Consider the following 121,896-nt stretch of genomic DNA (forward strand, 5'->3'; position numbering starts at 1 on the left):
CTTCGGGAGGAGAGTCGGTTCTGATGGAGGAGTCGATTTCGGAGAAGCAGTCAGTTCAGGAAGAGCAATCGATTCCAGTAGCACGAGAAATAAGTGATTGTGGCAGTGGTCCAACTCTAACCATCGATACGTCAGATGATGACACTGACGACGTCGAGCATTCCGAGCATATTGCAGTAAATAAATCTTCAAATTACGTAAGTAATGGATTTTCGGAGAGTATTCACTCAAATTTCACTCCACTTTTCATTGATTCGATTAGGATGAGCATACTGAACCCCTGTCGAAGAAGCGAAAAAGAGTTGGCCAGAAATACTCCAGAGAATGGGAAAGGCAATTGTCTTGGTTGGCTCCGAGTGCAGATTGTTATTTCGGATTTTGTCGTGTCTGTAAGAAAGACGTAAAAGTTTCCGCTGGTATCAAGGACTTGCTGAAGCACGCCGATACACAAAAGCATCAGCAGAATGAAAGGACACTTAAAGTACCCATGAAGAGCATCGAACAGCTTACGACTTCAAGTCTTAACGAAAAGGTTCGGAATGCTGAATTGCAGATGTGTGCTTGGGGAGCCTCGCGTAATAAGTCCGCTTCCGAAGTTGAGGAATTTGCAGCTATCATGCGTCACATTTGTCCTGATTCGGATATCGCAAAAGGAATCAAGTTGGGACGAACAAAAGTAACCTCTATCATTACTAACGTAGTCGGCGAAGGGTATCATGAAGAACTGATAGCTCATCTCAAAACCGCTAAGTTTAGTTTGATAGTAGACGAGTCCACCGATATTAGCGGAAAAAAATCTCTTGTGTTGATTACGCGGACTTACTTCTGGGAAGGTGATTCTCTAACAATCAAGGATTGTTTTTACAATTTATTTGAAGTTGTCAAAACCGACTCTAGGACTTTGCATGAATTAGTAACCAAGTCATTCAATGAGGATAGGATTCCATACACGGAAAATATGCTTGGATATGGAGCTGATGGTGCAAAAAATATGACAGGGGAAAATTTGTCTCTAGCTGCTTTACTAAAAATTGATTGCCCCTCGCTTTTTGTGATGAAATGTGTTTGCCACAGCATTGCATTGTGCTCTTCCTATGCATGTAAACATATTCCTGATTACGTAGAACAACTTTGTCGGAACATTTATAATTATTTTAGTTGTAGCCCAATGCGTTCGAGCAAATTTAGCGAGATTCAATCGCTACTAGAGCTGAAACCCCTAAAAATGCTACATCCTAGCGCCACACGATGGTTGTCGTTAGAAGGTGTGGTACAGCGAGTTCTGGATCGATTTGATTCACTCAAGACATACTTTGATTGTGCAAAGAGCGTAGATCGAGTCGAAAAGGCGAAAGTTATTTTAATTTACGAAGCATTAAAATCTCCTGATACGAGGCTGTACCTAACATTTTTATCATACATATTGCCAGTTGTAAATCGACTGAATAAGCTTTTTCAGAGTGAAAATCCGGAATTATTTTCATTACACTCAAATGTTTCGAGACTTTTCAAAACAGTGCTGGATAACTTCATGAAACCAGAATATCTTACGAGTTTAAGAAATTATAATGAGATTAAGTTTGAGGCACAACATTACCTTAGCGAGGATGATGTGTATGTAGGAGTAGCTGCAGAGTTATTGATGAGGGAATATGTTTCAGAATGTAAAATTACCCAAGAGAAAGTTTGCGAATTCAAAATCAATATAACAAGATTTTATGTAACATTTGCCCAGCAGATTCAAAGTAGAATCAACTTCAATGATAAAATTATGGTAAATATGTCTATAATCGAACCTAATAACATCAAAATTAGAAAACATTCATCAATTCTTCCACTTCTGATATGCTTTCCTCATTTGGTTAGCAAAGACTCATTCCAAGACATGGATGATGAATTCAGAGAAATTTTGAACATAGATTTTTCTACCATTGAGTGTAGTGATGCCGTAGATTTTTGGGAAAAAATTTTAACGATCAAAAGATCCGGCGACACATTGGCTTTTCCACTTCTGCGAGAGTTCATACCTTGTTTATTAATTCTTCCACATTCCTCTGCTTCGGTTGAACGACTTTTCTCGCAATTCAATCTCAATAAAACGAAGATTAGAAACAGAATAGGAACGGAAACGATGAAAGGTATATTAGCGACCAAAAATTATGTAGAATTAAATAAAAACGATACAGGTTTCATTACATTTTCGAAGCAAATAACATCAAAATATAACAAATCGATGTACAAGAATCTTAGAAGTAAGAACGTGTAAGCATATTTTTTTAATTAAACTGTAATTATAATCAAAAAGTGTTTTATTTCTTGAACAATATATATAAAATTGTTTGTAAAGCAAGATGTTGCAAGAATTATCCGTGGGACACGACAAATGAATTAGCAGGTTCACTACAGATGTTTAAAATCACCGTTCATGTGCATCAGTTGAAACATGGTTACGTAAATCGTTACGGCTTGTGCGTTTCATCGATGCATCGATTTTTTTAAAGCAAATCCTGGCAGGTGAAGAAAACGGGTCGTTTATAACAATCCGGCTGAACCGGTCTTCACCTGAAAAAAAATTATGATATGGGTCAGGTGGTATTGGAGAGGAATTCTGTATTGTGAGCTTCTACCAAGCAACCAGTCGATACATTCCTACAAGTACTGCTCGCAACTGGATAAATTGAAATTAGCTTCCATAATTAGTTAATGTTTAGAATTGTTAGGCTACCTGATAGATTGGAGAACTTCCTGAATTGATTGCAGAACAATACTATGTATATAAAATTCAAGAAAGAATACTTTTGTTTTCTCAAAAATCGGTACGAACTTTACGGACTTATATGAGCTATCCTGATTTTCCCTGATTTTTTTTTCCATTCTCCCTGATTTTTCAAAAAAATAGTTGGCAACCCTGCGCATGAACGTTCCATGGGAGAAAAAAAATCGTTTCATATTTCAAGTCATTTTAACACAATAGCTACCATAGACAATTTTACACTTACAGTTGTGCTAAAAGTTTTACGAAGCAACCAACATAAAAGTTCCAAATTTAAATTTTGTTTATATTCTATCAAGCATAAGTTCTATTCAGTTCATTGAAACATCATTCTTCACTCAAAAGATTTTTATTGGAACAAAAAAACACTTGTTCATCGCTCTCAACTTATTCGCCAGCACGTATGCAATCAGCAATGCCCACGCTAGTTACAATGAGCACTGTCCATTTGTGCGCGTCGTTAGTTAAACTATCGAGGGTATTTACATGCTGATTTCTCCCAGACACCATGGATTTGAAATCTCTGTTAGGGAATACATGTCGGTGGGAAAAAAATCTCCCCCTACTTTCATGTATCTGCAATGCTAATTTCCCCTAGGCAGCTTGGTTTTGATGTCTCTGTTTGGAACCCGCCGCATATGTCGTCAATTTCTACCTATCAGAAGTGGGTATTTCTGTTAGGATAGGGGTTGAGATTCTTCATTTGTTCGATAGTTAGTTTCATGACATATATTATTTCATTCAATGTAAAAAATTGTTATGGAGTGCTGAAATCGATTGACGCAAAAATCTCATCAATCCATCATGAAATCACTGAACAATAAGCATTTGAAATTGAACAATTTTCACGGTGCGCTCGATTTTCGATTTCCAGTTTGTACCCCAATATGTTCCCGAAAGACGTAATCCTACGTCAAAATGAGTGGGTTATATCTATGATATAACCGCAAGGTTGACGTGGAACTACCTTAGCTTAGCAATCATTCGTTTGTATTGATTAAATTCTTGATTGAATGAAACAGTTTCCAAATTCAAATGAGTTCAATATATTTGCTCTGTAGGTAAAAAAAATGAACAAATGCCATGTAAAGTCAATTCATTTATTGTGATTGATTGTTCTTCGTTACAAGTAAATATAATGACGGACCTTTTACGTTTGGTATGATGACTAGACAAAATATATGTACGGAAGAATTATCAAACGTTTGATGAACCAGCCTAAGGCTGAAAATCTTTCCAATAAAGACAAAAAAAAATTATCAAACGATTATTTTATTTTACATTTCCCTCTGAAGTTTACATCCCAAAAGTGTACATACTTCTCGAATCTCGCATTTGCTTGAAACTGAGAAGTTCATTCGCTTCTAGTGTCTGCACGATTTTCCCAGGTTCCTAAGTTTAGAAGATCATGTTAGGATAGACATATTCCACTCTGCACAAAGGCAAGCGAGGACAAAAGTACTCGCAGTTTGCATTTATTTGCAGAGCCGATTTCCCCAGAAACCTCGGTTTTGAAGTCTGTGTTAGGGAAACACGTTTCAATCGGAACAAAAATACCCCCGATTTGTATGAATTCGCAATGCCGATTTCCCCACGCTCCATGGATTTGAAGTCTGTGTTAGGGAAACACATTCCAGTCGGAACAAAAATACCCCCGACTTGCATGAATTTGAAATACCGATTTCTCCAGGCACCTTGGTTTAGAAATCTCTATTAGGGAACACATTTCGGTGGAAACAAAAACTCCCCCTACTTTCGTGTGTTCTTCTTCTTCTTTTTGGCTTTAAGAGGGTTTAAACTTTTCAGTTCATTCGCCTCTAGGCTCTTTCGTGTGTTTGCAATGCCAAACATCTCTCCTATCCAGTACGAAATGTTCGAGCTATAAGTATTCGAAATCTTTCATTTTTTCCTGCATGTTCTGTGTTTAGGTTTTCATTTTACCCTCCATATATTCCGAGAGTGACAGGAGCATCGAAGCCTCTCTGTTTTCTGAATTTCGGTCGTAGAAAGTGGTCTTTGGTGCTAAAAAGTGTGAAAGTTTAAAGGAACACGTTCGTTTGCCGCAGTGAATTCAGGTCTAACTCCGGATTCAATGGGAAGTGTGTAATTTTCATTCCATGAGTTCGACAAGGCTGAAGAAAGTATTGCTTCCTGGTGCTCCATTTTGTGATGTTAGAGAGTGTAGTGGTGATAGCACGGCTTGTTCTGCTTCTGTGTTCATCTATTCCATTTTCTTCACGCGTTCGTTGTGTTTGTGTGTGTTTCGCTATAATCCATCAGCTAGTCAAACGCGAAGTGTGTGTGTGTGCCAGTGGTAGTGATTTTGTATGACCTTTTGGCAGCATGATCACAGTTTGATACTTGTAGATGCATATATTTATGCAAGCTTGTATGCAATCAATCTTGTTCCACGGCGATGTGGATTATTATGTGCAAGATTTTGCATTGATGAATGGAAAATCTACACTCGGATTATATATTGGTGAGGCGTTCTTCATTATCAAATAAATTAATTCTAGTATATGGGGCGGAGGGTATATTTTTGTGTGTTTATTGGATGAGTTTTTTATTATTTTTCAAATTTATTCCAGAACTCTCTTTTTTCTCGTAGCTTAGTTGTGTGTAAATGTATATCCGTATGAATGTAACTTTTCATTCGAAAAGTGTGGTCTGTTTTAAGTAGTAATAGTTTGCGCGTCGCGTAATATAATTGTGGTTGAAGCGTTCTCGTTCTTACTAAAACAGAAGTTTAACTGTTTCGTCGTGGGCTGTTAGAAAATGTTAATACTTTAATCCTTTAAATGATTACTCCTATAATTCTACAGTTTTTTATTTATTTAATTCTTTAATTTCTTCTTTTTTCGCGATTTAAGTTTGATAAAAAATATTCTCGGTTACCATCTCAGGTTTCTTAAACATAACTTTCCGAAGTCGCTATTGGAAATTGATAGGGTACGCTCGTTGAACAATGGAATATATCGGCGGTCCGATTGGTTTTAGAGAAGTTCCCTTGGTTACCTTCTCAGGTTTCCCAAAGGTAACTCTCCGCCGTCGCAATTGGAGCTCGATAAATAATACACGTAATTAATAACGATATATATCATAATAATTTGACAGAAGTTCCCTCGGTTACCTTGTCAGGTTTCCCACACTCAACTCTCCCCCATCGCGATTGGATTTCTATGAAAAATACGTGTGATAAATAATAAAATATAACCAGTCCAATTGTTTTTACAAGTTCGTGTTTACATAATCACATCACTTACCTCAGTGAATCCTGATACTCACCTCACCCTACTAACAACTGTCCCTTCCATGATAATCGCTAGGGAACCACGCTATAGAGGCGACCCTTCTGGCCTTCGGGCGGCGATTATCATACTAACATTCCTTCCCTTCCCCTGGTGACTGTAAGGACGTGGCCGGCGTCGTTATTGACCATTTAAAGCTCAAATCACCGAAAATTGCACAACGAGAATGATTTGCTAATCCCAAGCGTCATTCTGTGTGTTCTTTGTGCAATTTGGTTGGTTCAGGTCAATCACGGAGAGCAACTACGAATTGTACAGTCTACCCAAGCTCAAGCTCAGGCTCAAGCTCATTTTACCCTCCATATATTCCGGTTAGACGTAGTCCCACGTCAAAACCATTCGTCCCGAAGTGGGGAATCCAGTGTTACCATCGACGGAGCGAAACAAATTTCTTATAAGGAGCTATTCGATTTTTTTGCTTGAGCGTTCAATCTGAAAGACTCTGTACTTGGTCGTATAACCTTTGTTAAGCATCACTTCACGCACCCGGTTCGACATGGATACCACCAACTTCTGACACGTGGTGACCGGTATACCAACAATCTTGAATCCTATCCCACAGTTGCGTCTTCGTTATCCTGACGCCACTTTTTGACAATCTTGGCGGTGTGCTTCGGAACGGTTTCCTGCATGAACCGCCATTTCAGGAGCATCTCCCACTCGGTGTGTGACAGCATAACATCCCTTAGGATGGGGGCGTGGAGGTACTGATCCATGATCTCATCCACCCAGTACAGGGAGCCAACCCAAACCATAATGTTCCCTCCTCCATGCTTGAATGTCTTCGTGGTATACTGTGGCATGTAAGCGCAGCCTATTGGGCAATGGACCCAAGTTTTTCCGTACGAGCCGATGAGATATACCTTCGTCTCATCCGACCACAGTATATTTCGCCACTGCTTTTCCTTCTCCGGACCGATCCAATCAAAGGGGTCTTTCGCGAACTTCAGCCACGCCTTCAGATGCTTCGGTGTCAGCATCGGGACCTTCCGGGGGCTTTTACCTGCTTTTACCCTACTCCATCAACCGCTGCTGAACTGTCCGGGAAGTCACGGACAAGTCCAGTTCGTCCCGAATTTTTTCCAAGTCCTTGAAGGGATCTTCCTTGGAGGCTCGCTTTGTGGCAGAATCATCCTTTGCGGTCGTTTTCCTTGGGCGTTCAGTCGTTTCGGATCATTTGCGGTCATGGAGGACATCTAACACGAAGGCTTTGGATCGTCCCAAGTACTCTGTGATTTCGCTGCTGTATGCTTAGGACATTTTGCGGATGTCCATCCGCTGTGTTTCCGTGCAATTATGCGCGCGACCCATCTTAGACCTGTATTTTTTTATTTTTTCGTTAGTGTGCCCATTTCCATTTTAGGGTGCTTTTATTGAAAAATATTAAACTTGCAAATAAATTGGATTTTATTTTCGTAATTATTGATCGTAGTCGTTTTTTATTGTTTTCATGGCTTTGGACAAGAGGGCCCTATATATATATATTTTTTAATTTTTTTTTTATTTTTATTTTTTGAAGCCTGAGCTTTACATAATATATCTCGATATCAGAGATCGTTATTAATCGTTGGTTCGAAAAAAACATTTTTCCCCCCTCTATCTACTACAAAAATTCATGGATCGGTCCAGATGACCGACATATCAAATTGAAGCTTATGATTATTTACTTTAAACATATATTACTTGTTCGAAAAATTAGAATTTTCGTTTTTGTAATTATTGATTGAAAATATATTACTTGTGCGAATAATTAGAATTTTCGTTTTTGTTTTTTGCAAATTCTTCATAGTTTTCTCGGTTAAAGATGAAGGGTGCTATATTTTTCAATATAGCTGAGTTGTTTTACATAATATATACGAAAATCAGAGGGGCGTTATTTTTTGTTTTTGAGTTATTGTTTTGCAAATTTAACATGTTTTAAGTCTTCGTTCAATATTCCTATGTAAATAGATAATACATATGCGGTTAGAATTCAATCTTCCCGCTAGTGTTATTTTCAGCTTATTGGCTTCAAATTAATATGTCGATCATCTACATCGGTTCAGTAGTTCAAATATAATGAATTTTTGCAAAAAGTCATTTTTGGATAAAAGGGGGAAAACTTTGAAAAATATAACGAAGAAAATAGCATCTCTGATATCGAGATATGTTATGTAAAAAACTTTCAGCTCTCAAGAAAATAAAATATAACAAAATATAGCGCCCTCTTGTCCAAAGCCATGAAAACAATAAAAAACGGCTACAATCAATAATTACGAAAATAAAATTCATTTTTATTATATCCAACTAGCTGTCCCGGCAAGCCCAAAATTTGTTTTTTGTTATCAATACCTTCAAACATTCACGTTTTCTTACTAAGCGCAAATTCATGGGTCCAATCGCAGAACTGTTCATTGATTGATCTTCTATTCGTCCCCGTTGAATTTACTTTTTACTATAAAATTCCTGGTATTTCTAACAAAACTCATCATTATAATATCAGATTATTTTCAGACACAATTCTCGTTCGAAATTTTTCAACCACTTACAAATAAAATTTTTCTCCGTTACATGGAATAACTGTTTGATACATAAAAAATGATAAAATAAAGACAGCCCTAAATCGAACAATTCCTTCCTCGAGTTTTGCTCTTATCAACATATTCGGTGACTCGACAAAAAAAATAGAGGAACAGAGTGCGAAGTCGGAAATTTTAAGTGATTTTTGACATGCTGTAACTACGCGAAAAATCAACGCATATCGATGGGATGCACATCATTTTGAAGCTACAACTACAACAACTCTCAGAACGAACGATCCGTAACTTTCGTTTTCATGCGTTTGTAGGTACAAATATTGTAAGGAGTTATGATACTCACACATATTCATACGCATTTCCACACATACACGCACTCTTCACCCACAAACTCATAAAGACGAAAGTTACGAATCATTCGTTCTGAGAGTCACGTAGGATTTTGTACTTCTGATACGATTTGCGGTTAAATGCTCCTCTAGTTTACTCAAAACTTTGAAAAATCGGCTGAACGTATCAATATGAAACGTTCACGGATGTTTAGGGAATACACTACGCTAAAAAATTGCCTGCAGAGATCGAAATTCTCGCTCGGCTGCGCGATAAATATTCAGTCAATCAATCTAGTTTTCGATGAACCGTGTATTGTTGATATTTTCGTCTCTTACTTTTCACCGCAAATTCTTTTTCAGAGAGAAAGAGATGTGGAAAATCTCTATCTCGGAAGTTCAACGAGAATGCTTTTTCGTCTCTCATTTGGTACTGAAAATATGGAGCAAAAAATCAAAGCTAACTTTACCAACATTAGTTTGTTAGAGCAGCGTCCAAACGATCTGCATTTGAACAGCGTCTGAATTGTACAAATAATACTCCATCTCATGTTCACTTCACGATGAAACCCAATATTGCCGCATGTTTTCAGTTGTACTGAAGAAGTGAAAAACCATTATCGGCATCAAGGAGTCATTGAAAACGAAACCATTTTTCGGCAATCATAACTCTCCGAAAAATAAAAATCGGCTTTGCGTTTCTCGCGAGAATCGAAGTGAGCGTATAACATTCTCTCGCCTCCTATATTCTCAGCTATTTTTCTCTGTGGGTGAAAAATGGATGTTTTTCGTCTCAAATCGGCGAGCATTTCGATCTCTGATTGCCTGCAAACATTAGAATTTACTTCGATATTTGCAGAATAACTGTGGATTTTGTAAAGTACTATAAAAATCCGGGTTTTGACACTTTTCTGAAATCGATGGAAAAAAAATTTTATTTTCCGTCAAAGTAACAAATTATCCTTGTGCAGAATTTATTGGAGTATTCAAAACTGCCTTTCGAATTGCGGTGCATTAGTTGTTTATTGAATTATTCATCATCAAAGAAGAAGGGGTAATTTTTCATTGAAACTGAAATATCTCTGTTTAGGAAGGTCCTACAGGAACGTTCTTGGAACTAAAAAAAATCTGGTTGATAAGATTCGTTGTATTTGCTATTGAGTTGGTTGGCAAAAAATTGGGTTAGTCCCGAATATTCTTGAAAAAATAAAGAAAAATCGATTTTGCATTTCTTCCCGATATTGTTGCCAGCTACATCTACACACACCAAGATAAAAATATGTACGTAAAATATTCTAATACCTGAAAGTTGAAGCTTCAAAATGATTCTCCCATCGATATGTGTTGATTTTTCACGAAGTTACAGCATGTCAAAAATCACTTAAAATTTCCGACCTCGCACTCTGTTCCTCTAATTTTTTTTTCGAGTGTAGATAGAAGGAGATATAGGTGTGCGTTTTATTGAGTTATGCAGAAATTGGGCTAGGCTACCATACAAATGAAACACTAATTTCTGCATAACTCGAGAGGTTTTAAGGTCCAATTAATGTTTTTTACGGTGGTTAGACACTCCACCCACCTCTTTAAGGGGGAGCTGCCATGCAAATGAAAGACATATTTCTGCATAACTGGACAACTAATCAAGCAAATGGAGCCAACTTCGGGATGTGAGGGTTTTTTGGGTACGAGAAATGTTTCCATGATGGTATGACACCCCTTCCTCCTCTGGAAAGAAGAGGGGGTCCCATAAAAATAATGCACGTATTTCGACCAAGCATGGCAATTGGAAATTTTCAAAAAACTCTGCAGGAAAATGGGAAAATTCAAAAAATTCAATTCGCATGTGTTCTTCAATTACATATTGATAAGCGTTGTTAGTCCATTTGATGTTCGCGGTGACGAAATTGATCTTCGTTCGAAAGTGGAAATGGATTTTAAAGTGATAAAACGCACTCCTATATCGTCTTCTATCTATATAAATAAAAAAGGATCGCCGAATGTGTTGATAAGAGCAAAACTCGAGAAAGGAATTGTCCGATTTAGGGCTGTCTTCATTCTATCATATTTTCTGTATCAAACATTGCTTCCATGTTACGGAGAAACATGTTATTTGCAAGGGGATGAAAAATCTTGCACTAGAATGATGTCTGAGAATAATCTGATATTATAATGTCGAGTTTTGCTAGAAGTACTGAAATTTTATGGTGAAAAATTATTTTAAAATCAATCAATGAACAGTTCTGTTTAAGTTAACATGTATGCGATGCGATTGATCACGAAGTACAATGTAGGCAATGTAGGTCGAGTGTTGAAATATTCAGAAAGTCGTCTGTTAGAATATTCTAAAAGCTACAAAGCATGCGATGTGATAGTCCACGAAATATATTATAGATACGTTTTATTGTAGATAGGCTTTCAAGTGACCTTCTTAGGTTTTCTCATTGATGTCAAAATATGTGGAAAATAGAATATTCTCGAGCCGATAAGGCACAATATATATTGTAGATCCTTCTTATTGTAGAGGTTACTTGGTGGCCTTCTCAGGTTTCTCATAGATAACTTCCGTTGTTGGGTGTCGAAATCATATATAATCGTATCATATTCTTTGTTATAATATTCCAGAAAGTATAGAATCGTACGTCCGGCTGTGTATTACCTTAAATACATTCGATTTTTGAGATTTCGATTCGTTGAGCAGTTTAGAGTTAGCGTTTACAGAATCACATCACTTACCGCAGTGAATCCTGATTTTTAACCTATCCCACTAACAAATATCCCTTCCATGTTAAACGCTAGGGAACCACGCTATAGAGGTGACCCTTCTGGCCATCGGGCGGCGAATATCATACTAACATTCCTTCCCTTCCCCTGGTGACTGTAAGGACGTGGCCGGCGTCGTTATTGACCATTTAAAGCTCGAATCATCGAAAATCGCACAACGAGAATGATTTGCTAGGCGGGACGAAGTTTGCCGGGTCAGCTAGTAAATAATAAATACAATGAATAATTACGAAATAATTACAGTTAACTTTGAAAAATCATAACATAAAAACAAAAAAACACCTTTCTGGTTTAGAGATTTGTTATGCAAAAAATTCTCAGTTTTCTAAAAAAAATATAAAAAAAATATAGCGCCCTTGGTCCCGAGACTATGAAAACAATAAAAACGAATACACTGGATTCTCTTTTTACGCGATAGATGCGTGCGCGCAAAAAAAACGCGTAAAAAAATCACGTAATTTCGAGCAAATCGCGTAATTTTGAGCAAATCGCGTAATTTCGAGAAAATCGCGTAAAGAAAATCGTGTAATTTCGAGCAAATCGCGTTAAAAAAGTCGCGTAAAAAAATCACACAAAAAAAATCACGTAAACAAAGAATCCAGTGTACAATCAATAATAACGAGAGTAGAATTCGAATTTTCTGCAGATGTAGTATTTTTTCAAAATTCCGGGTGATTGGCTTTAATTTGATATGTCGATCATTCAAACCGGTTTAGAAGATCAAAAGTTATGAATTTTTGAAAAAATCATTCTTGGAAAAAAGAGGAAAAAAATAGATTTTTCGGACAACACTAAAATGGAAATGGTCACCCTACTGAAAAAATAAAAAAATATGGGTCTAATGTTTTGCGATAAAGAACAAAACTACCAATTTTCACGAAAATCTAGGTACCACTATATCGGTTTGGCATGGAATGGCTGTATTTACGGACTCACATGTTATAAAGGTTTTTCAAATCCACCTTATATCGGTGTCAACGGACCCATCATTTCAGTTATCTCTTAATCCATCACCAGCTAATTATTTGGTACGTGTTCAGACCTTTTCTGAACTTACTTACAAATATTGTAAACATCATGCTTGCACGCCATTTGTATCAGATTTATATTTCTAAATCATGTAGTTAATGCATCTCGATTACCTCAATTCTGATCATCGTTTGTCCGACTGATTACTATGACAACCGCTTGGAGCGCTGCAGTTTGTTTTGTTTTGTTTTGTTGTCCTTAGCGCAAAGCAGAAATAAAGTTTCTCTGTGTTGAGTGATGTTCACCTTTAAAATGCCCAATAAAAGTCAATATTCTGAAGAAAGCCTGAATTATGACTGGATCAATATGATGATAAAAAAAAAATCATAGGAGGTTGTGTCCAAGATACGACCGCATTGTTGACGTAGAACTACGCTGTTATTTTATATAAGTCGCTTGTTTATACCTTCGGATATTATTCTATAATGCTGTGAAATTTTCGAAACAACTGCTTAGTAGAATAATCTTTGAAATGGTTTTTCATTGTAGAATCAGTTGACGATAATTGATTGATGATTCATTCTTGCCCTCGCAAAACAATACACTAGCTGATCGTATGTCGCAATTTATTTTATGTCAATGCATTGAAAATTTACCTCGAACGCTATTCCGGTGACCTTTTTCGCAATTGACATAGACTCGGCTACAGTCGATTATATACATGTTACACCAGCACCAATATTCTACATCTCATAACCACATCAATATATCTTTGGCACCGAATGGAAACAACAACAATGACAACACTTGCAAGTATCAAATATCATGCTACATGTTATTTAGTATTGCCTCAAAGCAATCGCACCTCTAGGTTTGTACAACGTAAACCAAGCGGCAAACAAGCGTTCGCCATAGCATGCATATAGAACCATACATTGGTGGCTTGAAGCTACTAGGAATACAAATACTTCTCATCATTTTGCGCTATTCTCAAAAGAAACGCTTTTGTTAATATTACTGGCCTCAAAAAAGTTGCATTACTTTCTCATGCTCGAGAGAAGCGCAGCTGTCACCCTTAGTGGAGGAAGTTTTTGCCACTGGTAAGCGAAACCTAATCACATACAAAACTCCAGAACGACATTTACTTTCTTGGTGACTAAACAAGCGAAATTAACTCTTTTTGTTAATATCAACAACCTCGAAAACAGTAACAATGCTTCATTATGATCAATATTAGCGCAAATGCAATCCTAGTTGAAGGCAGTTTTTCGACTGGCACGCGAACCCAAATAACTTATAACATTCCGGTGAGACATTCAAGATATTTGGTATTCCCCAAATAATTTTTTGGTGCACAGCCTTAACGCCTGCTTCACCATAACGTCAGTTTAATGCATTGATGCATTCTCAAAGGCACCAAAGAAGCCGTTTACATTTTCGACCGACGTGCCAAAATCGCCTATTTTGCTGTTGTTCGATGCGGTGTCACACTCGCGAAGGCTCGGTTCAGTGCGAGCGCTTTTCACTACACCAACATCGCGTGCATCATTAGATGACGCTTGCTCGAAATTTCATCGCCCCTGGCAATGCGTTCGTTTTTTGCAGGGCTCGAGCCTGCCTGCCTCTTCTTCTTACTCATCACACAGCGTCCAATTTATGGCGCGGAAACAAAAACACACGATACGAATAACGCGAAAAATGAACAGAAAAACCAAACGACGATATCCAAGTTGGATTACCACTGGTGGGGTCCAATCTTAGATCGAAGCGCAGCGAAAGCAAAGTGAACTTGATTGCTCAACAGTCCGATGCCGAATGAAAGTTTGCCTCAGCGAGATCCACTGTTTATACTCAAGGCAAATATTCCCCTTCATTCTTCTACTTTTCCTTTGTTCACGGCGACTTCAAAGCCTACGATTTCCCCCTCGTTGGTCGTCGATAAGTTGCTCGTTATTGACAGCTCTGTTCGGGAAAGCACACAAATGGACAGAACAAATGTATGGAAAAATGGGAACGCTTAAATTTTTCATGAATTTTAACCATTTACAAACCAGGGGATTCTAACGTATAGCATATTAAACAAATCTTAGGGAATTTCCGATTCGTTTAGTATGTAAATCGCCAAAATCCGTTCGCGTACGTAGTTCTACGTCAAAACTCAAGCAATGAGAAATGCAACATCTATTTAAAAATCCGTTTTTTTCATTTCAAAATGATAATTTATAAAACCGGACAAACCATGATCGTAATTTCTCTTTGAAGAAAATCCTTGAAAAACATTAAAAAAATAAATAATTTGTGAATGAATTTTTGTCTTATGGTATTATTAGCAACGATAGATTTGGGGCTTTTCAACAAACCCAAACTCGTCTTGATTACATGTGATTTTCTTGAAGCAAAATCGATTTTCATTTACTAGTTGCGTGAAAACCAAAATCGAACAAACCAACATCATTTACCTTATCCAGTTTTAGCCAAACCGCCAAGTATGAAAAGTATAATTTGAAGAAATAATACTGACAAATGAAAACCAATATGTTCTGTCATTTGTTTTTATTTGTCAGTATCAATTTCTCGCATCAAAAGCTAACAAAAAATCAACTGTGAAATAATATTTCAATCAAAGCTGTCCCTTCGTATCTATTCCCATTAATTCATCATCCAGATGACCATATCAATTCTTCAATCGATACTGCGCCAAATGTCACAACAAAGGGTTAATGTAGATATATGATTTTTTCTTCGAAACCACCCGATGTTCCATAAATCAGGGTCGACTGCATTTAATAGGCTAATATCCTGCAGATAAGATTACGATCTAGGCCACTCGATTGAATGTTTGTAAACTAACCGATCCAGAGAGAGAAAAGAACACTGAATGGCAATCCCTTTAACCGGTGGCTATTCCACATTATGCTCGTCACTTATCCCGTACACAAATCTCTTCCCTCTCCCCGTGTTTTTCCCATAAAATCACACTCTATTTTTCTGGTTCCACAAAACCGACAACCGAAGATATTGAGCATCAACACAAACAAACCAAACACCCGACAAAGAGTTTATCCTTTTTGGCTCGTCCTGTCCGGGAGGGAAATAAAAAGGGTGAAGTTTTGTCCTCTCCTCCTCCCCACACATTTCGTGCTGACAAGAAGCATATTTTCCAAAACATTTATTTGTACAATCTTTTATTTTCAGCACGACCTCCGATTTGTGCCGCTGCCGCTTTTCAGGATGATACACAGAGATTCGGAGCAATTGTTTACCCACTGGTTTGGAAGATCAAACACTGCAAGATAACGAATTTATCGAGATTATTCCTCTATGATTGCTCCCCCCCCGGGAGGGTTTGGGTTTTGCCACCGGTCGTTAGAATTTGCGATGGGAAACATTTCTGTGTGCGAATGTGCTTTTGAACGCACGCAGAGCCAAGAGCAAAGTACAATAATCTGATAATTTGTTTTGATTTTGTACCTTTTTAAAGAGCAATAAAATCATTAGCCCTTTCTGCGGCAATGGCCTCAGGCAGCCAATGGCGGAAATTTAACGCGAGCGGCCATGGCACTCGACCCAGAAGCCACAGAAGGAATTTGCATCTTTCCAACACTGACAAATTTTACCATTTGCAACCGACGAGGCGTGAAATTATATTTTCTTTCAACAGTGAAACCGTTTTCTTTCCGCTGTCGTCTTCAAGATCCGGAATCTGTTGCTGGTTCTTATCAGCGGAAAAGCGCTTTCTTGGAACTTTGAAATAGATAGAACGATGGGGAGGCTGGTTCCGGCTCCATGCTTTTCTAGAAAACATCTGTCGCTCCGGGCTCCAGTCTGTGGAGAGAAATAACAAAATTGTTTGGTTGCTGTATCGAATCCGTCTGGGTGGAAGTGCGCAGTTAAGTTTTATTCAATTTAAATTCTATCCTAAGAAATATTATTGCGGCTTCCGTTTGATACGTTTTTATGTGAAATACATTCCATGAAGCTAAAAATTAAACTCCGTTTCTCCGTTAAAATATGATTCGGGATGCGATTAGTCTTGTTCCTAAAATAATTTAATAATGTCGTAAATCTATCAAAACAAATACTTTGGATAGTATTTCCCAAAGATTCACAAAAATTCATTCGATTATAGCACTTGCCTACCTACTTAGTCGGACATGTGTGTTTGCTCAAAAAGTGAACCCTCACTAATCACCAGCAGCCTTTGGTCATTCATCCCTCACTCTGATCTGTCTTCGGGGCATTTTTGTGGAAAAGCTACCACCTTTCTTCTGTACTTTCTCTCCGTTCAATTTCGTGTATGTTTCTTCGAATCCTCGAACAGCAGCGGCAATTTTTCCCTATCTCGGTCTGCTCGGCAAGATCTTCAATTTGTTCATTCCGCAAGAAAGGTTTCTGTTTTGATTTGCTTGAGTTCGTTTCATTTCTGTTGCGTGGGAACCTGAGCTTGGAAGTAAAAATTTGTTTATTTCGGGGGTGAAACATTAGATTAAGTACTTGGGATAACAAATAATAACGCTGCGGTATGCACTCCTCCGGTGTGGGAAATTGATAACAGGTGCTTTCTATATAGCACCGTGTCAAATCAGCAAGATGGGATGTTAGAGGCGAATGAACTGAAAAGTTTAAACCCTCTTGAAGCCAAAAAGAAGAAGAAGAAGAAGATGGGAAGAAATGTTTAAATAAGTATTTAGATAAGTCTGAAAGTGTATCGATTGTTAAAAATTGTTTGTTTCATTAAATGTCAGTTTTATAATGAAAATAAAAGTATGTTAAACTCGAATACCAGCGTGCTTGTTACGAATTATTGAAGTACATCCTCTTTTTGAGGTTCACCCAGGCTTTTTTTTTGTAGGTTACAACTTAGCATAATGGGCCGAGACCAAATCTGGCCAAATTACCACATCCTCCTTCGGGCGATGCTTCTTGATGAAGGCAGCAACTTCTGACAGGCACTTTGTACAATTTCCGGAGGACATGAAGTCTAACTTCCATGTTTTTTCAGGTTCACAAATTATTTCAATAATATACAGTGTCGGACAAAACATTAAGACCACTGCTCAAGCAAAAAAAGATAGTGACAAAACTTTGAGACAAAATAATTCAATCCAGTGCTCCAATCCATTTATGATAATTTATTTGCATTGTTCGGAGAAATTTATAACACCTGTAGTTAAAACCATTCATTTAAAAAATACGATCAAAAAAGTTCAATAACTCTGTCATTGTTGAATTCGAACATATGCGTAGAAAGATTTTTTTCATCAAATGTGATCCTCTATCACCTCCTGAAACAATTCGGATTGTTTATGTGAAAAAAAAAATCATAAATTAAATTCTTCTTTTCTATAATTTATTTATTCTTATCAACGGGTACAATTATGCCCTAATGACGACCACTTACAAAACTAAACTTACATTTTACTTTATTTTTTTATTATTTTTTGTATTTTTTTTACAGTAATGAGAAATACAATCCAGTACAATTATTTCGACTAATTTCGAAACCGCGCATAAGCAAGCAATTCCTCGATAGTTTTGTACATCCTTTTTGCAACCATCATTGAAAACAGGGAATATGAAGGAAATTCTTCCACGTTTTCGGAAAGATGCCACATTGGATGGAGCAGTTGAATAAGATGCTTAGTGTTTGAGACAAACTTGTCGAGCACTTCTTCAAAATAATGGCGGGAATGCCATCGAGTCCAGAATTTGTAGACTGTTTCAGCTTACTGCATGCTGCGTCCACGATATTGGGACTGATCATAGGAGGTTTTACAGGCGAGTTAAACTGAGGTGTGATACCTTGATCATGATCAAGGTACTCTCCCACTAAAACGCTATTGAACTGAACTCGGAAAAGTTCGCATATATCTTCTCTAGTCGAAGCTTCAATGTTGTGGCGCACCATCACAGTCGGTAGTCCGAACTCTCTCCTTTGGTCATTAACAAATGACCAGAAACGTTTCGGGTTGCTTTTCAATGAAGATTGCATGCGGTCCTGATATTTGCCAAATAATGAACTGTTTAGGCGTTTATAATTGTTGTTGGCTATTGTATAACGTGCTTTCACAAACTACAACGATTTTTAGAATATTTCTTTGAAACGAATCGTTTAGTTGTTTTTAAGCGTTTAAACTGATAATTTGACCAAGGTGGATGAAGGGTTGTACGATTCCTATTTTTTCGGAACAAATTGGTCGATGGCATAGAGCAACACATAAGATAAGGTTAGAGTAGCTGCCTCTAAATCTGAGTAGTCTAAAATTTCGTTCCAATTTATGCTCAAGAGAAATCTATTCATTGATGGGTATTTAGCTTTTCCATAATCGTAATACAGTCGGGCTAGATCACCGCGTATAACGAAAATCGCGGATAACGCAAAAAAGGGCTAAAACTGAGGTACTAACACAAAAAAAAGATATTTTAGCATGAAAACTATGTTTTATCAATACAGAAATTGTTGAATTATCCATCTGTAAGGTCGTTTACATCAGTGATCAGATAATTTGAAAGCCATGGCCAAAACAAAAGAGCAAGACTCTACCACTCACTGACAAATTTCGGGAAGGTTTATAGGATTACTAAAGAACTCGCATTCGCGGATAATCGAGGTTCTACTGTACACTGATTCTGTCGTGCATGCGAATTCGGCTGGATGTGGAACACGTAACGAAATAAGAAGCGGAGGGTGATGAATACACGATTTCACCATAGGAGAGGGCGCCTCAATCACAGCTACGCACGGTATGATTTCGGTACTGGTAAAGTATAGATCGAGAATCCGATTATTTTCATTAGGAACTCCATTTGTTTGGCATAACCCAGCAAAACTGAAACTGTCTAGAAGGCGCACGGTTTGGCGATTCATGGTTGATCCCACAGTATCAGGATAGAAGTATTTCGAAGAACTATTGATCCAGCTAATGCCCGGTAAATTGTAATCACCGAGCTGGAGAATGTTATCCTTAAGTTCCATTTGTTCGTTTATCCAGCCAAGCGATGAGATATGCTGATCGATCACTGATGATTCGTTGGTTAGATCGGGTGGAACATATGCAACTCCGATAAGGGTGGTGTAGAAGCGAAGTGGAACAGCAACCCAGATCTGTTCTATAAACTGTCCATTGGGAGGAAACAATTCACGTGCATTGAACTTTAAATCAATGGCAAAAACAACTCCGCCACCAGTAATTTTTTGCTATTATTGACGGAGCGATCAAGACCGATCGAGTCACAGTGGGTGTGGGCTTTCATAAAAAAAGCTGTTTGTTCTGTTTGAGCATTTCTATTTTGATGATCAACTGCACAGTCTGTGGATCGTCAGGTGGCATTAGCTGCACTGCATCAGCTGATGGTTTCCGATTCAAAAATGGAGATATAGACACTCCTTTAGGCCAAAATTCGCCGGATAAAATCTGTCTAACGATTGTCTCGGGAACACTTATTTTAAATGATATGAATGATAAAGGCGGCTCATCTTCACGGTTTTCGCGTAACAGCTTGTCGCATCGAATATTCGAAGAATCACAGTAATGTAATGTAATGTTCTCAGTTGTTTCTGTTGGCATGAATCGAGTTAAGTAAAACCAACCAGAACGGCTCACAACAGGAGCGACAGAAAGTGTGGGTAGTGTTGGAATGCTGTTTACGTTACTTACAGTAGACCTACTACTAACATTGCCTGCATTAGTTGGAAAACACATGTTAGTTGCGATGTGCCGTGAATTGGTCTCGGATCTCAAAAGATGAGTGGCTGTAGTTGTCCCGGATTTCCGTTGTCCATTTCGATTAGTAACTGGTATCAATGAAGATTGAATCAGTGGCGTAGTATCACGACCAGCTTCGGCTGGACATATACTGGAGTGTAAATTATCTGTGAGAATTAAAGGCGTGGCTGGTACAGGTGAACAACTTCTGGCATTTCTGGATGTATTGCGATCATCCGTGTCGTCGGGCTGAGGAGCAGTTGACGATGATGCTCGTTCGAGGACCCTTCTTATATTTGCAGCGTTGGATGCAGAGTCATGCGTTGGAGTGCGACTAACAGCAGGCGAAGTCCGAGAATTTGATGAAATAGTCCGTGGTTGAGTATCCGGCATGGTAGAAGCAGATGAAGTTATCACATAATTATGATCGAGTCCGTTTGCATTAGAGTCATGAATACCCCTATCGCAAGTTGTAGTGGGGGCAACTGGTTTGTTGGCCGGAGTAGGATTGTTACTTTCATCGGGACGATTGTTAACATTGTTGAGCAAGACTGATGTATCCACAGATGCATCAGTCCGCATACGTTTTCCGGTTCTTGAAGAAGTAAACGGCGGGGAAGTACCGCTACTCGTTCTATTGCGTTTATTATTGTTATCAGAACCAGGAACATTCTCAGCAACAAATGAGATGAAAACGTTAGTAAACTCAAATTATAAACTAATAATTTCGTCCTCAAAAGTGCGAACATCGCTCGGGACCACCGGTGGTGGAGAGCGGTTGTGGCAGCTGTAGCGAGGTATATTTTGGCCGTACATACCGTAGAGAGAACGGGTGGTGTCAATTTGTGCACCGATCAATCGAACAATCGATGTTAGCCGTATGAAGATCAGATTTATTGTTGAATTATGATGGTCATTCGAACCAGAAGATATACGACATACGGGGCACATCCACTCAGCACCGGGAGTATCGCGGATGATTTTATGTTGATTGCCTGAGAGTGCAACACATTTTAAGTGGAATGATTTCTCACACTTCTCACTCCAGCAGTCTATCTTGCTGCTACGAGTAGATGCCGTGAAACACGGGTTTGCGTCGCATCGTTTCATTTTGTACAACCGCACAAACGATGTAATACAGGGTTTTCCAACTTTAAATTCCGAAAGTAAATTGAAATAAAACACACTTAGAATTCGAATTTCGATGAAACTTTTATTTCAAATTAAAGTTTGGTTTATGCCATTATGTGTGAAATACAACATCATTCAAATGTCCACCTAGGGCTTCCTCGCACACCTTGATCCGGAACAGGTAATTTTAGATGACTTTTCGGCACATATGGGTCTTTCGCATAAACCCACAAAAAAAAGTCTAGCGGGTTCAAATCGCATGATCTGGACGGCCAATCGGCATCACCAAAACGCGAAATTATGCGTCCCTCAAATTTCGTTCGCAATATGGCCATGTTCGGTCGTGTTGTGTGGCACGTGGCGCCGTCCTGCTGAAACCACATGTCATCCGTATCCATATCTTCAATTTGTGGCAAAAAAAATCGGTTAACATGCGGCCATAGCGCTCACCATTCACAGTTACCGTCTCGCCGTCCTCATTTTCAAAGAAATACGGCCCGATAACTCCACCAGACCATAATGCGCACCAAACAGTGACTTTTGGCGGATGTAATGGCCTTTCAACAATCACGTGTGGATTTTCTGAGCCCCACATACGGAAATTTTGGGTGTTGACATAGCCACCGAGCTCGAAATGTGCCTCATCGCTGAAGTAGATTTGATGCGATAATTCAGCATTTTGCTGCTGTTGTTCGTTCACCCAATCGACGTATGCCCGACGCATTCTATGGTCACCACGCTCTAATTTTTGTACCAGTTGGACTTTATATGGATGTAGGTGCAAGTCCAAATGCAAAATTCGCCACAATGATGTGTTTGACAAGCCCAATTGCTGAGCACGCCGTGGAATCGAAACATTCGGGTCATCCTCCACACTGGCAGCAACAGCAGCAATATTTTCGGCCGAACGCACATTACGATGATGCACAGGTTTCACAATATCCGCTACGGATCCAGTTTGTTCGAATTTACGCACTACATTAGCGATTGTGTGCTCTGTAGGCCGTCCATGACGACCAAAATCCGTCCGTAATGCTCGAAAAACATTTGCCGGTTTTTCATCATTTTTATAGTATAATTTAACAAAATTAACACGTTGTGCGATGCTAAAACGATCCATATTGTAAAATGGCAGACATTCAACTAACGATATGACGCTTTGGTTGACAGCTATGTCAAACGGTTGTCAGCGCAGGGCTGTATAGTTTCGGAAGCCCGAAATGGAAAACCCTGTACAAATCACTCGGGATTGTTTATTTTTGTAAACAGTGGGCCGTTCGCTGGATAGAAACTGATTTCGTTTAGTGATGAGGATTTTCGAAGCGCAAAATCGGTAAAATAGTACTGCTATTACTCTCGTAGACGAAAACTGATTAATTCCAGCAACATTCTAAGTTAATTGGTGGTAATATCACTGAAATTTTAATTATTTTCCAGGAGCTAGTAAAAGTTTGACTTTCTCTGAAGACTGTATAGTCAAACAACGAAAAATATATAAATAGAAAACAAATTTAAAAAATTATAATTCAATTAATAATTAATAATTAAAAACTCGATTGCATCAATCGATTGGAAATACACCCGACAAAAAAATTAAAAGAACAGATTGTAAATTCTAAATTTTTAGGATTTTATTTTTAAAGTAAGGATTACAAGGATTGATGATGCTCAAACATATACACACATTCCTCAACCACAAACTCGTGAAAACGAAAGTTCATTCCGAGGGTACGTATAGCATTTCGTACTTCTGGTACAATTCGCGATGAAGTGCTCCTCTATTTTACACCAAACTATATAACAACATATTGGAGTTCTCGAAAATGCCTCTAGATCTGCGGTCGGTTATTAATTGAATTATTCATCATCAAACACGAAGATGCAATTCATCATTTAAACAAAAATATCTCAGTATTGAAAGATTCTAAAACAACGATAAAGGGATCAAATGAAAGCTGGTTGATAAGGTTAAATGGAATTGCTATTGACTAAGTTGGAAAAACATCCACAAAATCTTTGAACAAAAACAAAAAGAAATCGATTTCTTATTCTTTTCCGATATTTTTGTTCAATACATCTACACTCGCCAGTATAAAAAAGTGTTCGTAAAATGTTCCAAATCATGAACTCTTTAAAATGATGTACATTCCACCTCCATGCGTTGATTTTTCACGAAGTTACAGCATTTCAATAATCACCTAAACATTTCGACTTCGCACTCTGTTCGCACTCTGTTGTTGAAGCAAACTATTGAATAATCGTTAAGCATTACCTAAACAAAAATCTCATGTTCTGATAGGTCCAATCTGTGCTCCTCAAACTGTGTCGACTAGAACGAGCAACTAAGGGGCTGTCCACATACCACGTGTCCACCTGTTGTCCACGTGGACATTCTTCCGTACATTGTAATTGAAAATAGGAAATAATTGCATTGGGCCTATATTCAATTTTAAATTAGTCGTATTTTATATTTGGTGTTTTTTGAATGATAAAAAAAACAATTCAAGAAAAAAACATGTTCTTTTTTGTGAATAAATATTCCAGCGACCATTCTGCATTGAATATGCAGGTGACTTCCAGAGTGCTCGTGAGGCAAAATTACCCTAGACAATTCTCGTCTGAGGCAACGCATCTTTCTATCGATGCAACGCAAACTACTTTATTTTCGGAACCTGCTGCATCGAAATCGTGCTATTCTGATTATAACCTTTAATCAAATAACCTTTTTTTGAAAAAAAAAACTATGGATGGGTTATACCTACAATATAACCGAAAGGTTGACGTAGGACTGCCGTCTGCGCCTGGGTACGATATCACCGCTACGCAGAGCTATCTTTGGTGTGTATTGATTAAAATATTGATTAAACTATTGAATGAATGAAACTATTTACGAATTCAATTGCAAACAAATCCCAATTCAAGTCAATTCATGCATTATAGTAGTACAGGGTGGGCCATTTAAAGTGGAAGGATTTGTTTTTGCAATAGCAAAGTAAAGAAGTGGAATTTTAAATTATTTTTTTTTGAAATTCATTTATTTTGGTCCAAGGAGATTTGTTCTAACTACTTTTTGATTATGATATCTCGTAAATGACCGCCTCTGGCCTTGACCGCAAAATGTGCCCTTTTTTCGGCATTTTCCATCACTTTTCCCAATGTTTCGGCCGATATGGCAGCAATTTCTTGTCGGATATTGTCTTTCAGCGCAGCCAGGGTCCTTGGTTTACCAGTGTATACCTTGGATTTTAAATATCCCCATAAAAAAATGTCAGGAGGCGTCAAATCAGGTGATCTCGGTGGCCAGTCATAATCGCCGTTTTTCGATATTAATCTTCCGGAGAACATTTCGCGCAATAATTTGGTCGTGGCAGCCGCTGTATGGCATGTAGCGCCGTCCTGTTAGAACCAGTAATTGTCCAATTCATTTTCACGAACAAATGGCAATAAAAAATCGATTATCATTGTCCGATAACGCTCCCCATTCACGGTTACCGTTGCTCCATTTTCGTTTTCAAAGAAGTACGGGCCGATGACTTTATCGGCATAAATGCCACACCACACAGTAACTTTTTGGTCGTAAAGAGGTTGCGTTTCGATGAATTGAGGGTTTTCAGTAGCATAAAACCGACAATTTTGTTTATTCACTCCTCCATTCAAGTTGAAATGCGCCTCATCAGACATTATGATTTTTTGCCAAAAGCCACGTTCATTTTAGGCCATTTCGATGGTCAATTTCATAAAATCAAGTCGACGTGGTAAGTCAGATGGGTTAAGTTGTTGAGCCATTTGAATTTTATACGGAAACATTTTCAAATCAACACGAATTATGCGTCGGAGAGTGGTTCGAGCGATGCCTAACTCTTGCGAACGATGGCGACCTGATGTCGATGGAGTCTCTGCAACACTGGCTCGAACGGCATCAATATTCTCGTCGAAACGTCTTGGTCGTTGTCTGGACAGATGACTGGCATTACCAACACTACCAGACGATATAAATTTGGCATATAATCGACGTATAGTGTTGTCTCCAGGCGATGTTTTAACTTTATTTTTATTTTTCCACACACGTTTAGTTAACACAATTGAGAAGTTATTTTGAATGTACAGCTGAACAATTTCAGCGCGTTGTTTAGGTGTGTATTGTTCCATGGTTAAAATTGTACTGAAATGACGCTTCCAACGCGGTATGACATTTGTTAATCTGACATCTCTATCAAAAGTTATGGGGCTGCCAGATGCTTCCACTTTAAATGGCCCACCCTGTAGTTATCGCAACAAATATCGCAATATCAATATTTTGCCTAATCATCAAACGGTATGCGTAGAAGTTCAGTGAGCTGCCGACATGAAGAGATATCTTCCAATGCAGTTTCAAATAATCGAACCAAAGCGTTGCAATTGTACCCGCTTTTGTAGATCGTGATAGCAAAACAAATTCCGGAGTGTAAAAATGCTTGGGGGTATGAAAGTATTGCCGACTTGAATGTATCTGCAAAGCCGATTTTCCCAACTTCTTGGTTTCGGAATCTGTATTGGGAAAACACATTCCGGTTTACAAAAATGCAAGCGAGAACAAAAGTACCCGCTATCCAATGCCAATTTCGCAATTTCGCGCAAGCGTGTACAAAAGTACTCGCAGCTTGCATCTATTTTGCAATGGTAATGGTAATGGTAATGAATTAGAGAGACTTTAAACTCTGAGAGTTCATTCGTCTCTTGCCCTTGAGGGCGGGAAATTTAACTGAAGGAAAACTAAGAAAAACTATTGCAAAATTCGTTATTCTCGCTCGACTCAGTCCTAGTAACCGCTATGGATGTATGTCGCAACGCCGCACCCTACACGGCTCTGGGGCCAAAAACACAACCAAACAAATGGAGCAGGGAAAAAGCCCCTTTTAGTGTGCTTGACGAGCTCGCTTCTAAAAAGGGCGTAAAAAACCTGCTCATCTTTTGCTGAAATTAGAAGAGAAAACAGACGTAGTTTTATCAGTATAGGTAGATTTAGTAATTTGACATTAGATCTGATCGAATAAACCTGTATCCTTTAGGAACTCGATGGTCCTTTTTTTGCTCGACGGCGTCGTCCGATAGTGCTGTCCTTATGGTGTCTGCAACCGTGAGTCTTCGCCATCAATCCCACTGAGTGGAATGGAGGACAACTCCCGGCCTTTAGAGAAAATATAATATTAGACTAGGAACCGCCGCTCACCCTACCATCTCCAAAATAAGGTGAGAGTCGGTTTCCGGTCCTACGATTATGAAAGTTATTTAAAGAAATAATCAGATTAAATATAATATGAATAAGTGAAAGCCTGAAGACCGCCCTCCGTCCCATCCCTCCTTGAATAAGGCGGAAGGTGACTCCAGGTCTTTCGATTTATGAATTATGTTATGAAAAGTATGGTAAATAGTATCAAGAGATCGAGGGCTGGAGCCGCCGTCCATCCTACCTCCCTCAAAAATAAGGTGGACGGCAACTCCGGGCCGTTCGGTTTAACTAAAATAATATTGATTGATATAAAAATGCTGCAGATCAAAGGTTAAAATTATGTAATAGAAGGAATAATTTATTTGTTTTTATTATTACCCTTTGGAGGGCTGGAAACTTTCCTGGTGTGTGTGTTATTTGTGTTAGTGTTATTTTTATTTGGAGTGGAGTGGTATAGAGTGTTAGCATGTGATTGTTGATTGTTGTTATGTGGGTGTTTATTGTTGGTGTGTGTGTGTGTTGTTTCTTTCATTTATTTGATTTGTTTGTTCGTTCCTTGTCCGTTTCCGTTGGACTTCTTTGGTTTGCTTGTTTTCCTCATCAGAAGACTTGAGATTAGGAATGGGTAGATTTGCTGGATTTGTTCTTCAGTCTAGGATCATTTTTGGAAGCTTTGGCAATTGATTTGTTGCCAGGTGGGGTGGGTTTGTTTGAATGGTTGGATTGGTTGGAGGTTTTAGTTTTGGATGCGGTGGTTGGTTGGAATGAAGTGGATGGTTGGGGGGAAGTGGATGGTTGGAAGGAAGTGGATGGTTTGGATTCGTTGGCTGGTTGGGTTGAGTTATATTTTTGGTTTTTGGATTTCTTCCTATTGGATTCTTTTCCTCTAAAAATTTCCTCTTCTGATGATTTGAATTCATCTGAGGTTGACCTTTTGTTTGTATTTTTCCTCTTGTTGGAGGGGGTAGTTTCGATTTCCATAGAAATTTCTGGGTCGGATTCTGAATCTGACGAGGAGGTGCTGAGTTCCGATTCCTGTGGATTACTGGACGGGATTGGAACTGCTTTTTCTGAAGAAGTTTGCTTAGCCTGATTGCAGTTGCATTTGCATTGAGAACAACCAGTATTCTGGATTTTGACTAGTCTTTCTTGAAGCTTACTAGCAAAGGAAGGACCATTTTTGTTCTCAAAAATGGATTTAGCTTCCTTATATGACACACCTTGGTCAATTCGGACTCTGGTGATGTTATCCTCTGCGATCCACGCTGGGCACTTCCTACTGGTAGAGGCGTGATTTCCCTTGCAGTTCACACAAGAGGCAGGTGCATTGCAGATAAAATTTTTAATTTTGTCCTTATCATTACTATTTGTGTTAAGTTCAGGGTGGGCTACACCGCAGTTACGACAAAGTTGGATTTTTTTGGCGCACTTTTTGGAAGTGTGGCCGAAAGCGAAGCATCCGAAGCATTGCATCGGGTTTGGGTAGAAGTTTCTTGTTGAAGCACGGAGGAATCCGAAGTTAATTGCTTCAGGGATAACTGTTCCGTTAATGGTGAGGATCATGGTTGAAGTAGGAACTCTTTCCTTCAAGACTGGGTCAAATCGTAAAATTTTTTTAACGCCGATCACATTTTGGTCGGCTAGTTCAGATAGGAGGAGGTCTTCGTTTAAGAACATTACGTCACGACAGGACACAACGCATTTGCGTTGGTTCAAGGTGGGATGGTATAAAATTTCAATGGGTGTTTCGTCGATCAGCGACTTTGTACCCAGAAGCAATTGAACGAGTTTTTCATCTCGTAGATGTAGCGCATATTGAAGGCGATTTTTATCGTCGCGTTGAGGTTTAGCGTCTTTAAATTCCGTACCGATCACTCCTTGGATCGATTTGGAAACGGTGAAAGGATTCGATGGGAGAATGTTACCTTCAGTGGCTCTCAACAGTAATATTTGCAAGTTGCCACCAAAAGGATCAGCCCATCTGGGCAAGGTACGAGTGGTGGTAACACCTCTGTAAATATTGGTTGGCCTTCCGGCGCCGGAGCTGCTGGAAGCCATGATCGGGGCCTGGCTATATCGAAATACAGCCAGGCGCGGAAAAATATTCACGAACCAAAGTAGACTATACGACGTGCGACGGGGGACGAAAACGGCGGAGGACAGTAACGGCGGGGGACAATGCCAACGCAGTTACAAGAACAAACACCGAAATCACTTGGCGGAAAAACACTATTTTTAAAAACACTTGGAAAAATCACTTTTTAAATGTCAGTTAAATTAAAATCAATTTGGGATATGTAGTAAAAAATTTTCCTAACCTATACCCTATGGGCGTCCTATTTCTCACTAGCTCCTGGTATTAATAAAGGTTTGGTCACTCACCGATCGTGTTGAAGAACCACTCCTAATACACCACCAAATGGTAGTGGGGTAGCGGGGAAGGGACCGGATACCGCCGACGGCAGGGCAATCGCCGCAGCGGTTCGAAGCGACGAAGCGAAGAAAACCTCTTTTCACACCTCCTGAGTTGCTGGTGGTTGAAGCAGAAATTGCGCCAAAATCGCGGGTCACTGGCAGGAAAAACGTTGCTGATGAGACGGGCGCAAACAGCGGGACACGCAAGGGGCAGTGAAAACTGCCGCTCAAAGTGGCCAATCCGACCGAACCAACTTCCTGAATGGCCGTTGGGGGCTTCTCGGCTGCTTCCTCCTTTCCTGATGTCCGGACGACTGTTGCTAAAAGAAACGCTATATTTAGGACCGAAAACAGCTTTGAAAAAAGCTTTGCATCCGGTTGTAGGAGAAAACTTTTATTTCTATGATTCTCTTTTAGAATGGCGCTAAAAACATAACCGTTGCGGTCGAGTGTCAGTAGCACCATGTGTGTATTTTGCAATGTCGATTTCCCCAAGCTTCATGGTTTTGAAGTCTGTGTTAGGGAACCATTCATCCATTCCAGCGATCGTACTTCAATCGTTGCGCAATCATAACTGAGTGGATTTCCGACCTCACTCACTCACTTATATACCGATTGGTGTGATTTAAATAGCCTGTTTTGAAAGCAATTTTAGGGCTATTGAAACAAGTATTTGCATCAAAAAGTAACAAGCATATAACGCGTATACATCTTTCGAATGAAGTGTTTATCATACTATTTCGTTCAGTTGTTTAGGAGCTATTAACGCTCAAAATCTCGTTTTCCGGCGTAACGCGAAACTTTGAACTTACACCACAGTATAGAAATGAAAGACGTAGACGTCAAAAAATCATGCAAATGGGCTTTATTAGTAGTAACGGTTGTTTTTCATTATTTGATTCCTTCATTAACATTGCCCGTAAAGTTATCTTCAGTTTGTTCCATTGCATTGTTTGTTCAATTCTATTTATGTAGTATTCATTATACTACTTCCTACCAACAAATCTGAGAGTTTGAAAATATGTGAAATCGTTGGCTTCAGGAAACGCTCTGTTATGGCAATTGTATGAAATGGAGAGTTAAACTTACTAAAACCAAAAAAATCATTCTTTTTCATCCCATTTCTTCGAATGCGTATGGAAATCTATTCAATGATTTTAAATAATCCCACTATGATAACTGCCCAAAATACTACTCCTTCAAAACGCTTTTCGAGAACATTCGAGAGAATCAACATCAAATACATATCTGTTTTTCTAATGGTTTTAACTTGGAGATTGTTTCCAAAGCAAAAACAAAAATGCTATTCATTCCATCCGACATAAGGATTGTACCCTAAGTGATCCTACTGAAATTAGAAACATTTATTCGGTGACTTCTAAGAACAGTACAACAGTAAAACTGCACAATCAAGCGAATTATTTTACAATCAAGCATGAAATAACATTTTAAGTAACTTATTTCGCAATAAAATCATTCGCATGCAGATGATCTCCGAGAAACGAGTGTCTATCGAAAAGAGTTTTTCTGAAGACTTCTGCAATTGTTTAGTGCAATTAAATGCTGTTTTATTTGAAGCTAATCGAGGTACTATTTAAGAAAATGTGTCGAAAGCATTCGAATGAAGAAACTACCAATGGATTTAGGCATACTTCTTTACTAAACTTTGACTGCGAGATACTAGTTCAGATATTGAAGCAAAAATTAGAACGAAGAAAACAATATTTTGAATGTTTGATTCCATAAAACGTAGAATTGTCAAGTTTAAATCCAAATATAAAGCAGGAAGACTTTTCGCTTGTGATTTCGACCATGTCATTGATCGTATTGATAGAAGTTTCCTCTTGGTTGTGGTGCAGAATATGTAATCTAATCCCGGATTCAGAACCCCCCTGAAAAAAAAACACGAATGTCGTAATAACATGTGCTTATTAACGGAAATCTCATTTGTAACATCACAATCTTTCGATCGGTAGGACAAAGTGATCGTTTAAAAGCTGATCTCCGGTGCTGAGCATACCTAACGCAGCTGTATCAAAGATAACGTCGCAAAATGGACACTAAATTCGGGAAATATTTGGGAACGAGGATACTACCCATCAGAAAAGGTGGACTGAAACAGCTTGTTTCAGTACAGAGTTCTGCATATGAACTCTATTTTTGAGCAGGTATTAATTATTTGGAAAATCCTACTAGTATTCCGGTCATTTCATCATATTATCAACATCCCACATGTACTCTGCAGATACAAATGTATCAGCAGTTCGCTATGTCAAATTTATTCTCATGTAGACCTGGAATTAGAACACAGAGTTCAGTTTTGTCTCAAATATGACGAAGCTTAGAAGTTGAAAACAAATATCCTCCACTACCATTGGAAGCTTGATCGCTCAATGTTTATGTGACTTTCGTGCAAAACACATATTGTGAAGTAATGTGGAGAAGTTCGATGATATGGAAAATAATATTCGACATATCCATTTTATGGATAAATATGGAGTACTAATAGGCCTGAAAGTTTAAACATTCTTGAAATGCGGAAATTTTTTTTTTTTTTTTAATTCGTTTATTTTTACAGGCTCAGTTACTTAAGTTTAAAGGAGCCGAATTCTTAAATATAATATATATATATATAAACAATTTTCTTACATTTATGGTTAGTATGGTGGAAAACCGGTTACTCGCGGTGTACTCGAGTTTAGAAGGGTGACATATTTTTAGGAGAAGGATGGGATATAAGGAAATTGTAACAATGTTGATGAACACTCAATTCTTAAATCTATTCGTATATCTATAGTTTATTTACATTTCAACTTATTCTACTATTCATAGCAAGGGGACGAATTACCCGCAAAGGAAGGAAAGGAGGGTATAAGGATGTAGGGACAATCACACACGAAGATCTACAGCTTTAAGGAAAACATATATATGGGACATGTAATCAAGGTCTAACCGAGCCAACACATCTCTCACCGGCACATTGGGCTGTCTTCCTCGGGCCCGAAGGGAGTTTTCTAAATTCGATCTGGCGACCAGATACACCTCGCACGACCAAACAACGTGCTCGATGTCGTGATAACCTTGGCCACAAACACAGAGATTGCTGCTGGCAAGATTGAAACGGAAGAGTAGTGCATCTAACGAACAGTGATTGGACATGAGTCGGGAGAAGGTGCGAATAAAGTTCCGACTCAAGTCCAGACTTTTGAACCTCGGTTTGAGGCTAACCTTAGGGATAATCGAGTGAAACCACCGGCCCAAATCATCTTCATTCCACTTGCGTTGCCAGTTAGCGATGGTATTTTTGCGAACTAAAGAATAAAATTCATTGAAGGCGATTTGACGCTGATATATATCGCCTTCAAGAAATGCAGAAATGATTTCATTCATTTTTGAGAACAGATCTGGATGTAATTTAAAAAAATATATTTTTAACGTGTCCACGTGGACATTATCTGTACCCCCACCCCCCTCACCGTGGACAAGCGTGTTCATTTTCGTACCCCCTACCCCCCATAAAGTTGTCCACGTGGTATGTGGACTATTTAAAAAAAAACGAGATGCTCAAAAGATTAGATATTAGTTTTCTAAACGGTCCCGTCGTTTAGAATGCCCTCTGGTAATTGGGCCAGAAGTGACGAAGAGAAAGCAGCAACTTTTGCAAACCATCTTCAAAAAGTTTTCACTCCGAATCAATTGGGACCCAATCAAGAAACGCTCGAAATTTCTGGTGCTATAAACCAAAACAAAATGAAAATCAAACATCGGCTGGTGAGACATGTTATCAATAATCATATCAATGTGAAAAAGTCACCCGGCATCGACCACATCAACGGAAATATGATCAAGGAACTACCTGACCTAGCAATTAAACATCTCACGAGAATTTTCAACGCAATGACCCATATATGATATTTCCCACAAGCATGGAAAATTTCGACCATAATTATGATTCCTAAGCCAGGTAAAGATGCACAGAAAGTGGAATCTTATAGACCTATTAGCATCCTTCCAATCTTAAAATTAATTAATTAAAAAAATTATCATAATAAAATCAGCGCCCGAGATTGAAAAATTAATCCCGAATCACCAATTCGGATTCCGAGCAAAACATGGCACTATTGAACAAGTGCACCGATTGATAGGAGAAATTCGTAAAGTATATGAAGGCCGTGGATATTGCTCAGCGCTTTTTCTTGATGTAGCTCAAGCATTCGATAAAGACTGGCACGAAGGACTGCTCTATAAAATTAAAGATGTGCTACCACAAGTATATGAAATCATGCGTTCTTACCTACTGGGAAGAAAGTTTCATGTTCGGTATAACCAAACACTATCGAAAGAGCGAGAAATATATGCTGGCGTTCCTCAGGGCAGTGTTCTTGGACCAGTTCTCTATCTCATCTACACAGCTGATCTCCCGACCGCACGGAACTTAATGACTACAACATTCGCAGATGACACAGCTATTCTCAGCAGTCACAACAGAACGATTGCTTCAGGGGATCTCCAGAAACACATAACGGTCGTGGAAAAGTGGCTTCAAAAATGGAGAATTAAAGTAAATGAAACAAAATGTGTCCATGTTACGTTCACGCTTAATCAGGACACATGCACACAAATCAAGTTCAATGGAACTGCAGTACCTCAATCGATTGATATGAAATATCTCGGTGTACACCTAGACCGCTGTCTAACCGGGAAGAAACACATAGAAGCAAAGAAAACGCAATTGAAATTGCGAGCAAATAAAATACATATGCTCATCGGGAGGAAGTCGAAGTTAAAACTAGAGTTCAAACTACTTCTATATAAATCCATGCTGAAGCCTATTTGGCATTATGGCTGTCAACTTTGGCAAACAGCTTCAGCAAGTAATATCGAAATCATCGGAAGAGTGCAAAATAGGCTGCTAAGACAAATTACTGGCGCCCCTTGGTACATCCGCAATAGTGTCATACATCGAGACTTAGGGATGGCGACGGTCAAAAAAGAACTTCATAAAACGAGGAGGAAATATGCGGAAATGGTGAGGAATCATTCAAATCCACTAGCAAGGCGACTCGGTCAACCTATGGTAACACGTCTGAAGAAAAAAACCTTAATTATTTGAACGTGGTCAAACGTTAGTGTTGTGCTCCAGCACACATGTGAAATTTTAACTGTAAGAATTGAAAACAGACGTAATACATTATTATGTTAGAACTGAATGCATAACCAAATATTGTTATTTCCACATCAGGAAGATTCAATAAATGTACGTATGAAAAAAAAAAATTTCTTCATATAGGCCTTCTCTTTCCACACAAATTTTTAAACATTCGTAGAGGTGTCGGAAGGCGCATTTAAACTGCTCAGCCGGTATGGAGTTCATAATACGCGTCACATTTCGTTGAATGACTGGAACCTCGTCAAAACGGTCCCCTTTCATAGCGCTCTTTAGCTTGGGAAATAAGAAAAAGTCTGACGGGGCGAGGTCCGGAGAATAGGGGGGATGGGTGATGACAGTCACCTTTGGTTTGGCTAGAAACTGCGCTACCAAAATCGCGACGTGCGTCGGCGCATTGTCATGAAGCAAAAAGGAGAAGTGGGTTATATCTGTGATATAACCGCAAGGTAAACGTAGGACTACCGTTGGCTCGGTAATCATTTATTTGAAATTGCATTTGAATCAATTCTAAATGAATGAATGAATGAATGAATATTTTGAAAGATTGCTGAAAGTTTTTCGTGTTAATGTGTGGTTTTATGAGTATGAGTATGGAATTGTTATTAACATAAAATTCAACTCTTTCGAACTTGTTGATGGTCCCGAAACGAACCGATGGAATTTGAGTGGCCTTGTAAAAGCAACTGAAAACGTTTAATACATGATTCATTTTTGTTTTCGTGAGAATAACACGAGATTTTTCATGATCACTCCATGCGCCGAATAGAAACTGAGGGCGTCACTTCACGGTGAAAACGAAATAAAGTCTATATAACCTTGCATAAAATTCATTTCGTTTTTATCATGATGTGCCATTTTTTCATGATTGTTCCATGCAAAAGCAGAAGAAAAGAAACTGATGCTATTGACGAATTTACGTTAGATTTACAACCAGATGGCGCAGCTAGTAAAATGATGATGTTTTATTCAATTTTTTTAGAAAAATCTGAATTGATCTTCAAATTTCACGTATTCTTTCTAGGCTAAAAAGGTTAGAAAATCGCCATTTTACAATGTGGTATGTATATTTTGAAAAATGGCTTGGTATAAGTTTTGTAACTTAATTTTTTTTTCAACTAGATAAACGATAAGTAGCATGTGTTGCGCTAAAAATACTGCAACTCCTTCTTGTATCGGCCCTCACATTATCAATGATATAATCCAACTTAATATGATATCGATTTCATCACCATTATCCACAGTATTCCTAACCTGTATGCAGTATCAAACTCAAAATTTTCGAAGATTATCAATGATTTTGGTCTTCCATATACTGAAGACATTTAATGGTTGAAATGAATCCAAATAGAAATAAATTGAATAATCACGACCGAATCTTGCTTTTCAGTGCGTAGAATAAACAAACATCATCACTTTTGTGGTTCTGAACTCTAATGTAGGTGTTGCATGAGCTGATTCAGCTTTGCGTAAATTCGTCAATAGGATTGCATCACGGGAACACCAAGTCGAATGCGTAAATGCGAATATTCCTTCGCTTGGACGCATTCACACGCAAACAATTTTTCATGACTGTTCCATGCGAAAGCAGAACAGAAACTGATGCGAATAAAAGTACTCACGCCTTGCATGTGTCCGCTATGGTTTCCCAAACACTAATGCAAGCGAGCAAAAGAAGTCACAGCTTGCATGTATTCGCTATGACGGTTTCTGCAGGTGCCTAGATTTTGCGTCCGTGTTCGGGAACACATTGCGATCACCAATCATCAACAATGAGCAATGATGATTTGAATAGCTTGCTTTCAAGGGGTTAGGGAACAGTTATTCAATTATTTACCTAATGGAAAATAACACTTTACTAATTGCGATAGATGCGTAGAAATATTCCCTATCAATTGATGCAAACATCTTTCCGATTCAGTAGAAAATGTTCGAGTTATAAGCATTCGAAATCTTGCATTTTTTCCTGCATGTTCAGTGTTTATGTTTTCATTTTACCTCTCATATATTCCGGTTAGACGTAGTCCCACGTCAAAAGTGACAATCATAGAACTCGTTGACATTTTATCTTTCGAATGAAATGATTATTATACCGCTCCATTCAGCCGGTAAAGAGGTATTAACGTGCGAAACCTTGCACTCTCTCGTTTTCAAAACTTTGAACTTACACCCCGGTACAGAAATGAAAGACGTAGTCCTACGTCAAAACCAATCTCCAGATCGGTACTGGTTGAGCCGCACGCGTCGTATCCGTGCCAATAATCGTTCCAGGACACTTTTATAGAAGACCGCATTCATTGTTTGCCCTGGAGGCACACAATTTGATGGCGGCTCTCCGCTCCATAATTAAAATTGTGACGCGACAAAAAATCACTGCGTTACTCTTATCAGCCAAAACTAGCTACTGAATCGAGATAGCGGTTCACAGTAGAAACGGTAGCTGGCCAGAAGTTGGCGGAAAGTAGTTCGCGCGTTGGAGCAGAGGAGATAGCGCCACTTCCCGATTTTAGCGCACGGTAGTCCCGGAACTTTCTGAATACACTGTGTTTAATAAGAGTAAAAATATGTAATGTTTCCTTTCATAACAGACGTGATGAAGGGTTTGTCTATATGTATCGTGGCATAACTTCACTTGGCAACCTAGGAACCGTCGCTCAGCTTTTCGTTAGGAGAGGGTTGATCACTAGGACTAGAGTAAGACAAAGTAAGAAAACCGCAAGAACAGAGCGGACCTCGACGTGTTAATCCTACGTTGAGTCGGTGAAGTTCCTCTAGGAACGCTAGAGCCACCCAAGAAGAAGAAGATTAATTTAACCAACAAAACATTAAAAAATCGAACAATTCATAGGAAAAGTACAATAAAAAATTACAAGTTCCAATTCCTGGAAAATGCAATCAGTAAGAAACTAATAATTTTAAATATGCTGTCATTTTAATGAGTGAGACAACAGCATGAGAACTCATCCGCACAGAATGCGAAACACGCGAAAGTAATCTATTTTCCAAAATAATACGTCAAAGCGCCATCTAGCTTTCGATAGCGTTTCTCAGCTGTCGCTAGCAATTAGTTGAAATATCATACAATATTTAACGCAATTTTGAGTGTCAGATTATTGATGATTCAACTAGGGAGAAACATAAAGAACATAGGGGCAATGCGGTAAAAAATCCAACTCAAACAAAAGAAATTTGCGAAAATGACAAAGAATACCATTCGTCGTCATACAGTCAAAGGAGGGTTGTGTACGAGACACGACTGCATAATTGACGAAGGATTACGTTAGGCTATCTGCTGCATTCTGATTTTGGATATGTTAGAACAATTACATCGCTAAACTCTTTGATAATGATTTGGTGGGCCGTTTTGTTTGGTTGTTGGGTATTGACTCCACCAGTGTTACAACCGAGTGATCATGTCGATTTGTCGTTGGATGGTGCGTATCACGATCGAAAATGCTGAAGTGGACTGAAATATAAAGAAAACCACCCGCGTTGGCCCTAGACGAGATGACTCCTGTGTTATGTATGGATGACATAATAAAAAAAAACTCGCCGTGTAATACACCAATGTAAAATAATTATCAATATCGAACACAACTATCATTTTTCCTCATCACAAAAACATGTTATTTCATTATACAGCCTTGTGTCTGATTGTCCTTATATCCTTATATTCTCCTTTTCCTTTTCCTTCGCGAGAAATCAAATCCCTTCTTATTAACCATAGAATAAGGTGAAATGTAAAAACATATTAGATATAAGATAGGCTTAAGAATTGAGTGTAATGAATGTGAGTGTGAATGTGAGAGTGAACATTGTCAACATATCCTTTTATCCCTTCCTTTTCCTGAAGAAAATATGTCACCCTTCTAAACTCGAGTAGACCGCGAGTAATCGGTTTTCTACACCATTAACATTAGAATTAAGGAAAAATGTTTATATATACTTGTAACAATACAGTCAGGAGTTTGGCTCCTTTAAACTTATGTAACTGAGCCTGTAAAAATAAACGATTTAATAAAAAAAAAAAAAATTATACAGCCATTTCATGCCAAACCGATATAGTGTTTCTCAGATTTCCATGAAAAGATGTAGTTTTGTTCTTTATTGCAAAATATTAGACCCGTTTATTATTTTTTCGTTAGGGTGACCATTTCCATTTTAGGGTGGCCCGAAAAATCATTTTTTTCAACTTTTTTTTTTTTTGTGATAAAAAACAGGAAGTGGGTTATATCTATGGTATAACCGCAAGGGTGACGTAGGACTAGCGTTGATTTAGAGATCATTTGTTTGAAGTTGAATCTAAATCCATCCTGAATGAATGGATAAATAAATATTTTGGTGACTTCAAAAACGAGAGCGCTACGTTGGAGGCTCAAGGTTTTTCATGTTATGCATCCAATATTGGATACGAAAATTTTCTACTGATGGGGAAGAATAATTTTCAGAAGCTTTCCTGTTAATTGCGATTGATTGAAAAATCACAAAACCAAATGTATTTGATTGCAGTGTTATATGGATAGAAAACATTAGAATAAACTATTTCGCTTCAATGTATTTTTCAATTCCCAGGGGAACTGGCAGAGTATTTTTCAGCAACAATTAATTCTTTTCAGATTTTCCTCGATACTCGAAGCCCACCAGTGGTTAATACTAACTCGATAACCACCTGTTAATAGCACTTGATTGAAAAATATTTGGTCGCTGTGTTATATGGTTAGAAAACATTAACATAAACTCTTTCGCATCAATGTATTTTTCAATTCCCAGGGAACTGGCAGATTATTTTTCAGCAACGATTAGATCTTTCCGGAATTTTCTCGATGCTGAATGGCATCCAAACGAAAATATTCCTTTCAGTTTGGTCTGTAAAAAACTTTTCTGAACTCTTATCCATCAAATTTGGAGCCCTGAAAAGGGCCGTTGATTATATGCTAAGCTAATATAGCACGCTCTCCACGGATACGATGGGCCAGCTGGATGTCCTTGGGCATGATGTGACGCGTTTTGCATGGATAGCACACAGATTGGTATCTTCGAATAGGCCTCCTGCAGCGTCATAACCGCGGAACTTTGAAAGCGCAAATCGGTTTTGAAGTCCTGAGCAATTCCACGAATCAAATGCTGCAAAGGTAGATGGCGGATCAGCAATTCGGTCGACTTCTGATAGCGACGAATTTCACGCAAAGTTCCCGGTCGATAGCGATGTGGTCACACTCCTCGCGGCTGGTGCACTTATCCGAGCTGCTTTCGTGGTGCCTTACCACCGAAAGACTAACGAGCTGTTTGCTTGGTCCCACACAAACGAGTCCTCACGGTGCGAGAGTAGAGTAAGAAATGAACGAAAGCAAAGGAAGCATCATATTATAAACCAAAAAAGTATAAAATGTAAACCCCACCCTTATTATATTCGTAGCTTACTCTGAGAGAGAAACGAATAACATCGAAGTAAGTATACAGTAAGCTTATATAATAAAGAGGGTGGGGTTTACATTCTGGACTTTTATGGCTTATAATAAGATGCTTCCTTTGCTTTCGTTCATTTCTTACTCTACTCTCGCACCGTGAGGACTCGTTTGTGTGGGACCAAGCACACAGCTCGTTAGTCTTTCGGTGGTAAGGCACCACGAAAGCAGCTCGGATAAGTGCACCAGTCGCGAGGAGTGTGACCACATCGCTATCGACCGGGAACTTTGCGTGAAATTCGTCGCTATCAGAAGTCGACCGAATTGCTGATCCGCCATCTACCTTTGCAGCATTTGATTCGTGGAATTGCTCAGGACTTCAAAACCGATTTGCGCTTTCAAAGTTCCGCGGTTATGACGCTGCAGGAGGCCTATTCGAAGATACCAATCTGTGTGCTATCCATGCAAAACACGTCACATCATGCCCAAGTACATCCAGCTGGCCCATCGTATCCGAGGAGAGCGTGCTATTAGCTTAGCATAAAATCAACGGCCCTTTTCAGGGTTCCAAATTTGATGGATAAGAGTTCAGAAAAGTTTTTTGCAGGCCGAACCGAAGAAGCATTTAACGAAAATCGTGGTGTCAATGATAATTCGATACCGATAGGGGCCATGGATATTGGATTTGATAATGAAGAATATGAAATATATGACATGATGTAGTGAATATATCCCCATATCAAAGAAATCACTTTGATGAGACTGTTTGCCGTTTGTTGTTTTTAATTGTTGGGACGAGGGGATTATTTTTGCTGAGTAAATTCCAAGAAAAAATCCATCCCTTCTTTAAGCGTGATTCATTCTGCTTCGGATCATTTCATACAAATTTCATACAAAAGATAAAGTGTCCAAGAGTTATATGATTGCTATCTATTGACTTGAAAAATTGTTTCAATAGCTTAATAATAGCTTCGAAAACAGGTTATTGAAATCATTCGTATCCGTATGTAGCGCGCCCTCTTGGAAACCCATTAATCTTATTGGAATGAGAGATGGGGAAGCTCATACTCACGTTTATGCATTATGCTGTACTCTTCCAATTAATTTCGTTTTTGCAGGCCGAACTGAAAAATTTTCAGTCGAGTTAACTCTCTTTTACAGTAATGTTTTTGAATCCGGACGCTTTTTAATCCGGACACTTTGCATTACATTCAATATCATATCACAGCCATAACATTTTTTTCATGTTGAATTTATGCGATTAATAGTTACTAATATAGTTACTGATAGTTACTTGATAGTTACTAATCAATCGTATTAATTCAACATGCATAAAATGTTGTGGCTGCGGTATGATATTAAATGTAACGCAAAGTGTCCGGATTCAAATAAATTACTGTATACTTACTTCGATGTTATTCGTTTCTCTCTCAGGCTAAGCTACGAATATAATAAAGAGGGTGGGGTTTACATTTTATACTTTTATGGTTTATAATATGATGCTTCCTTTGCTTTCGTTCATTTCTTACTCTACTCTCGCACCGTGAGGACTCGTTTGTGTGGGACCAAGCACACAGCTCGTTAGTCTTTCGGTGGTAAGGCACCACGAAAGCAGCTCGGATAAGTGTACCAGTCGCGAGGAGTGTGACCACATCGCTATCGACCGGGAACTTTGCGTGAAATTCGTCGCTATCAGAAGTCGACCGAATTGCTGATCCGCCATCTACCTTTGCAGCATTTGATTCGTGGAATTGCTCAGGACTTCAAAACCGATTTGCGCTTCCAAAGTTCCGCGGTTATGACGCTGCAGGAGGCCTATTCGAAGATACCAATCTGTGTGCTATCCATGCAAAACGCGTCACATCATGCCCAAGGACATCCAGCTGGCCCATCGTATCCGTGGAGAGCGTGCTATATTAGCTTAGCATATAATCAACGGCCCTTTTCAGGGCTCCAAATTTGATGGATAAGAGTTCAGAAAAGTTTTTTGCAGGCCGAACTGAAATGAGCATTTAGCGAAAATCGTGGTGTCAATGATAATTCGATACCGATAGGGGCCATGGATATTGGATTTGATAATGAAGAATATGAAACACATGACATTATGTAGTGAATATTTCCCCATATCGAAGAAATCACTTTGATGAAACTGCATTATAAAATTATTTGTGTACGAATGCCGCAATCGATAGGCGACTCTAATTTGCGCTGGGTTATTTCCTCGGAGGACTCGATTCCTCCTTTGAGCAATAATAATCTCTTTCTGGCAAAACGAAGTGGTATGAATCACATTATTCGAAAGATAAAATGAAGATGTTTTCTGCCAATTTTCTTCAACCTCCAAACATCTCTTTCTCCCGTTTGTCGTTTTTGCGTTCGCTAATCCTTTCTCACAACACACATTTCTCACTTGAGAAATTGTTGAGTAAACATCGTTTGCCAGTGCGCGTAGAGCGGGAATTCCTCAAGATTCATTGCACCTCTAATAAATTGCCGAAAGACGTGGTCTTACATTGATCACACTTGATTGAAAAATCCAAAACGAAATGTATTTGGTCGCAGCATTATATGAGTAAGAAGCAAATGATTACTCGAATATTACATGATTTTGGCGATGTGAAAATTTTTCCGTTTTTCATGTTATGCATCCAACATATACGAAAATTATCTACTGATGGGGGAAAATAATAGAAGCTTTTCTGTCAATTGCGATTGATTGAAAAATCACAAAACCAAATGTATTTGGTTGCAGTGTTGTATGGATAGAAAACATTAAAATAAACTCTTTCGCATGAATGTATTTTTCAATTCCCAGGGGAACTGGTAGATTATTTTTCAGCAACGATGATAGCAACGAGGATTCCGCGCGTGTATGTGTGTGTGTCGGCTGCTCCGATGTTTCAAGCGGAACCGTGGCATCACTCTCCTCCTGATGGATTCCCTTCTGGCCTAAGGTGTACAAACAGGCTCTTGGTAACACCGTTCATCAGCGCTTTCATGATAAACGAAGTGACCTTCATCACAACAGCGACAACATGCTCCAGTCGCTGTTCAATTATAACTGAGTGGGTTTACGAGCGGCGCTCGCTTATATACCGATTGGTGATTTCAATAGCCTATTTTGAAAGCAATTTTAAGGCTATTGAAACAAGTTTTTGGATGAAAAAATAACAAGTATATGACGCGTAGACATTTTATCTTTCGAATGAAGTGTTCATCATACCATTTCGTTCAGTTGTTTAAGAGCTATTAACGCTCAAAATCTCGGTCTCCGGCGTAACGCTTTCGTTTTCGAAACTTTGATTTTACACCCCGGTATAGAAATGAAAGACGTAGTCCTACGTCAAAACAAAATTACAACTTTTCACGAAAATTTGAGAACCACTATATCGGTTTGGCATGGAATGGCTGTATGGTTCCAATGAATGTAAGGGAAAAAATCGACCCTAAAATTTCAAAAAGTTATCCTATACAAAATGTTTACCACCTCGAAAAAACACCCTGTGCCGAATTTCAGCTCAATCGAACTTAAAGGAGAGTGGCGCAAAGCGGTCAAAGTTTAAATTTTTTGAAAATCAAAAAGTCAAGCAAGGGGGGAGTAAAGGAAATCGCGGTTCTCGAAAAAAATTGTTGATGTCAACTGTCTTAAAATTGCATGAAACATCGAGATCTAGTGTCATTTCGAAAAAAATTTTTTTGTAAAAAATCGGCATTCTGGGACTTGGATTTTTTTCGGAGTTTTTTTTCGGAGTACGAAACAAAAAGTATGGTTTTGGGTGCCAATAAAAATAGTTATCTCGATTTTTCATTCGGAACTTGCTACAAAATGTTGATTTCCATGATAATATTTTCTACGCAAAATATCAACTCATTCGAGCTTCATTTACTGGTGTCATAAACGTTAAAATTTGAGTTTTTTGAAAATCGAAAAATCACCGGAAATCAGGGTTCTTAAAAAAATGGTGCCAAATGTCTTAAAATTGCATGGCACGTCGAGATCTACAGTTACATAAAAAAAAATTGTCAAAAATTGATTTTCCTGGCGAAAAAACAAGTAATGCAATTTTAAGACATTCGGCCTTAATTTTTTTTTGAAAACCTCGATTTTCTGTGATTTTTCGATTTTCAAAAAACTCAAACTTTGATCGCTTTGCATCACTCTCCCCGAGGCTGATTAAGTTGGTATTCGGCATAGGGTGTTTTTTCGATTTTTTATGAGGTAACTTTTTGAAATTAGAGATGACCATTTTCATTCGGGTGTCAATGTATATAGAACAGATATTGGAAAATGAAAAGATAATATTCTTATAATTTTTTTTTCTAGGTGTATTTATTCAACCCATTACCATTTTAAACTTTTTTTGAAGATTGCAGATGTACGACGGATCGACCAATCTGAACGCGGTATTTCTGCAGTACTCCGATAGTTAGTTTCATGACGTATATTATTTTCTTCAATTAAATTTTTTCTTATGGAGTGTCGAAACCGATTGACGCGACAATCCCATCCATCCATCATGAAGAGCAATGAGCTTTGAAATTGGACAATTTTCGCGATGCGATCGATTTTCGTTTTTCAATTTGTACCCCCAATATGTTTCCGACAGACGTAATCCTATGTCAAAATAACATTGCTCGATCATTTGAAGTTGATAAACATCGTCAATCGAGATTCGATAGGGTTCATCGTCAAACTCAATGCATCTATTATCTATCTAGGATGTATAGAAAAAGTAATAAACTCCAAAACATAAAATTATAATTTTTATACTATACTTTTTATTCAATTAAATCTTTGACTAATTGACCCGGAGAACTTCGTCCCGCCCAAAATGGCTTTTCTGATATGAATTCTTTCGAACATACACGTTTTCTTACTAAGCGAACGCCTGTGGATGTAATCGCAGAACTCTTCATTGATTGATCTTCTAATTGGTCATTGGTCACAAATTTCAATATAAACTTTAATATAAATTTCCTGTTATTTGTACCAAAACTCGTCATTATACTATAAATTTTGGGTATTCCATTTCTTAGCCTCAAAACTAATAAAAATTAAATTACGCAAAAATACAATTAATATAGTTTCGTAGAGCAGAAAGAGTACTCTTTACTAAAACGGCAAACAAATCACTGTAAAATAAAAAATATATAAAAATTCTATGAAATAATTCCTCAATCCAATAAATGGATTTCCGAACGGGTGCCAGTTTATATACAGATTTGATTAATTTTAATAGCAAGTTTGTCAATTTCGGATTCAGAATCTTTGGGAAGATGAAAAAAAACAAAATTTTGTAGCTGCCAAACATGCAAAACTTCGTTCTCTTTGCAAACAGAGCGAACCAAGTACATGCTAATCATCAACATATAATCATTACACAACACATTAGTATTTTGTAACGGCTCTTGACTAATTTCATAAATAGTACATATATTTAGGGAATCTGGGCCTCCTAGGCAAATCGCCTAATATTTCCAAACCAATACGGTCTGAATAAAAAATATCACATTGTACACTGAGCTACACTTGTTTTTTTTCAATCAATTACGTTTAATCATTATATCAAGCTTCAAACTACACCAAGGGGTGTCCATTATTCGAATATCATGGAGCACAGATCCCAGAATGATCTACTTTTCGTGTACAAAATTACAGAAAAAAAAATCAAAGGATAAAATAAAACCTCAGCACTCAGCAAACACTCAAACGTTTTGATTCAAATACGAAAAAATCAAAATTCGTCGTGCAAATGTCGTGCGGTGCAAATGTTGCAGGGGTTATTATTCATCCGGCAACGAACACATACTTGATGGCAAGCATATCGTAATTGGAATTTACCGTCTGGTATCGTTATATAAAGTCCGATGATAGAATGTGGCCAAGCTCCACCATCGCTCACTTTATATAGCCATACTAGCTGACCAGGCAAACGTTGTTCTGCCAAATAAATTATTTCTAGTGAATATTTTGGGTGTTGAATAAAACACACTAATGTATTGTAAGTGTGTTTGAATATTTTAACGATCTTTAAAATAAATCGAATGTGACCGATAAAAAAACAAATTAAATGATTTGAACGAAAGGTTATATGATGTTTCTTGGTGTATTTCATTAACGTAACTGACATGTTTGATCTCTTAAAAGTTAAACGTCAACTGAAAAAAGTAATATAAGTTTGTCGTAAAGTAGAAAAAATGAAATATAAAAAATCAATATTTATTGCTGTCTTCTTGTTAGAAAATACGTGCATGTGATTTTCAACATGGCTTAGTTTATAACAGCTTGGTCTCGTTCATAAATTGGAAAACGTTCAAATTAATCGGCCTGTTTGGAATCGCGTTATTTTAACGTTGTCATTCAATCGAGGAGTATTCACATCGGTAATCTAAGTTTGAAACACAGTCATATTGCTTCCTTTATTCATAGATGTTTTTATTACTCTTCACCGATTTGTAGAACTTAATATTCATATATGCATATGAGTGATCGGATTTTACAATGGTCAAAATAAGTTGTATTCAACAGAATACAACCAACAATATGTGGGGACGAATGCGATCGAACTTCATTTTGTGTTTGAACACACGCGCAATGTCATGACAATGCGTTGCGCTTTGGCCGGTCTATAACTAAAGCTGTGTCGGCGCTGCTCATGATAGCGTCTCGCAAGTGAATGTATTATTCCTCGCACCGCTTTTGTTGATTGTGTAAGTCGCTCAATCTCTACCTTCGCGTATATGTCGACCATAAATTGTTGGCACAGCTTACGATATCTTGAATTGGCGTTTCTTGACCATGTCAAATCACCATATGATAAACATAAAAATCCTTCAAGCGCGCCCTCTGTTTGTTTCGTCGCATGTTCATAAATATTAAATCAAAATGAGAAATGGTCATTAAAAAAATGTCATAAAAGAAATGTCATAATGAATTAAGTATCTGTGACGGGGTCTCGTTGGTCTAATGTTTATGCAAGAGATTTTTCGTTAAAGAAACCCTTCTGACTTGCACTGTAGTCATGCGTATTCTTGAGCTTCCCACTCCAGAATACATTCAAGGCGTATTGTTCGTCATAGAAATCTCAACTATTTACTAATAAAAATGACACGTGTTCTCCAGCTGATGTTTTATCAGGGTTGATGGCAATAGCGTGATTGTCATTTTGTAATCCGAACAAATGTGATTTGAAGAATTTCGATAACTCATTGTGCTCATTCAAAAAGGCTTCCAGCTCGTCGGAGATGCTCCCTGCTTTAGATGAATTGATGTTACTTGTGTATTTGTAGATGGATGTTCAATGAAGCGGGCGTTACGCCATCAGTCATTGAACAACTTAAATAAATTCGTTCTGTTGAAAAAACGAACAACGGTTAAATTATTAAAATATTTTTGACACAAAAATAATAAAATCGCAATAAAAAATAGGGAATTGGGGTCAAAATTTAAGGTTATATGTATGGTATGAAGTCAAATTTTTGAAAAAAATATCCAGATCTTTTTTTCTGCATAGAGCCACCCTATTCGGTATTAAATGTATGGTTATCGGTATCCTACCGGTATCATATATAGTTTACAACCTATTCTCATACCTACCAAGTATTTTGAGTATAATTTCATCAAAATCGTTCGAGCCGTTTCGGAGGAGTTCGGTAACAAACACCGTGACACGATATTTTTATATATAGAGATAGTTAACGTTGTAGCGACCTCCTATATTTATTTATAATCTCTTTTTTGACTCCCTTCTTCGTCTTGTCCATACGTCCGTACCCGTTGTTGCTTGTAATTAATAGCTGGTTGCTGCAGAAGCGCAGACAAAATGTATGAGAAAGTAGGGAATTGTTTCTTCCAATTTTTCATCAATTTGAACTTTATATGAGCTGAAAACCCGTAATGTGCAGCATATAAACAATTGTTGAGGATCATTCCTATCAATGTGTGTATTTGGAACCAAAATTCATTCATTAATTGAGGAGGTATTAGCGTTCAAAAACTGAACAATTTTTCACACCGAATTATTGAAATGGGCCCCTATATTGAAAGGTTAGACGTAGTCCTACGTCAAAAACATACTTATGTTTATGTGAAGTAGTTCACAATAATATTACAATCAGTAACAGTGTTCTGGGATCGATGCCAGATTCCAAACCAGAAAAAAACAATGAGACCATTTCGAATTCTGCATGGATCTTTTCACTGTTGTTCGAGCATTTTCAAACACTTTCGATGTTTGGTCTAAGAAAATCCGTTCTTGATGGCGTTGCTCTTTCAAGCTCCTCCTACTTCCAACGTTGTCTGTCCATCCTTTCTTTTGTAATTCAGCGGCATCTGCAATCAATTAGACCAAAGAAAAGACGGGTGGGTAATGTCGGGGACATAACCGGAGTGACGTAGGACTATATAAAAGGGACAGCTTTTGTTAAATATATATTTTGAATATATTGTTTTATTTTCTTCTCCTACGTGAATACCTACCTATCTACCTGAAAAATGGATTAGTTTACTGTTTACTCTTTATGAATATGTTGATGGTTCTGAAAAGAACCTTTGGTGTTGTGTTTTTGTTATCACTCGATATTCCCATCTTGTTCGGTTAAACCTTCCTGTTTAGCTATTGCGTTTGCCACTCGCCACAGCTTTCACAGTTGGAAAATTTCTTCCCATCCAGCTTGTGACATGTTGTTCAGTAAATTACATTTAATACGACGTGCCGAAGAAACACTTTGCCACTCACTGAAACTAATTGTTGCCTTGATGAGCGCCGAACCGAAGCAGCTCTGTTCTTGATGCAGGTTTTCTGATTGTCGTGAGCAGCTTTGCAAGCCAACTCGAGCACTCCGACGGCCGAAACTCTATAATCGCTGTTAGGTATACTAGTGCTCCGGCACCAATCCGTTCGGCCTAGTTACCCTTGCGGAGCAATCAGTGAATGCGACCAACAGGGAACTGGAGACCTGCACGGTTCGAGTGAGACTTTGCCTTTCCCATAACTTGTCCTCCTTTGTTGCGTCCACGATGCCGATGCCGTACAACCACACGGGTTTACGGTTTGAAAGAAAATAAGATATTTGTTTGGGGTCCGCGTGTTTTATACTCTAGCGGTACACACTCACAGGATAGAGACAAATCGGCAGACTCAGCCAGAGGGGCGAGTCCAACGAGACGAACGAATGAGCGTTAAAAGGGAGCGATGGCAAAAAAATACATTCATTACGATTTGTTCGCTCGTTGGATTCACATGCAGGCTAAAAAGGGTCCTTTTCAGGATCACAAAATTATCTTCAATCTAAAGAGTTTATTGTTTTGTTTTTACTCGATATCCCCATCTTGCTCGGCTAAACCTTTCTGTTTAGCGATTGCATTTGCCACTCGCCACAGCTTTCACAGTTGGAAAATTTCTTCCCATCCAGCTTGTGACATATTTTACAGTAAATTACATTCAATGGCACGTCGCATTACCACCACTCAGTATCGGATTGGAGGTAATTTTAACCTGTAATTGAACATTTGCGATGACAGTGGTACAGTGTCGACTTTCAATGTGGGGTCATAATTTGGACCCCGAACTCTATGTTTACAAAAATGTCCAACTAAATATGTCGCATTACAGGTCCGTCCAATTAGCTAAATGTCGAGATAAGTGTAAATTACTGTACTTTCAATCTAGAAGCATTTTAAGAATTGGTGAAAATCAATAAGCTCAGAACAACTGCCAAATTCACATACTCATCATATCACCATATTATAAAAAATCAATTTGTGTTTTATTATTATTTTGGATATTGTTTTAGAAAGCATTGAACTGTATTTCCTAAACTCTTTTTTGGAAGGTTTAATGGCCCTGAAAAGCGCCTTGTTTTATGGAATGGTTCCAATTTTTAAAACTTAGTACTCGTGGTTTTGAAAAAAAAACCATTTCGAACGCCCTCGATGCCGCCTTGTTCTGGATTTGCCACCAAAGCAGATTGTAAAAAGAACAAACTTTTTTCTTCTGCTACCAGCTGCCGTTTTGCGATTGCGTTTGCCACTCGCCACTCGCTGCAACTGCCTGTTGTCTTGATGTCCACCGAACCGAATGTGTTCTGTTCCGAATGCGGGTTTTCTTATCGTCGCGAACAGCTTTGCCAGCTAACTCGATCACTTCGGCGGCCGAAACTATATAACGCCGGCTAGGTGGACTGGTGCACTGGTACTAACGCGCTCGGCCTAGCTACCCTTGCGGGGAACTCCAGATCAACACGGTTCGAGCGGGATTTTGCCTTTCCCTTCACTTTTCCTCCTTTACCATGTCCAGACATGGCTGCTTGGGTTGGTTTGTTGATGTGTTGTGATGCGAACCGATGTGGTGTACGGTTTGAATGAGAATGATCGTTACGGAAGGAAGGAAGGTATTGTATTATAGAGACTTTAAACTTTTGCAGTTCATTCGTCTCTAGCCTTGAGAAAGGAAAACTCTACTCTATTCTACTCCAGCGCTACCACCTCCGCCCTCTTGCCTTGAGAAAGGCACTCGATCCCTCGCCGTCCAGCCCGTCCAGCAACGATGTTGTCCAGTCGGTGTCCACACAAAGAATGTGCTGATCGTTACGGCAGCGGAGCGGGGATTTTTAAGCTGACTGGCTGGCTCAAGAATTACGCATGTGTGAGATTGCGACCAATGTTTCGATCATTTTCTTCTTTTTCCTTTCCAATCGTGCTTCATTCTATTTCGCTGCTGCCTAGTTGCCCGTTTTGGTCGGTACGATTTGAGGAGCACAAAATGGACCAATCAAAAATGGGCACATAGTGCATTTTGACAATGCTTGATATTTCACAATTATTCAATTATTTATCTCATGAAAAATGAAATGTTATTCGTTATGATAGATGCGTAGATATATTTCCTATCAATTGATGCAAAAACCTTTGCGATCTATTGAGAAATGCTCGAGTTATAAGCGTTCCAAATCTTGCATTCTTTCCTACTTGTTCAGTGCCTAGATTTCCATTTCTCCCCCTATATCTTCCGGTTAGACGTAGTCCTACATCAAAAGCCTCAAACCTGTAGGATCACCACAGGAACGTGTCCACGTCATCCCACAAAACAAGCAAAAATTAAAATGCAATTAATTTTATTTACTGTTATCAAACTTACAGTTTCGCTGCATCAGCGGAAAAAAACCTTTAAACCACCATCGAAAAACTCACATTTTCTGATTATCAAAGTGCTTGCTGTGGGTTTAGCACAAGATATTTGTCACTTTTATAATGTCGAAAGCGAAACCTCTTTGATAAACAACACCTTGATAAAGCTATTCTGGAGCCCAAGGAAATTTGGTCTGCGTCGCCGATCAGGATTATAAATTTTATCAAACAGATTATTCCTGATTGGCATCTATCTCGCTATAGCTTTCAGTCTACTCCTTCATCAATAAGTAGTAGATAAGCTTGAAGTGTAGTATAAAAAAGGGTATACCACAATAGTTCAAAATAATGGATGCAGTGGTCCACACCCTTATGGGTCCAAAAAAACCCATAAGTCCATATGGCGCACTTGACGCTGAAAAAAAAATATTTTCAAAATTAAAATTCATTCAATATCCCTTACAATTTCCAACAAGTCGTCCATACATCGAAAGATGGGTATTTTACAGTAAAAAAGTTTTTCTAACAACAACTTTTTCATATTTTCTTTGGAAAAAATACAACTAATCCTAATTTCGTTTAAAGTCAAGATAGCGATATGGTGTATTATATCTTATTAAAATATGAACTTTAGTCGAAAACGTCAACGTTCTATCTTTCACAGTTTTTGGAATTATGTAATTTTTGAATGAAGACTCCTTGTTGATTCACCAAGCAGTAGACTGTATAAGAGCTGCGATCCTGTACAATTTACAGGATTAGACATCAAACTTTCTTTTACGCTTCTTTCTTCCTAGTAACTTTAGCACACGAAATAAAGCCTCTTTTCTTAGCGGCGGTTGTAGTTGAAGTCCACGCAGTGCAGGTTGCTTGCACTCGCAATTCACTCTCCACAAGGGTGGGGGTATGTTGGTAATTGTATGCTGTCTGCTTTGCTCATATTCTTGCGATCGTCCTCTCGTTGTGTTATTAACACCCAGTGCAATGCACTGATAAGATCATTGTACCCCTTAATAAATCGCAACTCGACTCTGTCACTGAAGAACAAGCTTGCTATCTACAAACAAATCATCTTTCCAGTTATTGTATATGGCGTGCCAATCTGGAAGAGCTGTGCAAATAGTCATTAACTAAGATTACAGAGAATTCAAAACAAGATCCTTCGTATGATCTTAAAGAGTCCACCTAGGACACGAAACACTGAGATACACCAGTTGTCTAATATCCTGCCGTTGGATGAAAAAATTGAACTGTTGGTAGAAAGATTCTGGGGTTGCTGCCAAACCTCCAACAATCAAATCATACAAAATATGTACAGCTAGATTGTGGTTTAGGTTAAAATTAGTTTAAGTAGGTAGGGTTATATTTTAATAATTAAAATATACAAAACGTATTGAAACGTTAAAAATAAAAATAGGATGAGTCAAAACTCATCATTAACAATAATAAATATATTTAAAAAAAACAAAAATGTAGTGCTAGAAGTAAGGCAGATCACTTATAATGTTAAAACTTTGTATAATCAAAATCCATGGAAAATAAAGAAAATTTAAACCAAAAAAAATCAAGTCTCGTTGTCTGCCTTGCTCCATCTTCCTGTTGGTCATACCTTCAGTGCGCTGCGCTGAGCGGTGGACTGAACACTCCTGGAAAAAATAATGTTTTGCTTGTAACATTTTTGTGTGTAAATTCTCACGTTTGATATGTTCTTGACATGTTTCTAAATAGAAAACAAGTTAGCAGAACATCTATATTGCGATAATCTTATATATTAAATTCTCGTGTCACGATGTTCGTGGTCAAACTCCTCCGAAACGGCTTGACCGATTTTAATGATATTATACTCAAAAAACTTGGTAGGCATGAGAATAGGTCGTAAACTATATATGATACCGCTAGGATACCTATTACTTTATATACCGATTAGGGTGGTCCCATGCAAATAAAATCTGAATAACTTTGTTTTCGTATTTTTTTGCATAAATTTGGCATGAAAAAAAACTTATAACCATATATAACCAATTTTCACCCTCATCTCCTTTTTGATCGCGATATATGTATTTTTATATAAACGATACCAAATAATTGATTCGTCGTTCGTTTTTTAAACAGGACGAATTTATTTACGTTGTTTAATGTCAGATAGCACTTCGTCCTCTTCATCGAATTTCACCCTACACATACGCAAGTAACATCAACTCGAATAAAACTAGGAATATCGCCGGCGAGCTGGAAGCCTTTTTGGATGTGCACAATGAATTATTGAAATTATTCTAATCACACCCATGATCGGAATGCAAAATAACAGTCACGCTATTGTCGTCAATCCTGATAAAAAACCGATTGAAGAGCACGTGTGTAGATCCAATGCGCCACAGTTTCTTTAATTATTATGAACATCATTACTCATTTTGAATTAATATTTTAATATTATGTGGTTGGAGGAGATGAAACAAACAAAAGAGTGCCCTCGATGGATTCTTATGTGTGTCGTTTGCTGAATTGGCGCAGTCATGACAACGTCATTCTAGGATGTCTTGAGCTGTGTCAATAATCCATGGTCAACATATTCGCAAAGGTAGAGAGCGAACGACTGCGATTCCTATGAGACAATCAACAGAAGCGGTTCGAGGAATGATAGCGAGACGCTATCATGAGTAACACCTACACAGCCTTTGTTCAAACGACAGCACGTGTGTTCAAACAATAGAAATCCAGGTTTAATGGGTTCTATTACAAAATTACACGTATTTCATCCAACATGTTGCTGGATGTATACAAGATTTATAGAAGAATCGTTAAGTTCGGACTGTTTCCTAAGTATTTAAATAACATCGAGTAATTATTTTCATCCAAATTTAAGCAATTTAAAATTATTTTCGTGTCTGCTAATCTGATACAGATTAAATTGCTCCACGAATACGGATTACTTATTTTGAAGTTTATTTTGCGCCGAGGCAAGGTTGCTACATTTCATAACACGAATGATCAGATTTCTGAATGCAAAAGACGAATCCTGAGATCCGATCGATCCGATCCATCTGTACATCATAGATCTCATCTCCATCTCCACATCACACTCAGGTTCGGGAAGTTCCCACGGTACAATGCAATACACGGTCAAATCTTCACGTATCTGCTCGATATCCACGTGGAATCTATCCTTTACGATCATAATCAATTAATTTTATAGATCGTTGAAACATTTGAACACACATGTATTCTGCCATTCATTCATGGCTGCCATACAAATGAAACACAAATTTCTGCATTACTCGAGAATTAATCAAACAAATAAAACCAAATTTGGCATGTGGAGGTTATAGGGTGCAATAAACGTTTTCACGGTAGTGAGACACTCCACCCCCCTCTCTATAGGGGGAGCTGCCATACAAATGAAACACAAATTTCTGCATTACTCGAGAATTAATCAAAAAAATAAAATCAAATTTGGCATGTGGAGATTATAGGTTGCAAAAAATGTTTTTACGGTAGTGAGACACTCCATACTGCCGTACAAATGCCATACAAATGAAATACAAATTTCTGCATTACTCGAGAATTAATCAAGCAAATATAACCAAATTTGGCATGTAACGTAACGGAGAAACATGTTATTTGCAAGTGGTTGAAAAATCTTGAACGAGAATTGTGTCTGAAAATAATCTGATATTATAATGTCGAGTTTTGGTAGAAGTACTAGGAATTTTATAGTAAAAGGTTATTTTAAAGGGTAGATTAGAAGATCATTCAATGAATAATTCTGCGATTGGACCCATGAACAGCGCTTAGTAAGAAAACGTGGATGTGATAACGAAAAATAAATTTTGGGTGGGACGAAGTTTGCCGGGCCAGCTAGTTTATACAAAACAATGTTACGAATTAAACATTGATAGGGGTTTTTCAAAGAAAAACATGAAACAGTTGTTGTTCGAAAAACTTTTTCATGTAAGTGTGCCCATCTTCCGATGTATGAGTGACTTGTTGGAAAAAAATTGTTTGTATTTTTTAATGAAAGCCTAAAAAATTTCCTACATTTCACTCTCTGACCAACTTTTTTTAGATCTTATAGTTTTTAAATTAAGGTTTTTCGAAAAAAAATTGGAAAAAAAGCTCAAAATTTTAAAAAAATCATAAAAATCATAAAAAATCTATCAGATCTACACAATTTTAGTCAAAGAATGGAATGTAGGAAATTATTTAGGTTTTCATTGAAAAATATCAAACATTTTTTTTGGAAAAAAATGTCATAGAAAAAAATATTTTGAAAATTAAAATTCATTTTTCTCGAAAACATGTGATTTTAAGGGGGTCTTCGTAGCTTAATTGGTTGGGTGTCTGCTACTAAGCGAACAATCCTCAGCTCATAACTCAGGGCCCTCAACTTCTCTCCTCTTCGTGTGCTATTTTCGAACCCTACTGACAGCTGCATCAACACATAGGAAGAGATAGTCGGTAGCAGGGCCCTGGTGTTCTGGTCGAAGCAATTTCTTCCGGCTCCGACTTGCACTGTGATCACAGGAATTCTAGAGCTTGCCACTAAGAAAACAATTACAGCACGTTATTTGTCAAAATAAATCTCAACTAAGTAAGAACTAATATAAATGACGCTAATAATAGTATTTTACGTTGATACGCCGAAGTTCCTTAGGAACGTTAGTGGCTCTGAAGAAGAAAAGAAAAATTCAACAATGAAACCATGTTAAGAGTCATGGGTGTAATTTAAACATTTTCTCAATAATAAACGTTGATTCAGAAATTGTCTCATTGCCTCAAGCAGTCCAAATACAGAGTATGTGAGAACCTTATGAAGTCCTTTATGTTCTTAACAAAAACTGAACATCAAATCATACATCTCAACTTACAAGAATACTTGCGATCATTAAAATTCATAATCACACTAATTCCGACAAATTAATTCATAACCACACATCAATCTAACGGATTTATGAACCATCAGCGCTCTTAAAATTCGCACTCCCACCGCTCAACCAACCGCTGATAGCAGCTAACAATTGCAAGAATTCAAACAAACCTGAGCGGTGGCAGACGACAGCAAACGTGTTTTACGCAGTCACACAACACAAACAACACTTGAAGGCCTCTAGGGGTTGATGATCAGCAGACTTAATTCTTCGAACTGCACTACCTTTTTTCAACTTGGCAACGCGATTAAATATCTTTCTTTGCTCCCGAATATAATTTCAAACGCGATTCTCATCCACATAAAAATACCCGTGGTACATGAATCTGTCTCGAAATGCCCCGCTACCATTCATTGTTGATTTTCTCTTCTCTCAGCCCCAGTAAGCTATCTACTATGCTCAAAGCTCGATCGCTGTGGAGCCCAGTCACGACTCCAAAGGTTTATGTTATTTATTATAAAAGAAGGTAAACATTCGTTCTTTACCCCATTTCAACACTTACCGTGCTGGAGTGAACATTTAGCATCGCGTGTCATTGGTGAGCGAGAGTTGTGGCTGTAAAGTTACAGGGTGTGACGGATCTTCGTAGTGACCGTTGCCTGTGGAATTACGTCCAAAGTCTGTCTTATCGATCGAGTCCGTTTGCGAAAAGTGCTCTACTGTGATTAAAGACTTTTTTGAAGTGAATCGAAGTGAAGCCGCCACACACAGACTGTCAAAAAACCGCGACAAAAAATTGACTAGCCAAAGTCAACTTGGATTAACTCAGGGCGATGGTCAGTGAGCCCAATTTGGCACCAATCGCATAGAACACACGAGCCGGCTGGTATATAAGAACACAAAACAACGCACCATTGCCCACCGCCTGAGAACGGTTCGCAGGGTATCTCTGCTGGGTAATAGTCATTTGAAAGTCCCACGAGAATTGAATGGTGATAAAGCAATCTCAGACCGCTGAATAATAACTCTCGCGCGCGCGAAGTTTTGACTGGAAACCGGTTGGGTGTACTTATTAGATTGTTTTAGTTAGCATAGCGTGCCTGTGTGAACTAATCTGGCATTCAAGTGAGCGTTTGTTGTCAGTTTGCGCGCCAACCAGATAGATAACCAGCCACCACCAGCCGGGACAGTAGGTGTAGATTGAACTCTGTATGGTTGCCCATTGAAGCGTTTCGTTGAGATTTGTGAGTGTGCCAAATACGAAAACAGGAGCAGCAGCAGAAGCAGAGAGCAGGATAAACTTTTGTAATCATGAAGATCAAGGTAAGTTCTTGTGCCGCGAGCTCGTGTCCACGAGCATGTCAAAGTTTTGGCTGAAGTGAGATTAATTGATTGCACGGTGACGACTGTCAGATCAAGGACTTCTGGGTTTGGCGTAAATAAGAAAACACTGCACTAAGGGTACTGCATGCTGCCGGGGATATTTCCGCAATGTTTACAGATATCAACGTGCTCTGGGATATGTATAGCATTTTTGAGTGATGTGTCGATTCTCAGAGGTTTACATATTCCATGCACGCGTGTGTTAATCCTTTGCGGCCGTATTAAATTTGGGCATTGGTAGAAAATACATAACTTGTAAGATTATGAAACATAAACAAGATTTATTTATTTTTTCTGTGATGTAACTTTAGTATGTAACTGAACATGTGATGTTTTGATATTAAAATAATATTTTATAATTCTCCTTCGCGTGATATCTTTCGAAACAGTCCTCAACAGTCCCAGTCCTGCACCCAAACTAGCGTTGGCAGAAAACATTTCATTTCCGGCAGAAATAATGCTTTTTCGTGTGCTGAATGGTCAAATGAGCTAATAAAAGCATCTGTTTCAAAAGCTTCAAAATGTGTTATGTATGGGAGCAGACATCTCTTTTTTATTTATTTTTTTCATTTATTTTGGGATGTACCAAAAAAAAGTATATATGAACCAAGGCCGGATGGAATGCACAGCTGTTTAACACGATCATGCTATCCACATAGCTACTGGTGCTATTGCAAAAATGTGTGATAATATTACACTTCATTATAAAATGACGTTAAAAAGTATTTTCTAAGAGTAAAAAGAAGAGCATGGACGAGAATCTATATCTTTCTCGGTCTGGGCCGTGTTTTTTTGTCTTTATTTAAGAGTCTTTCAGCCGTAGGCTAGTTCGTTTGGCAAACTATACGGAAGGCTTTGATATGTGCTTATTTACAATGTGTCTCCGGTTTCACCCGCTCATATTTTTTTTATTTATTTACTAACATAATCATCTGACGACACGGTCTACATGATTAGAATAACAAACTAACAAATTAAATTGGGGGTTATTCTGAGAGTCAAGTCGGTATAAGTGACATTTTTTCCTTCGGAGTTATATGACAATTATCACCCAATTCTGAGAGTCGGGTGACTCGGAAGTACAATGAGAAATGAAAAGAGTTCATTGCACCTGGCATTTTTTAAATTACGCCGATTCTCAGAATACAAACACGTGCGCAAATTGACTGTGTAAACTGTCCGGTGGAAAGGAACACGAAGAAAAGTCGTAGATCGGAGAAATCTCGAGGTAACATTCACATTGAGTTTCGCTAGAATATTAGGTGCATCGATTGTCCCAAGAAGTAATTTTCCTACGAAGAAAACACGCATATTGTCTCTTCTTTTCGCCAGTGTGTCCATGTTTAGAAGCTTGCATCGGCTTTCATATGGAGGAAGTGCCATCGGGTCCGTCCATGGAAGATTCCGGAGCGCAAACCTGATGAACTTCATCTGAATAGACTCTATTCGTCCGGACCAAATATCGGTGTGAGCGCTCCAAACAACCACCGCCGTTTCGAGAATAGAGCGTTCGAGTACACCATTCATAGAAAACGTTGATCCATTTCTGCAGTTCGGAGCAATCTGCGACTGAACGAATGGCAAGAAACATTTTTAGGTCATCGGCGTACACGATTCTGCATCCTGGGGGAAGTATCAGGCAAACATCATTATCAAAAATCGAGAAGAGTAGCGGTCCAACGTTGCTTCCTTGTGGCACGCCTGAAGTACTCTGAAAGTCGCGAGAGTGAACGTTTCCTAATTTCACCGAGAGTGAGCGGTCTCCAAGGAAGGATTTTTACCATTGGAGGAAAACATCAGAAGTTCCTAAAAAAATTGATCTTATATTACTAGCGCATATACATCAGTGGTGGCCAAACTTTTGGGCATTACGGGCGACTAATTGTTCGAATGTTAGGCTGCGGTCTACCAACATCGACTACATCAAAATATCATTAAAAATGAATGTAGTACTAGACAATTAAACAATGTTTTAACCCTTCTGTGCACAGTATCACAGACTCTGCATGGCTCTGTAATTTTTCTATTGTGTATTTTTAGGCGTTATTGATTTTCATTTATTCAAAAAATATATAATTCAATGAAAACACTCCAGAAAATATTTTTTCTTCGTCTTCATTCAGTTTCAATAGTCATTGAATTCAGCCTTCCCAAACCAAATATTATGATAAATTATTCTATCAAAAAAAAAAAATTATCGGTTGCTAAATAATTGATAAGCAATATTATATTTTTATTTTTTATTTTTTAATTTTATTATTATGGGCCTGATCACGGACGTCACTTCACGGTGAAAACGAAGTGAATTGTATACAACGTTATTACGTCTGCCACCGTGTGTGTAGAATCCGGAAGAGTTCATCCGTCACCTTGATGAACTCGGTGTTATTATGAATTTCACGATACTGTCATGTCACGGAGAAAAACAAGTATATTTGTCACTTGTGGTGTAGATGGTGAAAGCTAGTCACGCGGAATGGAGTAAGTTTAATTTCGTATTTATTCAGCTTTTTTGCTAAAATTTTGAATCTTGTCTTGCTTCTTAGGTATGAAAAGATAAACAAACAGCAATTTATTCGCCTGGTGGCATTTTTAGAACGAAATCCTGGCGTATCCAGAGGACGTAACTTTGTTTATTTGGATTCGGTAAATACCTTATGGGATGTAATCAAGGACTGAAAATGTAGATGGACAAGACCCGAATCAGGACGATTGTTTGTGTTTTTTTACGTAATAGATACTGATACTGATCTTTTTCCATAATTTTTCCATAATCAAGAAAATCTGAATCACTTTCTGTTTTCTGCAAATTCCTTGAAACCCATCAGATGTTTTATATGAAGATTTTGCTGCAGACCAGTTTCTGTTTGAATAATTGAATCAAACCTCATGTCCCATATATCAAATTACATGAGAATGGGAAGGATAAGAGAATTAAACTTCAGAATCCCATATGTAGCTCAGTAGCTCAGATTATACTAATCGTGAGGTGGATAAATTCCGGTTTTTTCTAAAATATAGAGGATATTATTATTCATCAAAATTGTAGAAACGGTTCTTAAAAAAATGATTCTAATGCGATATGCGAGATGTCGATTCAACAACTACATTATTCACGAGCAAATAAGTATTCCTCCTCATCATTGAACCAGCATTTGATTCAGCAAACTAACGCACCAAGCAAATGAATCATGGGATGTGTCCGAATAGTTGGCATTGAAATACCGAATCATCGAGGTATCGCGAACTTGTCATTCTAAAACATATGCTTAATTAAATGGCCTATTATCTCATACACTGTATCAATTTTACCTACATAACGTTCAAACGTCAAATATTATGCAACCGTCATAACGTTTAAACGCCCGAAATTATGCAAGCGACATGTCTCTTATAAACGGGAATGAACACTCTCACTTCACGGAGTTTATTTTTACACGCAACTGTCCGTGACAATGATGATAGACACATGAAGATTAAGTGAAGTGTACGTGAAGTGAAGGCGTAGGGGTAGTAGGGGCAAATTGGTCAGGGGGGGCAAAGTGGTCACCTGCTTGTTTGGCAACATAACTATTGACTTTTGATGCCGTATTGATAGTCACCCTATGTTTGAAGAACTCTCTACTTCAGTAGAGCTGTCGCATGTCAAAATACAAATAAAAACAGAAATAGCTCTCTCGATAGCCATTCGGCCGTAGTTCTGTGCGCATGATATCTAAGGAATTTCTCGTGAAATTTAGTTTATTCAAATATATTGGACAAATCATCAGTTTGGACAACTGTTCACATATTCTATTAGAGGTGAACAGATATTTTGTTTAATCTAAGCGATTAATTAGCATAGAAATCATTTTGATGTTTGGGGGCAAAGTGGTCATAGGGTAATAACAACTTACAATGTTCTGTTTACTAAAGCTGATATACCTCATCACATTCTGCTCTTGAAGAAGTTCCTTTTGTGGCTTTGACCCTGGAAAAATATGCCACTCCAACTAAACCAAGCCTCATTATGCGGAAAGTTATGTGTTTCTTACTACGTTTTTGTATGCAAGAGAAAATTTTAATGGAGACTCTAGGTGAATAGGCCAAGCTTATTTCATACATGTACCTATTATATCAAAAATTATTTTAGTAAATTTGGACGAAAAAAAACGCTTAAATCTATCCCATTTAACATGATATGGGTGACCACTTTGCCCCCACTAGGTGACCACTTTACCTCCAAGTAAAAAAAAAAGTTCGATTTTCACCTTTTTTCTAATGATGAAAAGTGTACTATTTTGAATTTTTATAGTAAAAGCCGTTTGCTATCTTGAAGAACAATGAGTTGAACTATAATATTCTTCGAGGAACGGGAATTGAATCGGTATGTGGGCGCTGGAAATGGGCATATTCCTTAGGGTGACCACTATGCCCCCACTTCCCCTATGTGGCAGTGATGTTAGTGAGCAGGCCCTCTGTTTCATCAATCAATATTGTTGATTTTTTTAGGGCATTTTTTTTTATCCCATTTATTTTTTTAAGGCTCATTAGCATTTTAGCTGTAACAGAGCCGAATTTTAATCGTGTACATGTCACATGGTTATCATATCTATAATTAGCACATTACACAGTTGCCATTCGCCAGTATTCCTTCTATACCATTACATATGGTACATTCACACAGTAGCCATTTAGGCGTAAGGGTATTATTTCTGTTCTTCCATTATCCAGTTGGACCACCGGACAGCGGAGACAGTTGTTTGATCATTGTTGAGTTATTTATAGAACAGTAGCCCGATGTGTCTGGCAGAGCAGAGCAGTTGTATGGATGAATCGATCTTATTTCGACCGTAGATCGATCTCCATCGCTGATGATTGTTGCGTGGACGTAGCTATTCTGTAACAACACAAAGATGGTCAATGAGGGCCCTGAGTTTCGAACTCACGATCGATCGCTTACTAAGCGAACGCGCAACCAATGTGGCTACGGAGACCCCCTTTTAGGGCAATTGTCATTTATGAACATACAAAGCATTTATGTGTGTACTTAAGGTGTATAAAGTAACTGGATATTAGAAAAAAAATCAATAATTTCTCATTAACACAAAATGAATAATATTTTTCCAAAATTAAGTTAATATGAACTCATATCATCAATTCACTAACACTATTACTTTTATTATAAATGTTCTAACCGACCGATTACGTTTTGCCTCATACACCAGGCCAGTTTCAGGGAACATCCTTTCACTGGAAACACTACTGCAAGGAGCTGAAAGATAAACTCTAGCAAACCTTGTCAATTGGGAGTGCTACTTAGAGATTAATGCCAACCGAACGTAAAGAACGCGGCTGCGACCGATTCAAAATCTTTTCGCATAACAGACGATTTCGTTAGTAATGGATTTTTTAAATGAAAAATGACTCATTTTCATTTGTCAACCATTATATGCTTCATGCACGCATGCAGTTTCTGTCAGTTTCGTATTTGCAAATAAAGAGCCGAATATCCGGCCATAGGGCCACGAAGCTTGCCGTGATATCCAGTATCCAGCATCGGGCAAAGCTACTATCCGTTTCATCACTAATAAGAACTATCTATCGGAAATTTTGGTCCTTATTATGTAAATTGAATCGAACGGCCAATTCGATTCCGAGTAAATTTTCGTATTTTGTAAATCGATAGAATCTTGTCGAATCGAGTTCTTTCTCAAACGTCGTGTATTGCGAATTGCATATTCTGAAGTGTTACCGAAATGTTTCCCTACGCAAAATATCTGGAATACCACAAGCATTACTCGACATAGTTTTAATATAAACATAACAATACTTCATTAAAACTCGCATTCGCAGTCTTCAAAGGCTTTTGCCTATCTCCACAAACTTAGTTTTGATTGGTTTTCGAAACCTTACACCGGACGTTTCCAGCATTTTCAACTGGTTTTTTAACAAATGATAAGCCTGGAGAAAACATTGTTGAATTTGTTCCAATTGACAATTTAAAAAAAAGTGACGATTTCAAAAAAAAAATATTGCAAGTTATGACAATCTGAAATAAAACATTAAAACGGAAACTTTAATGAAGAAATATCTACTCTTACAACTAATATGTTTTATTGAGGTTACCATAAATACCTTTTGAAATGATCACGGCAAAAAGTGGAGGGATATTTAATCTATTGCGTTTGGAGGTATTGAGTTTTTCCTCTAGCATGGGTGATAACTTTTGTTTATATTGATTACCGTTATTTATTGTTTATAGAAGCACCGTTTCGATTCGTGGGAAGGTTCACTAGACATTGAGATTAGTTTTAAAAATGTGAGCAGATACATTGTTGAATAAAGTATACAATTAGCAAAGCTGCTTGGTGTGGTGGCTGAGAGCAGACAAACGACCACAAAGGGTTAATACTATTAATGGTTTTCATGCCAACTCGTTTCTCAAGAAAAAAAATTTAAATTATCAAATAAATTATGTGAATAGCCCTCACAATTTTCAATAAGTCACCCATATATCAGAAGATGGGTACTTTTACAGGAAAAAAGTTTTTCTAACAACAACTTTTCCAAATTTTCTTTGAGAAAATTACAACTATTCCAATTTTTTTTCGAGTCAAGATAGTGATATTGCGTGTTCGATAAAGCTTCAAATTTTATTAAAATATAAACTTTTGTAGAAGACATTTCTATATTTTATAGTTTCTGGATTACATGGCATTTTTGTATAAATACTCCTGAATTACTAATACTCCTGTTTTATTCATAACATTTTTGAGTATAAATTCTCGCGTTTGACATGTTGTTAACATGTTTCTAAATAGAAAAAAGTTTGCAGAACATGTAAATCGCGATAATTCATACATACTAAATGTTACGAGTTTAATATTAATATGTAATAATTTGTCAAAGAAAACGTGGAAAAGTTGTTGTTGGGAAAACTCTTTCCTCGTAAAAGTGTCCATCTTCCGATGTATGGGTGACTTGTTGGGAATTATGATGGCTATCCACATCTATTTCTTTTTCAGAATTTAGAAAAAAAACTTCTTGAAAAAAAAGTATATTAATTTTCAAAAAAATGTTCTCAATGAATTTTTGTTTAAAATTTGTTTGATGATTTTTTAGGGAAATTTTTTTTAATTTAATTCTCTAACAAACATTTTATAGATCTTATTTTAAGTCAAGATTTTTCGAAAAAAGATGAGAAAAAACCCATTTTTTATAAAATTCACTCAAAAACTATGAGACCTACAGAATATTGATTAGTAAATGAAATGTAAAAAATCATTCAGGTTTTCATTTAAAATATAAAACAATTGAAAAAATTCATAAAAAACAGTATTTTGAAAACTTTAATTCACTTCCGTCAAAAATGAGATTTTTTTTTAAATCTGAAAAAAAAATATATGAATAGCCCTTACAATTTCCAATAAAGCACCCATACATCGGAAAAAGCGCACTTTTACAGGGAAAGTGTTTTTCTAACAATAACTTTTTCATATAATATAACGAGATTTTTTCTGTGTTGTGGCAGATTCAGGTTGATACGTTTATATTCCAGGTTGAATGTAGGGCTGGAATTAGTCGCCTTTGCAGACCGTGACCGGGAATCTGATAAAACGGGAATTCCCTTGTAAATTCTTGACTACTACACCCAAAATTAGTTTTTAGCACATGTTTTGGCATCCCGATCTATCACATTAAATGAGCCTAAAAATAGCAGAAAATGTGCTATTCCCCCATACTGGTATGTCATTTGTATAATATATATGCTATAGCAATATAACAGCAATATGAGCGAGCGAAACAAGAGACACATTGCAAATAAGCACGCATTAAAAATTTACTAATACTCTGCCACATACACGGCCCAGACAGAGAAAGATGAATCTATATCTCCATGCTGTCATCTTTACTCTTAGAAAACACTTTCCAACTTCATTTCATAATGAGGTGTAATATAATCACGCATTTATGCAACAGCGTCAGACGCTATGTGGATAGCGTTGTCGTGTACAACAGCCTTGCATTCCCATCTGGCATTGGTTCCAAAGAGATAAAAAAAAGAAATAGATGTCTTCTCTCATACATACAAACATTTCAATTAATTTATTTTTTTGACGTAGGACTACGTCTAACCGGAAGATATAGGGGGTGAAATGAAAATCTAGGCACTGAACAAGTAGGAAAAAATGCAAGATTTAGAACGCTTATAACTCGAGCATTTCTCAATAGATCGCAAAGGTTTTTGCATCAATTGATAGGAAATATATCTACACATCTATCATAACGAATAACATTTCATTTTTCTTGAGATAAATAATTGAATAATTGTGAAATATCAAGTATTGTCCAAATGCACTATGTGCCCATTTTTGATTGGTCCATTTTGTGCTCCTCAAATCGTACCGACCAAAACGGGCAACCAGAGCAGCAGCGAAATACAATGAAGCATGATTGGAAAGGAAAAAGAAAAAATATGAACGAAACATTGGTCGCAGTCTCACACATGCGTAATTCTCGAGCCAGCCAGTCAGCTTAAAAATCCCCGCTCCGCTGCCGTAACGATCATTCTCATCGAAACCGTACACCACATCGTTTCGCATTACATCAAATCAACAAAGCAACACAAGAAGCCATGTCTGGAAATGACAAAGGAGGAAAAGTGAAGGCAAAGGCAAAATCCCGCTCGAACCGTGTTGGTCTGCAATTCACCGTAGGTGTATCCGCCAATTGCTCCGCAAGGGTAGCTAGGCCGAGCGCGTTAGTACCAGTGCACCAGTCCACCTAGCCGGCGATATATAGTTTCGGCCGCCGAAGTTATCGAGTTAGCTGGCAAAGCTGCTCGCGACGATAAGAAAACCCGCATTCAGAACAGACCACAATCGGTTCCGTGGACACCAAGACAACAACAGGCAGTTGCAGCGAGTGGCGAGTGGCAAACGCAATCGCAAAACGGCAGCAGGTAGCAGAAGAAAAAGTTTGTTCTTTATACAAACTGCTTTGGTGGCAAATCCAGAACAAGGCGGCATCGAGGGCGTTCGAAATGGTTTTTTTCAAAACCACGAGTACTAAGTTTTCTAAATTGGATCCATTCCATAAAACACGGCGCTTATCAGTGCCATTAAACCTTTCAAAAAAGAGTTTACGAAATACAGTTCAATGCATTCTAAAATATTATCCAAAATAATAATAAAACACAAATTGATTTTTTCATAATTTGTTTGCCAAGATATGATGAGTATGAGAATTTGGCAGTTGTGCTGAGCTTATGGATGGTTGGGGACTTTCTCGATTATTCAATTTTCAAGAATTCTTAAATTGCTTCCAGATTTGAAGTACAGTAATTTACATTTAGCTCGACATATTGCTAATTTGACGGACCTGTAATGCGACATATTTAGTTGGACATTTTTGTAAACATAGAGTTCGGGGTCCAAATTATGACCCCACATTGAAAGTCGACACTGTACCACTGTCATCGCAAATGTTCAATTACAGGTTAAAATCGCCTCCAATGCGACACTGAGCGGTGCTTCGGCACGTCGCGTTAAATGTAATTTACTGTACAACATGTCACAAGCAGGATGGGAAGAAATTTTCCAACTGTGAAAGCTGTGGCGAGTGGCAAACGCAATCGCTAAACAGAAAGGTTTAGCCGAACAAGATGGAGATATCGAGTGATAACAAAACAATAAGCTCTTTAGATTAAAGATAATTTTGTGATCTTGAAAACGGACCCTTTTTAGCCTGCATGTGAATCCAACGAGCGAACAAATCGTAATGAATGTATTTTTTTGCCATCGCTGCCTTATAACGCTCATTCGTTCGTCTCGTTGGACTCGCCCCTTTGGCTGAGTCTGCCGATTTGTCTCTATCCTGTGAGCGTGTACCGCTAAAGTACAAAACGCGCGGATCCGCTGAAAAATATATCATTCTCTTTCAAACCGTAAATCAGTGTGGTTGTATGGCATCGTTTCACATCACATCGCATCAACGGATTGGTTCCGGAGCACCAGTATACCTAATAGCGGTTATAGAATTTCGGCCGGCGGAGTGCTCGAGTTGGCTTGCAATGCTGCTCACGACAATAAGAAAACCCGCCTACAGAACAGAGCACATTCGGTTCGGTGGCAACAACTAGTTTCAGCGAGTGGCAAACGCAATCGCAAAACGGCAGCAGGTAGAAAAAGGAAAAAGTTTGTTTATACAGACTGCTTTGGTGGCAAAACCAGCCACCGTAAAACACGGCGCTTTTCAGGGCCATTAAACCTTTTAAAGAAGAGTTATTAAAAGTTATTCACAATACCAATGCATTCTGAAGTGACATAATATGATGTATAATATGAACTGATTTATTTTGTTTATGCTTGTTTTTGAACTTCTTGGTGGTTGGGGTCTTTTAAGTTGATCATTCAGTTCTCACAAACCCATGCATGTTCCCGAATTGAAAGTGGCTTCATGCAGGATGGCATTCACGATTTTTTCGGTAGCAAGAACTGCTTTCTTTGGTTGATAACTGATGTTGAAAATTGACTGAGGTTACATCTGCATTGTATAGAAACATAACTAAGGAGCAACATGATGAGCTATGTATTTCCTGCTGCTCTGTTCTTATTTTAAAGGACTTTAATCCGAAGGTCATCCGTCCCTGTATTCACTGTTGGTTTTTCAGAACGCTTATAGCTCATCTATTTCTCGACAGATCGTAAAGTTCGTCTCCATTTCATTTTTATTTACATTGTTTGCGGTGACTACAAATCTTACAATTCATTCGTTTACGAAACCACAGTTTAAGGTACGGTAATGTGCTCAATAGTGAAATATATGATAGTGAATGAGCTGAGGACCACTATGCATTCCCTATCATAGCCATCATTTTGATTGTACGATATGTGCATACGCCAAACGATGCCCGGCGTTGAACATTGAATAAGTACAAAGCCTTCAGAAAATTATCAAGAAGCAACTATAAGATAGTGAGAAAAAATTGAGAATGTTCGTAAAAAAAACGCAAAAACACAACATCAAAGGTTCTTTTCAGAACCTTCAACATATTCATAAAGAGTAAACAGTAAACTAATCCATTTTTCAGTTAGATAGGTAGGTATTCACGTAGGAGAAGAAAATAAAAATAAATATTTAAAATATATATTTAGCAAAAGCTGTCCCCTTTGTATAGTCCTACGTCACTCCGGTTATGTCCCCGACATTACCCACTCGTCTTTTTTTCAGAGGAATACAGTGGGACCATCATCATTTATATAACTTTTTCGTGTTATTTTTTGAAAAATTACTATTAATGTTTTACTCATATCATTTATCTATTCAGAAACATGTAAAGAACACGTCAAACGCGAGAATTTACACACAAAGATGTTACGAGTAAAACATTACTTTTTCAGGAGTCCGAAAATGCCATGTATTCCAGAAAGTATAAAATATAGAAAGTTGGTGTCTTCGACAAAAGTTCATATTTTTATGCGATCTAAAACTTTGTCGAATGTGCTCTCTTGATTTTAAACAAAGTTAAGATTAGTAGTAATTTTTGACATAGAACTACGTCTTTCATTAAGGGTGCCAAAACATAAAACAGGTCACTTTTTTATGAAATAAAGTTAACGTTAATAACTAGACGATTTAGACGATTTATATACCAAACGAATCGGAATTCCCAAAGATCAATCCCCTGGTGGGTAAACTGTTTAAATTGATGAAAACTAGAAGCATTTCCATTTTCTCATGCATTTGTTCTGCTCATTTGTGAGCTTCCGTACCCATGCCATCGATAACGATCTTATCGGGGATCAACGAAGGGGAATGATTTAAAGTCACCTTGAACAAATAAAAGAAGAGGAAGAAAAACGCCTAGAGCATATATATTGGATCTCGCTGAGGCAATCACGTATCTTCGTTTCGGGTTGAGCTGCGGATGCGACCAAATTATTCACTCGCTGATGTGTCTGAAATTGCAATCTTTACATCAAACTGACGCCGTTTCATTAAGGTTCTGAACTACATAATTGGGAATCATTGGGGAATCATCAAGCTAGGCACCACTCGAAGCAGTTAACATCGCTTGTTTCCCGTCATCATAAGAGCTTCATTGGTGCCTTTGACATTGCATCAATGCATTGAACTCATACTATGGCGAAGCAGACGATAAGGTTGTGCGCCAAATAATTATTTGGAGAATACTGATCTGAACCATCGTGAATGTCGTGCTGGAGTATTATGAGTTATTTTGGTTCGCGTGCCAGTCGCAAAACTGCTTTCAACTAGGATTGGATTTGCGCTAATTTTGATCATATTAAAGCAATGCTACTCTTTTCGAGGTTATTCAGATTATCAGAAAGAGTTTATTTCGTTTATTTACTCACCAAGAAAGTAAATGTCGTTTTGGAATTTTTAATGTGATTTGGTTTCGCTTGCCGCTTGCCTTATCTCAAGCATGAGAAAGTAATGCAACTTTTTTCGAGGCCAGTAATATTAACAGAAGCGTTTCTTTTGAGAGTAGCGCAAAATAACGAGAAGTGTTTATATTCCCAGTCGCTTCGAGCCATGTATGGCTCTGTATGCATGCTATATTGAACGCTTTTCATTAGGGTACCCATTTTTATTTTAGTGTGGTCCAAATTTTTTTTTCTCCGAAAATGACTTTTTTTCAAATGATTCCGATCATCAACAACAACTTTTTTCAAAAAATATTATACTTGCGAAAAATTTGAATTTGATTTTCGTAATTATTGATTGTATTTGATTTTCGAAAAGGTGTTTTTTTCGCATTTGAATTATGATTTTTTGGAGTTAATCGACCGAAAAATATTTTTTTCTCTTTTCTCTTATTTCAAAAAACCCATAACTATTGAGACACTTGACAAATACAGTCATACCTCGATATAAGGCAACCTCGATATAACGTAACTCGATATAACGTAACTTTCTAAGATGTAAAAATAAACAATACAGAAATTGTTTTTGGAGTATAAATTATTTCGAATTAATTTTTCTAGTAAGTTTTCAAACAAATAAGTACCGTAAAATAGGGTAGCATTGGTAGTTTTCATTTTGGATCTCAATTTTGTTTTCTTTTTATAAAAAGCAGCTTGTGGAAAAGCAATGTACGTATTGCTTTATATTACAGTCCACGACAATTTCCCTTATGAAATACGCATGCCTTCAACCTGATATTCTTGGGCAGTCTTTCCACTTGGTATTATTATGGCATTTTTTGAACTTTTAGCACAATTTTGAACATGTTTCAAAAACAAAATTCAGAAGAGCTTCCATTTGGAGATAAAGCAAATCAAACATAGAAACTATAAAATAAACAATGTTACTAGAGATGAAACGGATATGCGGCCTATCCGGTCAATATTTGCTATCCGGCTAGATGTTGGCGTCGTTGGGATTTTCTGAGACAAAAAAACTCTGGTAACGACTTCCAACGGAATGAAAGTAAAAGTAGTTGGCCCAGCTTATGAGTTGTTGAGTCTGATAGGTAAGTACAGGTGTAGTCGCCTCCCTGATGGCGGTGGTTGGCACTGAAGTGGCGGAAATAGGCCGACAAAAAATAAGCGAAGATAAAATAAAGCAACATAAATCATAACAAAATAACTCATTAGCTAGCTAGCTAGCTAGCATAGCATAGAAGAACCATAAAAATAAGGTTTGCCAGAATATTTTTTAAATTAAATTAATATTAGGCTGTCAAAAAAAGTCCTGCGGTATTTCCGCGAGGTGTCGTTGTAAGCGCGTAGTTCTAGTTGTATTCATTGTATCGAGTCATACTATAGCTTGTTGGAAAGGTATTTTTACGCGCTATAATATAGTCCTTGACAGTGTTTTGTTTGGTTAAGTCGTTCGTGAGTTATAGTCTTTGACCGTATCGACGCATGTGAATCGCTGCTGAATCGCAACTAACCCGTTTCTGAAGCGGATGGTGACTGGCGATGAAAAGTGGGTCACTTACGACAACGTGAAGCGCAAACGGTCGTGGTCGAAGCCCGCTGAAGCGGCTCAGACGGTGGCCAAGCCCTCATTTACGGCCAGGAAGGTTCTGCTGTGTGTTTGGTGGGATTGTCAAGGAATAATCTATTATAAGCTGCTTCCCTATGGCCAAACGCTCAATTCGGACCTGTACTGCCAACAACTGGATCGCTTGAAGGTAGCACTCATGAAGAAGAGGCCATCTTTGATAAACAGAGGCCGCATTGTCTTCCATCAGGACAACGCCAGGCCACACACTTCTTTGGTGACGCGCCAGAAGCTCCGGGAGCTCGGATGGTAGGTTCTTTTGCATCCGCCGTATAGTCCGGACCTTACACCAAGTGACTACCACCTGTTTTTGTCCATGGCGAACGAGCTAGGTAGTCAGAAGTTAGCCACAAAAGAGGCCTGTGAAAATTGGCTATCCTAGTTTTTTGCCAATAAGGAAGCGAGCTTCTATAACAGGGGTATTATGAAGTTGGCATCTCGTTGGGAACAAGTCATCGAACAAAACGGCGCATATTTGACTTAAAACAGATTTTTTTTTTTTTTTTTTTAATTCGTTTATTTTTACAGGCTCAGTTACTTAAGTTTAAAGGAGCCGAATTCTTAAATATAATTTTAAAACTATATATATAAACAATTTTCTTACATATATGGTTAGTAAGGTGGAAAACCGATTACTCGCGGTGTACTCGAGTTTAGGAGGGTGACATATTTTTAGGAGAAGGATGGGATATAAGGAAATTGTAACAATGTTGATGAACACTCAATTTATAAATCTATTCGTATATCTATAGTGTATTTACATTTCAACTTATTCTACTATTTATAGCAAGGGGACGAATTACCCGCAAAGGAAGGAAAGGAGGGTATAAGGATGTAGGGGCAATCACACACGAAGATCTATAGCTTTAAGGAAAACATATATATGGGACATGTAATCAAGGTCTAACCGAGCCAACACATCTCTCACCGGCACATTGGGCTGTCTTCCTCGGGCCCGAAGGGAGTTTTTTAAATTCGATCTGGCGACCAGATACACCTCGCACGACCAAACAATGTGCTCGATGTCGTGATAACCTTGGCCACAAACGCAGAGATTGCTGCTGGCAAGATTGAAACGGAAGAGTAGTGCATCTAACGAACAGTGATTGGACATGAGTCGGGAGAAGGTGCGAATAAAGTCCCGACTCAAGTCCAGACTTTTGAACCACGGTTTGAGGCTAACCTTAGGGATAATCGAGTGAAACCACCGACCCAATTCATCTTCATTCCACTTGCGTTGCCAGTTAGCGATGGTATTTTTGCGGACTAAAGAATAAAATTCATTGAAGGCGATTTGACGCTGATAAATATCGCCTTCAATTGCACCTACCTTTGCCAATGAGTCAGCCCTCTCATTACCCGGAATGGAGCAATGTGAAGGGACCCAGATAAAGGTAATGACATAACAGCGTCTGCATAAAGCACTCAAAATTTCTCGTATTCTCTCAAGGAAGTACGGCGAGTGCTTTTCCGGCCTCACTGAACGGATAGCTTCGACAGAGCTAAGACTATCCGTTACAATGTAATAGTGTTCAACAGGTCGTGAGGCGACGCTGTCCAGCGCCCAATGAATTGCTGCCAATTCAGCAATATACACTGAGCAAGGATTCTGAAGACTGTGTGAGGTGCTAAAAAATTCGTTGAACACTCCAAATCCTGTGGACTCGTTTATAGTGGACCCATCAGTAAAGTATATATTATCACAATTGATACCCCCATACTTTTCATCGAAGATCGTTGGAGCGATCCTCGATCGTTGGTAATCTGAATATCCATGGATATCTTGCTTCATGGACAGATCAAAATGCACAGAGGAATTGATGTAGTCAGGGAAACAAACACGGTTGGGAATATACGAAGAAGGATCAACCTGCATGGAGATGAATTCATGATATGAACTCATGAATCCGGAGTGAAAATTTAGCTCGATCAGCTGCTCAAAATTTCCGATCACCAATAGGTTCATGACCTTACACCGGATGAAGAACCGAAGAGATAATAAATTGAAGCGATCTTTTAGTGGGAGTAGGCCTGCCAAAACCTCGAGACTCATGGTATGCGTTGAGGGCATACATCCCAACGCGATACGGAGACAAAGATACTGAATTCACTCGAGTTTAATGAGGTGTGTTTTGGCAGCTGATTGAAAACAGAAACTGCCATACTCCATCACTGAGAGAATAGTTGTTCGATACAACATTATAAGATCTTCTGGGTGGGCTCCCCACCAGGTGCCGGTAATTGTACGGAGAAAGTTTATTCTTTGTTGGCATTTTTTACTCAGATACATTTGGAGTCGAACCAGACCCCAAGATACTTGAATGACATAGCATGAGTGATCGGTTTACCCAAAAGTTGAAGCTTTGGTTTTGCTGGTCTATGCTTCCTAGAAAAAACCACCATCTCTGTTTTCTCCGTGGAGAATTCGATCCCTAGCCCAATGGCCCAGGTTGAAAAATTGTTCAAAGTATCTTGTAAGGGTCCTTGCAGGTCGGATTCGTTAGATCCTACGACAAACACCACTCCATCATCTGCAAGTTTTAAAACAGATGATTGTAACTAATTTTATGAACAAATGAAAATTCAAAAAAAATAACGCAGAACTTTTTTGACAGCCTAATATATATTCATAACATTAATTTATAAACCATACTCAAAACTAACCAGTGGTTATTATTATGATGCATAATAACTTTTGAAAAGGTCCTAAGTAACAAATGTAAACAAATCGAGTTAATGGATGCACACTATTAGTTCTCAATCATTGAATGCATTGCGAAAACAACCGCTCAGGTATCTATCCTTTTCACCCTTCTATCACTGATACAAAAAATGTCCAATGTACAGATTCGAATTTTAAGCATTCGACTGTTACTTCGGACGCCACTTTCCTCTGACGCTCGATACGTCCGAAGTAACAAAGCAATCAAAACAACACTAAGTCACAATTTGGACATTTAGAGTTTATGTTATTTTCGGTGTTGATATCGTTTCAGTGCAAGTCAACGAATTATAACAATAATGATCTGCTTTTAGCACGAAGTGCAAGTATTTGGATCGTTGTTCAGTAGTTATTTTTCAATTTTCATCGTGCAACGTAATTTGTCCTATGTACCAAGCGGTCAATCAAAACGTCCAATGTAACATTTTTCGCTCGGAGGCTTCAAATTAAAACTAAAATCACATAACAACAGTTAAGATTGTTTTTTCAGTGTTATTATTGACTGCTAGTGGTAAAAGTAGTGATAAAGATCGATTCCTTTTGAAACAATTCGTGGATCAATGTCCCGGCCTTCAACTTCGTTTTTCTCGAGTTGATGTGAATGTTACATAGGACCTTTTCAAAAGTTACGCGAGAATTGTTGGAAGTCGATGTTGAAAACCGAGCCCGCTTTGCTTCGTAAACCAGGCTAACTTCTGAGAACAGTCTTCGCTGTAATACTACTGCAAGGAGCTAAAAGATGAACTGTAGCAATCCTTGTTCTCGATTTACTGCTTAGATTTTAATGACCACCAAATTTAGAATCGATCGCAAACGTGATTCACATTTCGTCGATTTCGTTAGTAACGCGACTCCAACTATTATAATCATTTGCCACTTCGTTGAAACAGCCCTGAAAGGTGTGTCGTGAGTTTCGTGTATAAGGTATGATTCAGTTTCGTCTCTTCTGTTTTACAGGTCTTGAAGACGACGATGAGCTGTTACTCTCAGAAGATTCGTCGCAATATATTCTATGTACTCCAATAACATTGCCAGCAAGACTGTTTACGTTTCAAGAACTCCTAAATAGTCTGACTTGATCCTCGGGTTTACAACAGTTGCGATTAAGTAATTCTGATTTTTTTTCCTGAGTAGTTGAATTCTTATGAGTGTTTGGGAGTAGCACGAACACCCTTGCTACAGCCCTGGTCCGGGAATTCCCTCAACAATCGGCTGTCTGGTTGCCCAAAATAGAGCAGACAGATAACGGGAATTCACAGCTGACGAGTTGCAACCGGTAGCAATAACAATGTGGGTTGGAGCAAGGACGTCTACGCGTGCGCAAGAATAGAAGGGAGCGAAAACAGTCAACTGTACCGTTCGCTCCTATGTAATCCTTTATTCGTTCATGCATAAATGCAGAGTCATCCAGTTTCGAATTCGCAAATAAAAAGTCGAATATGCGACAGCCGGATATCCGGCTATCAGGCCTTGAAGCTATTCGGTATCCGGCCAATTTACTATCCGTTTCATCACTAATTGATACCAATTTCACTTCAATTTTTTCAGACTTCTTCCTCTACTTAAAACTGATCATGTTTGTCTACGAAAATTATCCTAAATGGGCATAAGAAAGGTTTATAAATACTGCTGGGTGATAGAAAATTAGTTTTAACGCTTTTTTGAGAAATCATGAACAGTTTTGCATCAATCAAAAAGATTTTTTTTATCGCTCGAAGGCAGTTCGTAAAATTTTGAATGAAAATGTTTACTTCATATTATTTGATAACTCATAGAACTGAACTTTAATCGACCATTTTTTATATGAATTGCCTGATATTTCCACCAAAACTCACCATTACAATGTAGCATTTTTTTCAGACGCAATTTTTGTATAAGATTTTTCCTTTTTTTTAGCTCGGTAGGTATTTTAAACATATCCGAATAGTGTTTTCAAAATGAAATCACAACCTCCAGTGTTGTGTCCTTTGTCCTCCGCTGATTCTTCAAACATATCCGAAAAGTGTTCGCTAAGTGGAATCAAAGCCTTTAGTGTTGCGTCATTTGTCCCGCACATCTCCGAATTTTGACGTAGATTCACGTCTTTCGGAGGTACAAATTGAACAACGAAAATCGATCGCATTGTGAAAATTGTCCAATTTCAAACACTCATTACTCAGTCATTTCATGAAGGGGGATATGAGATTTTCAAACATCCAAAATCAGCCTAACGTAATCCTACGTCAACTATGCGGTCGTGTCTCGGACACAACGCTCCTGTGATGTTCTTGTGCCCATCACTGTATTTTTCATAAATATAGAGTAATTTTTTTTTAATTTCTGTAATATGAGAGATATGTAAAATCCCGATTGTAGTGATGTATATAGTGTAGGGTATAATTACTATCCTCGTTTATGAGACTGATTTAAAGAAACATTCAAAAAACCAAAATGCCGGTGTCTCATAATTTGGTATCAAAAATAAAATTATCGCTCCTCTGTATTATCAACATCAATTTCGTATGCTCTACAATAAGTTTATAATGTCATTCTTTGTTTTAATCAGCTGAAACAACCTGTATGGCGTTTTCTCAACCCAGCTGTGTTGTGTTGATATTTTTAACTCGTTTCACGCACATAAAACTGCTCGTTTGAGCTCTTCAGCACTTGTACAACTTCCATACTGTCTGTTATCTGCACAGGATAACCCAGCAGGTTATAAAACGAGAGCGAACACGGCATGGTTCATTGGATAGAGGATTCAGATGCTTACAAGAATCGAAAAACAATCAAAAAATTATGGGGAGTGATCGTACTGAAAGTATATGCGTTAAAGAACTTAAACGAGAAGTTTTATGTGAGTTGAACGGGACAAATAAAAAGTCAACAACAGCTGTGTTAAAAGAACGCCAAATAGGTTGTTTGAGATGATTGAGTATAAAGAATGGCATTATAAACTTGTAATACATGCGAAATTGATGTCAGTATTGCAAAGGAGTGATTATTTTCATTCTGGTTCTAAAGTTATAAAACACTGACATTTTGTTTTTTTAATGGTCCATGCCAAACCAACGTAATTGTTATACGAGGGTCACTATTTATATTTCGGGAATAGGAACAAAAACAAATAGTTAAGCTGCGAATATATTTTTATTGTTTTTCAAAGTACTGGCCACGATGATCGATACACTTTTGCATGCGCTTAAACCAATTTTCAAAGCATTTATTCCAATCGACACGAGCCTTTTTTTTGAGCGATTGTCAAATTATGTGGGATCCAACGTGAACATAATTTTCGCACAACTAAGTGTTCATGTAGAATCGCATATATGCTGGTGGAACTAATGCTTAGGGATGCCTCAATCTCACAATAGGTTACATGACGATCTTGCTTAATCATTTCGTGCACAGCATCGATGTTTTCTGGCACTACAGTCGATTTTGGACGACCTTCACGAAACTCGTCGGACAGCGGACTACGACCACGATTGAATTCACTATACTAGCGATACACAGTGGTTTTTGATGGAGCTTCATAGCCAAAAGTCAAATTAGGTTGATTGACGCACTCTTGTTGTGATAATCCACGTCGAAAGTCGTAAAAAATCATCGCACGAAAATGTTCACGATTCAGTTCCATTTTTTTGCCGAGACCAAACTTTCAACTGAATATAAAATAAACAAATAGCGTCCATATGACAAAATGTTCTGAGTACGTATATCGTCAAAAATGTCAAACTTTACGATGGAACCGTCAGATGGACTCACATGACATCAGTGTTGCCAATTCCCGAAATATAAATAGTGACCCTCGTATCATATAGTGTATACATAATTTGAACCGTGAAAATAAAAAATTGAGAGGTGTATTAGTGTTTAAATCTCTAATAACGTTACCACAGTATTCGGCGATATAATGTTGTGACCATATACAGAATTGCACTGTTCCTCGCTCATGAGTACTTGTTCATTTCCGAGTATCATAATCATGTGTATCGATCGTGTATCCTACGTCACATTCACACGCCTCAATAATCCTATTAAGCCAAGAACTGTAGCAATTATAATCGTTATGGCAAAACTTTTTGCTCCGGCACAGGTATTTCAAATGCCACCGTTGAAAAACAACTGAAAAAAATGCCAGCAACAGATATGAAGTATCTCGTGGTGGAATGACGAAAAAGCAACAAAACGAATAGTAAATTTGCACGTTGCATGCTAATAGAGTTCAGCTGAACGCGCTCAATCGCAAACACTTCATCAAAAGTTTGCAAGAGGCTGGGTTGACTAGCTCTCCATTTGAATGTCATAACTTGGTTGTGGCAGCTTTTATCCACGAGCTGCGCGCATTTCTTACATGTAAATAAATCAAAACGAGTAGTGATCAATCAAATACGCTGTGGTTTAGATGTGAATGTTGTCACATGATGCTCACTCGTAATGTTTTTCATGACTGTTTTACAATCGTGAATGCAGCAATATGGAGAAAATACCTTCCCCTCGGGTTACCACTAATTCAAATAACGCATTCAATTTTTCAAACATTGTTCCATCTCAAGATGTTGAAGAGCCATTTCTCAATGCCACCACTTCACTGGCCCCAAAACCGTCGCTCTGCTATCAACGGACTCGTACGGAAGAAGGGTCATTCAAGCTTTCGCTTTCAATGGTCGGGTTAACCTGAATTTCTTCTCTCACGATACATCGAGAGTGATGACAGACCACAGATATCATTGTCATCTATTGAGGATCCAAGATGAACAAACACGTGTATATCGGTTCGAGGCGCGAAAAAGCGAAACAGCGAAACGGAAAAGTCTAATATAATTTTGTCGGCTTGTATCAAAGCAAAATCCGGTGGAGACGCTGGGATCATGGCTGGTCAATTATATGCAACCAAGTGACCTGGTTGTGTCTGAGACGGCGTTGGATGAAAAAGCTAGCCAACACAAAGAAAAGCGATGGGAAAAGCATGGATCTGGAGTGCATCGTGTCGCACCGGGGGTCAAGTTTCAAGGTTGATTTATTGATTCCTCTAGTACAATTATTATACCTATGAGCGCACGGGATCGCCACGAGACTCAGGAAGATCATGGCATGGATCACGTTAGAGTTGTCGTAGTCAAAGTAAGTAACACTCGTTTCATTATTTCGAGCGTTCATTTTCTGCCTTTCCAAACAGAGCAAACAGAGCGTTCCGCCCATCACACTTATCCAGCATTGTCGACATTCTGGATGCGAAGTTCGCCATAAACTTGTTCCAATTCGTGGTTCATGATTAATGTAATTTACGACGGTGAATAGTGCCACAAAATATTATCCCAGATTCTCCTCCACCGTTCTTGCCAATAGTAATCAGATTTATAGGCAATCATCAGGTCGGATTCACGCTCTGTTGCTCGACGGCGGACCAATTTTAACCTTGCGTCTAATTCTCCAAAAACTCGACGAGTATCAAGTCTCTCCCCAAACGATTTCAATACCGCATCATATGCATCAGACGACACAGCAATGAAAAATCATGGACAAATCTTACCCGGAAGATGAATAAACTTATCCAGAGAACGATCAACGGTGTGCGAATCTCAGGCGACCTGCCAAAATCGTTTCAAACTCGGTGGAGGCTTCGACAAGACGATTCAATCTCCTATCTCGAAGTTGTTATGCAAAGAGCGCATTTCAATAATGGGAAACGTTGTTCTCAACTCCTTAATCCTTAACTCCGTTTGATCCAAGTCCGCTACCATGATACGTGTTCTTTCGATTATATCCACGTTATCGGGGAAACAAATATACTGCCTGGACTATTTGAAATCCGGTCTGATATCTAAACGGCCAAATATGAGTTGGTTGATATAATATTGTAGGCACCATTCAGGATTGATAGATAGATTCAGGATCTTGACAGCTTTTTCTAGATGGGATAGATTACCCTTTCCATCCACTCCTCCGGCAATACTCTGTCTGCCGAATGCTACGAAGTTCTTGTGAGAGGCGCTGCCATCGCGATAACGAAGAACTTTTCTGCTCCAGTAAGTTGACTTCGGGAATAACCATGATGAGCGCCCAGCCAACGAGAAGATGAGCAGGGTCTGGAGGATGTACATCCATTGGTTATTGGAAATCATCGGCGAAGCAGATAAACTGACTAAACTTGTTGGAAATTGTGCCCCGCATATTTAAGCGCACTCTCTGCATAACACCTTCCAGCACCACGTTGGAGAATAGGCAGGAGAGTCGAAGTCTCCTGTGAGTCTCAAACGATTCCGACAGATCGTCTGAGATCCGCACACTGTACCGCACACCATTCATCGTTGCCTGAATCAGTCTTTTCAACTTTCGGGGAAAGCCGTACCAGTTCTCCATAGCTGTCGTCGGTCGATTGTATCATATGCGGCGTTGAAATCGTCGGAGATGTGATGCGTAGGGACCTGATACTCGCGGCACTTTTGGAGAATCTGCCGCAGTGTAAGAATCTGGTCCGTTGTCGAGCAACGCATGAATCCGGCCTGATAACTTCTCACAAATCTACTTAATATTGACGAAAGACGGCGAAAGAGGATCTGAGAGAAAATTTTGAAGGCACCATTCAGGATCGTGATTGCACGGTAGTCCCCACAATCCAGCTTGCCAGCCAGCCTTTTCACCACTCCTCCTGTAGCTGTTCCATTCCCATGTCCATATCTCTGACTATCGACCGATGCATACACTGTATAGGTTTTGCCATCCTATCGTAGGAGGTTGTTGTTGTTGTTTTGAAATATAGAGACTTTGAGCTGTATGACAGTCATTCGTCTCTTCATTCCCCTTTACACACCTGAGCAACCATTCAAAGTTACACAATATTTGTAGGCGATCATTTCAGGTGGGTGCAGGCGCCTCTTTTAAATTACCCTGGTACGTGATACCAGGATGTAAGCGTTCAAGTTCGATTGCAGTATCAAATGTACTGAATCAGGTTAGCCTCTTTAAGGAAATTCAGAGTGTCTCTTTCCGTGTGTCGTTCTGCAAAACGACATCTAGGCCACCGGTTAAGCAGTACCTCCTACGAAGGTCCGCAGTTCGCATGCATTCCGTTAGAATATGCCCCACTGTCAGGCGGGTGCCGCAACAGGTAGGGGGCTCTTCTTTCTTTGAAAGGAAGTTATGAGTCAACCACGTATGCCCGATGCGAAGACGCGGGAGAATTCGCTGTTCATACGTGTTGACTCTGTCGTTCCATTTGCCGGATGATGCTTTGATTCTACGAAACTGCAGATCCCTTTCACGATTCCATTCCGCCTCCCAAGTGAGGAGAATTCAAAAGTTCGACTTTCTAATGAGGTCCTTACCAGGTATACCCATACTGGTAATGGAGCCTCTCTGCCCTTCGATAGCAAGCCGATCGGCTTCCTCGTTCCCCGGGATCCCGGTGTGACCCGGAATCCAACATAGGGTCTCACTACTTCCTCTCAGCTGCTCTTCAATTTCATGAATGATGGGGTGTTTGATTTTACCACCCTCTACAGCTTTGAGGACGCTCGCCGAATCCGAACCAACAACGACGCTATTAGCATCGGTGACGCTCTCTAATGCCCACTTAATGGTGAGAGCTTCACACGAGAAGATGCTAAACTGATTGGGGACTCTCATGCTAGCATTACCGTCGAGTATCCCAATGGCTGAGGCGTCATCGGTGACGGACTCGTCAATATAGACAATGCGTTTGTTGGCAAAGTCAGTACGTAGGGCCTCGTTCACCACCGCTTGCACCTTGTGGGGATATCCCCAGCCCTCACGAACCGTTTTATCCTCCGGCTGATGGTGGGAGGAACGGCATCCCAGGCTCTAGGAGAGCATCGACTTAACCGCATGGTGCGAGGCAGTATCTCCCCCGTTAGGGTTTGATATTTTTGCCTGGCCCTAACCCCGTATGGGGTATCAAGCGATAGGTTGGCTGGGCACTCCTCCCATGGACCATCCTCTGCACACATACCATCTCGAAATGTGGTTCACCTATTTCAGCTAGTAGGCTCCTACTAGGACTACTGTAAAACGAACCCGTGATTATGCGAATTCCGCTTTACTAGCGAGGATGTACGGTATACTAGTCGTGGGATTATCCAGCTTTTAAAAATATTCAAAAGGAAGTCCCGTGGGCTGCCTTTCAGCATTCCTTTAATCGCTTTTAAAACGTTCAGGTGATCCGCGATCTTTTTCTTGACCAGTTTTGCATTGAGCTTGAAATTCAAGTTTCTATCAACCGTGACTCCGAGGAGTGTAGAGCTGTATCCCTCCAGGATAGCTTTGCCATTCATAAAAATGAAAGCCCTTTGTGCACCCCTGGCCCGTCATCTTATTGACAAAATACTTGATTTCTCACTAGAAATCGTGAAACCAACTTCGTCTGCCCACATCGATACACTCTTAACTGCGCTTTGCAATCGATTCCTGGATTTCTGCACTAAGCCTGATGATATCAGAAGTATGTCATCCGCATAGAGGATAACCTTCACTCCATCAGGCATGAAATCGAAAATCGAATTCATTGCTACCAGGAAAAGAGTGACCGATAGGATTGCACCTTGGGGAACTCCGTTTTCGGAAATTTTCTCGCTGGAGAGGCGATCCCCAACTGCTACTTTGAAAGTTCTGTCGGTTAGCCATCATTCTTCCCGCAAAACCCCAGTTCGCAAGCGTTGCCAGAATATGGCACCGCCACACCTGGTCGTAAGCTTTAGTAGTGTCTAAGAGAGCACAGGTGCTAACATGTGAGGGCTTGAAATGCTTATGGAGGCATACTTCGAGTTCTACTAGGTAGCTTTCGACTCCCCTGCCAGAGCGGAATCCAAACTGCCGATCGTCCAAGAGCTTCTCTCTTTCCAGCGCCTCGATTAGTCTTCTGTTAACCATCTTTTCCATCAAATGTCCCAAATATATGTCTTCCTAAAAGCTATCGATCTTCGTGTGTGATTTTCCTTATATCTTTTCGCCTCCTTTTCGTCCTTGGTGAGTTATCGGTTCACTTCCATTAGAATAAGGTGAATTTTAATACATATTAGTTGTAAGGATAGTTTTTAAGAATTGAGTGTGAAGTGTGAGTATGAATGAGTATGTGAGTATGAGTGTGAATATTGTTACAATCTCCATCCTTTTCCTAACGAAAATGTGTCACCCTTCTAAACTCGAGTCGACCGCGAGTAATCGGTTTCCTATTTTATTAACCATAGAATTAAGGAAACATGTTAATATCTTCTTCTTCTTCAATGGCACTAACGTTCCTAGAGGAACTTCGCCGTCTCAACGTAGTATTACTTGCGTCATTTTTATTAGTACTTAGTTGAGATTTCTATGCCAAATAACACGCCTTGAATGCATTCTGAGTGGCAAGCTTCAGAATACGCGTGATCACAGTGCAAGTCGGAGGAAATTTCTTTGACGAAAAATTCCCCCGACCAGAACGGGAATCGAACCCGAACACCCGGCATGTTAGTTATGACGCTAACCACTCGGCCATGGGAGCACCAACATGTTAATATATTCTAGTTAAAATATAGTTCAGAGTTTGGCTCCTTTAAACATATGTAACTGAGCTTGTGAAAATAAACGATATAATAAAAAAAATTTTTTGTATTGGAGCTCTACAAAATTGATCCCGTCGTCGTTAGGTTCCTGCAGCATGCGATGAGGCAGTGGAGTACGTCTCTGCACCTCAGTGATGGGGAAAATGTGTTGCAGTCTAGAACGCTGCAGATAAAGAGGGGGATATTCCAAGGCGACTCTTTCAGCCCGCTTTGGTTTTGTCTGGCACTTAACCCCCTCAGTAGGACGCTCAATAGAAACGGTCATGGCTATAAAATAAGGTATGGCGACGGCGCCCACGAAGAAGTGACCCATACCTTCTACATGGATGATCTCAAGGTCTACGCTGATTCACGTCAGCGTCTAGGTGTAGCTATCCGGGTTGTCGAAGACATAAGCAGGGACATCTGCATGGAGTTCGGCCTCGACAAGTGCCGCTGTGTCCATCTGCTGAAAGGGCAGCTTACCGAATCCGGAGGTTACGAGGTCTATGACGGCGAGTTCATAAGAGACATGGTTCGTGGCGAATCCTATAAATATCTTGGATTCCGACAGCTCACCGGGATTCGCCACTCCGACATCAAGACGGAGCTGCGAGACAAGTTCTTGAGTCGAGTGAACTGTGTCCTGAGGACTTTCCTCAACGCGGGGAACAAGGTACGCGCGATCAACACATTCGCGGTTCCCCTGCTGACCTTCAGTTTTGGTGTAGTCAAATGGAGCAAAACTGACCTAGAGGACCTTGAGAGGAGGATGAGGAAAGCATTCAAAGAGGCCGGAATGCACCATCCTCAATCGGCACTGGAGAGAGTTTCACTGCCACGCAAAGAAGGGGGACTTGGAATAGTCGACATATCTGCACTGTGTGTTGCCCAGGTACGACAACTGCGCGAGTACTTCGCAGAACGCGCCAACCAAAACGCGCTATACTGGGCTGTCTGCGCCGCCGACAGAGGATACAGCGCTCTGCACTTGGCGCAAGCGGAGTACCAACTCAACTGCAATCTGCAGACAGTGGAGGAGAAGATTGCAGCTTGGAAGCAGAAGGCAGTGCATGGTGCCCACCCCCATCAACTGGACCGGCCACACGTCGACAAGGCCGCATCTAATCTGTGGCTAACGCGTGGTGAACTCTCTTCAGTAGTAGAAGCCGACATGATAGCCATCCAGGACAGGATAATGCCGACGAGAAACTGCAGGCGGTACGTCTGGCATCAAGACGTTGATGACATTTGCCGGATGTGCCATCAACCAGGTGAAAACATAGAGCACATTATGGGAGGCTGTCCCGTTTTGGCCAACGCAGCCTACACCGAGCGCCACAACAACGTGGCCCGTATTGTTCATCGACAACTGGCGCTCCAATGTGCTCTACTGGAAGACAACGTACCAAACTACCGGTACCTGCCTGCACCTGTCCTGGAAAATGACCGTTTCAAGCTGTACTGGGATCGCACTGTTCTGACCGACCTCTCGATCCACCACAACCGCCCAGATATAATGGTTTACGACAAGAGCGACCGCAAAGTCACCATCATCGATGTCGCTATTCCACTGAACCAGAATCTGGAGGAGACCCACGGTCGCAAAATCTGCAAGTACCGACCATTGGCCGTGGAGCTCAAGGAACTGTGGGGGCTAAGGGAGGTCCCAAGAATTGTTCCAGTCGTTCTCTCTGGAACTGGAATTATCCCGAAGACACTTCTGGAAGCGCTAAAGGTGTTGAACATGGAGAAGGAATTGGCCGGCATCCAAAAGTCGGTCATCCTTAGCACCTGCGCGATTGTCCGACAATTTCTCGGTCAGGACTGAAACAGCACGAGCATGCAGATACGTGCATTCCGCAGAGCCTAGTCCCCCTTTGGCATTCAGAAGCCCGGGAGCAGGAGAAAATTCTGGCTAGGTTCGCCTAGTTAAGAAGTGAGATAAGTCTGCCAAAAAAAAAAATCTTTTCCATCACTTTCCCCATGCAGCTGAGTAGCGTTATGGGTCTATAGCCACTGGCACTAAATGTTTTCTCTTTGGACTTGGGTAAAGGTATTACGATTCCAGTCTTCCACACACTAAGGATGGGGTCACGCATCCATATATCGCTATATACTTGCAGCAGCAAGCATTTCGCCGCGATTGGGAGGTGCTTTAGCATGGGGTAGTCTATATCGTCCACACCACAAGCCTGCCATTTCACTCTGCTACGTGCCCAATCAAGTTCGGATAGGTTATAAATTTCGTTATACTTGTCCGAGTTGTGTGTTGGGAAGTCAAGAGGAAGCCTTTCACATTCCTCCTTCAGCTCATTGAATTGCGTAGAATAAACAATCGAGGCCGACATTTCCGCAAAGTAATCGGCAAGAATTTCACTAGTGCAAGCGGGATCATCGGTAGTCGTACTACCGTTTACCAGCCTGATGGACTCTTGGATTGATTCTTTGCCATAACTTTTTAGCTGGAAGTTCACAATTTATTTCACTAATGAACGTTACCCAGCTATCTTTCTTAGCTTTCCATACACACTTTCTAGCAACTCGCTGAGCTGTAGGGAAGGAAGTCAAAACTTCCCTCTTTCTGGGACCGTCGTCATTCAACCTCCTAAGTACTCTAAGAGATTTCCGTCTAAGACGTATTGCTTCTTTAACTTCTCCGTTCCACCAAGGGACCCTCTTTCTACCGGGCAGCCCACTAGTGCGAGGAATGTGCTTTGCAGCAGCATTCAACATAAGCTCAGTCAATTGGTCAAGATCGAGATGCGCGGAATCATGCACTGAGCGATCTGTATCGTCCCGATACCCCACCCAGTCAGCTCCATCGAACTTCCACCTTTTACGGTTCTGATCGATGGTTTGTTCCTATCAAGGTTGATAATGATAGGAAAATGGTCACTGCTGAAAGTGTCATCAGAAGTAGACCATTGAAGCTTATTGGTTAATGTGGGGGAGACCATAGTCAAGCCAATCGCAGTGGTGGCTGCCCTGACATATGGTCTATTCTGGTGTGAACCCCATCATTTGAGAAGGTAAGGCCAAGATTATTGGCCAGCTGGATCACCGCCAAACCTCTACGGTTTGATTTGCTTGATCCCCGGGGAGAATCGTTCGCGTTCAAATCCCCTCCTAAATAATAGGAGGGGAGCGCTAAAATTTAAAAGAATGTGCTCGATTTCTTGCACCACCGCCCTGTGATTGTGAAACATAGGGGGTATGTACAAGTTAAAGGCGATGACATGTACGGGGTACATGATTTCAACACCTAAGATCGGCAGGCTCGATGTTATTGAGCATTTTTTGAAAGTGATAATGTGATAATCAATGGCAATACCATCTCTACCAGGGATAGGATATCCCTCTTTATAGATCCAACTATATTCTACGATGCTCTTCCAAGGAAAAATAGCATTCAGAACAAATGTCTCTTGAAGTAGGATTATTGCCGGGGAGAGCTTCCGGCTAAGAAGCTGTAAATCTCCCACATTTTGTCGTAACCCTCTTATGTTCCATTGAATAATTAAATTTCCCGGAATATTGAAAATGAAAAATAAAAACACAGGGTCGAGTTAGCTAATGTCAATAATATTGGGATCAATACTAAACGACTAGTTAGCGCTCGAAGGGGTATGCTTCATATTTCCACTCTTTTTGAGTGGCAGAGATAACCCCTCTGGGCTGCAGGGCTTACCAGACACAATGTGCTTTTGCCTCTGCTTAAGCTTCACACCAGTCACTCTTTCTACGGGATGCACCACCTTGGGAGAGAGTGATGATACAGCTAGCCCAGTATCAGGCGTGGAGCCGGGAGCCGTACTAGCACCCGAAGTCGCGCACTGAGCATTCTCTGTAGGGGGGGAAGTGAGGTAGGCTTATTTTGGAAAAATTCTCAGTGTAGATTATGCGTACAAGGATCCCTTCTAAGATTTTCAACAGGATTCAAGTTTGGAGAGCGAGCCGGCCAGTCCAAAAAAATAAGTTATTGGTCCTTAATCCATTGCTTAGTTTACTTGCTGGTATGCATTGTTTTGCTGGAATGTGATTTTTTTTGTGACGATATCCACGGTAGGAGAGAGGATTCCAGAACATGTGTGTAATCCTTGAATGATGTGAAAGCTATTTTGAGCTTTGCGGTTGCGTAGAATCCCGCCCAAAGCATGCACGAGTCTCCACCAAAATTCCTGATTGAAAAATACTATTCCCTATTTCGTAAATCACGCCAGTACCCGTTGAAACCATGAGGACCATCCAAATTGAACTTATTTTCGTCAGTGAAGATAACCTATACATTGAAGAACTTTTCGTTATGGTATATAGCAAAATGTATTCTTTTGGAAAAATTATTTGTCACAACATACCATGTCCCACTGTCGGTTCATGTGAGCTTTGGCAAAACTCAGACGTCTTCAGATGTGAGATGGTGTAAGATGAGGAGTTTTAACCTTTTAAGCCTTTTTCTGTGAGGATTTTTTACCAAAATTTTACGAATTGTCACCCGAGCAGTTGAGTAGTTGAAATATTGCTTTATTTGTACATGCGATTTTGAGGTATTCGCACCTGTTCTAGCTATTTCTCTTTTATCCCGGTCGAAGAGCTTTGATTTACGTGGAGCTCTCTCCTTCTTACCGTATCCTTGAGGACTCGCCAAATAATTGAGCACTACTTGATGGGATCATCCAATCCGACTAGAAATTTCTCTGATGTCAACATTGTCTTGGTGAAATGCATCGATTTGTCTTTCTTCTCTCTCCGTGAGGACTTTTCCCTTTGGCATTTGCGAGATTTAATTGATCAAAACAACTAAAACAACGGAAAATGTAACTGGTCTTATAGAAACCTGACATCTGAAAATACGAAAACATTCGTTTACGCTCAGCGCTTGCACACACACATATGAAAATCATGCAGTGTATGATAGACACCAATACTTACACACTAGAATATAAATTGAAGCATTGTTTGTTTACAATGACACAAAGCAGCAAGATCATCACCTGGTCTTATAGAAGTTGGACAGAGTGTACTCGCAGGCCAATCACAAAACCTAGGTATTTACTATAGTTAAATTATAAAGAAGAACGTTAACTCATGTAAACATTCGTGTCTTGCGGCAATTTTGTGACCTGTAACTTAACGCAGGTCACAAAATTGCCGCGTATGTCCGTGCATACGCGTATAGGTAAATAATATGGAAAAATTATAGGAGGTTGTGTCCAAGACACGACCGCATTGTTGACGTAGAACTACGCTGTAGTTTAATTCAAGTCGCTTGTTTATAACTGCGAGTATTATTTTATCATGCTAAATCAATAAAATTTTAGAAATAACCATTCTACCAGTGGTCGTCCTGAAATATTTTTTTCTTGTAGAATCATTTGACGATTATTGTTTGATGATTCATTCTTGTCCTCGCAGAACAATACATGCTCGAGATAAGCGCAGTTATCATCCTTAGTGGAGAAAGTTTTGCTACTGGTAAGCGAAACCAAATCACATACAGAATTCCAGAACGACATTTACCTTCCTGTTAATCTCAACAACCTCGAAAAGAGTAGCACTGCTTCATCATGATCAAGATTAGCGCAAATGCAATCCTAGTTGAAGGGAGCTTTGCAACTGGCACGTGAACCCAAATAAATTTATATATTATTAGAACTTATTGAATATCAAGTTATTCAATATTTAAATAATATAAATAATAATAATATAAATAATAAAATATAAATAATTTTTTGGTGTACAACCTTAATGTTTAATGCATTGATACAATGTCAAAGGCATCAACGAAGCTTTTATGATAACGGAAAACAAACAATGTCAACTGCTTGGAAAAAGGCTGAATATTTGCCACAGCAGATATTCATTACTAATACCCTAGCGCCAATATTTCCCTCCCGCTATCTCCCCTCCTTGTCGTCACGTTCGGATCGACTTGTTCACCCGCAACAGCGCAATACGCCAAAACGCACGCACGTACACACACAAAAATATCCATATATCGATGGTTTGAAGCAATTGAATATGCACACACTTTTCTCCGTTTTACGCTCTTCTCAACAGAAGCCCTTTTGGTTAATATTGCCGGTCTGAATCAGCTTAGCTGGCATCCTTTGTGGATAGAGTTTTGCTACCGTCATGCGAAACCAAATCACAGACAAAATTCCAGAACATTTATTTTCTTGGTGAGCTGACGATAGTCTAGCTTGATGATTCCCACACAATTGTGTAGCTCAGAACCTTAATGCAACGGCGTCAGTTTGATGCAATTATTGCAGTGCTAATGACATCGGCGAGTCAGTAATTTGTTCGCGTCCACAGTTCAATCCGAAACTAAGCCACGTGAGACTTTAAACTTCTTTAGTTTATTCGTCTCTAACCTACAAAAAGGTCCTTGGAAAACTTTACTTTTCCCTCGTACTACTCCTCCACTCCTCACCGTGCAGCTCGCCCAGTAACGATGTTGTTCAGTCGGTGTCCTCACGAAGAATGAAAGTTTGACTCAGCGAGATCCTCTGTTTATACCCTAGGCAAACATTCCCCTTTCGTTCTTTTTCTTTTCCTTTGTTCACAGAGAATTTAAGTCTTACGATTTCCCCTTCGTTGCTCGTCCATAAGTGGCTCGTTATTGACAGCTCTGTTCGGGAAAGCACACAAATGGACAGAACAAATGTATGGGAAAATGGAAACGCTTATAGTTTTCATGAATTTTAACCATTTATACACCATGGGATTGTAATGTATAGCATATCGAACAAATCTTAGGGGATTTCCGATTCATTTGGTATGTAAATCGCCAAAATCCGTTCGCGGCAAAAATAGTTATTAACGTTAACTTTATTTCATAAAAACGTGACCTGTTTTCTGATTTGGCACCCTTAATGAAAGACGTAGTTCTACGTCAAAAGATAATCTGTATATGACGGTACAGCGTTTGATTTGAATAACAAAGCATGACAAATTAATGCACGGTATAAATAGCTTCTAGCTTTAATATGTTGTATTATATTGCACGGCCTATAATGATCCATTTGTATTTGCTAACCACACAAAACATGTTAATTTGTGTTTGCGTCTGATCCGCTGTTTCGAGCGTTCAACGTTTTCTTGTGAATGTGTATATGGATAATTTATTCATAATTTATCTTAGAACGATCAATTATAACTTCGGAAAACTTTAAATAAAACCCACCATATGATATTATATGATGCAGCTGTTTCATTCTGTTCAATTATTTAAACACTGGTTTTCCATGTTGTTGCTGTCTACCGAAGACAAACTATGGCAATATGTAAGGCCACGGAGAAATGCCAATTCGTTATCATAAGAGAGTCTTACAGGCGGTCTACAACCTTGAACGGTTCTTGCAACTTTCGCCAATTTCTCAGCAGAAAAACCCTTTGAATAATTTCACTTTCCTTTCCCTCATGCAATTGACCCATATCAGCGTGTATGCATACATACTTCTTCCTTCGTGGGCCTCGGAGCGACGCGGAATTAAATGGAGAGCACCAAATAAAAAGACCGCTGTAAAACCCGACTGTTGATCATTGCTAACCAAACAATTCCCCCGCTCTCCCCCAATCTCCCGCACACACAAACCGATATTTGAAGCGGCACAGACAGGGTTCTTGCAGCTTGTTTGCATCCAACGGAACGTGCAGAAACGTTTTGTAACCCCCCGAAGCCCACAATGGAATATGAACGCGCTCGAGCGCTTCGAAGGGAACACCCACACGACAACATCAAAGGCCGCAATTCATTACATGCGGCGCGGAATGCATTCAATCATCGCTGCTAGGTCTCGTCGGGTTTGGAGCAATCACGACTTGCAGAAATAGCAACGCTTTAGAAATTATTTCTCAATTTTCCCATCCGATTTCCGTGATCGCATATGAGACGTGACGCTAGGTTAGGCTTCCACATGACTCGTACAAATATTTTTTTTCGTGGATCAAAAAACAGTGTCAGTTGTATTAAAGGTATAAACACCAGGGTAAAATATAATTAATACGCGTGGAAAAACTCGATAGATACGACTTATCCTGCTACGGTTCCATAACGCCCTTTCGTGACATTCACAAACCTACAGTCCTTGATGAAACAGCTAAACACTAACGACCCATTCGAATGGATCATTTGAGAAAGAAATTTAAATTCTAAATCATTAAATACATTTGATCCTGGCCAACCGGATGCTATCGCACACACGTTGCTTATCTCGTTCAGATGCAATTATATCTCAGCCAGTAAAATTAATTGGTCTCTTTAAAGCCCTCGAAGCCGGTTCCACATTCACTTCGTCACAGTGACTTTCAACCCCAACATGATGATTTATTGCTTACTCACCGACACTCACTCACTCTGCTCTTGCTGTTGTTATTTCCATCTCGACTAGGTCACGGCGCTTTTGATGGTGGTGTCAACGTTTTGTGTAACCCCCGGACGCAGTGGCCTGCTGAGGACACCGAAGGTCTACAATGCGGTGATAACGACCGATGAGAATTTAACCCCAAGCCGTGCCTTCCCCGTGGTTCAACCGGTGGTTCACGAGACTGGCTTCGCATATCCGTTTGGCGCATTCGGACCATTCGGGCTGTACAACGCACTGAACTCCTATCCGGGTTACTATCCACCCCAAGGGGCCACAGCAGCCGATTCCAACGCGGCGCGACTCGATGGAAGGAACACATTTTACGCCGGCCGGGATTCGGTAGGTCAACCCTTGTTTATATTACGTTTATGGAATTTTCAATTTGTCCTTATACACTGAAGGTTTTTTTGAGGTTAATTTGAATTGTTATGCAAATTTCATGTTCTGATTCGGTTGAACCATTTTGTTCGTTTTGTTGGGGGATATCGACATTCAAAAATTATTGAACGTTTACATATTCATAGTCCAACAAGTCCATTCCGTACATCGATGTAGCAGTTTGGTGGCTCGAGATGTACGTACTCTCGATTGATGCAATTAATTCAGAGGACATGTAAAATACAATGATCATTTGGTTATTTTCCCGTTCATAAATTTGTAAGTCGCAAGCATCATACCATTTGTACATTATGTATTGGATTCATTTGTAACCGTGTTAAATTAATTCGTAACGGAGAACGTAATCTATCACAATGCATGGATTGACCTAACGTGGCATTTGTTCAATCTCTCTATTTAAAAGAAGATATATTGGATTCATTCTGAAATTCTTTGATTTAATCAATACAAACAAGTGATTACTGAGGCAAAGGCGTTCCTACGTCAACCTTGCGGTTATATCAGAAATAAAAAGAGGCAGCGTCAGCAACGGCAATAGGGGGCAACGAGTTTTAATTTTGTTGCGCCTCCGCAGACTGCAGACTTTCCATCGGTCAATAGTTCTGAACGGTTTGGGTTAGTACAAACACCGACCCAACTGAATCGATCCATTGTGCGTGTATGCATATTTTTTCCGTACTAATCAAGTGGCCGATCAATCTATTGAGCTTGAGCTTGAGCTTGGGTAGACTGTAAATTTCGTAGTTGCTCTCCGTGATTGACCTGAACCAGCGAAATTGTGCAAAGAACACACTGAATGTCACTTGGTTTTCCAGTCTGCTGCAGCAGGCAAGTACCGTCACACTTCAGTGTTTTCGTCGCCTGATACCGCCTTGAATTCCAGTTCCATCACCGTGATCTCACCATCTGTGTCTATTACCTCGCAATCCAACGTTCTCTCGTTCAATTGCCATCAGAAAATCGTCGTATATTACCAGAATGTCGGCGGCATCAACAGAAATGTCGATGATATTCGGCTAGCTGTATCGGATCAATGCTACGATATCGTTGTTCTCACAGAGACTTGGCTAGACTCACGTACGCTCTCGCATCAGATGTTCGGTAAAGATTATGAAGTTTTTCGATGTGATAGGAATGCTGATAATAGCCGTAAGGCTAGAGGCGGAGGCGTTCTGGTGGCCGTGAACTCCAGACTCGAAGCGAGAGCTGTAGATAATCAAAAATGGATTTGCTTGGAGCAGGTGTGAACGGCGATCACACTTGGCGACCGTACTTTATTTCTATGTGCGTTGTACATTCCTCCCGACCGAATACGAGAACGCGAGCTCTTTGAGACACATTGTCAGTCGGTTTTCTCTGTCTTGGAAACCGCTAAAGCAACAGATGAAGTCATCTTAATGGGCGACTTTAATCTTCCAAGAATTTCGTGGAAGAAATCCTGCAACGGCTTCCTTTATCCGGATTTGGCTCATTCGACCATCCCTCCCAATGCTTCTTTCTTGCTTGACAATTACAGCTTAGCCACTCTCTCGCAAATCAATTACGTTACCAATCCGAATGACCGTAGTCTGGATCTCTGCTTTGTGAGTGCGCAGGACACAGCCCCATTCCTATGCAGAGCTCCTGCTCCTCTTGTTAAGCACACTCCTCATCATCCACCTCTGCTGGTTACCGTTGGTACTAAGTTGTCACAGGATTTCGATATCTCACCTGTAGCAATTTCTTATGACTTTCGTAATGCCGACCATTGTGGTATCAGCCAGTTACTCTCTAGCTTCAACTGGGACGATATACTAGACACCGTTAACGTCGAATCTGCAGCTTTAACATTCTCCAACGTTCTGGCATATGTTATCGATAGATATGTGCCGAAAAAGAAATGCCACCATGCATCCCGCAAACCATGGCAGACCTGTGTGCTTCGACGACTGAAATCAATGAAGAGGGCCGCCTTGAGAAATTTCACCACACACCGCACACAAATTCTTCAATATCAATATGCGCGAATCAACCACGAATATAAACGTGTTGCGAAGCAATCTTTCCTACATTATCAGCGTCGTGTACAGAGAAAACTCATATCACATCCCAAACAGTTTTGGAAATTTGTCAACGAGCAGCGCCATTCAGCCGGTTTGCCATCGTCTATGGCATTCAATGGAATCGTGGTCTCTACGCAACGGGATATCTGCAACCTTTTCTCAGATAAATTTGCCAGCGTTTTCACCGATGAGAGTTTGAGCGACGAACATATCAGGCATGCTGCTGGCTACGTCCCTCTCTCCAACCAAACCCTGAGTAGAGTTCACATCAGTTTGGAGATGATTTCTAGGTTGTTCTCGAAACTCAAAGCGTCGTTCAATCCGGGACCTGACGGAATCCCATCAGCTTTTCTCAAAACGCACATGAATGACTTGTTGACCCCGCTGCTCCAAATATTCCAGCTTTCCGTGTCTACTGGCGTTTTTCCGACCTGTTGGAAACTATCGCATATGTTCCCAGTCCATAAGAAAGGAAATAGACGGGACGTCAATAATTATCGTGGCATTACTTCGCTTTGCGCTTTGGCTAAATTGTTTGAACTCGTTATTATGGAACCGCTCAACGCTCTCAGCAAGCCGTACATTAGCACTGACCAGCACGGATTCACGACGGGTCGCTCCACCACCACAAATTTACTGTGTCTTACCTCCTACATTACCAATTCTATGTTACAATACGCTCAAACGGACGCCATTTATACAGATTTGACTGCGGCCTTTGATAAATTGAACCACCGTATAGCTGTTGCCAAACTCGACAGGCTTGGGATTAACGGCAACCTTCTGCAATGGTTCCAATCATACCTCACTGGCCGCCGACTAGCCGTCGTTATTGGCGACTGTCAATCCTCTCTATTTGCTGCTACTTCTGGCATACCACAAGGTAGTCATCTGGGTCCGCTGATTTTTTTGATCTATTTCAACGACGTAAATTTGGTGATTGAAGGACCACGACTGGAGGGGAAAGTTATCTTTTAGAAACCTGAGAAGGTAACCGAGAGACATTCTCTAAAACCTATCGACTGTATAGCTCTCTAATCGCGAGGACGGAGTTATTTTTTGGAAACCTGAGAAGGTAACCGAGAGACCTTCTCTAAAACCTATCGATTGTATGGTTCCCTAATAGTGACGGCGGAGTTATCTTTTGGAAACCTGAGAAGATAACCGGCAGAACTCCACTAAAATCAATCGACCCAGAGATATGTGTCGTTATTCAAGTCGTGTAGAAAATATTCAACCCTAATCGGATATTATTTTCGAAATCTCGTTTCGCCGAATAGTTGAGAGTTCGCGTTTCCAGAATCACATCACTCATCACACTGAATCCTGATGTTTCTTACCCATTCCCACTAACAATTTCTCCTTCCACGATAGTCGAAGGGAACCCTCGCTATAGAGGCGAACCTTCTAGCCGCGTATATCATCCTAACATTCCTCCCCTTCCCTTCCTTTTCATAGACTGTATGAACGTGGCCGGCGTCGTTATTGACTATTTCATGTTGCTTCTATATTGCTATGGCATATATATTAGGCTGTCAAAAAAGTCCTGCGGTATTTCCACGAGGTGTCGTTGTAAGCGCGTAGTTCTAGTTGTATTCATTGTATCGAGTCATACTATAGCTTGTTGGAAAGGTATTTTTGCGCTATAATATAGTCCTTGACAGTGTTTTGTTTGGTTAAGTCGTTCGTGAGTTATAGTGTCGCAAAAATGCAGCAAAATAAAGAGAAAATCCGGCATATTTTACAGTACTACTATGACAAAGGCAAAAATGCATCTCAAGCTGCCAATAAAATTTGTGCAGTTTATGGACCCAATACAGTTTCCATTTCCACCGCACAACGATGGTTTCAACGTTTTCGTTCTGGTGTAGAGGTCGTCGAAGATGCGCCACGCTCCGGAAGGCCTGTCGTCGAAAATTGCAACAAAATCGCTGAATTAGCCGAGAAAGACCGGCATAGTAGCAGCCGTAGCATCGGCCAAGAGCTGGGGATAAGTCATCAAACCGTTATTAACCATTTGAAGAAACTTGGATTCACAAAGAAGCTCGATGTATGGGTGCCACACACGTTGACGCAAAAAAACATCTTTGACCGTATCGACGCATGTGAATCACTGCTGAATCGCAACTAAATCGACCCGTTTCTGAAGCGGATGGTGACTGGCGATGAAAAGTGGTCACTTACGACAACGTGAAGCGCAAACGGTCGTGGTCGAAGCCCGCTGAAGCGGCTCAGACGGTGGCCAAGCCCTCATTAGCGGCCAGGAAGGTTCTGCTGTGTGTTTGGTGGGATTGTCAAGGAATAATCTACTATGAGCTGCTTCCCTATGGCCAAACGCTCAATTCGGACCTGTACTGCCAACAACTGGACCGCTTGAAGGTAGCACTCATGAAGAAGAGGCCATCTTTGATAAACAGAGGCCGCATTGTCTTCCATCAGGACAACGCCAGGCCACACACTTCTTTGGTGACGCGCCAGAAGCTCCGGGAGCTCGGATGGGAGGTTCTTTTGCATCCGCCGTATAGTCCGGACCTTGCACCAAGTGACTACCACCTGTTTTTGTCCATGGCGAACGAGCTTTGCCACAAAAGAGGCCTGTGAAAATTGGCTATCCGAGTTTTTTCTGCCAATAAGGAAGCGAGCTTCTATAACAGGGGTATTATGAAGTTGGCATCTCGTTGGGAACAAGTGATTGTAACTAATTTTATGAACAAATGAAAATTCAAAAAAAATACCGCAGGACTTCAGGGTGATCTTATAAAAGTTGAACAGAGTGTAGTTTTAAGATCAAACTTCAATTTATGTGGTGTAATATTTTCACGCATTTGTACAACAGTACCAGTGGCTATGTGGATAGCATAGTCGTGCAAAACAGCCTTGCTTTCCAGCCAGCATTGGTTCAATTAACTGCTAGGCAATCGATTGAACTTTGTTTTTTTGGTAAACCAATAGGGATAGGCTTTAAATGGAAAAGCTTCACTCATCCAAAACAAAACTCCGTAGAATACTGACAGTCGATCCTATGCATTGAATAAGTCCATGCAGTGTTTACGATGTTGTACCTTTAGTACATAATGCATAGAAGAGAAGATCTGGCGTGGTGGCATCATCCGTACCTCTCACGCTAGAGGTCACAATTGCAATTCTCCCTCCCGACATTCTTCCGAAATGGAAGTAATGTGACGAACCAGACAAAAAGTGATGAAATTCACTATAACACGAAAAAATTATACATAAAATAATGTCCCATCATCACGTCATCTGATCTTCGAAGTTTTCTCGATTTCGCATTTTTCGTCACCGAAAACTTTGCGACAATATATGCTCTATTGGGTCAGTTGTGACAGCGAAGGAAAGAAGCTGGGGCAAAGAAAAGGAATGCTCATCCGAGCTCATGAAACGCTATTATTCATTCCAAATTCAACCTTCGAAGTGTACCATCGCGAGAATAAAACCATTCGATTTTTAATATTACTCCATTTTTTTTTATATTCTGGTAAAATTTGTAACATAAAATAAAATTCAACCATTTCGAACTTGTTGGTGGTCTAAAAAAGAACCGTTGAGTTTGTAAACTGAAGATGTTTACATAATTATTTTTTTGTTCTCGTGAGATTTTTCATGACCACTCCACGCGGAAGCAGAGTAGAAACTGATGCTCTTAGACATCATTGCATCAATAAGAATCTGGATAGATTTCCAGACTGACTGATATTGAATTATAGAGACTTTAAACTCTTAGAGTTAATTCGTCTCTATCCCGGGAAGGACCAATGTGGACAACTTCAATCCAAACTCCTTATCCTTATCCAACGTGTCTTGACAAAGACACTTCATTGTCGTTCGACACTCCTCAGCAAACTGTGTCTGCTTTTAGCAACATCATACGATGATCTGTTGCTGAATGAATTTCCGAGCTGGCATCCGCTTATATACAGATTTTTGTGATTTTTGTAGCTTGCAATTTTTGTGCAATTGAAACAAGTTTTAGGATCAATAAGTAACAAGCATATAATGCGTAGAGATTTTATATTTTGAAAAAGGCGGTTGGTGGAGGTATTAGCGCTCAAAATCTTGTTGTTCCGGCGTAACGCTCTCATTTTTGAAACTTTGAACTTACACCCCACTATAGAAATGAAAGACGTAGTCCTACGTCAAAACGTTGGAGGTATCTTCGTTGAAGCCATCACACAGGACATCTAATTGAAGGTAAATTGAAAAGTGTTCTCCGAAAAAGGGTTTGAGGACCTGGAATGTATAGTGAATCCAGTACAATTTGTTTCGTAAATGAGTGACCCGAAAGGGCCATCTCCTATGCAAAGAAAGTTCGCGTATAGGAAATGGTTACTATAGACAATAGTGAACTCTATTTGAAACGGGAAGTAATATCAACTGTGGTTATGATAGATCTCTGAACTAGGCATGCCATAACACGACCTGTAAAATCTAAAAAGTGCAAACGAGACCGGTATTAGATGCCGTTGGTGATTAGGAAGTTTTCCCACGAAAGATGAAGTCTGGTAATGGACCACCATTTAGCGGTGAAGGTTATGCTATGTATTTTTCTTAACGTAGTGTGCAAACAAATTCTTCAAACAACCATTTCGTACGTTTCACGGAATGTAACTATTATAAAAGTTGTGAAAAAAGCAATATTGGTCGAAACAAGCAATAACAAAACTAGAGATCGTTTACTACAATTAAACCCTTACCACATCCCAAAATTATCAGTTGTACAAATTCAATTCTGTTTTTTTTGTCAAAATTTTATAAAATATTGTAAAACAAATGTTTCTATGCAAATAAATGAAATGGAGAACATTCTAACACTAATAAAAGATTTTTAACTCATTTTTTCAGCAACCCCAGCTCCAAGAGACCCCAATAGAAACTCTTCCCGGGTCAAAACCATTCTCCGAACCGAACCTACCGCTACGCGAAGCACCACTACCAGAAGTTATACCGGAGCCAAACAACAGTATCGCCCCGAAAGCTCCCGAAGGACCCCAACCAAATTACGAGGACCGCCCAGCTGATGCGGCGAAAGGACCCATCCAACTGAACGAATTTGGTTTCCCACCAAGTCTCATTCCACTACAATCCTACAACAGTAATACACAAAGCTCACAACCATTCAACTTCAACGGTTATCCTTACAATTTCCCCGTTCTGTACGACTCCTTCGGCAACTATAACTCTGGACAGTATCCATCCGTGCTACCCCCGTTCGGATATTTCCCACATCTGAACCAGCCCAACCCTTATTTCGCTCCAAATATTCCACAGAATGGCGGCAGTGGTTCACTAGGTCCCCAGCAAATTAACCGTAACGGTCGCTTGCAGGATATCCAAGAAGCGCCTAAGGGTAACCCTCAGGAGACCACTGTAGGCAATACGGAAGCCGCACCTGATTCACCCACAACCGTCGCGGCCGCCGTCGAAGCAGCCGGCATTGATAGCACTGAGCAAAACGACCAGGAAGTAGCTCCAACCGTAGCGGGTCTCCCGGAGAATATCAAGAATAATGGGAACACAAATAAGGACATTCCTGATGTTCCGCCGCCACCAATCCCCTCCGGAGCCAAGAAAGTGGAGCAGTAGTGAATAGCTAGAGAATAAACACATCATTAAAAGTAATGAAAACATTCGTATACGCGTTTTACATTTGTAGGATATTCATTGTTCATTGATCGTTTTTAATAAAGTTTCAAAATATCAGGATTCTTATATTTTGTACATAAACTTTATACGTTCACGAGATCTACAAAAATAATCATTTGGGTATAACTACTAAATTGAATCTACGATTTAAAAAGTATCTAAACTAAATTGTACTGACTGTCATTGCTCTCTTTCTGCTTATCCAAAGCGCTCTTTTTAAGCCGGATTCCGTAAACAAGAATGTGGAAGTGGAAGTCTTTGCCATATTGGCCGGCCACATCAATTTTAGCCCAGTTTGAGCCCATCGAATTGTACGTCGGGACGCCTCCGGTGCCATCCTGGATTTGATCTACCACTCGCACGCACGTAATGTTGACCGGAGCATCGATGTAGATCTGCAAAAACGAATGCGTGTAATAGTGATGAACAGTAAGTGATGTATGTTTGTCCGATTTCGTGTGTTTTCAATCAACCAGTAAATGCGAAGGGCAACAAAAAATTCTTCATGAAATCATATATAATCAAGAATTTGAGTTCGTTGAAAAGCCACAAGTATCTCGTACAAATACGTGGAAATATACCACATTATAAAATAAAGTTGGATCTTAAAAGTATGCATGAAAAGTGTTTACAAAGAGTAAAAAGGAAGGCTTAAACGTTAATCTGTATCCTTTTCGGTCGGAGCCGTGTATGTGGCAAAGTCTGCGAAGAGGTTTCATGCGGGCTTTTTTTCAATGTGTATCTTGTTTCGCTCTCTCATACTGCTCTACATATGACCCATTCCATGAGGTTATGCACCAGAGAACCAAATTTCAAATCTAGGTTTAGGAGAAAATTGATAACTTTATTTCAATAAGCACTAGTTATATCATAAATTCTGTGAAACGAATTTGATTTTTATGCACCAACCTTTGAGAGAGGCGAGTTTAAAAAACTACATGATAATATTTAAAATATTTTAGGTTTTCACTATTTTTATGTTTCTTGAGATATCTCTGCACCAGCTTAACCAAACTTCAATATCTATATACCATTGTATGGATAATTAAATACTTGTTCGAAGAGCTGTTGGTAGACTTAGGTTTCATTTTGTAATTTGTGAGACACAAGGATTTGAAAAACAGGTCTTTTGAAGCGTTGACACGTCACAAAAAAAGAGCTTTTTCATGGTTTATCAGATGAACCTAAGTTCAAACATTTTTATACTTGGGTTCCTCTGAGCAAACAATGAGGGTCAACAACCCACAAGATTTGATTAAGATCGGTTCACAAATAGAGGAGAAACAACTGTCTCCAGAAGTTGTTGTCACGCAAAGTATACGATCCAATCCAACGTGATGTGGCAACATTTTGACTCACTACATACACTTTTTTCACGTTTTCATGTATACATCACACAAAATTAAACAATGCTATAGTAGAGTTCACAAAATTTTCTACAAGAATCATCAGTTGGAGAATATTTTATAGCTGGATTGGCTTGTTGTCAGTCAAATACTTTTGGGATATCGCAAAACCAGACTTTTTGCTGTTTCCGACTATTGAACATTAATGTTGTATTTTTAGTTCCGTTTCGAAACATACAAAGAACTTTCCTCTATGTTTAGTCAACAATAGATGAACGTAGATTCCGGAATATAGAATATTATCTTGTTTCGATTTCCGGTTTGTTGATAATAGTATTGAATGACAAAAAATATTGAAAACCCATACGATTTGGGTATTGGTTGCAGGTGTCTCACCAGCGGAAATCGAATATCGTATTCCGATGTCATTTTAAAATCGAGGATTGTGACTTTCGGTTCGGGGATATAATAGACCGGAAATGGCATGAAATCGCACAATACGATTGTCCATACCATGAGTACGTGAAGGAGAATAAAAAAAATAAAGTTTGATAGTAAGCAGATAGGATTTAACCCTTTCATTACGGCAGTGTGCTCCGCCAAAGTGCTACCCTTGTACGGAGCACTGCGCCGAAAAGCACGCACATCGCGCTGGTGTGATCGAAGAGCAGTATGAATTTCGTGTCGTGTAAAGACGACGCTCGTACACACAGCTCGTCGCGCGGATGTCGTCTATAGACGACGCTCGTAATGAAAGGGTTAAGCGAGAGGGGGATACTATTTGAGTGGTAAGAACTTAGCCTTAGAGAGACCCGTGTGGATTTAGACAAAAAAAGTACACATACGAATGCACACGCAATGTGAAATAACGGTGAGTGCTGGTGGAACAAAAAAATTAGTGGGTTATATCTATGATATAACCGCAAGGATCACGTGGAACTACCTTAGCTTAGCAATCATTCATTTGTATTGATTAAATTCTTGATTGAATGAAACAGTTTCCAAATTCAATTGAGTTCAATATATTTGCTCTGTGAGTGAAACAAATGAACAAATGCCGTGTAAAGTCAATTCATTTATTGTGATTGATTGTTCTTCGTTACAAGTAAATTTAATGACGGACCTTTTACGTTTGGTATGATGACTAGAACAAAATATATGTACGGAAAAATTATCAAACGTTTGATGAACCAGCCTAAGGCTGAAAATCTTTCCAATAAAGACAAAAAAAAATTATCAAACGATTATTTTATTTTACATTTCCCTCTGAAGCTTACATCCCAAAAGTGTACATACTTCTCGAATCTCGAATTTGCTTGAAACTGGGAAGTTCATTCGCTTCTAGTGGCTGCACGATTTTCCCAGGTTCCTAAGTTTAGAAGATCATGTTAGGACAGACATATTCCACTCTGCACAAAGGCAAGCGAGGACAAAAGTACTCGCAGTTTGCATTTATTTGCAGAGCCGATTTCCCCAGAAACCTCGGTTTTGAAGTCTGTGTTAGGGAAACACATTTCAATCGGAACAAAAATACCCCCGATTTGTATGAATTCGCAATGCCGATTTCCCCACGCTTCATGGATTTGAAGTCAGTGTTAGGGAAACACATTCCAGTCGGAACAAAAATACCCACGACTTGCATGAATTTGAAATACCGATTTCTCCATGCACCTTGGTTTAGAAATCTCTATTAGGGAACACATTTCGGTGGGAACAAAAGCTCCCCCTACTTTCGTGTGTTCTTTTTCTTCTTTTTGGCTTTAAGAGGGTTTAAACTTTTCAGTTCACTCGCCTCTAGGCTCTTTCGTGTGCTTGCAATGCCGATTTCGCTGCTTGGTTTTAAAGTCTGTGTTAGGGAACATTTTTCGATGAGAACAAAAGTCCCCCTACTTTCATGTATTTGCAATGCCGATTTCCCCAAGGCTGCTTGGTTTTGATGGCTGTGTTAGGGAAACCGTAAATCGGGCCAATCAAAACGATGCAGTTAGGGCGTTTAGATAACGCCTAATATTTTACAGTTATTCAATTGTTTATCTAATGAAAAACAACATTTTGTTAGTTGCGATAGATGCGTAGAAACATTCCCTATCAAGTGATGCAAACATCTCTCCTATCCAATACGAAATGTTCGAGCTATAAGCATTCGAAATCTTTCATTTTTTCCTGCATGTTCTGTGTTTAGGTTTTCATTTTACCCTCCATATATTCCGGTTAGACGTAGTCCCACGTCAATATTTAATCGCATGTGATCGAGTTTGTGTTTCAAGTGTGAAAAAGACCGCTGGGAGCGCAATGAATATAGGAGAAGTGAGTAATACGCACCCCCTAAGCGAGAATGGATTTATCTTGACCGTGCTCTTGAAAGTTAAGGTAACAACTACGTCAGTACGTAGATTAGTTAACCCTCAGTCATCTGTATTCGTTCGGTATTTTAGATACTGAATAACAAAAGTGCTACGAATTTTATTATATAAGGCGCCTAAATTCTAAATTTCCAATCATACGGTGTTAAATGGCCCAGCAGAAGTATAATATGCCCATGAGTTGTTTCTCTCAGAGACTATAAAGCTCAGAGCAACAGCTAATATGAATGAGAGATTCCATCAATATGTTCCCTTCATGCCCACCAGCGAAAGGAAGAAACCGTTCCTCCGGTGAGCATGTTCTCCCAGTATTCGTGCATTAATTCTCCAGTCCGCGCTCTTGTTTTCCTGCATTCTCTGAGCACATAATATAGATGCCAGATGTGAAGACATGTTTTCGTTTTGAAGACATTTAATTTTGTGAAAACATACTGAGGTCATTTCAAAGTATGTGAAAACAATTGTTTATGTGATTTCTCGAACATTATTTTGTTCATTATGATTAGATTTGAAGAAATTTATTCGCTTCATGCAGAGATATTTGAAAAAATCATCTGGCATCCCTCACATACAAACTTTTTCTCTCGTGAGAATGTTATCCGCCCGAATGCGAGCAAATTGCCCCGATCGAGGGTATGCCATACTGCCCGATGGTAAGCTGATGCGGAAAATATCAAAGTGAGAAGGAAACGAATCCTTACCATTTTCTTCATCTGAGATATTCACTGGGAACTCGGCTCTATAAATATGACTCACAGTTATCGCCTCTTAATCGGTTGCAAGCAACAAAAACCTTATAGATATGATTTAGAAAATTATATCGAAAATCGCTTCCAAAGAATTTTTTTTCTTATTTTTTTAAAGCATGTCACAAATGTAAAACTTGCATGGTAGGATTCTCGCATTGACTAGATTCCCTATAATCATTTAATTTCTATTCTTGTTGGTTTACGACAAAATCAGGCGGATTAAATTGCCCGGCAGGCGCGTTTTAGACACATCTCCTCTATATTCGTATTAAGTCGGAAATGACTTTTGGCTTCTTCAAGCAGTTTCTCCCCCAAAACGACCAAACAGTCAGTCGGGTGTTTAGTCACTTTCCCCTCTACGACCCGACTATCTCATTTCATTCTTCCCAGTCAAATTGAGGGTCTTCCCCCAAAAAGAAATCGTTCTTCTCTCTCATGTATATCGTATGCATGCATCGATATTTGAGTTCAACGTGGTTTGACATACGCTACAGGTGAGCTAGATTTTTTTGTATCGTACACGAAAATTACTCACACGTATAAAATAGCGTGCAGTGTGTGTACGGTAATTGCCGGAGCGGATCAACCAAAAACTAGGGTCCAAAAAACTTTGACACGTATTCGAATAGACCAGCTCAAACTCAACCTTTTTTTCATAGGGGGCCACAAACACGTGTTAGTCATGGTGCCGCGGGCCGCATCGATCGATTGCAAAAATCAAAAACAAATCAATCATTCACGATTTATCAGTCGTTCAAGTAGCAAGGCTTTCCAAATAGTATTTCTCATGGTCGGGTTGTTTAGTTTGGTATTTCAAATTGGTCTTTTTGAAGGCTACAGGCGAATAAACTGAGAAAGCTTAAGGTGAAGGTGGAACGCAGCCATCGTAGTAGTATAGGTAAAACCACGTGTTCTTTTTGGGGTAATAGTGTTTGTGAGAGATGAGCACACGTGGATAGATCAATTCACTTATTCACTATTCACTATTCACTATTCACTAATACACTATGTGGCGCTTCACTGACACGAGTCTTAGAATACATTTGAAAAAAATAAAAATTTAAAACTGAAGTAAAATGTATGAACGATGTGTTCCGATGAACAATTACAAATATAAATATATATAGAAGGTGTATTCGCATTTGAAGTAAAATTCTCATTATACGCGAGTGTAACATGAACAAATTTAGAACACACTAGCTGACCCAACAAACTTCGTTCCACCCAAAATTTGTTTTTTGTTATCAATACCTTCAAACATTCACGCTTTCTTACTAATCGAAAGTTCATGAGTCCAATCGCAAAATTGTTCATTGATTGATCTTCTCATCGACCCCGTTGAATTTCCATTTACTATAAAATTCCTAGTACTTCTACCAAAACTCATCATTATAATATCAGATAATTTCAGACACAATTCTCGTTCAAGATTTTTCAACCACTTGCAAATAGCATGTTTCTCCGTTACATGGAATAAATGTTTGATGCAGAAAATATGATAGAATGAAGACAGACCCCTCCCCTCTTCTCCCCTTAGAGAGGGGGGAGGAGTGTCTATTCACCATAGAAACGTTTCGTGCCCCCTATAGTCTTCACATGCCAAATTTGGCTCTATTTGCTTGATTAGCTTTCGAGTTATGCAGAAATTTGTTTTTCATTTGTATGACAGCACTCCCTAAGAGAGGGGGAGGAATGTCGAACCACCATAGAAACATTTATTGCATTCTAAAACCTCCACATGTCAAATTTGTTTTCCTTTTCTTGGTTAGTTCTCGAGTTATGCAGAAATTTGTGTTTCATTTGTATGGAAGCCCCCTTAGAGAGAGGGGAGGAGTGTCCAACCACCTTAGAAATGTTTCTTCCTCAATCCCTTTTTCTTGATTAGTTCTTGAATAATGCGGAAATGTATGCTTCATTTATATGGCCGCCCCCCTTCCCCCTCGGAGAGACGAGAGGAGTGTCTATTCACCATAGAAACGTTTTGTGTCCCCTGAAACCTTCGCATGCCAAATTTGGCATTTTCTTGATTAGTTTTCCAGTTATGCAGAAATATGTATTTCATTTGTGCGACAGCTCTCCCTTAGAGAGGGGGTGGAGTGTCTAACCACCGTAAACCATTTATTGTGCCCTAAAACCTCCATATACCTAATTTGGTTTCGTTTGCTTGATTAATTCTCGAATAATGTAGAAATTTGTGTTCAATAAACCCTACATACCAATTTTCATGTCGATCGGTTCAGTAGTTTCCGAGTCCATAAGAATCAGACAGACAGAAATCCATTTTTATATATATGGACACGAACTGAGGCTCTTTTGGAAGTGAATTTCCACTTATACTTTAGTCATTGGGACTGAAAGAATGTTCCAGGGCATAAAAATAGCAAGGAAAGAATTGCGATCTTACCTCGTAACAACGCCACGGTTGGTCGAGGCATTTTGATTGAATGTAATACTTTTCCGTTTACTATTTTTGACAGCAGAGACAGCCGTGGCAGTTTTCCGAGCTCTGCAATACAATTTTCTTAACCAATGTTAAAGTTGCTAAAACCTACATTATAGACCCATTAAACGTAAAATAGTAATTGAATTAATATCAACACTATTCTATTTTATTGATTTTCATGACATGAAACGCTATGACTCAGAAATAACATTTTATTGAGTGGTTTTTACAGCTGTTTCGATGATGTTGTCTGGCATCAGTGTCGGAAAAATAACGATGCTTTCACCAATATAAACAAAACCATTGCGGAAAATTGAAAAAAGAAAATTTAACTGTCAGAGCACTAGCTCGAACTTTCCGTCGGTTTTCATTATACATTGCGACGGCAGATGAAAATTTAATATCTTGTGAGTAATCGATTAGAGCTTGGTTGGTATTACTTGATGGGAAGTGTGCGAAAACGATCATTTTCTTCACACTGTTTCGCAAAATTATTGATTTTCGGGCGAGGGGTGAGGGAGGGAGATGAAAGTAATGAGCGCCATTGTGGCAGCTACTTGTGGCTTCCTTCCACCTTCACCTTAAACCCTCTACAATTCAAAACAAAATCATTACACTAATAAATCCACAGACACTCCAGAATTCACAGAAGCTCTCTTTAGGCAAACATAAATATTAAATAGGTTTTTGGAATGCATCGAGAATTCTTCAATAACTCATTAATCGACTCGAAGTTTTAGTGGCCCTGAAATGGACCGATGGGTTTGTGTTGTTTTGTACACGGAGCAGAAAATGGTTGATTCATGATTCATACATGTTCTCGCGAGAACAGTACGCGCACTCGCGGCATTTTCCCCGTACTACACACAAGGCGGTTCCAGGTGATTATATATTTGTCCCACTCTACCGTTATCTACGCATTACGCATAAAATCAACAATTCGTTCAATCCCCACGGCATGAAAACCGACGACGTACCTCCTATTTGAAATTTCTCTTCTGCTTTGATTCTGCCCTACACTACGCTTGCTTCTTGCATATTCTGAAGATGCATTCTGTGGCGAAAAAAATATTCAACACAGTGATAAAATAGAAACTGAGATTGGCCAGGGCGTGCACAATATTCAAAGAACTTTCGCTGACAGCCTACGACATGCATCGACAAATCTTGCCTAAAATGGAATTTCAAGCAAGTACTCATATTTAAGGGTTTTTGGTGATTTCAAAAGTTTGCAGTGCTGAGATATTGAAACAAGTTTTTGGGTCAATTAGTAAACAGCTTTACTCAAACACCCTTTATCTTTCGAACGGAGTGATTGACATTTTGAACAACTGACAAAGAGGTGTTGATGCTCGAAACTTTGCACACCAAACGAAACGCTCTTGTTTTGGAAATTTTAAACTTACATCCCAGTGCAGATTCAAATATGATGTGATGCAAAATACAGAGGCACGCTTCACCAGACGGCATACAAGGTGCTGCTACCAAACAAAATTTCACTATACAGTGAGATATCTATCATCCTATCTCACTAAGAATCGAGCAAAATCATTGTGTGTGACATCAGCATTGCGAAAGACTGCTGTTTGATAGCGGGAGCGAGACAACTTGAATGATGATGATGATTTTTTTGAATTTTAGAGGCTTTTAAATTTATGAGTTAACTCGCCTCTAGCCTTTAAAAATACCAATTTGGAAAACAAAACTAAATACTCGACCCTGAAAAATTATTGCTGCAATTGCATTTTGAGCGACCAGTTTACGCCTGTCTTATTAGCAGTGATATTTGAATATTGCACCTCCCACATACATACTCGGCCACAAGAACACGATAGGAAAATGTGTATTTTTTCCAATTTTCCTTAATTTAAATCATTTATGGGTTAGGGAACCGTAATGTATAAGTTCATAGCTAAAATAAATATTAACGGTAAAAGTATTTCATAGAAAACCGTGAATTCATTTTCTGATTTGGTACCAGTACTGAAAAACGTAGTCTTATGTCAATAAAGGTAATGATGTCGACAGGATTATCCCTAATGATCGTATTAAATGTATTTAATAGATAGTAAATCTACTAATACCACTTAACTAGACAAATCAATCATGTGTAGATGTGTAATGTGTAATGTGTTAAACTTCGTTATTCTCATTTCGTGTTTCCAAAATGATTTCTTAGGTTTTCGTGATTGTTACACATACAAAATAATAACGGGCGAGGCGGGCCAATAAAAAAAAAGCCTGGTGGGCCGCAGGTTGAGTATAGCTGGAACAGACCATACAGTAACTACGCATGGGTTTCTTCTGCAACCTAACGAAGACCCCCCAACGTGCAGATTCAAACAAAGACTCACAATCGATCATATTCTTAAGAAATGTTCACTACTGAAAAAAGAACGTGAAATGGATGATATTCGTGGTAATCTAGTGAAAATCCTCAAAAACAACAATGACAATGAGAAGAAACTGCTGAAGTTTTTGAAGAAGACCATGATCCTCAATCTATTATAATTATTTATTGATTTCGAGAAAGACGCGAATGACAACATCGTTCAAGCGTCTATAATCTATATATATATAAATGGATTTCTGTCTGTTTGTCTGTCTGATTCTTATGGATTCGGAAACTCGGAGCTGTCATACAAATGAAAGACAAATTTCTGCATAACCTCGAAAACTAATCAAGAAAATGCAAAATTTGGCATGCGAAGGTTTTAGAGGACACAAAACATTTCTATGGTGAATGGACACTCCTCCCGTCTCTCTGAGGGGGAAGGGGGGCTGCCATACAAACGAAGCATACATTTCCGCATAATTCAAGAACTAATCAAGCAAACGAAACTAACTTTGGCATGTGGAGGTTTTATGGGGAAGATGGGGGGTGGTGGTTGCTATACAAATGAAACACAAATTTCTGCATAACTCAAGAACTAATCAAGCAAACGAAACCAAATTTAGCATGTGGAGGTTTTAGGGTGCAATAAATGTTTCTATGGTGGTTCGACACTCCTCCCCTCTCTTAGGGTGGGCTGTCATACAAACGAAAAACAAATTTCTGCATAACTCGAAAACTAATCAAGTAAATCGAGCCAAATTTGGCATGTGAAGATTTTAGGGGACACGAAAGACGAAAAGTTATAGGAGGTTGTGTTCAAGACACGACCGCATTGTTGACGTAGAACTACGCTGTGGTTTAATTCAAGTCCCTTGTTTATAATTGCAGATATTATTTTATAATGCTACGAAAATTGAAATAACCATTTTACCAGTTTGGTCGCCCTGAAATGTTTTTTTTTTATTGTAGAATCATTTGACGATAATTGTTTGATGATTCATTCTTGTGCTCGCAGAACAATACATGATCGAGATAAGCGCAGCTGTCATCCTTAGTGGAGAAAGTTCACAAACAAATCACAAACAAAATTCTAGAACGACATTTACTTTCTTGGTGACTAAATAAACGAAATAAACTCTGTCTGTTAATCTCCATAACCTCGAAAAGAGTAACACTGCTTCATAATGATCTAGATTAGATTACAACCCTAGTTGAAAGCAGTTTTGCGACCGGCACGCGAGCCCAAATAAATTAATAACGAGCGAGCCCAAATAATTTTTTTTTGGGGAATACCAAGTTGTTCAATAAGTTATATTGAACAACTTGGTATTCCCCAAAAAAAAATTTGGTGCACAACCTTGACACCTGCTTCACCATAGCGTCAGTTCAATGCATTGATGACAAAAAACAAACAGTTTGATGTAATGATTGCAATGTCAGAGACATCAGTGAGTGAGAAATTTTTACGCGTTCACAGCTCAATCCTATACGAAGATATGTGATGATACAAAACAAGGAAGAACAAGCGATATTCATTGCTTTGAACACAGAACGGTACTGAAAGTTTGCCTCCCTTCCTTGCTTGAGACTTTAAACTTCTTCAGTTCATTCGTCTCTAACCTTCAAAAAGGCCATTGGAAAACTTTACTTTATCCATCATATTACTCCTCCGCCCCCATTGCCTTGAGAAAGGCATTCGATCTCTTGCCGCCCAGCTTGTCCAGCAACGATGTCTAAATTGAAATGCAAAATAAAACGCAGTATTTGCGATGCAAGCTCTATAAAACGCTCACACAAAGTAAAAACAACGAATGCCGTATCGTACTCTGAGGCTCAAGCTCTCACAAATTTTCAGTAGCACTGGAATGCGAGAAGTATTAGCTAAAACTAGAGACTCGACGAAGTTTTGAAACATAAAAGAACTCAATTTTGTTATGAACACACACACACACACACACAATGATACCTCCAAAGTGCCATTCAAGATGCTTGGTCCAGAATTTTCTATTACAGTGTTGTCAAAATAAATCAGCTCATCGGTATCGGAACAGTCTCCGAACTCCAGATCATTCCCGGGAACCGCCACAAATGCCTTCGTCGTAACGTCCACCCACACGTAATCGTTGTTCATCCGTCCACTCTCGAGAAACGCTGCTACCTCATTCTTGATTTTAGGCGGATTACTAATATCACTGGTCCCGGTTGTCTGTCGTTTGAACAGCGACCTTGAACCGGACGATCCCTCGGGGAACGGTAGCGCCGAGCAGAGCTGACAGTAGAGTATGACGCAAGCGGTGAAACCCAAAGCTCTGCGAAATATCATCGTCATCGGGACACTTTAATCCAGGCTTGACCACGTTCAACTCGCACCGCTTTGATCGCACAACTAAAAATTCGTCCGCTCGATTCGCTACAACAAACTATAACTGCGAAGCAAAATCGGAACTTTCCACCCGTAGACCGCTGATAGGCACTCACCGCCGTTGTCATTACAGAAACCCATGGCGAGTTCAACTGTATGTTATATTTATATGATTTTAATCAAATTTATTTCCCATTGTCATTATCACTGTAATGTGACACAAAAATGATGTGAGCATCGCTCTCGACAGCGACAGTGGCGAAGATGATGATGATGATGATGATGAAGCATATGTAGAATAATCGCCGTCGAGAGATCACAGGGATAAATGGTGACGACTCGACAACAGGAGCACAGCAAGACGAGTTGCGAAGAATGTGAATCAAATGCGGACCCGAAGGCAGGCCACCGGCGTCAACAGCTGACCAGTGACAATTCCTCATTTGAATATCACAGTGACGGTGACAGTTTTTGAACATGTTTTATCCTAGTGTCAGATTGATGTTTCATACAGACAAATACTTTGGAACCAAAGTGTGGCTGTGATATATCTTTTAAATGGCAAAATTGGTCCTCGTCTCCGTAAAAATGTCGGTAATATCGGTGCCAGTTTCAGTGGAATATAGTTCGTTCAAAACAAAACTCATACATTCAATGGAAAGGTAATAAACAACATTCGGACACGTGTCAAACACTAACTATCATCAAACTCAGTTTTCAGCACCGCCTGTATCCATTTGTTGAAAGATCCAACTCGAACATATACCCCCGGTAATCCCTCGCTGCCAATTTTAGACTGAAAACACAAACACAAGTCACATATATGCTCCAGTTTTCAATCATCACTCACCTTTGCGAGCGCGTAAGAGTTCAAACCAACCACATGAAATCTCCCACCGAGCGTCGTCACAAGCGGGCCACCCAAATCTCCCGTGCAGTCGTCACCTGTTTCATCCCAGACACAAAACTCTTTTGGACCCAACTCTGCCTGGTGTCTTCGGAACAAAATTTGACAATCCTTCTGTGCCAGGGATGTCACTGAAACAAGCTTACTAGAGGTATTCATTCTCCCGAACTCGTATTTGTCCTTGAAGCACAAATGAACATGAAGCTCGGTGTAGTTAAAGCGATCGTTCGTTGGCAAGCAAACGGGACGAATCTTTTCCGTCGCGTTCACACGCTCTGCCAGTCGAATAACCGCAATATCCTTCCTCTCATGAAGGAACACATTCTTCACCGGTATCGATAACACATCGGATTTTCTTTCGTTCGTCGATCTGCCACCACCTTCGAAAAAAGGCAACGTGGGAAAGTCTCCGAGTCTGATTCCCGTCACCACCCAGAAAGGATATGAATTGTGGATACTAGAAATAGTAGTCAACACATGACGATCATCGATTAGTACTCCCTTGCTGAGTGTTTTCTTCCGGCCACCTCCTTTCGGATTCGTGTGCTCCAAAATGGCAATCCACGGAACACTATTCCCAATCCGTTCACCGCATCCCGATGAGGACAGTTTGCGTTGTTTCCGTTTCGCCGTGGTAATCTCCGTTGGCACTTGGGTTGTAGGCAGCTCTGTTGTGGTTATTCCATCGTTCAATTTCCCGTTTTCTCCCGCCGTTGTTGTCGAGGCAGTTTGATTCCCACTCTGCTCCACCGTCGTTACATCCGTAGTGGACCAAATCCTCAAATTAAACTTGCTTCGCACAAAAACCGGAATGTTTGAATCCTCACTGAAAGTATCAGCATCAGTCGTTCCGTTCTCAGCGAAAACCTGGAATGCTGAACACGCAAGTGAAGTCGCCGTGTTGAACAAAATTCTACCCAAAACTTACGACTTTGTCCAAAAAATGCAAGGCTTATGAAAAGCAATAAATTAAACACCTTTCCAGCCATGATCAATCAACTGGAGCGCACAAGAAAACAAAACGGAAAGAGTACCGATCCAAGTTCACGCATAAATTGAACTGATTGTAGAAAAGTAGAACAGTGGGACTGCTGATAGGCTGTCGATGTTGGGTTTAAGTCCTAGTTGGCTAATCAAAATATTTTCATTCATGAATTCGCTGCAATCTCGAAGTAATCTCGAATTGAAGCTGAGAATTTTTCACATAACATTCTCGAAACTAGGGAGGCGTTTTTTTCGTTTTTGAGTCATGATTTTTCAAAGTTAATCAATGGTCCAAAAAATCATTTTTTTCCATTTTTCCACTACAAAAAATCATAACTTTTGATCTACCGAACCGATTTAGATGATCGTTATATCAAATTAAAGCCAATGAGCTAATCTTGTTTGAAAAAAAAATTACATTCTGAATGAAAATAGATTTTGTTTTCGTAATTATTGATTATATTTGTTTTTTATAGCTTACATCGTTTCGGGACCAAGGGCGCCATATTTTATTCAATTTTTTCCTGAAAGCTGAGGTTTTCACACAAAATATATTCGAATACCAGAGAGGTGTTATTTTTCGTTTTTAAGTTATGATTTTTCAAAGTTAACATGTTTTCAGTTTTCGTTCAATATTTCTATGTGACTAGACTGGATGTATGTGACTATAATCCAATTAATTGGCAAGTATGTTATTTTTTCAAAAAAAGCTAGCTAGTAGGCTTTAATTCGACATGTCGATCATCTGAATCGCTCCAGTAGTTCAAATGTAATACATTTTTGACAAAAGTCATTTTGGCGGTATCTGGGGCGGTATCTCGGTCATAACTTCACGAATGTTGTCATTCAAATGTTCAAGAGTTTACGGAGAGTTGGCATAGACACGGTCTTTCGCATAACCCCACAAAATAAAGTCTAGCGGGTTCAAATCACATGATCTGGACGGCCAATTGGCATCACCAAAACGCGAAATTATACGTCCCTCAAATTTCGTTCGCAATATGGCCATGTTCGGTCGTGTTGTGTGGCACGTGGCGCCGTCCTGCTGAAACCACATGTCATCCGTATCCATATCTTCAAATTGTGGCAAAAAAAATCGGTTAACATGCGGCCATAGCGCTCACCATTCACAGTTACCGTCTCGCCGTCCTCATTTTCAAAGAAATACGGCCCGATAACTCCACCAGACCATAATGCGCACCAAACAGTGACTTTTGGCGGATGTAATGGCCTTTCAACGATCACGTGTGGATTTTCTGAGCCCCACATACGGAAATTTTGGGTGTTCACATAGCCACCGAGCTCGAAATGTGCCTCATCGCTGAAGTAGATTTGATGCGATAATTCAGCATTTTGCTGCTGTTGTTCGTTCACCCAATCGACGTATGCCCGACGCATTCTATGGTCACCACGCTCTAATTTTTGTACCAGTTGGACTTTATATGGATGTAGGTGCAAGTCCAAATGCAAAATTCGCCACAATGATGTGTTTGACAAGCCCAATTGCTGAGCACGCCGTGGAATCGAATCATTCGGGTCATCCTCCACACTGGCAGCAACAGCAGCAATATTTTCGGCCGAACGCACATTACGATTGTGTGATGCACAGGTTTCACAATATCCGCTACGGATCCAGTTTGTTCGAATTTACGCACTACATTAGCGATTGTGTGTTCTGTAGACCGTCCATGACAACCAAAATCCGTCCGTAATGCTCGATATTAGGCTGTCAAAAAAGTCCTGCGGTATTTCCGCGAGGTGTCGTTGTAAGCGCGTAGTTCTAGTTGTATTCATTGTATCGAGTCATACTATAGCTTGTTGGAAACGTATTTTTGCGCGCTATAATATAGTCCTTGACACCGAGTTATAGTGTCGCAAATATGGAGCAAAATAAAGAGAAAATCCGACTTATTTTACAGTACTACTATGACAAAGTCAAAAATGCATCTCAAGCTGCCAATAAAATTTGTGCAGTTTATGGACCCGATACAGTTTCCATTTCCACCGCACAACGATGGTTTCAACGTTTTCGTTCTGGTGTAGAGGTCGTCGAAGATGCGCCACGCTCCGGAAGGCCTGTCGTCGAAAATTGCAACAAAATCGCTGAATTAGCCGAGAAAGACCGGCATAGTAGCAGCCGTAGCATCGGCCAAGAGCTGGGGATAAGTCATCAAACCGTTATTAACCATTTGAAGAAACTTGGATTCACAAAGAAGCTCGATGTATGGGTGCCACACACGTTGACGCAAAAAAACATCTTTGACCGTATCGACGCATGTGAATCGCTGCTGAATCGCAACTAAATCGACCCGTTTCTGAAGCGGATGGTGACTGGCGATGAAAAGTGGGTCACTTACGACAACGTGAAGCGCAAACGGTCGTGGTCGAAGCCCGCTGAAGCGGCTCAGACGGTGGCCAAGCCCTCATTAACGGCCAGGAAGGTTCTGCTGTGTGTTTGGTGGGATTGTCAAGGAATAATTTATTATGAGCTGCTTCCCTATGGCCAAACGCTCAATTCGGACCTGTACTGCCAACAACTGGACCGCTTGAAGGTAGCACTCATGAAGAACAGGCCATTTTTGATAAACAGAGGCCGCATTGTCTTCCATCAGGACAACGCCAGGCCACTCACTTCTTTGGTGACGCGCCAGAAGCTCCGGGAGCTCGGATGGGAGGTTCTTTTGCATCCGCCGTATAGTCCGGACGTTGCACCAAGTGACTACCACCTGTTTTTGTCCATGGCGAACGAGCTTTGCCACAAAAGAGGCCTGTGAAAATTGGCTATCCGAGTTTTTTTTGCCAATACGGAAGCGAGCTTCTATAACAGGGGTATTATGAAGTTGGCATCTCGTTGGGAACAAGTCATCGACCAAAACGGCGCATATTTGACTTAAAACAGATGATTGTAACTAATTTTATGAACAAATGAAAATTCAAAAAAAACACCGCAGGACTTTTTTTTACAGCCTAATATATATACTACTACTACTACCTTTTTCGATCAATGCAACAAGGCCTGATTGACCAGCACTTATCCAATTTTGATGAAGTCAAAATCGATTCGTGGTTAGCCGACAAACTGGCCGATTATCTTCGCAAAGGGATCCGTGAATTACCAGAAAGATGGGAGAAAAAAGTTGTGACTAGCGATGGGCTATACTTTGAATATTAAATTTGTATCCATTTTTGCAGAATAAAGCATTAATTTAAAGAAGAAAAAAAAAGAGAAAGAAGAATCTTACCGATACTCCTATTACTGAAATTTGTTGCGTTAGCGTTTAATCTGAAAGACCCTGTACATGAAGTAGACCTAGCGCAAAGGGCCATCTCTGAGTAACGTTGTGATCAGGCTCAATGCATTGATATTTTTTTCTCTTGGTTGAAAGGAACAGTCTACACCCAAAATTGATTTTTAGCTCATGTTTTATCACCCCAATTTATGACATTAAATGAGACATAACATAACAGAAAATGTCATGACGCACAAATACTGGTAAGCATTTGTATACTATACATGGTACAGAAATATAAGATTAATACGAGCGAGCGAAACAAAAGACAAATAAGCTTTCCGCATGCTTTGCCACATACACGGCCCAGACCGATATAGATATTGTTCTCCTTCATGCGCTCCTTTTTTACTCTTAGAAAACACTTCATTTTACAATCTTCATTTTATAATCAGGTGCAATATTATCGCCATGTGAATAGCGTGGTCGTGTAAATTAGCTTTTCATTCCAGCCGGCCTTGGTTCGATCCCCATTGACGTCATATGGACTTTTTTTTTGGCACAATCCCAAATGAAATGAGAAAAGAAAACAGAAAGAGATATCTGCCCGCATACATACAAACCATTTTTAAGCTTTCAAAATAGCTCATTATTTGCGCATTTGACTCTCATGCACAGGAAATGGCATCTTTTCTGCCTAAGATGAAATATTTTCTACCAACGCTAGTTTGGGTGTAGTTGAAATGACCATTCAAAAGGTTTTATTAAAACCCAACGATAAACAATTTGAAAAGGAGAATTCCTCATGAGATGTACAAACCAGGCGAAAGACCTTCCGGACCCGGGCCCACGATGAAGGAAGGAATATTGGAGTGCATTGGACATTTTCATCGGGAATCGAAAGAACGGTCAAAATAGCCTAAAGATGAAGCCGAAGCAATTCAAACTCGATACATGTTAGGAGTGCCTGACAGCAAACTGAAAAAGTCGATTTAACAAACTGGTAACTACGAAGTTTCGGGAAGCAAAGTATTGCTACACCCAAACTAGCGTTCTCAGTGGCTTATTTTTGAAAAATTTATTTGGAGCAGCTATAGTCTTATAATACAGAAACATAATGTCTAAATCCTAGTCGAAATTGAAACATCACAATACCGAATCAAATAAACGTTGGAGAACTGCCCACAATTGGTATCATACATATCAATTGTAAGCAGCAGTAGGATAATAAATTTAGTTTGAACATTATTTCACATCACAATATAGACACGAAAATAAAATTTAATCGAAAGATGTTGTAAATTTATAACACATATAATACACGTAATCGTTTATTTTCTCAACTTTGATAATCAACGGATATGAGTGACCAAACTTTTTAAGTAATAAAATGTTGAAAAATGTTATTGAACTAGAATCACTACAATCTCGTAAAACGTCACCACTATTCGACACATTTTTTGTAAAAAAAAAAATCTTAACTTGATCTATTGATCTATTTTTATTGATATTTACAACTTTCCACGAACAATCAATATAAAACTCATACTTTATAAAATCAAGCAAATTGTTCAGGCTATATATACACCCACAAAAACCATCACATTTTTCCGGAACACTTCGTTGAAGGTTAAATTAAATCGCACATATTCAGTTGCTGTTCGTCGTCTCATAGTCCAACGATTGCTCTGTGACCGGGGCAGACTCTTGCGGTTGCTCACCACCATTTCTGGGTTCCGTTGGTTCATCGTCAATTTCATTTCCGGTTGCTTCTGTAGTACCTTCTCCAGCGTCATCTGTAATATCCGTAGCAGATGGAACTGCAGGTGGCAGTGGTGGAAGAAGTACTGCCTGTCCAGAAGACAAATAACGAACTGAGACAGCTGGAACCGCCTGCAGTTGAACTGAGGTCACCGGCGGTTGTATAACCGGAACAGATGCCAACGCTTGGTAAGCCTTTCCTTCCGCAGTGCTATACGCGTAACTTCCACCCGACTGCTGGATATGAACCGACGGTGGAGTGTCTTTCTCTGGGGCACGAAGCCAGACCGGGGCAATGGGAATCCATGGATAGACAGAGGCATGTCCAATCGTCCCAAACAGCATCACTATAGTTACAATTGTCACCGAATACATTGTGTTCGCACCGATATTACTACGAAACTATACAACGCGAAGCTGCAATTAAACAAACGCTGGCCTGACAAAACGGATTCTTTTTATAAGCCCCACCTCAATGAGTTGCGGTAAGAGTCTCGATTAATCCAGAACCACTTCCAGATCGGTTTGTAATATATTCCGCCAATGCAACTGATATCAGATACAATAACCGCACAAGTGCACAAAAATTATATCAGCGGGCACAGATCATGCTGTGATTTGTTGCTAATTTGATTCTTTATAGATTCATGAATGCTTCTTTTCAGAATGTGCGAAAACAAGCATATTGGATATGAGAAATCAACGAATCACATTGGCATCTATTTTAAAATCGGTGGTACTGAAAGTGACAAGCGTTATAAGGGTGATTTGTCATCCAAACAACTATAGACATTATATGGGACAAAACAACCGAGAGCCATTAATTAACAACACCCTGCTATAATGTCTCACTTTTCATCTAGTCGATAGATAAGCGAGTTCCAGAAGCCGGAACAGGTTTTCCATACAAGAACTCAGCAATTATTAAGTACACACTTATAGGGAAGGTCGTCCTGCATGGAACACTGGAAGATAAGTCGTCAGCTGGTAATTCATGCGTATCTAATATTTAAAATATAGAGAAACACCTTCTGACAAAATGTTGCAGACAGTGGAAGCTGCTAAAATTAGATGTATTTAACATGAGTTCAAATCTAGCCCAGTAAACTGGGAAAATAAGCACTTGACGTCTGGTCCCCGACACCTCCTCCAGAACGATTAGCATTCACAGCACCTCCTTCTGACTCAAAACTGATCAATTCATCTAAATTCACGCAAAGGTCCTTAGTAATCAACGATAATACACATAAAAAACAAATAAAATGAACGATATATGGAATTCAGAAACAATTCACCGAATTAGATACACAAAACGTGTTTATTTCTAGGATTGACACTATGAAAATTGGACTCTGTTTTGATAACGTGGTATAATTTTGTAAATCGCAACCATAATGAATATACAGGCGCATCACTTTGCTATTTTCCTCTGAGCATATTAACCATTCCCAAGCAAAAAGTTTTCACAATCAATCAACTAACACTCCCGAATCTTTATGATATGTAATCAAATCTAATGCGGCATAGAGGCGAATGATCTGAAAAGTTTGAAGCATCTTTAAAACAAAGAACGGAAATGTGGCAAAAAGTGTTATACACCATAAAAAATATTATCATCACACAGCATAATGTTTGTGCAGCAATAACACAACTTCTCAAAAACGCCTGCTTTTCCCTCTAGCATCATTACACGTGCCTGGATTCAGGCGCACATAATGCTTCATGAAACCCGATTAAAAATATCGATCCGATTCACGTTTTGATAAATTTACAAATTGTTTGAATTTATAGTTCTCAAAAGTTCCGAAGTTATCGGGGCAAGTCACAAACGAATCATTTAACCGTTTCAAGCCGAAGGAGCGCGATAACCCTCTTCTTGTTTTATATTAACACTAGTTGACCCGACAAACTTCGTCCCACCCAAAATTTATTTTTAGTTATCACATCCACGTTCTTACTAAGTGAACGTTCATGGGTCCAATCGAAGAACTGTTCATTGATTGATTTTCTTTCTTTAAAATTACCTTTTACTATAAAATTTCTCGTTCAAGATTTTTCAACCACCTGCAAATAACATGTTTCTCCGTTACATGGAATAAATGTTGATACAAAAAAAAAGATAGAACAAAGACAGTCCTAAATCGGACAATTCCTTTCTCGTGTTTTGCTCTTATCAACACATTCGGTGATTTATTTTTATTTATATAGATAGAAGAAGATATAGGAGTGCGTTTTATCACATTAAAAAAAATCAATTGTCATGTTTGGTTGAAATATGTGTATTATTTTTACGTGACCCCCGCTCCATTTCAGAGGAGGGAGGGGTGTCATACCATCATAGAAACATTTCTCATATCCAAAAACCTTCATATGCCAAATTTGGCTCTATTTGATTGATTAGTTTTAGAATTATGCAGAAATTTGTGTTTCATTTGTATGGCAGCCCTCCCTTAGAGAGGGGGAGGAGTGTCGAACCACCCTAGAAACGTTTATCGATCCCTAAAACCTGTATATGCTAAGTTTAATTCCATTTGTTTGATTAGTTCTCAAGTTGATCTGTACCCTCCCCTCCTCCTCTCTAGTGAGGAGAAAGGATTGTCAAACCACCATAAAAACATTTATTGTTCCCTAAAACCTCCATATGCCAAATTTGGTTCCATTTGCTTGATTAGTTCTTGAGTTATGCAGAAATGTGTACTTCATTTGTAGAGCATCCCCCCTCCCCTTCAGAGAGAGGCGAGGAGTGTCTATCTACCATAGAAACGTTTCGTGCCCCCTAGAACCTTCACATGCCAAATTCGGCTCCATTTGCTTGATAAGTTTTCGAGTTAACGTATTAAAAACGTAGCGTAGAACTATCGTTGGTTTTGTGCTCATTTGTTTGAAGATGCATCTGAATGAATTCTCAATAAATGGGTGAGCGAATATTTGAGGCAATTCGAAAACGAAAGCGTTACTTTGAGGGCACAAAGTTTTGAATCTCAATGCCTCTTTGTCGACTTATCGAAATGACATGATTATCACTTCATTTAACATGCTCCAACCGATGTACAGGGTTTTCCATTTCGGGCTTCCGAAAGTATACAGCCCTGCGATGACAACCGTTTGACATAGCTGTCAACCAAAGCGTCATATCGTTAGTTGAATGTCTGCCATTTTACAATATGGATCGTTTTAGCATCGCACAACGTGTTAATTTTGTTAAATTATACTATAAAAATGATGAAAAACCGGCAAATGTTTTTCGAGCATTGCGGACGGATTTTGGTCGTCATGGACGGCCTACAGAGCACACAATCGCTAATGTAGTGCGTAAATTCGAACAAACTGGATCCGTAGCGGATATTGTGAAACCTGTGCATCATCGTGATGTGCCTTCGGCCGAAAATATTGCTGCTGTTACTGCCAGTGTGGAGGATGACCCGAATGATTCGATTCCACTGCGTGCTCAGCAATTGGGCTTGTCAAACACATCATTGTGGCGATTTTTTTTGGACTTGCACCTACATCCATATAAAGTCCAACTGGTACAAAAATTAGAGCGTGGTGACCATTGAATGCGTCGGGCATACGTCGATTGGGTGAACGAACAACA

General features: G+C 39.3%; 5 protein-coding genes across 6 annotated transcripts in view; 2 read left to right on the forward strand and 3 right to left on the reverse strand.

The window, feature by feature from the left end:
• The window catches only part of LOC129761397 (uncharacterized), a 1,077-nt gene extending 673 nt beyond the window's left edge, over positions 1-404 (forward strand). Inside the window, exon 2 of the mRNA XM_055759118.1 lies at positions 1-404. This exon is cut by the window's left edge and continues 21 nt beyond it. Coding sequence (XP_055615093.1) covers positions 1-404 — 404 coding nt within the window.
• A 55,839-nt stretch (positions 405-56,243) lies between these two features.
• LOC129762512 (uncharacterized) lies at positions 56,244-99,883 on the forward strand. Of its 2 annotated transcripts, none has more exons than XM_055760820.1 (3): positions 56,244-57,028; positions 91,744-92,058; positions 99,000-99,883. In XM_055760820.1, exons 1-3 carry the CDS (start codon positions 57,017-57,019, stop codon positions 99,759-99,761), a joined length of 1,089 nt encoding a protein of 362 aa, XP_055616795.1. In that variant the 5' UTR covers positions 56,244-57,016; the 3' UTR covers positions 99,762-99,883. The 2 variants fall into 2 exon arrangements, with proteins under 2 accessions (XP_055616795.1, XP_055616796.1); XM_055760821.1 differs by having other exon boundaries at positions 99,021-99,883.
• LOC129762514 (uncharacterized) lies at positions 99,866-111,537 on the reverse strand. The gene is made up of 2 exons (XM_055760824.1): positions 111,024-111,537; positions 99,866-100,216 (listed from the first exon to the last, which is right to left on the reverse strand). The coding sequence occupies exons 1-2, from the start codon at positions 111,384-111,386 to the stop codon at positions 99,980-99,982; spliced, it is 600 nt and encodes a 199-aa protein (XP_055616799.1). The 5' UTR covers positions 111,387-111,537; the 3' UTR covers positions 99,866-99,979.
• A 473-nt stretch (positions 111,538-112,010) lies between these two features.
• On the reverse strand, positions 112,011-114,526 carry LOC129762511 (CLIP domain-containing serine protease B4-like). The gene is made up of 3 exons (XM_055760819.1): positions 113,255-114,526; positions 112,270-113,201; positions 112,011-112,215 (listed from the first exon to the last, which is right to left on the reverse strand). Exons 1-3 carry the CDS (start codon positions 113,313-113,315, stop codon positions 112,114-112,116), a joined length of 1,095 nt encoding a protein of 364 aa, XP_055616794.1. The 5' UTR covers positions 113,316-114,526; the 3' UTR covers positions 112,011-112,113.
• Positions 114,527-117,603: 3,077 nt separating this feature from the next.
• Positions 117,604-118,747, reverse strand: LOC129762515 (uncharacterized). The gene has a single exon (XM_055760825.1). The coding sequence runs from the start codon at positions 118,674-118,676 to the stop codon at positions 118,191-118,193; it is 486 nt and encodes a 161-aa protein (XP_055616800.1). The 5' UTR covers positions 118,677-118,747; the 3' UTR covers positions 117,604-118,190.
• Positions 118,748-121,896: the final 3,149 nt, after the last annotated feature.

Source organism: Toxorhynchites rutilus, chromosome 1 (genome assembly GCF_029784135.1).
Source record: "Toxorhynchites rutilus septentrionalis strain SRP chromosome 1, ASM2978413v1, whole genome shotgun sequence".
NCBI classification, from domain to species: domain Eukaryota; kingdom Metazoa; phylum Arthropoda; class Insecta; order Diptera; family Culicidae; genus Toxorhynchites; species Toxorhynchites rutilus.

What these genes read in the sequence shown, in the direction of transcription:
- LOC129762514 (XM_055760824.1), bottom strand. Translation starts at nt 111,386, where the DNA reads ATGACGATGATATTTCGCAGAGCTTTGGGTTTCACCGCTTGCGTCATA. An exon ending in TCTTGAATGGCACTTTGGAG is followed by an intron (nt 100,217 to 111,023) that starts GTATCATTGTGT and finishes TCGTTTTTGCAG; the next exon opens with ATCTACATCGATGCTCCGGT.
- LOC129762512 (XM_055760820.1), top strand. An exon ending in TTTACGCCGGCCGGGATTCG is followed by an intron (nt 92,059 to 98,999) that starts GTAGGTCAACCC and finishes CACTAATAAAAG; the next exon opens with ATTTTTAACTCATTTTTTCA.
- LOC129762511 (XM_055760819.1), bottom strand. Translation starts at nt 113,315, where the DNA reads ATGGCTGGAAAGGTGTTTAATTTATTGCTTTTCATAAGCCTTGCATTT. An exon ending in TGCATTTTTTGGACAAAGTC is followed by an intron (nt 113,202 to 113,254) that starts GTAAGTTTTGGG and finishes TTGCGTGTTCAG; the next exon opens with CATTCCAGGTTTTCGCTGAG. An exon ending in ACTCTTACGCGCTCGCAAAG is followed by an intron (nt 112,216 to 112,269) that starts GTGAGTGATGAT and finishes TTGTGTTTTCAG; the next exon opens with TCTAAAATTGGCAGCGAGGG.
- LOC129762515 (XM_055760825.1), bottom strand. Translation starts at nt 118,676, where the DNA reads ATGTATTCGGTGACAATTGTAACTATAGTGATGCTGTTTGGGACGATT.